The sequence below is a fragment of the Prionailurus bengalensis genome, chromosome B1 (assembly GCF_016509475.1).
Source record: "Prionailurus bengalensis isolate Pbe53 chromosome B1, Fcat_Pben_1.1_paternal_pri, whole genome shotgun sequence".
Taxonomy (NCBI): Eukaryota; Metazoa; Chordata; class Mammalia; order Carnivora; family Felidae; genus Prionailurus; species Prionailurus bengalensis.
Genome location: NC_057344.1, coordinates 164,207,710 through 164,351,888, shown reverse-complemented (window position 1 = coordinate 164,351,888; position 144,179 = coordinate 164,207,710). Strand labels below are relative to the sequence as shown.

At 44.8% G+C, this 144,179-nt stretch overlaps 1 protein-coding gene and 1 long non-coding RNA gene across 3 annotated transcripts; one reads left to right on the top strand and one right to left on the bottom strand.

The window, feature by feature from the left end:
• Positions 1 to 60,483: 60,483 nt before the first annotated feature.
• USP46 (ubiquitin specific peptidase 46) lies at positions 60,484 to 122,038 on the bottom strand. 2 transcript variants are annotated; one of them, XM_043572674.1, is made up of 9 exons: positions 121,932 to 122,038; positions 98,084 to 98,164; positions 94,841 to 95,054; positions 93,164 to 93,393; positions 79,588 to 79,664; positions 70,863 to 70,946; positions 68,591 to 68,788; positions 65,363 to 65,441; positions 60,484 to 64,318 (listed from the first exon to the last, which is right to left on the bottom strand). In XM_043572674.1, exons 1-9 carry the CDS (start codon positions 121,965 to 121,967, stop codon positions 64,217 to 64,219), a joined length of 1,101 nt encoding a protein of 366 aa, XP_043428609.1. In that variant the 5' UTR covers positions 121,968 to 122,038; the 3' UTR covers positions 60,484 to 64,216. The 2 variants fall into 2 exon arrangements, with proteins under 2 accessions (XP_043428609.1, XP_043428610.1); XM_043572675.1 differs by lacking the exon at positions 68,591 to 68,788.
• LOC122478890 lies at positions 121,899 to 136,976 on the top strand. Its single transcript, XR_006296186.1, has 4 exons — positions 121,899 to 122,010; positions 129,365 to 129,429; positions 133,396 to 135,557; positions 135,799 to 136,976. It is a non-coding gene; the product is annotated as an uncharacterized LOC122478890 (long non-coding RNA).
• The last annotated feature ends 7,203 nt before the right edge of the window (positions 136,977 to 144,179 follow it).

The window sequence follows — 144,179 nt, the reverse complement described above, 5'->3', positions numbered from 1 at the left end:
TATTTGTAAAAGATTCAAAACAATAATACTTTTCAATAGCAACAGACATTCGATATGTTCAGCATTCTTTCACTTCTTCTTCCCTTCATGTACATTACACACACACACACACACACACACACACACACACACATCAGCTTGATCCCCGTATGATCTACAGGGCCACACTGCCAACTGTGACTTCGGGACTGGAGATCTTCAGCTGACTGCCAAATCAGGAAGGCAGCAGCCTGCCAGGATGTATCCCTCTCTGAAAGCTAGATGGACTGATAGCTGGGGAAGCCTTAATCCCCAGATCAGCTGCCTATCCTTGGGCAACACTGTTTCATTCATACCATGAAATGAACTAACCAGATTCTTTGGGTACCTTTGATTATTTCCAGATGGGACTTGGGTCTTAGAACCTACCTGAACAGCTCAACTCTGGTCCTGCACACAAGGGAGTTTGCCCTGCATCTTAAACTTAAGAGGCTCCCCAAACATTTTGCATTGTCGTAAGTAATGTGTATGGAGCATTCAGCATTGATGTCTTGGGAGTCTATAAATGATACCCTCTTTCTTCCCACTCCAGAGCTTGGAACGTGAGCAGTGAAACATGGAAGGACAGATGGAGACCAGAACACAGCCCTACTACTGATGAAGTGGCCACAGGACAAGGCTTTAGCTCATACACAAGTAAGCAAATGTATATATTTGATCCCTGAATTGGACTGGATCGCCAATTACAGACAACACTCCACAACCACAGACCCCTCCCCCTGAGGGCAGAGCTAGTCCCCCTTAACCTACCTCATGCGGAGACAGACCAGAACACATCCCTCTGTGGCCTGGCTTGTTTGAAATGACAGTGACTGAGCCATTAGGCTCATTTCTTCTCCCAGACTCCGTATTAGAGAAGTCACTCTGCTGTCCTTCTGGACAGGGGTTGGGCGGTGGAGGGGGAGGGGAAGAAGTAGTGACTGAGGAAAGATTCCTGAAGTCCCTTCACCTGGTAATACAAAAAGTGACATTTCCCCAACATTTCTTGTCTTGGAGCGCTGTGCGAATCGTCTCCTTAACAAGCGTTAATTCACGTAATTCCCCGAATAACCTTGTGAGTTAGGCTCTCTCATTTAACCAGATGGGCAAACCTGGAAACTTTGGCTCAGGGAGATGCCCAAGAACCTACGGCCAGTGAGTGGCGGCACCAGACTTTGAACCGAGCCAGTCTGATGCTAGAGCAGGCAAGCCTAAATCACTTCATTGTAACTGCCCCCATCCATCAGTGTTCCTAACGTCCCCGTAGAAGAGAAATCACAAAGGTTACAGGCGGAAGGGCAGTTACATCCAGCCATTGCACCCCTAAAGAAACTCATGTACCTACGCACAGGAACTTTGTCCCAGAATGTAGAAAGTACCATTGTCAGTGAGGGCAAGAGCCAGAAACAGCCCGTGATGGAAGAATGGATAAATAAATGATGGGGCCGTCCAACAGCCGTGCAGTGCAGGTCAGTGAAAGACAGTGAGTCACAGCACACGCAATGATGAAGAAATCTCGAGAACGTGATGGTGGGAGAGAAGCAAGAATGAGAGTATGGTTCCATTCAACCTAAGTTTACAACATTCAAAACTAAAATGTGCACTGTTTAGAGACAATCAGAGGTGATAAGGCTAGAAGGAAAAGCAAAGACTTAATCAACAGAGAATTCAGACAATGGTCACCTCCAGAGGAAGGGAGAGAAATTCAATCAGGAAAACCGCACAGGAAGCTTCTGGGCTTTAGAACATAGTATTTCCTGGCCCAGGTAGGAGACGCTTTTATGTTGTGTTACTATTCTTCACACTGTAGAAGTATTTTGTTAAGTTTATTTATTTATTTTCAGAGAGAGAGAGAGAGAGAGAGAGAGCAAAAGCAGGGGAGAGGCACAGAGACAGGGAAAATCCCAAGCAAGTTCCCCACAGTCAGCACAGGGCCCAACGTGGGGCTCGACCTCACGAACCACAGGATCATGACCTGACTCAAAATCAAGAGTCAGATGCTTCACCGACTGAGCCACGCAGGCGCCCGTGTACAGGTATGTTTTATACACTCTTGTACGTAAGGTATGTTTTACAATAATGTTTTTAAAATAAAAACAGTGGGAACATTAAGACGCAAAGAAGTCTGCAAAGTGACCCAAGTACAACGTTCATGAAAGAGCTGAAAACAAAACTCAACCTTTTCTGATGCATGTAGATTACAACTGTTATGGCAAATTCTCCTCTACATACAGTGAATCAACATTAACTCATTCAGTGAGAAGCAAGAGAAGATTCCTTGGCTTTGCAAAACACCCAGCTGCCAGTCAGTATCCTTTGTCCTGGGGATGCAGGGGTGAAGAGGGCAGACCCCAGAGACTGACTTCATTGGTAAAATGAGCCTAAAAGTCACGCTTATCTGTCAGGATTGATGTGTCTTAAAAATGATCGTGCACATAAAACCCTTTAATCAGGGGCGCCTGGGTGGCGCAGTCGGTTAAGCGTCCGACTTCAGCCAGGTCACGATCTCACGGTCTGTGAGTTCGAGCCCCGCATCAGGCTCTGGGCTGATGGCTCAGAGCCTGGAGCCTATTTCCGATTCTGTGTCTCCCTCTCTCTCTGCCCCTCCCCTGCTCATGCTCTGTCTCTCTCTGTCCCAAAAATAAATAAAAGTTGAAAAAAAAATTTAAAAAAAAAAACCCTTTAATCAGTCCCTACAAAAGACAAAGTAAAGACTCAATGACCATTAAGAGTTATTACTGGCCTAGAGATGAAGAATCATTTCAGCAAATTTAACTTTCAGGGCACTAACAGAGTAGATGTTTCACACCTTTTAGTATTTTTGTGTTGAGGGTAGGATAGGGACCGTGGTTTTTCTGAATTAGGAAATCAATGAAAAGAGAAATCTGAATTCGTAGCCATGGGAAGAAAGACTTGGCTGCAATCGTGATGTGTTTCAAGAGTGGAATCTGGAACTTGGTCAGAGGCTCTAGTTTCTTTCACCTACCGCCTGCCTCCAGCCTCTTTGGTGCCTGAATTTTCAGGGATCGAATTGCCCTCAAGTTCCTTTCCAAACTGAGGGTCTCGTGGGATCTCATGACACCTTCACATTAGGGGTCTTTATTCTTTTACTCAACTATCCAAAGACAGGAGTCTGCATACTGTTGTTGATATTAGTCCGAACAAGACAGAATTGGACAAGCAAATATGTTGTCCCGCCAATGTCTCCAACACCCACCCCCCGTATTTCTTGAACTCCCTCCTTGCTCAATTTCCCAGTGCTAGCACTGCAAGCCATATGGGGTAAGAACAAAGACTCTGAAGTATAACAAATCTGGGTCCAAATCTTAGGTCTGCCACAGGCTAACGGTGTGACCTTTGGTGAGTTATTTACTCTCTCTAGACCTCGATCGCCTCATCTATAAAATGGGCATGATTCCAACTTTATAACCATTTTATTGTTGTGAGAATCAAATCACATACCGCATGAAAAAGTATTTAGCATAGTGCCAAGCATATAGTAAGCACTCAAAACAATGCTAGCTATTCTTACACTCGCCCAGATGTTATCAGACTTGATAAGCACCCTGTTGGTTTCATTGCTTGGCTGACCCTTTCTGCCTGCACCATTGACATCGGGTTTCATTTCTCCCCTGTTTTGCACACTTATCCAGGGAACCTCACCCAGTCCCATGACTTTCACTGCCTACCACAGACAACACACACACTGATGATGCCCAGAGCTCTCTGTCCAATCTTGTTTCTAGATTTGCATTTCCACCTATCTGCCCCAGCCCCCTACTGCCTCTGCTTTGGTTCTGGTCCTCCTTACTTCAGGCTGCTTGAAGGAAATGGCCTCTATTTGTCGCCTCATGCCCCACACACTAATTCCCTCGCATACCCAATCATTCTCTAAATGCCACTCAATATGTCTCCTTCAAAAACAAGCCATGGTTGGACTACATCAATACTCTCTGAATGCGGGAGAGAGGAAACATCTTAACAAATATTTAACAGTGAAATATTGGGGGCATACCCACGAAGATCAAGAAGCAAAAACGATGCCTAATAATGGTTTTATCGAACATGGTCTGGTTTTTATCATTTACCATGGGTATATCCTTCTCCCAGATGGAAGCAGTCGCTCTGCCTTCTAGCCCCCCACCACACTTGCTTAGCGCTTAACATGTATAGCAACTCATCGTTCCCTCCCTGCCTAGCCCACATCATTGTCCTCTTTATATTTCCAGAATCTGCTGTCATGCCTAACGCATAGTCAGAACTTGTTAACAAACAGAAAACAATCTTATAGTTGACTTTTTGTGCTTCCCTTTAAAAGCAAAGGCAATTGAAATTTTTCTTGAAGTCACAGAACGACAGTATCATTTTTTGTGGGATCTAAGCATTTTCCCTTCTTAATAATTCAGAAGTGGTTGTTTTTGTTTTTGTTTTTTTTTAATTCATTGGCTAGGACCAAGGAGTGGGAAGGCAGTTTTGACCTATAACAAATGATTCATTTCTTAGCTTTGAGTTTCAAACTAGACTTTTATTAAGGAAGTAGGGAGAAAGTCTTGAAGGAACCAAAGTTTGGACAACGGAATAGACCAGAGAAGGAGGTCCTTGAAGGAAGCTCTTGGCCCCTGGGAGGAGGAAGCCTTTCCACTGGCAGGAGACAGTCAGTGTTCCAGAAACTTAATGTTATCTGTGTATACAGGACAACTAAGTCTGGAAGGTCAAGCTTCACCCTAACTAAATTCATAAGAGATCAGAGCATAAAACACAATGGCAGGGGTTGGGTTGGTTTATAACTGATTCACCCATTTAACAAGGACATACAGCAAAAGGTTAACACCAGTTCCTGAGTCAAACTATCCGGGCATGAGCCATTCACTAGCTGTGTGACTGGGGCCACAGACTCAGTCAGCCTGTTTATTTAGTCCTTTAGCACAAAGCGAAGATGGTGTTCCCCCTCCTGTAGAGTCTCAATCTTCTATTCTGTCTATGTTTGTCACATCCTTAGATTAGCATCTAGGAAGAAGTTTCCAAATATTAGCTATGGTTATCAGAACTAAAGTTATGGATACCTGATCCCTGTCCTTATGGTGTTCCCTGAATGCCGGACTAGAGTTCTGGTGTTCTTCATCAATGCGTTCTTTCCCCACGGGAAATCTGTGGAAGCCAAATGATCAATGGCTATGTCCCTGGCAAACAGTAGTCAAAGCCAGGGATGTTAGTTGGCCCATTGGTTCTAGTTGTCACACTCTGAAGCATCTTTCCTTCTTTGAAATCACAGGTGCATGCTTCTCGAAAACCAGGAACTCATTTATTGTAGCAGAAACTGCTGTGTTTGCATCAAAGATTCTTCTTACCAGGCACCTACCTAACCTCCTGTCTCATCTCCTAGCTTTCCTTGCAGTTAGGGGAGGTCGTGTGACTGGGCACTAGCCAGTGCAATGTGAACGGAAGTCGTGTGTGCCCGTCCTGGCCTGGCACATAGAAACTCCCCCCAAGCAATCCTCCACACTCATTGAGACTTTGAAAGCCGCATATTGAAAAAGTCACAGCCACAAGAGGAAGAAATCCGGGTCCTCAAATTTCTACTTGAATGAGGCATCTACTCACCAGCAACGCCCACCGTGAACTTCATATGAGGAAGAAATGAACTTCCATCATATCTGAGCCATTACACACTCTTGAGTATATTTGGTATATTTGCTACACATTGAATAATTACATCAACAAATACATGTCTTTATCTTCATGAACTTACAGTTCCTACAGCAGTGCCGGGTACATAGTAGGAACTCATGCCCACAGAACCTCAGATTTCACTAGAAAACAGAGCCTGGTGTTCAAACAGCAGAGTAGGGGTCATCATTAACATGCAGGAGGGGCGCCTGGGTGGCTCAGTCAGTTGAGCGTCCGACTTCCACTCAGGTCACGATCTCGCAGTCCGTGAGTCCGAGCCCCGCGTCGGGCTCTGGGCTGACGACTCAGAGCCTGGAGCCTGCTTCCGATTCTGTGTCTCCCTCTCTCCCTGCCCCTCGCCCGTTCATGCTCTGTCTCTCTCTGTCTCAAAAATAAATAAACGTTAAAAAAAAAATTTTTTTTTTAATTAAAAAAACATGCAGGAGACAAACTCCGGAAATTTACAGACGAATGTAGTTATTGAAATTTCCAAAACATAAGAATGCTACGTCCAGGAAGAAAATATAAAGCATTTTTTCCAATTTCAGGTCTCCTTAGATCTCACAAATCAGATAGATCATCCAGATCCAGAATGACCGGAAGTGATTTCACTTAGAAACAGTAGAAACCAGGCCATGTACGTGTGAGGAGAGCAGCCACACTCCGAGAAGATTCTTCTTTGCACAATCACTGACAGCTATTTAAAGAGATGGAAAATTGATATTGAATAGATGGGAGAAACTCTAGTTTGCACTAAATAAAAAGACTGACTGAACCATGTGACCCCCAGACTGGCACTGTCCCGGGATACCAGCAGTGTCTGGATAGATGCCTGAGGGAAAAGAACAGTGTTTGGATAGACGCCTAAGGTTTCTTTTCCAATACCTCCCACCCCGCTCTACTTCTCCACATTCCCCAGAAAGTTCTTCCTCTGGGAAGAGTCCCAGCATACTGCATTTGCCACCGATGGTGCCCAAGATGTGTGTGTTGTTTCACACCCCCATGAAACACTTCCTTCTTCTCAAAGTTTTTTTTTTTTTTATTAAAGAAGCAAAATCATACCAGCTCTCCACCACCCCATCTGTCACTCCCAGTTAAAGAGAAAAGTAACACTTGGGCTCTGTCCAAGTAATGCAGGTGGCAACCTATAAAATGTGATCTTGGGGGACACCTGCGTTGCTCAGTGGGTTGAGCATCCGACTTTTGGTTTCGGCTCAAGTCATGATCCCAGGGTTGTGGGATGGAGCCCCGTGTCGGACTCTACGCTTAGTATGGAGCTTGGGATTCTCTCTTTTTCCCTCTGCCCCTCCCTCCCACTCACACTCTCTCTCCTTGTCTAAAATATAAAAATAAAAAATAATTTTTAAAAATTTGATCTTAGACCAAGAAGATGAGCATTAGACAGGAAAATGTCATTGTAGGTGGGAGTTAGAGGCAGTCTACGGGTGTATATGGGACAGGAGAAGTCTTGGAACTCACCACTCCCACTGACCCCTCATAAAGGGTTATACACAAGGTTCCTCACTTCACTGAGATGCTGGTCTGTAAGCAAAAATGGTCATATCTGTGCCCTGCCTCCAGACTCACAGCTTATCGAACCAGAAATGGACATCCAGCCCAATGTAGTCAACTTAGGGTTGACCAGAAGTCTATGGGAAAGCCTGGTGAGAAATGGCTTCCCCCAGAGATGATGGTGATTAAGGCATCAAATTATCTTTCTCAGCAATATGAAATAAAGCCAAGAAGAGAGTCTGTCTTTGGTCGCAAGAGAGAAGGATAACAAACAACACAGGGAAAGGACAAACAGGATTGGAAACAAATATTAGAAGGTCAAGGGAAAGCAGAAATTGTGAAACTCGAGGAAGCAGAAGCTATGGGGACACAGAAGTCAAGATATATGCACGCAGAGAAGTAAGTAGCTATTCACAGTGGGTTGGAGATACAAACGGGAGGGGTGCCCCAGAATAGCTGACCACTTGAAGATCAACACATTCCAGCTTCTCAGAAGGAGAAGACAGGAGCTGAGGCTGGAAACAGGGTAACTGGTCTCAAGGACGATGTGAGTACTGAATGACCTTCCTGGTGCCATAATCCATTCTGGGTTCTGTGATGCTGTGCTTCCCGGTGGCTCTTACTCCTCTAGACAGGTTGCATGGCTTTACTTCGATTCCCAAATGGCCCGGCAACAAGCTTGAGATTCCGGTCTTTCTTATTTCCATGAAGACACGATCAATACCCACCTTAACTTGAAGTGACACAGGTAAGTATATTCCTTTGTATTCCTTGCTATTGAAGAGTGGAGTGTGTGTGTGTGTGCGTGCGTGTGTGTGTATAATGTGCATCAGCGTGCGGTGGGTTGGCAAGATGAGATAAGGATGTTGCGGGCAGCAGAGCAGTGATAAATTTGGGACAGCAGGGTTCTAGGGGAGGAGACCCTGGTAATGGGGGTAAAACAGAAATGGACAAACTCATTGGCGCCTTTTCACACTTTGTCTGGCACCAGTCTGGCTTCCTGTGTCCCTCAGATTCCCTTTCTCCTAAATATATTGCATGCAAAGAGAAAAGGGCCCATGTCCCTTCCATTCACATCCTTTATCTATTATATTTACTCAGAAAGTCAGCTCATCTTCTTCTAAGGAAGCACTTCATGCGCTGATTGCTCAGGACTCTCGGTGGAAAAGGGCAGGAGCTCAGTTCGGGCTAACCTCTGGGGCTGGTCTCTGATGGCTCGTCGGGTATCCTCTCACAGGCCTGCTGTCTGCCAGAAGCAGGAACCGTGAGGGGGTGGCTCCTGCCCTCACTCACTTCCCTGCGGCTTCACCAGCCTGGACCCCAGACATCCCTAGAGCGAGAGCTGTAACCAGAAGGGAACCATCAGCTCCTATTTGCGTCAAATGTTAGACCCGTGGCAAGGCGTGGAGGGCAGACTGGGCAAACTGCCGGGGGTTGTTGGGACCCCCCCACACACACTGTCTGTTGCGGGGCCTGGGGGTCTCACTCCGGGCTGTGACCAGCACAGCAGCAGCTGTGTGTGGATGCACACACACCTGCAGCTCCCCTCCAGCCCAGAAGGGGGCAGCATTGTCTCCCTCTGCCTGCTAGGCCCTGGCCTCCCCACTGGCTGGGATTCCAGGCTTCTGTCTCAGCAGGACTAGAAATGGAAAAAAGATTTTATCTTAGGAAAACCATCATGCCGCCAATGTCAAGACTCTCTGAGGTCAATCTAGATTTTCTTCCTCCTTTTAAGGTCTCAACTTTTAGGGGAACCTGGGTGGCTCAGTAGGTTAAGTGACTAACTCTTGATTCAGGTCATGATCTCACGTTCATGAGTTCGAGCCCCACATCAGGCTCTGCGCTGACAGCACTGAGCCTGCTTGGGATTCTCTGTCTTCCTCTCTCTCTCTCTCTGCCCCTCCCTTGCTCACGCTTTCTCTCTCTCTCTCAAAAATAAGTAAATAAACATTAAAAAAATAATAAGGCCTCACATTTTAAAACAGTCATAATACCCCAATGCCAGAAGGAGACTTTTGGATTATATCCTATCTAGCACTCCGGTTTAAAAATGAATAAATAGGGGCGCCTGGGTGGCTCAGTCGGTTGGGCGTCCGACTTCAGCTCAGGTCACGATCTCACGATCCGTGAGTTCGAGCCCCGCGTCGGGCTCTGGGCTGACGGCTCAGAACCTGGAGCCTGCTTCCGATTCTGTGTCTCCCTCTCTCTCTGCCCCTCCCCCGTTCATGCTGTGTCTCTCTCTGTTTCAAAAATAAATGAACATTAAAAAAAAAATTTAAAAAAAAATGAATAAATAGGCCCTATAAAGGAAACGAGACTCAAATACATATTTCAACATTTGGTAGCAAATTGCTAAGTCACCTGAATCAAACATAAAAAGCAACGAAGGAGAAATAAAATATCTGAATGAAATATTGGGTATCAGTTTCTAGAAGGCAGGACTAAACTTTCAACAGGAAGACAACTTGTCAAAAAAATACCCAAATAGCCTTTAAGAGGAAACACGTGCACAAACGTTTTGGACACGCACTGGGCAACAGAAATATGATGTAAGCCAGATGTTAAGTCATAGATGTAATTTTTTGTAGTTTTCTGATATGAAATTTACTGTCAAATTGGTGTCCAATTTTAAAGTGGTTGCTAGAAACTTTTTTAAAGGTAAAAATCAACAGGTGAAATTAATTTTAATGGTACTTTAATTTTTAACCCATATATCAGAAATATTATTTTGCCAGGTAATCAATAAAAAAATTATGAATGGTATCTTTCACGTGCTTTTATCATACCAAGTCTTTGATCGCTGGTATGTATCTTATACTTAGAGCACATCTCAGTTCTGACTAGCCACATCTCAAGTGCTTGGTAGCCACACGCAGGGAATGGCCACCGTATTGGACAGAACAGAACTGAACAACACATTCCTTCTAGACCTTGCAAAGACACTGCACAGACATTTACACTCACTCCAGAGCCCCCTGGAGAAATGTTTTTTACAAATAGACTATAATGGGCTGATAACTTTTGATCAGAAGGAGCTTCCTGTTTCAAAAGAACCTGCTTTTAACTTCCCCCCTCCTCCTCAGAGAAACCCCAGAAGGACGCATCATAATTGCAACATTATTATTCCTAAACAATGAACTGAAGTTGACATTGTCCGGTCAATGCCAATGGGAATTTGGTGGAAGAGGCCTTCTGTTTTACTCCCAGAGGGACCACCCACTCCATGAGCCAGAGGGTTTCATAAGATCTCATCAAGCCAGCTGAGAACAAATGGATATTTTTTTTTCCCCAGTACTGCAAACACCAGCGACAAGTTTTGTACAGCTGCCCTCCCTTTTTCATAGGAGGTGATGGGAGAGGCAGGCCGTAATCACAGTGTGTTATTTGAGGACAAATAGAGCACGTCAGGCAGATTGCTCTTTCGAAAAAGCAAAACAGCTTTCAGGGTTTCAAGTCACTTTCACGTGCTCAGGAAAGAATGGCAGTTTAAACTTGCCATCAAAATGGCGGACAGTCAAAGCCAACCGGGGCACAGCAAGGAGTGGATTCAGAATTCCCCAAGCCCCTCCTTCCCAGTAAAGATGGAGGTGCACGCCAGCGTCCCTTTGGGGGAGTGGATGTTTCACACTCTGCTCTCCTCAGCAGCAGCCTTTGAGATTTGTTCGTTATTGTTGTCTGGCATGGAGACAGGCACAATGCTTGTGCACACCTCCACCCACCTCTCCCTGGGGCTGCTGCTTCCCTGTCTTCCTCAAAGCCCTTGGCAGTGACCTCTGAGGTGAGGGTTTCTCACCCAACGGTGAGCCGCGCTGCAGGCACACCTTGACCCAGCCTCATCCTAACTGCATTGAAGTACAAGCATCCCCCCTAAAAGGAGGCAGTGTCATCCCTTTATTGATGGCGTCTTCCTTCCATGGAAGAATCTGTGATGAGGATATTTGTCATTCCCAGCCTCTGAGTCTTCTTTTCTAACAATAATGATTGACCTTCCCTGACCACTTAACTACAGTCGCCTGGGGTTCGCGTAGTAACTCACTTAGTGCCCTTTTTCTGTTCCAAGTGCTTTACTTACTGTATCAGTTTTATGGGGCTAACAAAGGATCACAGACGGGGTGGCTTGCACCACACAGTTTTATGAAAGTCCAAGGTCAAGGTATTGGCAAGGTTGGTTTCTTCTAAATGTTTCCAGAGAGAATCAGCTCCTTGTCTCTCCCCTAGCTTCTGGTGGTTTGCTGGCAATCCTTGGCGTTCCCTAGCTTGTAGGCACATCAGCCCAATCTCTGCTTTCATTTTCACATGCGTTCTCCCCGTGAATATCTATGTCTGCGCTTCCCCCCTATCTATAAGGACACCCATCACACTGGATTAAGGCCCACCTAAATCACCTCATCTCAATTAATTGCATCTACAGTGACCCTATTTTCTAATGAGGTCACATTCTGAGATATTAGGGGTTAGGACTTCAACATCTCTTGTTTGGGGGACCAAATCCAACCCGTTTCATATACATTAACTCATTTCATCTTCCCCAAAGCCCTCTGAGATACGTTCTTAGAAGATTTATCTCCATTTGCATAAGACACCTGAGACACAGACAGAGGAAATGACTTGCCAAGGTCATATGGCTGGCCAGTAACAAAGCCACCCCAGACCACCCAGCTGCAGCACCCAAGAGGCAAGTGTGTGCTATGCAGACCTGTGAGATAAGCACTGCTATTTCCAAGTAGAACTTACCCCTGAGGAAACCAAAGCACACAGAAGTCATGAAACCCACCCAGGTCTACACAGCTAGTGATTGGCAGAATTGAAATTTGAACCCACTGCTATTTGGCTCCAGTGTCCTAGTTGTTAACCACTAAGCTATACAACGTCTTTAAATTAAAGCAAGTTCCCAGAATTCAGGAAAGGCCACACTTTCCAAGGCTGCACAATTTTTTGGTATTGTTGATTCTATGTCATATTAGCCTGTGGAAGGGAGCGATACTGGTCATTTGTACCCAGTGGAACCAGGCTAATACCAGGAGTGGGGGGGAAAGGACTTAGAAACTTTGCCAAGTGCTTGAGGCCACTTCCCCAGCATCGCCCTGGACCACCTCAGGCTCTACCATGGCCACGGGAAGAGGGTGGACAGGTACGGAAGCCATTCTGGGCTGCTTTGGCTAAATGAAGAGGGGGGTGGGGGTGAAAGGGTTCAGGTCTTTAAAAGAAGAGTCTGACAGACCCCACCTGATCCATTCTCCATACCTAGAAGTAAGTGAGGCTCATCCCACTCTCTCAGGAGGAATGGGGGAGTCTAGCTCCCGAGCAAGCGGACCAGTCTTGCTTTGCGTCACAGTGCAATGATTTTTCTCTCTGAAAAATTTAAATGAAGGGACACAGAAACTGGGAGCTGAGACCTGAGTTTCACTAATGTCATCGCTGGTGTACCACACAGGCCTCAGGATGGGCTGTTCAGCTTCTCCTTGAAATCTGAGAGAAATCCATTGAGTTCCCCTCTCCCAACCCTGCTACTTGCTGTCGGTTAAGAGAGCTTGAGTTGTCTTTTCAATACATTTAGTAAGAGTCCCATATAGTCAAAACAGTAGTGGCGCTAGCTTTCATTTCATCATTCCAAAAACCCTTCTCCCCGGGTTCACCCAACTGGAAGAAGGTTCCTTTACTTGGTTCTTACAAACTAGGTACCATACTTCAACTAGCTGCTTCTAAAATAAACCAGTTCTGTTTGCACTCCTAGGGTAAAAGCGCCCCAAGGATAGCAGTGTCGTCTGTTGCATTTACTTCTGCATCCTGAACACTTAGTGAAATGCCTATTACGTGGTGGGATTCAGTAATATTAATGATGGATGTATAGCTATGCATAAATAGTTTCTCCCATTTTACGCATTTACTTGCAATATATGCCGTTCTGCATGTTGCTTTTTTTTTTAAACTTATTCGTATGCATTGGAGATTGTCAACTGTTAGAGAGGCAGGAGGCAGGGGGTGGGACTCTCCTTTCTGTAAAGCAGAAAACAGGAAAAAAAAGCAATTCTCCGACCCCTTCATGCACTAATCCCAGGATACAGCCATCACCCAGCATGAATTAAACCTGCCGTGTAGGGCATGCCTTGTATGTGACAGAGCCTTCTCTTTGTTGTTTTGAAGCAAGATGACCCACACGACAGCCACTAGTTCTTAGTGCCCAGCATTCAGGATCGGGCTACATTTTTTAATGTCTATTTTGCCTGTGGACTCCTGTTATCTTCCTGTCAAGCTAAATATGAGTGACGTCCGCATCACGGGTACTCAAACACGTATGGGATGGATTAAAAGTTAAGGTGCACTACGACATAAGTTATATTAATTTTTCTAATTAGGGTCATTAAAATAACAATAAGATACCGGTACTGTGTCTGGCCAAAATCCAGAACATTAACAACACCAAATGTTGGAGAAGACAGAGCAACCGGAACTCTCACCCATTGCCGGTGGGAATGCAAAATAGTACAGCCACTTTGGAAGACAATTTGGCCATTTCTCACAAAGCCTACAAAACTAAACCATACAACCCAGCATTGTGCTCCTTGCCATTTACCCAAAGGAATTGAAAACGTATGTCCATTTGCGAGGTGGATGGAGTTAGAAGGTATTATGCTAAGCGAAATGAGTCAGTCAGAGAAAGACACATACCGCATGATTTCATTCATATGGGGAATTTAAGAAACAAAACCGGTGAACATATGGGGGGGGGGAGTAAAAGAGAGAGAGAGAGAGAGGGAAACAAACTGTAAGAGACTCTTAAAGATAAAGAACAAACTGAGGGTTGACGGAGGGAGGGGGATGGGAGATGGGCTAGATGGGTGATGGGAATTAAGGAGGGCACTTGTGACGAGCCCTGGGTGTTGTCTGTAAGGGATGATCTGAATTCTGCAACCAATATTGCACTGTATGTTAGCTAGCTAGAATTTAAATAAAAACTTGAAAAGAAAAAAAGAAAGAAAACATATGTTCATTCAAAAACCTGCACACAGATGTCTGCAGCAGCTTTACTCATAGTTGCTGAAACTTGGAAGCAACCAAGATGTTCTTGAGTAGATGAATAAATGAATAAGCTGTGGTATGTCTAGGCAATAAATATCATCCAGGGCTGAAAAGAAGAGAGCTGTAAAGTCATGAAAAGGTAGGCAGAGGCCTTAAATGCAAATTACCAAGTGAAAGAAGCCAGTCTGAAAAGGCTGGATATGGGATGATTTCAACCATATGACATTCTAGAAAAGGCAGAACTGTGGAGACAGTAAAAAGATCGGTGGTTGTCAGGGCTGGGGGAGGGGGGGAGGGCAGGAGGGTGATTTTTTAATGTTTTTCAATAAGGTAGCCTTTGGGACACCCTTGGGACTTAACACAACAGGCTACTTGTAAAGTCTTTTAAGTAGCTTGTCCCTGCTGCCTGCCCACCCATTGTCTTCATGCCCTAGAGCCAAATTCTTCTGTCTGCACTTGGGTGTGGACTGCTTCCATAAGAACCAGCTAATTCAAGAGTTCTATTCCCAGACAGAGTCAACTTTCTCATTTATGGCCAGGGACATCTCGGTTGCTTCCAGATTTTGGCAATTGGTGCACCGTAGGATAAAAAGTGGGATGTGGGCAGATGTCTCGGAATCTAGACGTTGTAACAGCGGGAGACAAAGGGGTCATCTGAGATCAAAGGGGACCATTTATCAGGGTTACTCTTGTCATAGACTGTTTCTTCAGGGCATTTACATCACCCTCTGAAGTCACTGTGACCAAGAGCTTCTTTTTGTCTCTGTCTCCTCCCAATGGGATGTATGCTTCAGGAGATGGGAGCCTCTGCCTGTCTCGTTCACAGTTCTATCTCCAGTGCCTAAAATCACTCCTGGCATGTGTTTGGTGCTGAACGGTTATCTGTGGAACGCACGAACAAAGCAAAGAGAAGGATGGGGATGGTTTTCGGCTTTGTACCAGTCCGGGTGCTTAGGAGTCCTTCATTTTGGGAACCGGTCTGGAAATTATCTAAGAAAGCTTTTCCCTGACACACGAGAGGATCGTTGAGAAAGGAGCAGCCATCTGGGGATCGGTGGACAAAATGCTCCGAAAATGTAGTTACGGCCTGATGTCAGTGGAGCCTGACTTCAAGTGTCTCTTGGTCACAGTGACTTCAGAGGGTCACTTGGTCAAGTGTCTCCGGTCATTCTTCGGGCTTTCGCTAACATTCCTCTCCACGTCCTTCGGCCCACCACCCCACTCAAAAATCACACTCCTGGGGCACCTGGGTGGCGCAGTCTGTTGAGCGTCCGACTTCAGCCAGGTCACGATCTCGCGGTCCGTGAGTTCGAGCCCCGCGTCGGGCTCTGGGCTGATGGCTCGGAGCCTGGAACCTGTTTCCGATTCTGTGTCTCCCTCTCTCTCTGCCCCTCCCCCGTTCATGCTCTGTGTCTCTCTGTCCCAAAAATAAATAAACGTTGAAAAAAAAAAATTAAAAAAAAAAATCACACTCCTATTTTCAGGATTTTGTTATGACGTCATCCCTCTTCCAAGTACCGATATCTACATTGGTTACCAATTGCTGAGTAAAAACATCACCTCAGAGTTTAGTGGCTTAAAACAATCATGGTATAATGGGAAATATATATCTGGTCTTTGTCCCCAGTCCCCGACACACAGCTCTTAAAACTCTTGGAATGTACTGAGTGATAAGTGTCTTTATATGCTAATGAGATGAGGGGCGGCCGGGGAACCCCTAGAGAGCTTCAGGATGGTGGCTGGCCCCCAAAACACCAAGGCATGATTAGCAAGTTGGCTCAGCCCCTCCACACCCCAATGCCAACCAGTGGGGGGGGCAGGAGGGGGAAGGGCTGAAGGTTGAGTTCAATCACCAATGGCCAATGATCTAATCAATTGTGTCTATATAACGAAACCTCCATAAAACCCCCTGAACAATGGGGTTCAGAGCTTCTAGGTTGTTACACACAACAAGGTGCCAGGCGGGTGACGTCCCCAGGAAGAGGATGAAGGCTCTGCCTACCATCCCCTCCCCTATACATTGACCTGCGGATCTCTTCCACTTGGCTGTTCCTGAGTTGTATCCTTTATAATAAACCAAAAATAACAAGTAAAGGGTGTCCCTGAGTTCTGTGAGCAGTTCAAGCATGTTATGAAGCCTGAGGAGGGGGCTGTGGGAACCCCGATTTATAAGCTGATGGGTCAGAAGTACAAGAGGCCCAGACTTGGGGCTGGCGTCTGAAGTGCGAACGGTCTTCGGGGACTGAGCTCTTACCCTGTGGGGTCTGCGCTAACCCCGGGTAGTCAGTGTCAGAATTGAATCCAATGGTTCAACACCCGCCTGGTGTGCAGAGAACGGGAGAACCGGTATGGGTATGGAAAACCCACACACATTTGGCCTCAGAAGCGTTGTGAGTGAAAACAAGTCAACAATAGACGTTTACTACCGCGTAGTTTCTGTGAGGAAGGACTTAGGGAGCCGCTTACCTGGATTGGTTCTGGATGGGAGTCTTTCTGTGAGGTCACAGTCAAGACGTCAGCCAGGCGGCGGCCACCAGAAGGCGTGACTGGGCCCGGAAGCCCACCTCCAAAGCTCCACTTCACCGTTGCCAAGTTGGTGCTGGTTGTTGGCAAGAGGCCTCTCTTCCTTGCCACTTGAACCTCTCCCGGGGGCTGCTTGGGACATGATGGCTCCCCTCCCAGCAAGTGCCCCCGGAAAGCAAGATGAAAGCTATAATGTGTTTTGGTGTCTGGGCCTCATAAGTCACACCGTGTCATTTCCACAATGTCCTGTGGGTTTCCCAGGTCCGCCCTAGTGTTTGTAGCCGGGAACTACACAGAACACGAATAGCAGGAGGCAAGAATCTTTGGCAGCCGTCTCGGAGGCTCAAACACGGGGCTCAAATATACTTTTCAAATCAATGAATGAATTACTTAATCAACTCCGCGTTTCTCTAAACCCAGTCCGTTTGGATCTAGTATTTAGCACAAGAGCTTAGGCTTCTGGCAACACAAAACTTTTTATGGGCTTTAGTGTTTTCACCCTGGAGAACCTCAGACAAATGGTGTACTTTCATTGTGTCTCGAGTCTGAAAATGGGAGTTGTAAAATCACCATGAAATTAAATAACTTCAGAGCCATGAAGAATGTTCATCATTAAAACTCTCCCACAGGCCTGGCCCCAGGCAAATCTGTGAAGCCAGGGAAGCTTGGCTTTTCTAACTTGACTCTGCAAATCTCCACGGCCCTCCCCCCACCACCGTCACCTCACTGTGCAGTATCCCGTTTAGCGGACACAGACGTGCATTTTGCAGGACTCGCTTTCACACACTTTGAGAAAGTTCCGGTTGGAAATGGTAATACTGTGTAAGTGCGTGGTTAAGTAAATTCAGCAAGGTCAGTTTTTCTCCTCTGGCTTTGAAACACATCACCAAATCTTGGGGTGCCTGGGTGGCTCAGTCGGTTGGGCATCCGACCTCTGCTCAGGTCATGATCTCACGGCTCATGAGTTCAAGCCCCCGCATCGGGCTCTGCGCTGGCAGCTCAGAACCTGGAGCCCATTTCAGATTCTGCGTCTCCCTCTCTCTCCGCCCCTCCCCCACTCACCCTAGGTCTCTCTCTCCTTGAAAAATAAATAAGCATTAAAAAATTTTTTTAAATAAAATTGCAATTTAAAGCAGAGCCTCCCCACCTATCTTACTGTGCTGTAGGCTTTGTTTCCCAGCACTAGCAAGTATTGAAAGTATTCTAACAAATTATGTTAGTGTTACCCGTTAACATACTACAATGTACTTCCTTATTGTCTTTAATTTGTGTCTTTCTCCCACACCCGCATGCCGGGCCAGAATTTCAGCTCCACGAGGGCAGGAATCTTCATCTGGTTTTCGTTTGTTTGTTTGTTTGTTTCACTGACGCAGTGCCTGGCCCGTAATGCATACTAAATATCTGGTGAATGAATGAATGAGTGCTGGCGTGCTGGGGTCCAAGAGTGAATAGAACAAAGTTGTGTCTTCTGCGGGTTTATCTTTCTCTCTCCCGCTCTCCCCATCCAAGCATTCCGTCCCCATTCTCTGGGTTCAGTCCAACAATGATGCAGGTATCCTGTCCTGACCTTCCAGTTTTTTCCCGCAGGGGCCTCCAGCAAGCTGTGGCATCTCCTTTCCAGAGCAGCCCAAGTGCCTTTGCTGCAAAACCTAAATCCCCAGGTCACTCCAGATTCCAATTTCACACTTGTTCTTAGGAAAATAAAGTTTGCCTCCCAAATGTAAACATTCCAGAGCCCCAGTCATGCTTCCTAGACTCTCTTCGTGGCAGTACCTCTGGGCTTCGGGCAGAACACCTGCCTGTTTTCGCTCTCAAAATGTTCAGCAATGGGTTATAAGGCTACACGCGTTTGTCAGTAAAGATTACCACCCGCCCCCTTTCTTTACTATGAAAGAGACAACGCTGGCTACTCCCCAAAAGCCACATTAAGAGGAAGAACATTCCAGTGACAGTTTATTAAAAACACAGGACATGCCAAAGGGAAGCGCACAGAGAATGCCAACTGGAATCAGACAAGGTGGCCGGAGAAGCCAGATGACAGGAACACAATTAACAACAACCAATCGCGAACGTTTAAAGGGTTTCATTAACGTGCAGGAATGCAGTAACCAGCTTATGTAACATCAACCACCTTTCTCCACAGATAATCACATTAGTGTATGTGCTACTGATGCAGATTAGACCCGAGGAAGTATTTTTCCAAGTACCAAAAAGAAAATGGGGACAAAAGGCATTGTATGTCATGACCAACTGGTTGAAAGACTGGAGAATTAGATATTTTTAAAAAATAGTTATTCATTTTTGAGAGACAGACAGACAGACAGACAGAATCTGAACAAAGCAGGCTCCAGGCTCCGAGCTGCCAGCACAGAGCCCCACACGGGGCTCGAACCCACGAACTGCGAGATCATGACCTAAGGTCACGTCGGATGCTTAACCAACTGAATCACCCAGGCGCCCCCAAAGGCTAGAGGAATAAAGACAGAATGTGAGTGGGGGAAAGTTGCTGAAACCAGCTACTAAGAGCTACCTTGGGAATTTAAAGGAGTGTTTGGGGGGCAGGGAGTGGGGAGGGACGGACGCACAAAAAGGCTTTGTGACGTTTGGCACTTTGCTGAAGAAAGAAAGGCCAGTGGTACTGGTCCGCAGTCAAGACCGGCCAAACCTGACCCTCTACAACTAAGCTGTCCCATAAGGCAGCCAAATGAATTGAAATTAAATAGACTTTAAAACTCAGTTCCTCAGTCACACTATACACACGTCAAGGGCTCAATAGCCACATGTGACGTAGAGGCCTGTGCAGATATTTCGTGTTTCCATCATCCCAGAAAGCTCTGTAGGGCAGCATGGCTATAGAGCTTGACAGGTGGAAAAGCGAATACCCATCAATATCTATACCAGCTAGACCTGTTCTTCTCGTACGCTCCTAAAGAGAGGCACTCTCACAATGTCCTAGTTGGCAAGGACCTTGGCAAGCTACATCAACGCTCTTACTCTTCCTGATGCTTTTTTTAAAATCAGATGAGGCCGAGAGAGGTTAGCTTAAGCCATTCATTGAACATGTATTTTAAAAGTTGCCACAGACATTAAAGTGAATGAAACGCAGTGAAAACCTCAAGGTGTTCACATTTTTTTAATTTAATTTATTTTTTTAATTCACATCCCAGTTAGTTAGCATATAGTGCAACAGTGATTTCAGGAGTAGATTCCTTAATGCCCCTTACCCATTTAGCCCATCTCCCAGTAACCCTCTGTTTGTTCTCCGCATTTAAGAGTCTCTTAAGTTTTGTCCCCCTCCCTGTTTTTATATTATTTTTGTTTCCTCAAGGTGTTCACATCTTAGTTAAAATGATAACATGAAACAAACTAATTATATTAAAAGGTAAATTTTATAATAGAGGTATGCATAGGGCACGGTAGCAGATTGGATTTTCCAAAAATGGTCTGGCAGTATTTTTAGTTCCACATGCTTTTCCAGAACCACCCAGGACCTTCCGCTCTTCATCAATAGGGGACATCTAGTTCCTCTCTTCTTTAACTTACATGGACTCGTGACTGTTCTGACCAATATAATAAAGCAGAAGTGATGTTCAGGGACTTCTAAGACCAGATCATTTAAAGAATACAAGCTTTCTCAATTCCTCTCCTCTCTCTCTCTCTCTCTCTCTCTCTCGCTCTCTCAGTGTGCACCTTTGGAACCCTGAGCCACCTTGTAGAAAGTCCAGCTTCCTTAAAATTGCAATGCTGAATGTAGGGAAGCAACAGAGATATATAGAAAGAGCCTCGGGGCTCCTGCTGTTCTAGCGTCGAGGTGTTCAGCCCTGCCCCTGCAACAACTACCAGCCAAGTGAATGAACAAGTCCTCAGATGATCCCAGCCCAGTCTTCCAGTGTCCAGCTAAGGAGAGAGAAGCTGTTCCTGCTATGCTGTGTTCAAATTCCAGACCCATAGAATCCAGGAGCATAATAAATGGTTGTTTTCACCACTAGGTTTTAAGGTAGATTGTTAACATTGGAATAGCCACTCTGGGATCATAGAGGGAATTCCCAGCCTTCCTAGGGAAGTCATATAAGATTGTGAAGAGCTGCTAATATTTGAACTCAATCCTGAAGGATGATACATGGGAACAAGGAGGAGATAGAGAGTCTACCAGAAACAGAATAGAGTGTGGAAAATACCGAGGCCAGAGAGCAAGGGCTAATCTGGGAACTGTCAGCAGTCAGGTACAACTGGAGTGCAAGTGGGTATGGTAAAGGTAGGAGTTTCATTCATTGGTTTTTACTCATCCATCCACAAAGTATATATTGAGTCCTATCCTGCTCCGCTTGTGTATCAGTTAGAATTGCTTTTGGCTGCAAATCCCACCTCCAGAAAAATTCGGCTTAAACAATAGGGACTCGTTGTTTCCTTAGTGAGAAAATCAGAAGTGGGCAGTCTCAGAAATGGTTTGCCATCTCCAGCCAGTCTCTGGCCATCCTTCTAATACACTGACTCCAAATGTTGGTTTGTCATCTCGATGCCTCGTGGTTGCAAAATGGCTGCAATGGCTCCAGGCATCACAAGCACCACATTCTCTCCTACCACACCCAAAGGCGGGAAGTTACCATAAGTGAGGCACATGGCCACCCCAGCTGGGATGGGAGCAGGAAAGGAGGATGCTGGGAAAGTGAGGATCTGAGACACAGGCAAGGGAAAGGGGGCTTGGGAAAAGTTGGCGGAAGACCACCAGCAGTGCCTACCACAGCTCGGCACAGCAAAGCGCTTTAGACATCATGTCCTTTCAGGATGCCAGATGAGGTTGCCAATGGAGGCTGCACCAGGTTATGCAACTCAGAGCCATAGAAAGTCGTGGAAACACTGCAGCTAACACCCTGATTTGGTCAGTAACACGGAAAGCAGAGGACAGAGAAAGAAGGTGAATGAGAGCATAGTAATTCCTATGCCACATCTTCACAACTGTCACTAATCACACGCACACACACGCATGCGCACACACACACACGCACACACATACACACGCAGCCACCTAATTACTGTTTAATTCAATAAAAATACCAGGGCCTATTAGAAAACGCTGGTGCTTATGGGAAATGGATTGGATAGGACTAGGTCCGAGGCAGGGAAACTAGACTTTCCCCCCAAATCCGCCTTGGTTTCAAAACAGAAATTGGAAGGTAAATTTGAAAATCCTACTTGGTTACTATATGATCTGCAGAAACATAAAGACTACCTTCTCCAGAACTCCCTTAAATTTCAGTGTTTTAAATATCCAGAGAAATAGGGTGAAGGGAGAGGGTGAAGGCAGAAGTAAATTTCTTCAGATTCAAAAAAGTTTCCAGTGCATTAAAATGGAACAACGTAACCTTATAACACAAAGAAGTATCTGCGCCAGAGACAATGCCCAGCCCCTCCCTCGCACAGGGCTCCTCTCTCCCGTGCAGGAGGGGAAAATGTTACCAATTTTTCACTGAACTGTCAAACCCCATTTTCTCTTCTCCAATTCAGTCCTGGGCTTGATAGATAGAAAGTGTTCAAATAAGAAATGGCTCTAAGATATTCCAAAATAATAAAGCCGCACACACAATTGCTCTAAGCGGAAAGGGTCTCTAAGCATTTTTCAATGGATAAAAAAAATATACATGATTACCCAAAGGCTCTGGGTGTTAATATTCAAAAGGCGTATGGAGAGCAAGACTGAACACGAAGGATAAACTGAACATAAAGGTAAACTGGATTATTCTACCAGGAGAGGTTAACCTTTTTCGAGGAAAAGCGAATCCAACAATTAGGTGCTGCGTTTCTCCCAAAAGAGCGTTCAGCCAGGAGATTTGGAGGATCTTTAGGGATGACAGAGGACAATAGGTAAGTGTATGTCTATGGATTTTGCGAGGGGATTGAATATAGCTCATCGTGGAGGGTGGAAAGGGGGGTGGAGGAGTCCATCTAAGATACTTAAGGCCCCCTTTGGAATTCTCTTCATCACCGAATTGCCCCAGCCAGGTGTGACCTTAGATGAAATGAGAAAGCCCCCCCCCCCCCGGGTGCAGTGAGGGGGAGGTCTGAGTAAGCAGAGCAAATACACATTTCTCTGTTGCCCAAGTTTCTTGGCGGCTGCCGAAGCCTGATGGAGCCACACTTTGCACCTCCCCTCCCCCGCCACCGACCCTCCAGCCATTGCTTGGAGTCAGGCCATGCCCAGTTGTTGCCCAGTCCCGGCAGGAGCATGGTACAGGTGAGACAGTGACGTGTATGGTTGGGAAATAAGGGAAAAGGGGAGAGAGGAGTTACAGAGAAACTATACCCCCTCTTGCTCTTCCACAGTTTGTCTCCCTCTGGCCCTCCCCCCCCACCACACACACACACACACACACACACATTGTGATGACTAATTTTATGTGTCAACTTAGCCAGGCCACACTCTCCAGATGTTTGGCCAAACACTGTTCCAAATAGTCCTGTGAAGGCATTTTTTAGAAGAGATTAACATTTTAAACCAGACACTTTGAGTGAAGCAGATTACCCTCCATAATGCGGGTGGGCCTCATCCAATCAGTTGAAGGCCATAATAGAACAAAGAAGAAGAGGGAATTCTGCCAGTAGCCCACCTTTGGACTCAAGCTGCAACCCTTTCCTGGGTCTCCAGCCACCATAGAGATTTTGGACTTGCCAACCTCCACTATGGTGTGAATCCATTCCTTAAAAAGCCCTCACTCTGTTGCTGTCATCTGTCATGCTAGGAGAAGCAAGCAGCCATGTTGGAAGTAGCCCTATGGAGACACCCATCAGGGCAAGAAACTGAGACCTCTAGCCAGCCTCCAGAGAAGTTCTGAGACCAGACAATAGGCATGTGAGTTGGCTTAGAAATGAACATTCTGTAGCCTGCCAGCAATGACCCCAAGTGGGCTTAGAAGACTGTCTTACAGTCAATGCTTCAACAGCCCAGGCCAACAGCTTGACTGCAATCGCATGAGAGATCCTGACCAAGAGGACCTCACATGAGTAACACCGTGACCTGCAGAAACTGTGAAATCATGAATATTTGTTGTGCTAAGCTGTTAATCTTGGAGTAATTTGTTACACAGCCATAGATGACTAATACATTTCTAATGGTAACACAACCACTTGGAAAGCAATTCAGCAACATCTACTAGGCAGAAGATATGCCTGCCTTTGAATACAAAGTTCTAATTTAGGGTATCATAGTGAACAGTTATTATGCTTTTTAGCCACCAAACACTCTTTGAAAACTGTCCTCCGTTGGAGGAATTTCCTACCCTTAGCACCATGTCCCTTGGGCAAAAGCCTGCCTTCTCTTTCCCAGCCTCCCTTGCTGCTAAAGCTGAGGGATATGACCCAGGCTTCCCCATTCAGATGCACCCAGATGAACCTGTGATTGAGAAAAGAATAGGGTGACACTGATTCTGGCATGGGGGATGATGTGACATGGGCCCTTTGGAGGCAGTAGACATAGAATTCCTAGTGATGACATCCCAGCCTGGCATCACGGGCAAACAGCAGCACCCCTAAAGACAGTGGATATGTTTCCTCACTACAGGCTTCCAAACATTTATTCCTCACAATTCTGGAAGTTGGGAAGTCCAAGATCAAGGTGCCAACAGATTCAATGTCTGGTGAAAGCCCTCTTCCTTCATCAAAAGGCTGCCTTCTTGTTATGTTTTCACGAGAGAGAGAGAGAGAGAGAGAGAAGGGTGGTCTCTTCCACGTCTTAGAAGGGGACTAATCTCATCGTGGGGGCTCTACCCTCATAACCTCACCTCCAAAAGTTCCCACCTCCAAATAACATCACACTGGGGACTAGGGCTTCAACATATGAATTTTGGAGGGACACAAACATTTGGTTCATAACACTAAAGAGAGTTTTGCACTTTTGTAAACAAAAGGACATGCTAAAATGGTTGCTGATTGGAAAAATAAACTGTGGTGTATTTACAAAATGGAATTCTATACATAGGTTAAAATGAATGAAACATGTATGTGTCAACATAGCTCTGAAACTGTAACGGTGAGTAAAAAAAAATAGCAAGTCCTCTTGTATCATTTTAAAAAAACATGCAACTGCAAAACTACTTTTGTTTATGGATACATACGTAACAACCCTAGTCTTAACATATACACACTAAAGATAAATACCAAGTCCAGGGAAATGGCTAGTTCTGGGGTGGAGGGAGAGCAGGGGATTAGGAAAGTGTCTCGGGAACTTCAATCTGTTTTTTAGACAGACCTCGTGTTATGTTACTTCACTTTATTGGGCTTTGCAGATACTGTGTGTGCGTGTGTATGGGTGTGTATGTATGTGTATGCGCGTGTGTGCGTGTGTGTGTGTTGTATAAATTGCAGGTTTGTGGCAGCCCTGTGTGGAGCCAGTCTATTGGCCCCATTTTCCCAAGCAGAATTTGCTCACTTAGCGTCACATTTTGACACACAATATTTCAAACTTTCTCATTATTATCATATTTGTTATGGTGATCCGTGGGCAGTGATCTCAACTTGCTGAAAGCCCAGGTGATGGTTAGCAGTTTGAGTATAAAAATAAAGGATTGTTTAACGACACAATGGACACAAAGGATTTTTTCAGACACAATGTTATTACACACGTAATAGACTGCAGCATAGCGTAAACAGAAGTTTTGTATGCGCCGGGAAACCCAAAAATTTATTTGACTCACTCATCTTCTTTATTGCGGTGGTGCTTTATTTCTTTTTTCCCCAAATTTATAGATATAGTTGAGATAACATTGTGTAAGGTAAGACATACAACATGATGCTGATACACGTAGATTGCAAAATGATTGCTACAGTTGGTTGGCTAACACCTCCATCACCTCATGTAGTTACCATTTCTGTAGTGAGAATAAGATATACCTTCTTGGGGCACCTGGGTGGCTCGATCGGTTAAGCGGCCGACTCGGCTCAGGTCATGATCTCGCAGTCCGTGGGTTCGAGCCCCGCGTCCGGCTCTGTGCTGACAGCCGAGAGCTGGAGCCTGCTTCGGGTTCTGCGTCTCCCTCTCTCTCTGCCCCTCCCCGCTCACGTTCTGTCTCTCTCTGTGTCTCAAACATGAATAAACATTTTAAAAAGTTTTTAAATAAGATATACCTCTTAGCAATTTTCAGGTATATAATACAGTATTGTTAGCTCTAGTCACCATGCTGCACATTAGATCCCTAGAGCTTATTCATCTCATAGCTGGAAGTTTTTTTTTTTTTTTATGAAATTTATTGACAAATTGGTTTCCATACAACACCCAGTGCTCATCCCAAAAGGTGCCCTCCTCAATACCCATCACCCACCCTCTCCTCCCTCCCACCCCCCATCAACCCTCAGTTTGTTCTCAGTTTTTAACAGTCTCTTATGCTTTGGCTCTCTCCCATTCTAACCTCTTTTTTTTTTTTTCCTTCCCCTCCCCCATGGGTTCCTGTTAAGTTTCTCAGGATCCACATAAGAGTGAAACCATATGGTATCTGTCTTTCTCTGTATGGCTTATTTCACTTAGCATCACACTCTCCAGTTCCATCCACGTTGCTACAAAAGGCCATATTTCATTTTTTATCATTGCCACGTAATATTCCATTGTGTATATAAACCACAATTTCTTTATCCATTCATCAGTTGATGGACATTTAGGCTCTTTCCATAATTTGCCTATTGTTGAGAGTGCTGCTATGAACATTGGGGTACAAGTGGCCCTATGCATCAGTGCTCCTGTATCCCTTGGATAAATTCCTAGCAGTGCTATTGCTGGGTCATAGGGTAGGTCTATTTTTAATTTTCTGAGGAACCTCCACACTGCTTTCCAGAGCGGCTGCACCAATTTGCATTCCCACCAACAGTGCAAGAGGGTTCCCGTTTCTCCACATCCTCGCCAGCATCTGTAGTCTCCTGATTTGTTCATTTTGGCCACTCTGACTGGCGTGAGGTGATACCTGAGTGTGGTTTTGATTTGTATTTCCCTGATAAGGAGCGACGCTGAACATCTTTTCATGTGCCTGTTGGCCATCCGGATGTCTTCTTTAGAGAAGTGTCTATTCATGTTTTCTGCCCATTTCTTCACTGGGTTATTTGTTTTTCGGGTGTGGAGTTTGGTGAGCTCTTTATAGATTTTGGATACTAGCCCTTTGTCCGATATGTCATTTGCAAATATCTTTTCCCATTCCGTTGGTTGCCTTTTAGTTTTGTTGGTTGTTTCCTTTGCTGTGCAGAAGCTTTTTATCTTCATAAGGTCCCAGTAATTCACTTTTGCTTTTAATTCCCTTGCCTTTGGGGATGTGTCGAGTAAGAGATTGCTACGGCTGAGGTCAGAGAGGTCTTTTCCTGCTTTCTCCTCTAAGGTTTTGATGGTTTCCTGTCTCACATTCAGGTCCTTTATCCATGTTGAGTTTATTTTTGTGAATGGTGTGAGAAAGTGGTCTAGTTTCAACCTTCTGCATGTTGCTGTCCAGTTCTCCCAGCACCATTTGTTAAAGAGGCTGTCTTTTTTCCATTGGATGTTCTTTCCTGCTTTGTCAAAGATGAGTTGGCCATACGTTTGTGGGTCTAGTTCTGGGGTTTCTATTCTATTTCATTGGTCTATGTGTCTGTTTTTGTACCATCGTAGCTGGAAGTTTTTATCCTGTGACAACAGGTCTCCATTCACTCCACACTTCCCCGCCCCAGCAACCACTGTTCTACTCTTGTTTCTATGATTTTTAGATTTCTACGATTTTTTTAGATTTCACATATGAGGGATATCAGACAGTATTTCTCTTTTTCTGTCTGACTTCATTCACTTGGCGTAACGCCCTCAAGATCCATGCATATAATATTCATATATATGACATATGTAATATTTTATTACCTATATATCACATCTTCTTTATCCAATCATCCACAGACAGACACTTAGGTTGTTTCCATATCTTGGCTATTGTGAATAAGGCTGCAGTTAACACAGGAGCACAGATGTCTCAAGATCCTGATTTCATTTCCTTTGAATCTACACCCAGAAGTGGGATTGATGGATCATAAGTTAGTTCTAATTTTAATTTGGGGGGAACCTCCGTACTGTTTTCCATGGTGGCTGCACCAGTTTGCATTCCCACCAACAGCCCACAGTGTTCCCTTTTCCCCACATTCTCACCAACACTTGTTATTTCTTTTGTTTTTTTTTTTTTTCTGAGAGAGAGAGAGAGAGAGAGAGAGAGAGAGAGAGAGAGCATGCCCTGGGGAGGGGTAGAGAAAGAGGGAGACAGAATCTGAAGCAGGCTCCAGGCTCCGGGCTGTCCGCACAGAGCCCAACATGGAGCTTGAACTCATGACCTGTGTTATCATGACCTGAGGCAAAGTTGGACGCTTAACTGACTGAGCCACCCAGGTGCCCCTGTCTTCCTTCCTTTCTTCCTTCCTTCCTTCCTTCCTTCCTTCCTTCCTTCCTTCCCTCCTTCCTTCCTTCCTTCCCTCCCTCCCTTCTTCCTTCCTTCCTCCCTTCCTTCCTTCCTTCTTTCTTTTCTTCTTTCTTTCTTAACTAGAACCATTATAACAGGTGTGAGGTGGTGATATCTCATTGTAGCTTTAACCTGCATTTCCCTGATGATGAGTGATGTTGAGCATCTATTCATGCACCTGGTGGCCTTGTATGTCTTCTTTGGGAAAATGTCTATTCAATCCCTCTGCCTGTTTTTAAATTAGATTGTTCGGTCTGCCTGAAACTGAGTTGTAGGAGTTCCTCATACATTTTGCATATTAACCCCTTAGCAGATAGGTGGTTTGTAATTATTTTTTTCCCATTTGGTAGGTTGCCTTTTCATTTTGTTAGTTCTTTTGCTGCGCAGAAACTGTCTAGTTTGATACAGTCACATTTCTTTATTTTTGTCTTTGGTGCTTGTGCTTTTGGTGTCATATGCAAAAAAAGGAAAAAAAAAAAAGAAAAAGAAAAAGAAAAAGAAAATCATTGCCAAGACCAATGTCAGGGACCGTTCCCTCTAGGTTTTCTTCTGGGAATTTTACCATTTCAGGTCTTGTACTTAAGTCTGTGATCCATTTTGAGTTAATTTTTGTGAGTCGTGTAAAATCAGGGTCCAATTTCATTCTTCTGCAAGTGAGTATCGGTTTTCCCAACACCATTTACTGAGCAACTACACTTTCCCCATTAAGCGGTCTTGGCTCCCTTGTCAAATATTAGCTCACACATATGCAGAGGTTTATTTCTAGAGTCTTGATTCTGTTCCACTGGTCTATGTGTCCATTTTCATTCTAATACTATACTGTTTTTTTTTTGGTTTTTTTTTCAACGTTTATTTATTTTTGGGACAGAGAGAGACAGAGCATGAATGGGGGAGGGGCAGAGAGAGGGAGACACAGAATCGGAAACAGGCTCCAGGCTCTGAGCCATCAGCCCAGAGCCCATTGCGGGGCTCAAACTCCCGGACCGTGAGATCGTGACCTGGCTGAAGTCGGCATACTGTTTAGATTACTATGTGATACAGTTTGACATCAGAAGTGTGATACCTCCAGCTTTCCATAATCCCCTCCAGTACGTTAAATTTACTGCTATGCACCGTACTCTATGTACTGCCTGTATACCTGTCGGTTTCCTTGAGGGCAAGGTTTATGATTTACTCATTATTAAATGCCTAGATACCGGCAGCATGCTGAGCACATGGCAGATAATTGTTAAACAAATGAATTTGGCTCAATCTTTTTTTTTTAAGTTTATTTATTTATTTTGAGAGAGAGAGAGAGAGAGAGAGAGAAAGAGAGCATGAGTGGAGGTGGGGCAGAGAGAGAGGAAGAGAGAGAGTCCCAAGCAGGCTCTGCACTGCCAGTGTGGAGCCCGACACAGGGTTCAATCTCATGAACCGCGAGATCATGACCTGAGCCAAAATCAAGAGTTGGACGCTTAACCGACTGAGCCACCCAGGCGCCCCTGGCTCAATCTTTTATAGCACCTGAGTATTATTTTATATTTGCTTTACAAGGCACTCACCACTCCACCAGACATCTTGTTCCAGATTTAGAGAGTTCTAAATGTCAGAAAAATAAATCTTTCTTAGAATGGACTCACAACTGCCTTCAGGTAGTTTCCCCCAAGCTGCCTTTAATAAGCTCGATGCCTGTTCCATCAATGACTCCTTGAACGTGAGGAGTCACACTCTCCCTTTCCAGACGGGGTCGACCATCTCCCCTTTAGTCTTTAGATCAAGCATCTGGATACTTTCAACACATAGGACGTACGTATTTTCCTAGTGAATGCTGTTTATAGGAAACCAAATAGATTTCAGACCCAAAAGGAGTAAGACATTCCTCAGGGCCAAAAACTCCATGTTATTTTGTCTATACCCACTTCCAGCACTCAATGGATGCTCAAATTAAACTCTTTTGGCTATTCTTTTCCTGTCCTTGTATAAAAATGAAAAGAAAAGCATGAGGTTCACAAAGTCTTCCCTAATATCACCCTTCCTCATTCTCACCCCCCATCCCTGTGGGAAAGAATTCACTGACCCTTCATGTACTTTCCACAGCACTTTGTACAAGCCTATCTCAAAGTACTGGTCAAGATGTATATGATGGTGAAGTTTCTGTCTGTCTATTTCCCCAGGAGACCATTATTAACCCCTTGAGGAAAGTCTCATTTGTTATTGTATCCCAGCATCTAGCACCGCGCCTGGCACATAGGGAATATTCAACATCTGTTGCGGGTAAGTGCAATAAAATATCTAAAATAAAATTACCTTATTTGAACACAGGATTCCTTTTCCATCCATTTTTAATAAAGGGATAAAGCTCTGCTTTCCTGGGTCACGTTGGGGCAAGAAAAGATGACTGTACTTGTACATTATACATATTTGGGGGATACTGGAAGGGAGTCCTTGCAGGCTTTTGAGAAAGAAGATACAGGTTTTAGGCTTCCATGTAAGAAATTTGCAGAGCACAGGGTATACCTTGAATTGAGTTTAATAGCATGATTGCTTCCATAAGGGCACTCTGAAGTTCCAAACCAAAGGCCCAGAGAATGCAAATAACCCATGCCCCTTTAGGACAATTTCCATGGAGAGGCAGGTATCTGAGCCAATACGCCTCCCCACCTCCTACCCGTGGGGGTACGAAAGCTTTAGAAGTCAACCCTTAAAATGAAATTTTCTTTCTTTTTTAAAAATTAATCCCCATCATCCCTTTAATCTTCTTTGGGGACCTGCTGGATGGGTGGGTTAGAAGTCAATAGCCGTGACAGCATTTTCCCAGGAGGTATGTTCATCAGCTGTTATGAAATCGGAAGTGTGTGTGTTGGGCGTGGGAGTGACAGACACGGCCAGGGTGACTTCCGTTCAAAGAGAACCCGAGCTACTGGCATTTTGTTGAGATGCCCCCAAGGACAGACACTCAATCTACAAAAGTGGAGTCCAGAAGAGAGTCCATGGCAACCATCCCTAGGAGATAAGGGGATAATAAAAGAGAAGGGAGCTAGGAGCAACAGATTGGCTTTTAGCGTGTGGCTATTTCAGGGTTGGCTTTTGAGAGAGCCAAATTTGTGACCCACCCATGGCAAGGGTGCCTTTATGATTTGTGCACAGCCTCTTTGCTGACCCCTTTTACATCTCTACCTTATTCTTTTCAAGGCCTCAAAACTTCATTCGGGAACAAAGTGAGAAAAAAACGGAAACTCTGAACACAACGTTTGTTGACGGGTGGGCTTCCCTCGTAGGATATCAGGCTAGAGACCATCAATTCTTTTCTCTTGAGCTGCTTGGTTTTACCAGACAAGAATCCTCCAATTTTCTGCCGTAGGATGGAGAAGGCTACAAAGCCTCTTTCCGTGTCAGAACCCAGTGGGGAAAGGGAACTTGTTTGCGATAGAAGGCATTCACTGTTCACTTGGTGTCTTCCTCTGATCTCACCTTTCGTTGTCCCTTCACAAGATATTGGTGACAGGGTGGGGTGGTAAAATGAGGTAAGTGTATGTGTTCAACACTCTGTGACTAATGGCAAGTCTTTGCAGTGATGTCTGGGAGGAGACATCACTTAGCCTCCTGTCAGCGATTCTGTGAGCAGGAATGTCAAATAGCCATATGACCTAGAGAATACACGATGAACTTTCTGTACTAGAACCAAAGCTATTATTCTTCAGCTTACCTGTAGTTCCTTGGACTGTATTAACCTAGTATTTTCCCAAGGGATTAAAAGGATCCATCACTGAGAGTTGCAGAAAAGGTCCATTTAGATTCTATGCTACTCCCAATCACTAGAGATGTCACAGTCTTTGGAACCACTGTTGGGAGAGGTATGGGAACAGGCCAGCATGGTCTGGTCCCCCTCCCCTCAAAAGGGCTACTCCAGATTAAAGGCTAGCATCCTGCTAAGGGTGCCTCATGTCCTTCTCTGTGATCATCATCTCTGGAAAGTCCCTCCAGTGTCCTCAGAGACTGACAGCCTTCCAAGCTGACCCCCAAGCAGACTCAAACCCGGGAAGATTTTGTTAGCAGGCGGACTGGGGAGACCTCAGGCCCTGAGGCCTCGACCCAGCTTGTCCAGAAGACGTCCTCAAAGGCCTTTTTTGGTCATGAGAAAGAATTCAAGGACAGACCCAACACAGTGGATTAGCAGTACAAGCAGGAAAGTTTATTAAATCGAAAGTACGCTCTGGAAATGTGAGAACGGGTGAGCTCAAAAGACAGCTGAACCTGGGGTTTGGGTCTCTACCTTCTGATGAAAGTTGTTAACAAGGGGGAGGAATATTCATCACTTAAGGTGGGGATGAGCAGGGAGCAGGGTTTCCACATCTTACATTCTAGTGGGAATGACGCAGAGCTTATCTTGAAAGGCAGCAGGACCAATTTTAGGAAAGATCTACCCATGCATTCTAATTTGATAAGAAGAGATTCATTTGGGTTTGTAAGTCGTGAGAAGCTCAAGAAGAGTAAAGCCAATGGCCCCGTGGAAGCAGAAGGCCAGGTGAGCGGCACAGCAGGATCCAGCCATGTTCCCTGACCCCCAGGGAGGTCTGGACTAGGTGTCCGTCCCCATCCATTGCAGAGCTGGAGATCTAAGGTCCTAATTTCTAATGTCTGCATTTTCTCTATTACGGAAACACGTATAAAGGGCTGAACACAGCGCTTTATTCTCCCAAAGCACTCGGATTTTACACTCTAGATAAAACTTCTCAGACAACCCTGAGCCAAAAACATCGGGAAACTTGACGTCTCCTTTTACCATTTAGGGAGTTACAGACCTCTTTGGTGATCTTAATGTAGAGGACAGGTTTAGACAGGAATGGCAATAGGCATTTGCTGATCTGGGGTCACCCGGTGTCCGTTCAGGCTACTTCCATTAACAGGCTCTGTTCTCATTCTTACGCCCTGGGGCTCAGATGCACACCGCCCCTCATTTACCCCCTAACCCCATCACCCCCCTAAAGCACCAATGATGAAACACGTGACTTCATTCAAGGAGCTCATTCAGCTCCCCCCACCCGCTCCCCACAGTGACTGGTCTAAGGTATCAACAGGCGTTCTAATCAGTGCGGGGGGGGGGGGGGGGGACACAATGAGACCTTTTGCGGAAATGCTGCAAGCAAGCGCGTGCTCTTTCCTCCTGAAGCTGAACTTCACATTGGAAGCTGGAGGGCCACAGCCATCTTCGACACAGGTGGGCACTGAAAACAGAGCTAACTCCGAGAGAAAAAAGCTGGACGAGCAAGAGAGATGAAAGAGATAAAAGGAAAGAGGGATCACCAGATGGGATCTTGGTGGTATTATTTTGAAGCCTAGGCCAAACGTGCTAGGAGCCGAAGATAGAGCCTTGACGTTTCCATCACGTGAGGCAACGATCTCCCGTTTCTACTTGAGCCAGTTGGCACTGTATTTATGGTCACCTGCAAAGAAAGAAGCCTAGTTGTGGAGCTGAGTGGCAGCTACCTACCACACAGAGTAGGGGGAAGAGATGCCTCGCTGATGTGACTTGAAGGAGAACAGGTCCAGGACAGCCGGGTGGGATGGGAGAGACGATGTGCAAGCAGCAGACTCCCCCAGTCGTGCTCCGCGAGTTGGGACTGAGAGCTTGGAAAGAAGATACTTCTGTGGGTGTTGTGCAACACCGCGCCTACTCGTTTGTAAGTGTGGGAGGACATGGGATTTGAGAAATTGCAATTAGAATAACAGTGGCGCCTGGGTGGCTCCGTGGGGGAAGCGTCCGACTTCGGCTCAGGTCACAAATGGCGGTTCGTGAGTTCGAGCCCCGCGTCGGGCTCCGTGCTGACAGCTTGGAGCCTGGAGCCTGCTTCGGATTCTGTGCCTCCCTCTCTCTCTCTGTTCCTCCTGCTCTCACTCTGTCTCTCCGTCTCTCAAAAATAAATACAGATTTAAAAAAACGTTTAGAAGAATAACAACTGCCTAATAGGGTAGATGTCCTGGGTCTCTCAGATTCCAGAAAGGAAATGACTCTCGTAGGGTTCAATTCTATGGATTCATCAAAAGATCAGTGAGTCAAGAGAAAGAACCCAGGTCCTGCACTGTAAATCCCAAACAACCCTCTTTTTAATTTTTTTAATGTTTATTTATTTTTGGGAGAGAAAAAGAGAGCACACGAGCTGGGGAGAGGCAGAGGGAGAGGGGGACAGAGGATCCGAAGCAGGCTCTGCACTGACAGCCCAATGTGGGGCTCAAACTCATGAACCTTGAGGTCATGGACCTGAGTCACAGTCAGATGTTTAACCAACAGAGCCACCCAGGCACCCTCCAAACAACCCTCTTTTTAAACTGAGGTACAAAGTAAACCCCTGTCTTAACTCAGGCTGTTATATCAAAACACCACAGGCTGGGACTTCGGACATTTATTGCTCTACATTCTGGAAGGTGAGGAGTCCCAGATCAGGAAGCCAGCATGGTCGGGGTCGGGGAGGGCCCTCTTCCTGGCTTGCAGATGGGGCCTTCTCACCGGGTCCCCACTCGATGGAGAAGGTGGAAGCTCTGGTGTCTCTCCCCGCTCCTTGTATGGCACCCCCTACTCCCACCATGGGGGCATCACCTGCATGATCACATGTAAACCTAATTACCTCCCACAGGCCCCAGCTCCTAACACCATCCCTTTGGGGTTTGGGGCTTCAATATACAGGGAGGGGGGCGGAGAGGGCAACATTCAGTCCCTAACAATCACCACCGCACTGCTGATATTCAGAGGGCTCCTGCCATGTTGTGGCTACTTAACTTTCATGCTATGACCAACCCTTTCTGGTTTTCCAGAGGCTGCTGTGGCGATTTTTATAGCTGAGATTCCAGAACCTCCGTTTTGGTCTAGCATCCAGAACCAACATGCCCCAGTTCTGCTGGAGTGGGCAGGTTTCCTCTTGTGTTTTCCTGCGATTCCAGGTTCGGGCCCGGTTTCTAAAATGGGTATGATGCCCTTGGCCGCTGACCGTGGTGACCTTCCAAAGGAGCTTAGCCAACAGAGTAATCCTTGCTCATATGAGCGACCCCTGCCGCGAAAGCTTAACTTAAACCACATTCCACAAATCACAACCCCCCAGGAGAAGCCTCTGTTCTAAGGAGATGATTGCACTTTTGTCTTTTAAGTAGAGCTCAAGCTCCTGTAAATTTTGTCAGGGATTCTCCATGGATAATGAGATTTGGGAATAGGATTAATACCAGAGTATGTGCTCCCCAAGTTTCTAAGAAGTACTATTATTTAAATCCCGTTTTTCATTTCGTTAGAAGATGACGTTAAAGGGAGTGCAAATTATTTGTTGGCTTGTTAATTAGAACAATATGAAGCGAGAATTCCATCTTGGGTCAGTTTGAACAAAGCATTCTGTAGCCAATGGATGTACCCCTTGAGTTCCAGAGTGTGATTTCTACTGGTCTGAGCAAAAAGGTTAAAAAAAAATAAATAAAAGAGAAGGAAACAAGGCAAATATTCTCATCCTCTCTGTTATGAAGGGCACACGCACAATTGCAGGAAATAACCCCCATCTTAGTGACTTAACTTGAGACCATTTTATTTCTTACTCATGCAAAGCGCAACTGACTATTGGGCAGGGAGTCTCGTGGGTGCCATGGTCTTCTGGCTGAGCCTTAGAGTTGTCACTAGACCCCTCTGGCCCTGGCCAGCAGACATGGAAGGCAGGAGACTAAGGACACATGTGCAGGACGATTTAGAGGCAGAAGTCTCTCTACCCACAGATGAGACTGAGAAATGCACCCTGCTCTGTCCCCAGAAGAGGAGGTTCGGGTCTGGGGAGCTCTAGCTGATTCTGCTACCTCTGTTTTGCTCGGCACTCAATGTCAGTACAACGGCTTGCCTTCTCCCTCCGTCTTCCGCGTATTCCTTGTCAACATCACAGTATTTGCATAATACCCCGCACTGTATAAAGCCCTTGCCTGCACATTCTTTCAGTTAATCCTCCCCAGCAGCCCAGGAGCACCAAACAGTAATCTCCACTGGGTGTCGAACCCAGGTCTTCTGGCTCCAACTGCACTATCCCCCAGGGAGGCAGCGCGGTGACCAGGATGAGGGACCTGGTTGCGGTGCCAGAATGCCTGGCCGAAATGGGGGCCCCGGCGCTAGCTGACCAGCGATCGGGGCATGCTGGGGACCTCTCTGACACCAGCCTTGCAGCACAGGGCCACGGAGAAGTGCCTCCCTCCCAGGGCTCTGGTGGGGGCACGGGTGGTGATGGCCACGGGCCCAGCAAAGCACCCGGCTTCTAAGAAACATCCACAGTGACTTGCTGATGGCCGCTGTGGGAAGGAGACTAAAAACATCCAGACCCTTGTAGGGTCCCTGCTTACACCTCCAGGGTTTCCTACTGCAGAGCATTTTCTCAGATTTCATTTTAACATAGAGAGAAAGCATTTCTGGCTGCATTTTCATTTTCATGACCACAAAGGGGTGCCCTCTGTCACTTGGTGAGGGACCCAGGGGCTAGGGCCCTCTCCCCAGACCATCAGTCATGTCAGTCCTTCTGCAATGGTCACGATATGCTCTGCCCCCCCACCACCCCAGACAGGGAGGCTACAAAACTGGAAACTACTTCTGAGGGGCCATTGAACAAGGAACCCTTTCCGGGGACCCAAGGGGGCCTTTGAACTTGGGGCGTACAAACACTTCAACTGTTTCAACACCACAGGTAACTTTTAACTATACCAAGTCTACATCAAGTTTCTGTGAACTCTGTCACTTACAAAGGCATTTCTCATTTGACTGTCCCACAAGTCCCCCAAGAGGGAGACATGGAAGATGTTATTACTCCCCATTTCTAAGGCTAAGGAAACCGAACCTTAAAAAAGATCACTTTTTCCAAAACTATACGGCTACTGAAGAGCCTGGTCAGTACTGGAATATGCCAGAATATGAAGTGTTACTGCCTTTCTCGATATGGAATCCTCAGAAGCAGATTCTGAGACGAGGGTTTGAAAGCAAGTGGTTAGAGGTGATCCCAGGAAGTGGAGAAATGAGAGAGGAAAGGGAAGGAAGCCAGTAAAGTGTCCCCCATGGGCAACTGAGGCTCATCCTGCTGGGAAGCTCTGGGAGACACTGAGGGATGTTTATCCTCTAACCTCTGTCTGTTGTTGGCTGAGGGATCTTCCAAGGGCATGAGCTCCCTGGCCTGCTCAACCTACCTCATGCCCAGACTGAGAGCAGACCTTTGTGTGGAGAATCCCCGGGGCTGGCAGTAGGATGCTTCTGCCACGAGTCTGGATGGTGAGCATGGAGGGGATTTGGGTGGGGCACCAACAGCATCTGCCAGGCTCCTGTGTGGGACCAGAGGCTCCTGCAGGCGCCCCTCCCTCACCCCAATATCACCCCAACCTATTGCCACTGACTCCTCATGGTGCAGCCCTGGTGAGGACTGTGACTTTCCCAAGGGCACCGCATGTTGCCTGAGAGGGAAGGGGTTAGAAATAGCTTACGATAGGGATGTAGGTCCAAGACTGAATCCAGTTCTGCCATTTTCTAAGGTAAAGAGCCCTAACCTATTAGTGCCTATTTCCCCACCAGGAAAACAATATATATTGCAGTGGATGGTTGGGAGAATTAAATTTATAAAAGCTAAAGGGTGAGCCCAATGGCAGCAGGAACTGTGCGTGTCTTAATCATCAGTGCATTCCCAGGACTTAACACAGTGCTGGGTAATGGGAGGAAGGAAGGAAGGAAGAGGAAGGGAGGAAGAAAGAAAGAAAGAAAGAAAGAAAGAAAGAAAGAAAGAGGAGGAAGGGAGGGAGAAAGAAAGAAAGAGGAAAGAAGGAAGAGGAAGGGAGAAAGAAAGAAAGAAAGAAAGAAAGAAAGAAAGAAAGAGGAGGAAGGGAGGGAGAAAGAAAGAAAGAGGAAAGAAGGAAGAGGAAGGGAGAAAGAAAGAAAGAAAGAAAGAAAGAAAGAGGAAGGAAGGAAAGAAGAGGAAGGGAGAAAGAAAGAAAGAAAGAAAAGAAAGAAAAAAGGAAGGAAAGAGGAGGAAGGGAGGGAGGGAGAAAGAAAGAAAGAAAGAGGAAGGAAGGAAAGAAGACGAAGGGAAGAAGGGAGGGAGGAAGGAAGAAAGAAAGAAAGAAAGAAAGAAAGAAAGAGGAAGGAAGAGAAAGAAGCTGACAAATGTCAGTAGCACAGAACCTGATCCTCTAAAGTTTCTCAAAAAGTGTTGTTTCCCAACCTGCCTTGCAGTTTCTTGGCCTGGTGATATACTACAACATCATAACAGCTGAATCAGGGAGAAAATGAAAGTTTTAAGCACTATTAAACGTAGTTTCATTTTTCAGGGGAACCATGAAGTATCGACTTGGAAAAGTGTTTCCCAAGAGGCTCAATGTCTCTCTAGCTTGTCTCTCTGTGAAACGTTGTGTGGATTTGCCCTCTCTCCTCCCTCTGACCCTGTCCTGTTGTTCCTTCTACCGGGACCAGTAGTCTATCTGCCCGGGACTGCCAGGTGCAAAAGGCAGGGGTGGGACAAAAGCCCTGATGTTCTTGCTGCTTTCTGTACCTTTCTTCTTCCATCCTGCTTGCTTGCCACACACCACCCCTGCCTCCCCGCCTCCCCCTCCGCCACCGCTTGTCATACACCATCAGCGAGCCCACGGGAGACCTCCTATCACATAGAATCTTCTACCCATGTTGGGTTCCAGTGAATATTACTGTGAATGCTCATGGATCATGAACCCCAAAGCCAGAAGCGTGCTGTGCACATTGCAAGTCATCATGACAAGGCTGAGACACCACGAAGCAACCCGGTCGTTCCACAAACCTTTATGGAGCAACTTTTATATGCCAGGCGCCGTGCCTGCCTCTGGGGATACAGTGGTAAATTTGGTGAAGCCTATCTCTCCTCTTACGGAACTTGAAGCCTCGTGGGTAGGCAGGGAGCAAACAAGTAATCAGCAAATAAATATGTGTGGTTGACCTTTGAATAACGCGGGGGTCAGGGGTGCCAACCTACTGTGCAGTCAAAAACCCACACAGAACTCTTGACTTCCCCCCAAATGTAACTACTCGTAGCCTACTGTCGACTGGAAGCCTTACCAATGACGTAAGTGGTGAATTAACACAGATTCTGTATGTCATGTGCATTATAAACTGTATTCTTATAAGAAAGTAAGCTAGAGAAAAGGAAATGTTATTAGGAGCATCATAAGGGAGAGAAAATACATCTACAGCACCGTACTGTGTTTACGGGAAAAACGTCTGCATATAGGTGGACCCACACAGTTCAAACCCGTGCTGTTCAAGGGTCAGCCGTAAATACAGTCATACGCAAGGTGGAGGAAATGTATAAAGTCCTATGAGATTCTGTAATAAGGAGAGGTCACCTCACCCGGGAAGTGTCATTTGGTATGTAGATGCTAAGAGAGGAGGTATGAGAAAGAGGGGGAACCTGCCTGGTAAAAACTCTTTAGGACGGAAGAAAGCCAACATATGCAAAGACCCAAGAGGCTCAGTGTGGCTAAGGCATAGGGAGCCAGGCACAGCAGGGCCCCGGAGGGAGCCTGAGAATTTCTTCCTAAAGTGATTCTTCCCAAAGTCACGCAGCCAGCACATGTGGGGCCTGGCTAGATTCTGAGCTAGATTATGCAAAGCATCGTTTAAGTCATTCATTCCATGGACATTTATTGAGTACCTATTGTGGCCACGCACTGTTTTAGGCTTTGAAATAGAGAAGAAAAGGAAACAAAGTCTCGGGACGCCTGGATGGCTCAGTGGGTTAAGCGTCAGACTCTTGATTTCAGCTCAGGTCACGATCTCACGGTTTGTGAAATTGATTGAGCCCCCGCATCAAGCTCTCCCCTGACAGCTCGGAGCCCATTTGGGATTCTCTCTCCCTCTCTCTCTGCTCATGTGTCCGCTCTAAATAAATACATCAATCAATCAATCAATCAATCAATAAATAAATAAATAAACTTTTTAAAAAAAAATTAAAAAGGAGGAAAAGAAAACAAAGTCTCTCCTGTCAAGGAGTTTGATCTCTTGTCCAAAGAGCCCCAGATGCCCAGGGGGGACTTTCAGGCAGGAGATAGCGAGTGTGACAGAGGACTGGAAAGAAGTGGGTGCATTCGAGAGGTATTTCGAAGGTAACGTCCGGATTAACCGGACATCAGGGTGAATGTGATGGGGAGGCCGCAGGTAACTTCTGGGTGAATGTGATGGGGACAGCACAGGTAACTTCTGGGCCTCCAAAAGTATGCAGTGCCTTCTGAATCATCCAAGAGCGAATAGTTTATGTGCAGCGTGGTTTAAATATTTGGATTCCTTAAATGTACAGATACTGTTATGGGACCCCGTCTGAACCAGAACCTGCTCTTTCCTAGCTGTGTTTTATTTAGGATAAATAAAAGGTGAGTGTGTGAGGAAGGGGTGTCATTTGTCCTAGCAGAAGTAGAATATCTAGGTCTACACTGTAGTTTTCTTCAGTTTCTGATTTAAGAATTTCCAGAAGAGTGCTCACTTCGGCAGCACATACACTAAAATGAATTTTTTTCAGAATGTTTTTTACTATCACGAGGGTTATATTAGTTTCCCAGTGCTGCCATAACAAATTACCACAAATGTGGCAGCTTGAAAGAAGAGGCATTTATTCTCTCAGAGTTACAGAAGCCAGAAGTCGGAAATCAGAATGCTGGCAGAATTGGTTCTTTCTGGAAGTTCTGAGAGAATCCACCCCCAGAGCCCCGCTGCTAAGTTCTGGAAATCCCTGATGTTCCCTAACTTGCTGACATGTCACTCCAAGCTTTACTTCAGTCTCCACTGTCTTTCCCCTTGTGTCTGTGTCTCTTTTTCTGTCCCTTATAAGGACCAGTCATTGGATTTAGAGCCCACCCTACATCCTGGATGATCTCACCTTTAGCTCCCTAGCTTAATTATATCTGCTGAGACCCTATTTCCAAATAAGTTCACATTCACAGGTACCAGAGCGTTAGGACTCAGACACATCTTTTGGGGAGATACATTCAATCCACTACGAGAGAATAGATACCCATATTAGAAAATGTGATTGCAGGGAAAGACTTTCTGGGTTTTAAGGATGTACACAGGAATGCATCAGTTTTCTCTTTGTTGCTAAACATTAATTATGATAGTCTTTTTCTCCTTCCCGAAGTACCATAGAGAAGAGCAGAGATTTCAGTAAGTTACAACCCACAGTTTATGTATAAACAGAGGAAACAAAAGATTTGTTTCATTGTGCATAGCCTTGGAGATATATACAAATTTTTTCAAGCTAGGACTAATTGTTTAGTTTAAAGGTTGATAATTTATTTGCCAAGGAGTCAGAAAATAACCAGAGATTAAAGAACAGCTGTGGATGAATTAATTTTATCCCCAGTCACATGAGCAAGATCTGGAAATGTACCAGGAGGAAAAGCAAATGAGTTGAAAATCCTGGCCATGTGCATCATACTTAAGCTGATCATTTTCAATCTATTTCCCACTGCAAAGAATAATAAGAGCTCAAAGCATACCACAACCCTGACAGTTATCACCCCATATTGCAGAGGAGAATATTGAGGCCACAGGGAATTAAGTAACTTGCCCAAGGTCACAAAGCTGCTAGACAGTAGAGGCCGGGATTAGAACTCAAGCACATATCAGAGCACCTACTTTTTTTTTTTTTAACGTTTTTATTTATTTTTGAGACGGAGAGAGACAGAGCATGAATGGGGGAGGGGCAGAGAGAGAAGGAGACATAGAACCGGAAACAGGCTCCAGGCTCTGAGCCATCAGCCCAGAGCCCGACTCGGGGCTCGAACTCACGGACTGTGAGATCGTGACCTGAGCCGAAGTCGGATGCTTAACCGACTGAGCCACCCAGGCGCCCCCAGAGCACCTACTTTTAATCAGTATGCAACTTTTTTTTAAACGGTGATTTTATTTTTATTTATTTATTTTAATGTTTTTATTTATTTTTGAGAGAGAGAGATAGAGTATGAGCTGAGGGAGGAGCAGAAAGAGAGGGAGACACAGAATCAGAAGCAGGCTGCAGGCTCTGAGCTGTCAGCACAGAGCTGGACGTGGGACCCGAACTCGTGAACTGCGAGATCATGACCTGGGCCGAAGTCGGATGCTCAACAGACTGAGCCACCCAGACACCCAGTATGCCATTTTTAAGGTCTTTGTTATTTCAAAACTATACATATAATAGTGGTTATTTTTCTGCTAAAGGCAAAATGTTGGGTAAACCCCCGCTGGCCTCTACTGAGCACCCACACTTCTATTTCACCCTAATTTTCCTACCTTCCAAAATGATCACTGGACTATATTTTATGTCTTTCTCCAAAAAATGATAGGTGTAAAAATGTCTCTTAGGGCAGGTTGTCTCTATTTGCATAGCTAGCTGGTATAACAAGGGAGTCCAGGCACTGGGGCAACGTCCTGTCAAAGACACCCTCCAAGAGTAAAACCAAGAAAATCCTGACTGTGGATCTGGGTGGGGAGGAGAAAAAGGATAAGAAGAAACTTTAGATTAAAAGAAACTCAAAAGCCGTAACGATTTTTTAAAATGATGACAAATAAACAAACCATAGTGCCCAAGGATGCACAGCAGGTGATGAAACTATTTTAAAAACACAAGAAAGTGATAGCAAGAGAAGTCAGCAGAGTGGTTACTTCTTGAAAAAGAGGGACAATAAGGCTGGGGCACATGGAGGGATGTGTCACAAAGGTCTGTTTCGTCTTAGTAGTTACAAGGTGCTCGGCTCACTATATCCCATTAAACCATTCATTGACTCTGTGTGGTGCTCTGTGTCTGTATTCTATTTTGCCTTAAATGCATCTTTTAAATTTTAATGATAATGCAAGCGTATTATTTACAAATCCAGAGGGAAACCCCAAGAGAAATGGCTAGAACAGGTGAGTGTGGGTTACTTCTGGGGGTTGCATGGCTTATGGGTGATGAATTCCTATATTTCGTCGTAAATCTTTGATGCCGAGCTTTTCTGATTAAAAAATAAATTTTTAAAATAAAATCAACCAGGGATAGTGAAACCTTACTTTTGGCAGGACTGCTAAAAGATTTCACAAGGGATATAGGGCACCCAAACCCAATGTCTAGGTTGTCCCAGGCCCCCCATAAGTAGTTGTGATTCTATTCATTCCCCCATGCCAAATTGCAGGGTGAAGAAATGTGTCCATGACTCCCCAGCACCGCCTGGCACATGGGATGCACTCAATAAATATCTACTTATTAAATAAGTATGTGAATATAGAGGTATCTTTACAAAATTAAAACTATTTCAATATAAACTTCCCGGCCAAACCTTGTTAGTTCTGGCTATGAACCAGCTTGGAAATGCCAAGTCATATTAAAGCATTTGGAATTAGCATCAGGGAGGTATTGGAGCAGGGTCTGATCACAACACTTCAAAAGAATATAGCCCCTCTGACCCCAGAAGCAGTTGAAAAAAAAAAAAAATTTAATTCTAAATGGCGAAACTAGCACGTACGCTCACAATTTTGAAGCTGCCTTTGTCCCCACCCCCACCCCCAAATGTGAGCTGGATTTGGTGACTTGTTTCCAAAGAATGGAGTATGGAATGGGAAAAATAATGTTATAGTGGTGAAGGGTGCAGATATGACCTTAGCCGAGGGACCAAGATTAATACGACAGTGGTCAGTCCAGTTGGTAGGACACACCCATTGACTGGAGACAATGAGAAGACCCCTCACCTCTGAGGTTTTCTTCCCAAAAATTCATATCGCTGATCCCATGATGAGAAAAGCATCAGACAGGGGCACCTGGGTGGCTCAGTCGGTTAAGCAACTGACTTCGGCTCAGGTCACCATCTCACGGTTCCTGGGTTCGAGCCCCGCATCAGGCTCTGTACTGACAGCTCAGAGCCTGGAGCCTGCTTCCGATTCTGTGTCTCCCTCTCTGCCCCTCCCCTGCTCATTTTCTGTCTCTCTCTGTCTCTCAAAAATAAATAAACATTAAAAAAATTTTTTTAATAAAAAGAAAAACATCAGAAAACTGAAATCAAAAGACATTGTATAAAATATCTGATCAGTACTCCTCAAAACTGTCGAGATCATGAAAAACATGGTAATTAACTTGATCGTGGTAATTATTTCACAATGCATACATATATTGAGTCCCCATGTTGTACTCTGTAAAAAGTATCAGTAAAAGTTTGTTGAATGATTTTTTTTTAAAAAAATCATGAAAAACAAGGAATAAATGCAAAACTACTCCAGATCAGAGTAGGCTGTGGAGACATGTCAACTGAATGTGTTGTCCTGTCCTAGATTAGATCCTAGGACAGGAAGAGAACATTAATGGCACAAGTGGGGAAATCTGAATGAAGTCAGGAGGTTAGTTACTAATAATAGGCCAGGGGCGCCTGGGTGGCTCAGTCGGTTGAGTGTCAGTCTTCTGCTCAGCTCGTGATCTCGAAGGTTGTGGATTCGAGCCCCGCATCAGGCTCTCTGCTGTCCTTGCAGAGCCCACTTCAGATCCTCTGTCTCCCTTTCTCTCTCTCTCTCTCTCTCTCTCTGCCCCTCCCCCACTCGCGTTCTCCCACTCTCTCAAGAATAAATGAACATTAAAAAAACAAAAAATAACATGGCCATCTTGATTCCTTAGTTTTGACAAAGTACCAAGGGAAGGTGAGATGTTAACAACAGAGGGAAGGAGTGAGGGGATTTACAGGAACTCTCGACAATCTTTGCAACCTTGCTGTAAGTCCAATTAAAAGTTGATTTTTAAAATGCTGCCTTTTAGATTCTCTTGTTGTAAAAATAACAAAACAAAACACTCCACCAAAACCTAAGCCTGTCACATGGAGTTGGGGTTGTACATCAGCGTGTGCCAAGTCCCAGTTATAGCTCAGCCTGCCTTTTGGGCAATCTGGCATTAAAAACTGAAGCGAAGCGGGTGCCTGGGTGGCTCGGTCGGTTAAGCGTCCGACTTCAGCTCAGGTCACGATCTCGCAGTCCGTGAGTTCGAGCCCCACGTCGGGCTCTGGGCTGATGGCTCAGAGCCTGGAGCCTGCTTCCGATTCTGTGTCTCCCTCTCTCTCTGCCCCTCCCCCGTTCATGCTCTGTTTCTCTCTCTGTCTCAAAAATAAATAAACGTTAAAAAAAAATTTAAAAAAAAAAAACTGAAGCGAAGAGAACGAAAGACAAGTAGCCTTAGGGAGGTAAAATGTTTTTAACAAAAATCGTCTTGCTGTGACTTCCATTTCAAAATAATGGTGATTCCTTACTCTCTCTCTCTGTCTCTCTCTGCCTTAGTTGAACTCCTGGAATATACAGACTGACCAAATGCAAGTAGAATGGGGTGGGAAGAGCTTCCCAGGGACAGGGGTGACCGGCTCAAGGAACTCGAAGAAGCCCAGTGCGGCGGGAGTACAGGGAGAGGAAGGGAGTGGATGGGACGAGGGAAGGTAAAGAGAAGTGGCCATGAGGCCGTGCGGGGCTCTGTGGCCAGGGCGTGGAAAGGTTACCTGAGGGAGAGGCCACCGGAGGGGGTGACAAACCCACAGAAGCACCAGCTGTCCAACGGTCTGTCGGATCCCTGCTGTGATGCTCTGAGAAGGGGCCTACCCAAATGAATCACCTGCATTTACTCGTGAGGAAATCTCAGACAAATCCAGAGGGAGGGGTGCTCTATAAATGATTGGCCTGCACTCTTCAAAAATCCTAACTTATGAAAGACAAAGTCTGAGGTTAAGAAAGCCTAAAGACATGGCCACGAAATGTACGTTGGGGATTGGATCCTAGAAGAAACAAATTATAAAGGCTATCTTGGGGACAATCGGTGAAATTTAAATGTGGACCGTTTATTAATAATGGTATTGAGTCGATGTCAAATTTCCCGAATTTGATCATTGGGCTGTATGTAGTTGGTATGAAGAGGATGCCCTTGTCCTTGGAGGATACAGACTGAAATATTTAGAGGTGAAGGGCCATGATGTCTCCTGCATACTCGAAGTAGAGCAGCAAGAAATAAATAAATAAATAATAAATAAATAAATAAATAAATAAATAATTGTGATAGTGATAGCAATAAGATACACATATATAGGGGCATCTGGGTGGCTCAGTCGGTTAAGCATCCGACTCTTAATTTCGGCTCAGGTCATGATCTCCCTGCTTGGTGAGTTCAGGCCCCACATCTGGCTCTGTACTGATAACGCGGAGCCTGCTTGGGATTCTCTCTCTCTCTCCCCTTTTCTCTGCTCCTCCCCTGCTCATTCTCTCTCTGCCTCTTTCTCTCTCTCTCAAAATAAATAAATAAACTTAAAAAAAAAGATACACATATATAAAGAGATAAAGCAAATACGGTAAAATATTACAATCAATAAATCTAGGTAGAGGTATATATGTGCTTATTATTCTATTCTTGCAAGTTTTCTGCAGGTTTGCCATTTTTCAAAGTAAAAAGGTAAAGGCAATCCCTCAGGCTGCTGTGCCATGAATAGACTGGAGGGAGCAATCCAGAAGGTTGGTCCAGGCAAACAGAAACGTGGCTTGGTCTAGGCATTTGACAATGGACGTGAAGGGACGCCCATGTGGTTGACATTTTTCTTGAAGGTGAAGGAATAGGCCTGCGGCATGAGGAGACAGAGGTATCAGATTTACACTTGTCATCGTCACGCAAGTCTACATGTCAGTTTCTTTCACGTTGACCTATCAGCCTAATATTATCTTTCAATATATTACGATAATCCTTAAAGTCACCGTAAACATAAATGTAGTGTTATCATTCATGTAATTATTGCACACTACATACTCATAACTTGTTCCCACTGATGTAACACATGTTCGTGGAGGAGCCATAACCACTCCTGGAGTCTGTGATTAGTTAGACGTGGGGTACGTGAGGGTGAGACCCGGGACACGGTGCTGCTGAAAGCTTCCCACTGGCCCTGAGACACAGTCAGTTGGAGAGCCACTGCTCCAGGCATAGTCTTGGCTTTGGACTTCAGTCTCTGACTCCTGTTGTATTCACCTCCCTCAGTGTTTGGGAGTAACCCTCCACTCGGGCTGGACGGGGTTTATGAATCGTTGTCCCAGGGATGGTCTGACAGACAAACAAGATTATTCAAGAGAGTCTAAAGTCAAAGCAACGTGTGATGGCATCACTTTCGTGAAGACTTTGAAACTGTAGCTTCTGAAGTCCTACCTGCTCCTTTCCAAGTCCTACTCTTCAAATTTCAGATCCCTCACATTTTATCTCAAGAAGAGCAGGATGAGAATACACTCTGTGGCATTTTTAATTTAAATCGTGTGACTTTGGCAACTGTTAAAACCCACTCCCAAATCAAGGAAAAACATTTCAGCAAAAAGATAAGTCTCACAATTGAACCAGTTGGAAATTCTAGACCCTGGTGAAAGGGTAACAATGGAAAAACACACATAATCAACTTTCAAGCCTCTTTTGGCTCTAGGACACTTGAAAGAATCCAAAACACCAGATGAGAATAGACATCAAGCCCATTTTATACTGTGTTCCAGTAATCTTAAAATTATGCCTGCGGTTACTACCCTTAGATGATAGCTCCAGGGTCTGTGTATGTCAAACAAACATGAAACTAAAATATCTCTTTGGGCATTCGTAAGCCCAAATAGTTCTGAAGTTCAGTGTTAGCTCTTGTCCAAAAGGTTTCACAGGGGGCATCTGGCTGGCTCAGGCCGTAGACCATGCAACACTTGATCTCAGGGGACATGAGTTCAAGTCCCATGTGGGGCATAGAGATGTCTTTAAAAAAAAAAAGTTTAATGAGTCCCTTGCAAAGATACTTACTACAAGGTTGCTTATAATAGCAAGTAAAGAACATAACTGTTCTTTAAATAAGTTATGATATATCCATGTTGTAGAATTATAGGAAATGACTTTTTAAAAAAAATTTTTAACATTTATTTATTATTGAGAGACAGAGAGAGACACAGCATGAGCATGAGAGGGGCAGAGAGAGGAGGAGACAGAATTTGAAGCAGGCTCCAGGCTCCGAGCTGTCAGCACAGAGCCCGATGAGGGCCTCGCACTCACGAACCACAAGATCATGACCTGAGACAAAGTTGGACACTGAACTAACTGACTGAGCCACCCAGGTGCCCCAAGGTAAAGTATCTCTTTAAAAAAACAATAAACACATCTGACCGGAGCTAGGGAAAGCAAGGGTGTTTCTGGATTTAAAAAAAAAAAAAAAAAAAGCCCAGTAGGAGATCCCTAAATGGCTCAGAAAAGGGGCTGCAAAATTGCTATAGATTTGGAGCAGCTGGGCCAGTCTTCAGTGGATGGACAGGAAGTGAGAAGCCCTTCCACGTGGGCCCCCGTGACTGTCCCTTTAGGCCCGGGAGAGATCCCAGTATCTGTGAGTCAGGGCCTCTGCAAGCCCCGCTGAGGCCCAGCTGCGTGCAGGAGGGCGGCCAGCAACCGGCAGGCCCCTTGTCCTTTCCGCAGTGCAGAAACGGCGCTTATGGAGAAAATGCTGACTTATTTAGACACCAGCAGCACGAACAGCTCTCAGGAGGGCAAAATTTGTCCCAAAGCTGCTCACAGGCCAAGTTCACTTCAAGTACAGGAATGATGAGTTGATGACCTCAGCTCCTTCTGCCCTTTCTTTCCACGGATTGGCCAGAGCAGCAAGCACCTATGCCCAGACCCTGATCTGCTGACTTTGTTGCCCTAAAGGAAAAGAAGACATAAAACACTAACCTTATGTTCTCTGACATTAAGTCTCTGCTCTTTAGGGTTAAACTGCACCGGGTGGGGGGAAGGGGCATGCGTTCCTTCTAGTAACTTCACTGTTAACCTGTTTGGGCCCAGAAGTGTTCCTCATCTGTAAATGTGACTTAAAATCTGAGCTATGAGGGGCTCAGTCAGTTAAGTGTCCAACTTTGGCTCACGTCATGATCTCGCGGTCTTTGAGTTCGAGCCCCGCGTCGGGCTCTGTGTTGACAGCTCAGAGCCTGGAGCCTGCTTCGGATTCTGTGTCTCCCTCTCTCTCTGCTCCTCTCCTAGTCACACTCTCTCTCTGTCTCAAAAAATAAATATTTAAAAAATGAATAAATAAAATCTGAGCTATGAATATGTTTTATTTATTAAAACAAAAGGTTTACGTGGCGGGTATGGAGGAGGAGCAGTAACCTTGGAATTAGGCCACAGCAGGGGCACCTGGGTGGCTCAGTCGGTAAGCATCCGACTTCGGCTCAGGTCATTCATGATCTTGCAGTTCATGGGTTCGAGCCCCGCGTTGGGATCTCTGCTGATGGCTCAGAGCCTGGAGCCTGCTTCTGATTCTGTGTCTCCCTTGCTCTCTGCCCCTTCCCTGCTCATGTTCTGTCTCTCCCTCTCAAAAATAAATAAATGTTAAAAAAAAAAAACAACTATAAGGAAAAAAAGGAACTAGGCCACCGAAGACACCAAACATGAGCTAGCACCTCTCAAGGCCATCATACCTTAAAAGAATAAAACCAGTCATCTAAATGGTATTAGCGGGGCGCCTGGGTGGCGCAGTCGGTTAAGCGTCCGACTTCAGTTCAGGTCACGATCTCGCAGTCCGTGAGTTCGAGCCCCGCGTCGGGCTCTGGGCTGATGGCTCAGAGCCTGGAGCCTGTTTCCGATTCTGTGTCTCCCTCTCTCTCTGCCCCTCCCCCGTTCATGCTCTGTCTCTCTCTGTCCCCAAAATAAATAAACGTTGAAAAAAAAAATTTTTAAATGGTATTAGCATAGTGTCACTTCTTCTCTGAAATTAATCCAGGCAACTTTGTTTGTTCCTATTTTAAACACGTGCATAGTGGAAGATTTGACTGGTACCATCGTGTTCAGCCAGTCCAGACCTATTAATGAATTAATAATGACAAAATAATAACTAATACTTTCTGAACACTTATAGCATCGAATGTATTGAATGCACTGAACTCAGAGGCAAGAGTTGTGTTACGTGCCTGATCTATTTCATCTCATTTAATCCGCATAATGTTTAGACATAAGTACTATGATTATCCTCGTCCCCATTTTATAGATAAGGAAACTGAGATTGACAACACACCGCAGGTAGGTGGCAGAGCCTATATTCAAATTCATGGTAATTTGATTTCAACGCCTGTGCTCTTAACTGCTCTGTTACTGAAAGAAAATCTGTTCTTCAGATGAACAAAAGCTTGGTTCTAAACCACCTCATTATTTGTACCTGGAATTCGAACCAGGTAGCTTTGGTGGCAGAACAGCAAGCTTCAGAAGTGCCAGCCTCAGTTTTCCCATCCCTAGATGGGAATAATACTAGACCCCATCTCACAGGGTTGCTGTGGGAACCCAAGGCGGTAACTCATGTAATGTGCTTGGCTTAGTATCTTGCACATAGCAGTTGCTCAATAAATACGTAATACAACTAACTAGTACTTACAAAAGGGTACAAAAGGGTAGACACAGCAGCCAAATGGATTTACCAGGATAGCCAACAAACTCCGTGCAGAAATAGGGTCTGAGTCAGGGAATACTGAACAGAGAGAAGTCTTGATGGAAGGACTGAAGAAGCCATGGGCATCAAGTTCACCTACTTGATTTATTTGGCCCTGGAACCCCCCCCCCCCCCCCGCCCCGGGCAGAACACGCTGACGACTTTATCCTCCTTTCCATCCTCCGACCAACAGCGCTAGCTTAGGGAAACAGTCAAAATGAGCTCAATCAACCTTAGCTGAAAGTTGCTAAGAGAGTAGATCTTAAGTTCTCACAACAACAACAACAACAACAAACAAACCCTGTAACTATTTGAGGTGATGGATGTTAACTAAGGTAATGGTGGTAATCGTCTTGCCACATATATGTGTATTATATCATCACCGGGTACACTTTTTTCTTTAAATGTTTATTTTTAAGAGATGGACAAAGCGTGAGTGGGGGAGGGGCAGAGAGAGGGAGACAGAATCTGAGCTGTCAGCACTGAGTCTGATGTGGGACTCAAACTCACAGAGTGTGAGATCATGACCTGAGCCAAAGTCTGACACTTAACCTACTGAGTCACGCAGGCGCCCCTTACCTGGTATACTTTAAATGGATACAGTGTTGTGCGTCATTTACATTTCAGTAAAGCTTGGGGGAAAATCAGCTCGATGTGCTCATCTTGGGGCGGGGGGGCGTGCGAGCCATGAAAGGGCAGCATTAAAGGCTGAAAGATGTTTGGGTAAGGAAATAAAGGAAGCCTTACTTTTTGAAGACCAGATTGGTAGTTTTCAAACTGTGCTCCACACAACCCTGCTTTCAGGGGTTCCAGAAATGTTTTCATCAGGATTTTCCTTTTTTTTTTTTTTTTTTTTTTTTTTTTTTTTTTTTTTTTTTGAGAGAGAGAGAGAGAGAAAGCACAAGTGAGCAAGGGGCAGAGAGAGGAAGAGAGAATCCCATGAGTTGCAGAGAGGGAGAGGGAGAGAGAGAGTGTGTGAGACCAGATGGGGGCCTGAGCTCGCCCCGAGATCATGACCTAAGCTGAAGTCAGATGCTTAACCCACTGAGCCACCCAGGCACCCCATTAGGATTTTACTTTTTAAATATAATGTGGTTTAATAATCAACAGACATACTCAAGTGTGTTATAAATCATATTTAAATTCATTGGAGACTTCCAGCTGAAATAACTTCAGAGGTTAACTTATTTTTATGAAGATTTCAAAAACAAAATTCCCCCACTTTCTCTACTGAAAAGAATACTGGAATTTGCGAGGCAGCTTTTTAAAAAACAACAGAAACAAAGAAACAAAAACAAAACCCAAAACATTATTTGTAATCATATATCTGTGTGAGCTTGGATTTTCTTAATCCTATGCAAGCAAAACAAAATTCATAAAGCTGGGTCCCGGGACCAATAAAACGCGGCCACTTTCGAAATACCAGGTTCATCAAGTAGTCTCATTGTTCTCATTAGCTTTCTAAAGCTAACTTATAAAAGGAATGTAGACTAATAAAATGTGATATAAACTACTATATACACCCACAGTGAGGTTCTACATAAGATTTTATTTTTCAGAAAAGATCGTGCTACTAAGTGAAAAGTTTGAAAACCTCAGCCCTAGCCCATTTGGACAACGGGGTGGGGAGGGAGAAGTCTTATGCACAAGACCCTCAGGTCTCTGCTCTACCCGGACTGCTAAGACCACCTGTTTCTCTTTCCCTGCCCAGACCCTGCAGCTCTGAGGTCCTGTCTGCAGCCAGGCCCTCCTGCCTGACGCCAGGCCACACCAGCTTGGAAAGCAAATGGAGCAAATCTTGCTAAGAGCTCAGGGCATCCGGTTCCTGTTAACCTGGAACTTCCTTTCCACGTTAGCGTTCATCCGTTTACTCCACTTATCGGCGAGATCTGTTCTTGAGCGGGCGGGAGGGAAAATACCAACAGGAAAGGATGGAGGCAAATAGAAATGTTGAGCCTGGCCCCATTTCTCTGGAAAATTCCAGAAAGAGAAGGGGTAGATGGAAAAGTGAAGACCTAGAAGAGAAGGCGTATTAGAGAGATCGGAGCCATAAAACTTTTCACCTTTGCGTAAACATACGGAGGACCGTCTTCTAAAATCTAGATTAGTTTATAACTAATAGAAGGGCCATTATTTTCATCATTATTTTCCAAATAAATGTGGTCACCCTCAAACCCTGCAGCTTCAGCATTATATTTCATATTATTTAGCCATTATACAAGTTAAGCCTACCTCCACCATAAATCTCTGTATTGCAAAAATGTCTCCACTTGTATGCAGAAACATTTCAGGTTCAAGGAATGACGTTAGAGGAATGACAAGAAAGACAGGTAATCCCTTAGAGCAGGTTGTTAATCTGAACTGTACTAATGCCTCATATATTTATTAGATATCCAGAAGAGTTGGAGGCTTGTGAGTTTGGGTAACTTTCCAGTGCGAACTGAAAATTCTATCAGTCTAACACAAGACCAGCCATAACTAACTGCTGAAGACCGGTCGTGGGTTCATGGAGGTTCAGTATTCTATCCTACTTTCATACATCTTTAAGTTTTCTTATAATAAAGTTTAAATAAGTGTGTGTATTTATTTGCACTGAAATAAATCTGAAATCTATTTTAGAATAGATCCTTCCTGAAATCTATTTTAGAATAGATCCTATCAGTCACCTTCATCTGAATCTCAGTGTGACAGAAGTCACACACTGACCAGCCATGCCTGAGAGGAATAACCGTTATCTCTCCCTGTTCCCTTTGGCTCCGCGATGCAATTTTTCTTCCTGGATGTTCTTCTCACACCTCATTCTCTCATTCACAGCTCCTGTCCCCAAATGTCACTATAGACGTTCTGTCCATACGTCACTCCCTCATTTGTCTAAATGCAGAAGAGAAAAACCCTGAGCCTAGTTGTAATTAAAGTTCTGTTGTCTATACCCTACAGTTGAGGGTCAGCAGACATGATTACAAATACACACCTCCAGAAAAAATAATGTAAGGCTGCCCCCAAATGCAAAAGAGTTTTCCAGAAACTCTAAAACAATAAATGAATCCCTACCCCCATATCACCCTTGCAGAGGTCTTACGGTGTTTGTGCACAAAAATCAATAGCTTGCAAAGAACGTTCACCAAAATGTGAATAGCAGAAAAAAGAGAGAACAGTATCTTTTCCCTTGGGCAAAACCGTAAGGATTAAAATTATGCTTTGTCACCTTAGCTGGCTTGCTGTGGGGCACTCTGTCCTTTTACCTCCCAAACATGAAAGTAGCCGTCAGATGTTTCACTGAACTCTTTATATCAGTTCCTCAGTGATGCCATATTTTTTCCTTTCTTCTTTTTCTATTCTTCCCTTCCTGCTTAGTAACATTAACAAGCTACATAGGACCAGGAATCAACTGCCCTCTGCTCTCCTGTCTTAGGTTCCTCTCCTCTAGCTCCTGCCTGATATCAAGCGCTTGGTTTCACTCTACAGCCTTTTCCAGGCATGAAGCTTCGGATGTGAAAGCAACACTCCTCTGTCTTCAGAGATCGTTTTCTTCTCCCCTGTGACCCCGCCCATACCTTGCTCCACTGCGCCATCTTGCAGAAAAGTGAGGGCCTGTTTAACTAAAGCCTCGATGTGGATTCAACATTAACTGTTGTCAGGTTTAGGGTTTGTTTTGTAATGAACAAAAAACCCATGGACAAATAACGTATATAAAATAAAAGCAGACAAACAGTAATTCTTTTGAGAAAATTCAGGGGTATTTTTAGGTCATTCCCATTAGAGGGCACTGGACCCTGCACCATGTTCTCAATCACCTCTAGGACCCTGGGCTTCCCCACCTCTCAGTGGCCCTCACCCCTCACTGCCTCTGTAATTCTAAAAGGCTATTCAGCATACATAACAAGGTCCAGACAGAACTGAGACCTTCTTCATTGGTGAGAATGGGAATTTCTCAGTAGAGTTTGCACCCTCCCTACAGATGGAACTCAGGCCCATCTCACGAGTTTTCAGACCCTGCCTCAAAATTGGGGTTCTGACACTTGGGTGAACTCAAGGGGGCTCTGAACAGAGTCATACCTGAGCCTGAGAAATTCTAAGTGTGGGTAAATATGCAGGTACCAGGGATTCATAAACAATGAGCAATAGATATCCTATCCCGCTCATAATCCTCACGTTGTATGCCTACCATACTCTCCAGCGGTTTTCTGCTCATCACAGTCCTGCTCTAACTTCATCTTACAGGTTAGGAAAAACTGAGGTCTAGATTTATCCGAAGTCACTTGTAAGAAGCCTCTACAGGAACTGCTAAGTTCCTGTAATGACAACCTTGAATGTGTGTGGCTCATTTTCCCCAGCCAGGAGGATAGCCGATCCAGGCCAACCCCAGGAAGTGGCTTATCTGTCAGTGTAGGACACTCCTGTGTGGATGCTCTCCAGCCGGACCACCAGGAACACAACTGAAGCTGAATGGATCGTGTTTAATGTTCACAGCAGCGAGACCACACATGGTGCGGAAGCGTGGGGCCCTCGGGAACAGCGTGTAGAAAGATCCAGTGGGATTGGGGCTTTGGTCTGGTAATGTGGGGGAAGGTCCAAGGAACAGGGGTTTGCTTTGGAATGAGTGCTGTCGGGAAGTGGGGATAATTCTTTGATGGCGTATCACAATAAATCTCACCTAGGACAGATGAGAGCAAAGCTAATGCTGTCACCAGTAGAGCAGCGGCAGTGACTCAGACTTCGGTGGGAGAAATGAATGTTTGGTAGTTTGTGGCTTGCAGTGACCTTGTTTTTGCCTGGGCTTAGATAAAATTATGACGTGGTCTTGTTTTTTGTCACTTCATCGTGGTCACGGCATAACCTTGTTTGAGGCTGGTGTTTTGTGACATTGGGTGTGTCCAACCACAAAACACGGTGGCCCAGCCGGAGCGCCAGGTCAGCTCCTAACAACATCTAAAATGTTATCTGTCGCAAGCTAGCTCCCGCCTGCCCGGGCTGTTTTTCTCGTTCTCAGCTCTGTTTAGTCTTGTCTTTCACGTCTGGAAGATGTGGTTAGATTAAAAAAAAAAAAAAAAGCAATACACCATGGTATCCCAGAACTTAATTATTGAAACTGGGTGGCTCAGTCGGTTAAGCATCTGACTTCAGCTCAGGTCATGATCTCATAGTTCGTGGGTTCAAGCCCCGCGTTGGGCTCTCTGCTGACAGCTCAGAGACTGGAGCCTGTTTCGGATTCTGTTTCCCTCGGTCTCTGCTCCTCCCCCACTTGTGCTCTGTCTCTGTCTCTGTCTCTCTCAAAAATAAATAAACATTAAAAAAAATTTTTAAACTAGCAATTACATGCTTTCTATTGTTGTCAGCAGTTGTGTTTTTATCTGCCTTAGAGGCCTGTGGAGAAGGGCCCCTTTGCAAATACCATTCATTAGCACCCTAACCCCAACATTGTGTCCGACGTCTGACTTAGGTGACAGATCTCTAGCACCATCCAACTAGGATGGCAGTTAGGACTTGAACTCAGATTTTATGGCTTTTACTCTGGAAAACAGTGTGGAGGTTCCTCAAAAAATTAAAAATAGATCTACCCTATGACCCAGCAATAGCACTGCTAAGAATTTACCCAAGGGATACAGGAGGGTTGATGCATAGGGGCACTTGTACCCCAATGTTTATAGCAGCACTCTCAACAATAGCCAAATTATGGAAAGAGCCTAAATGTCCATCAACTGATGAATGGATAAAGAAGTTGTGGTTTATATACACAATGGAGTACTACGTGGCAATGAGAAAGAATGAAATATGGCCCTTTGCAGCAACGTGGATGGAACTGGAGAATGTGATGCTAAGTGAAATAAGCCGTACAGAGAAAGACAGATACTATATGTTTTCACTCTTACGTGGATCCTGAGAAACTTAACAGAAACCCATGGGGGAGGAGAAGGAAAAAAAAAAAGAGGTTAGAGTGGGAGAGAGCCAAAGCATAAGAGACTCTTAAAAACTGAGAACAAACTGAGGGCTGATGGGGGGTGGGAGGGAGGGGAGGGTGGGTGATGGGTATTGAGGAGGGTACCTTTTGGGATGAGCACTGGGTGTTGTATGGAAACCAATTTGACAATACATTTCATATATTGAAAAAAAAAAGATATTTATCAGAAAAAAAAACTGAGAACAAACTGAGGGTTGATGGGGGGTGGGAGGGAGGGTAGGGTAGGTGATGGGTATTGAAAAGGGCATCTTTTGGGATGAGCATTGGGTGTTGTATGGAAACCAATTTGACAATAAATTTCATATATTAAAAAATAATAATAATAATAAAATTAAAAAAAAACTTTTATCACTTTTGATCCCTTGCTCTCCCCACATGCTCTGCCAAGGGCACCAACTGGCGACCAACCCGCACGAGAACCTGGAGCGGATTCCGAGTCCGGGAGGACTTTCCACATTGCCACTGAATTGAGCCTAAAATTCTCTCGTCAGAGATCAGGACAGTAACGAAAATGGCGTAGCATCTGTAGGCTGTACATGGGCCAGAGGCACCTCTAGGGTTCCCTGGGGCTCATCTAATCCTGCAGGGCAAATGCAGATTGGGGCAGGTGCAGCAGTGAGACCCAGGCTAGAAGACTGGTAGATGGGTCTTATTCCCCTCCAGAGAGCCACACCCCCTTATTCTTCTACATTCTGTACAAATTCCCACTCGAAGACAGATTCTGAGGTAAGTTTCACAAACTTCCAGACTCCTCAGAGGACATAATCGAGGGACCAGGTCAATCAGTGAACATCCAGGAGGAGGGATCGTCTCCACAGCCTTCACCCCTCCTTCTGTTCAAAGTCCAGATTGGCACAGAGGACCAACTTAGGTTGGCAGCTCATACTTATTTTTGTTCTCTGGGCTTTGGGGTTGCAGAGATGGAAAAATGAGCAGAAGCAACCTCTTTTCAGAGTTTTCCCAAACAATTTATTCTGGGGGTGGGGGTGAATGAGTCTTCATGCAGCTTTTATCACCCATTAAAAATATTTTCCGGTGTGCCTGGGTGGGTCAGTCTCGCATCCGGTTCCACACTGACAGAGCGGAGCCAGCTTGGAATTCTCTCTCTCCAAATAAATAAATAAACTTTAAAAAAAGATATTTTTCTACCCCTCAGCATGGGAAACAGGGAATTTTCACCTGGAAAAGAGCTCCTTAGTGAAGAGACTCAGCTTGCTACAGGAAAGATGAAGGCTCACTCTTAAATTGTGTGTTTATTTTCAGTTATCCCAGTACAGAATGTTCTCTCAGGTAAGGTGGATTAAAAGCCTCTTGAATACAAATACAGTTGAGTTGGATCTCAGGAGGACTTGGTTAAATACACAGAAATGGTGGCTTCAACTATTAAATTACATTGCCTCTTGCCAAGTCAAATCTACATCTGTTTTCTTCTCCAAGCTCCCTCCTGTGAGGAGGAGGAGGAGGTAAAAACAAAATAAGAATTCAGCCCACAACACAAGCGCCCAACCTTCTCAGAGTTTCTGTGGAATCCCACACTGCCTTAGTAGAACCTGTGTGCTCACTTGTGAAGATGCGTCCACGTTAACTTACAACGCGGATACGCGACGCCAGGGTCATCAATAAAAACTTTATCATGAATGATCACGTGGGGAAGGAGCACAAAATTAGGAATCCTTTTTACAACATTTAGTGTCGTTTCTGACTCTGGTGTCTCACAACCAAAACGGAGCTTTTCATTTGTTTGTAAGCTCCTACCTAATGTGCTTTGTTCAAAGCACTTGTAAAACAGAAGGGAACTTGGGACGCGTGGGTGGCTCAGTTGGTTTAGCGTCCAATTCTTGATGTCGGCTCGTGTCATGATCTTGCAGTCATGGGATCGAGCCCCACGTTGGGCTCCACGCTGAACACGAAGCCCTGCTTGGAATTCTCTCTCCCTCGCTCTCTGTCCCTCCCCCGCTTGTGCTCCCTTGCTCTCAAAATAAATAAACATTAAAAAAATAATAAAACATAAAGGAACTCAAAAAAGGGAACACAGTTGATAAAGTCAATAAAGTGATTAGTCGCATAGCTTAGAAACTCTCCTGCCCTGATCGGTCTTGCTAAGTTCAGACAGACTCCAATTACTTGGTTAATAATGTAAAGGGATTGTTTATCTTATTCAAAAATCCTCTGTTAAGACTTTCAAAATTCTGGCTCTTTTGACATGAAATTAAGAGGCAAAACGTTCAAGTCCATTGCTGCAACATAACAGATTTATACACTGGTTTTAAAGATGTGCTGGGACACCTGGGTGGCTCGGTTGGTTGAGTGTCCAACTTTGGCTCAGGTCACGATCTCACGGCTCTTGAGTTCGAGCCCCGCATCAGGCTCTGTGCTGACAGCTCAGAGCCTGGAGCCTGCTTCCGATTCTGTGTTTCCCTCTCTCTCTGCCCCTAGCCCACTCGCATTCTGTCTCTGTCTCTCCCAAAAATAAACAAACATTAAAAAAAAAAATTAAAGATGTGCTGTCCTTCCCTCGAAGGAGCAGGCAGAGAGGAACATGGGACTCCGAGAAGGGGACCCAGGGGAGAGAGGAACCCGCCTGCCTTATCTAACTGCCCCCCTGCTCCTGGAGACCCAGGCCAAAAGCCAAACTGTGCTCAGTTGTGAATTCCCCTCACACACAGTACTTCCACAATTTAAATCTCTTTTCCACAAATCTTTTCTTTCTGAGGTTAAGAAATGAGAAAGGAGATCCTCTGTTTCCTCCTTTTGTCCCCCAACTCCCAACACACCTGGCATGTAACAGGGGCTAAATGATGGCTTCATTAGAAATCTCTCCACTGGGGGCATCTCTAGGACAGGTCTAAGTGGTTTGTTTTTAGTACTATCCCCACAATCAAAACCTTCCCTACTTAGCAGATATTATCTTCATGTAAATAGAAGGCAAAGGGAGACTTCTTTCTCTGTTAAAGGTGTTTTAGGTATCAAAATACAGAAATGGAGGATAAATGGAGAACACTCCTTATTCCCCAGGAACTGGGTTCCTCTGGCGGTGACAGACCTGTCCTACAGACCCCATTTAACAGTTGGCCAACACCAGGCCTAGAAAAGACAAAGGCTTTCCGGAGGTCTTTCCTTCCTTCAGCCTTCATGGAGGATACAGATGACTTTCCCACAAGCCTCTGTTGTTCCAGCTCGGTCACTCAGCTGACTCGACCTGAGAGAAGAGGGACAGAAGCTGAGAGACTGAATGGCACACTGTCCCACTCTTGGCCTGTGGGTTTGCATTTCTCATAATTGGGCCCAGACAGATGCATTCAGATGACAAGTTCCTGCCCACACATGGCCCCTTGAAGTGACTGGCTGGGGGCGGGGGGGCTGGGGTGCAGTGGGGAAGCCTTGAGCTTTTTAACAGCAACCTTGAGTCTGGGGCTGGAAGCCACATACTGCCCCTACTCTGGCAGGCCAGTGTAGGCAGTGGTGTGCACCCCGCTGGGGTCCCTCCCACCTCAGCTTGGAAACCACCTAGAGGTCCGGGGCTGGCTGTCAATAATACAACAGGGCCAGGGCCACACTGCCCGCTCTTGCCTAGAAGCCAGAAGCAGGAAGCTACTTTCTTACTTAAGGAACGGATCTTTTATTTCCTAACTGGGAAAGGACGTGTTGATATGCAGAGTCCCAGCTAAGGAATTCACTGTGATGCCTAATATACCGCCCCTAATTCACCCCACCCCCTACCCACTGATACCCTCAATTTGCTATTCCCCAAATACAGGTTTCTGGATTACTTCTGTTGATCTTTTTTTACTCGGCGCAAGGGATGAGTTACCTCCAGAACCTTGACAGTAGCATTGCCTTTATACGTCACAATGACCAGAATGTTCTATACATTTCCACCGCTTCAAAATTACATTTGGAATGATTAGCCAGACATGAGACTTGCCAATAACTCACATTTTATAAAAAAGGATTTTAAGTCCAGGTGTGTAACATTACCAAGATATAATTCTCTAGGAAGGGAATTCCTATTTTATTTATTTATTTTTTTTTGCAAACAATTTTAGAGGCAGGGTGTTAAACTGATTGAAATTTCACAAGATTGACATTATTGCTTAAAGTGCTTGACTTGGTTACAAAAAAAAAAAAAAAGATTAAGGTACAGATCATTTTAAATAAAAACTAAACTTGTTTTCTTTAGCAACAAAATGAAATGAATGCCACACAAATACAGTAACTATTTTGGTTACAAAGAAATGGAAGCCCAAAATAAATTAATGTAATACTGGAAAACAGAAATTTAATTAGGCAGAAAAGTAGGAAATAATTTTCCCTGACCCATGCCATTTACATGAGTTAATCACAATAGTGCCGATAAATGCCTTGACCATATAATAGCAAATGAGGGCAAAACATTTAGTGCACAATATTTTAATACACGTGAATATACAAAGTTGATCAAAATGCAATGTTTAAAGATAAAATCCATCTGTAATAAAGCTACACTCCAATATCTAAAATAAGCCCTAAGCTCCAGTTAGAACATAGTTCATTGTTAGGCATGCCCGTGAAATTAAGCATATCCATGAAAATAAATGCATAGGGACCACTCCTGTCATTTTTTTTTTTTTTTCCCATTTCACCTGAAATCCAAAATATACCAGGCGGTAAAACCAAATATGACTGGCTTCCGAGTCAAACCAACACCCTCCTGCACGGTGTTCCTTGGCTCTCTGAGAACCAGTCCATTCGATGTTGCCTTGGAAGGAAAAATGCATCCACGTAACAGGACTGGATGTCAGCTCATTTTGCCAAAAAGCGACTTTTAAACAAATGCCTTTTTAGCAAACTGTACCATAATCTAGATGCTCGGCCAGTAAGTCACCGATAAAGCAAATACTCTTCTCTTCTCTAGGTGTAAAACACTGTAACTTGTTTTAAAACCCTGCAGCAGTTAAAAGAAATACAGCAGGCCTACTCACTCCTGCCAGAAAAGGACCCACAAAAACCCTGCCATTTGAGGGAATATTGCTGAGCCTTTGTGCTATCGTTGACCTCAGAATGGTCTCACCTACCTCACACCATTCCCTGCCCTGCACGATGAACAAGGGTGAGAGAGAAAGTGTTTGCATGCTACTGTCTTTACATAAAGTGAAATGATTCTGGGGAAATGTAGCTGCCTAGTGTTTGTTCCATTTACTGAAGAGGAAAGAAATTACCAGATAGCTCGAAGTTTAAAAGCTGTGATGGAGTGTTGGTGGATAAGTGTGTTTTGGTCTTTCTCCAAGCTTCTTCTCCTGCATCACACAACCATTTTAATGCCTTCGCATTTTATCTTCCGTACTTGTTTTTATTCCTAAACTCGATCCATGAATTCAGAATTTTAACTGACCCTTTCAATTCCTTCTGTTAAGTCACTGGGAAAAACTCTTCACACATACAGACCAAAACAAAACAAAACAAAACAAAACAAAACAAAACACCCAAAACCAAACCAAACAAAACAACAAAACTCCAAACAAACAAACAAACCAACACACAAAAACAGTAGTGAATCTGTGACTTAGCATTTAGATGTTACCTCTGTAGGCTTCCAATTGAAACTTTCTTTCTCTAACAAATTAGCCTCAAGAGTCATTCCAAAGATAATTTTAATAGTTTTTCTTATGAACCAGCTCCAAATATATTAGATATGAACCATCATTTTTTAAAAAAAAAAACTTTGCAACCTACAGTCAAATATATGGGTTATATATAGTACAAACAGTTCCTCGGATCAGTTGCCTTCAATTGCAAAGTGTCTCCTCTTAAAAACGGAATAAATACTCACCTTCCAGGTAAGTGATTACTGCATATGTTTCATGAGGAAAAAAAAAAAAAGACAAAATATTTATAAATATGAATTTGCCTCTAAATAAGGCAAGGTATATTTTCATCACTTGTATAAAATAACGTGAAGATCACCCTGTTTTTGTCTTCTCCAGTGAAAAGTAAAACATTTCACTTCAAGCATGAACAAATGAAGTGTTGGCATGCTTATTTAAGTTCTGAGCAATAAACAGTTCAAGATATCTTAAAGACAAGAAATCCAGTTTTCATCTAGATAAAGTGCTATGCTCTTAATTGTTACAAAATGGCTGCTAACATTTCCAATTTCAATTTGAGTTCACATTATGCCAAACATTTGCATGTTCATTCGCTGATTTATTAGGTAACAAAATAGTATGTTCACAGTATCTTAGAAGTGTATGGAAGTCAACCGACTTCCCAAAGGAAGCCAAGATCTATGCCTCATAGTATTTGTAAGAATCCAAAAACCAGCTCAACAGCAAAACGCCAAATTGACCCTTTTAATAAAAGGTACCAATACTCAAGTGATCTAATAAATACATACATAACAAAAGTGAAAAAAGTAAAAGTAACTACAGTGAGATGAGGTTCTTCCAAAAAACGGTCTTGTCAAGCGTTCTAGGAGTCTGAGCCAAAGAAAAGTTGCCATTTTGTTCACTCCTCCGCCCACCCGCTCCCACTTCCTTTGACCCACCTTCACCCCCAGCTGACTCCAGTGGTCCCTCTAGGGAAGGTTCCTTATTAGTCCTGGGACTCGCCAGCGCCTCAGTCAACAGACTGAAATGTTAAAAGGTGAACAGCTGTACAATGCGGCCAATGGTGGTGACACTGCAGTGTCTGGGTCCTTCCTGACCGAGAAGGTGGTGGGTACTGACTGGCTAAGGAGAGCTGTGCCGGAAGCAGTCACCACGGTAGCTCAGCCCTGCGGCCACAGCCTGCAGAACACCAGCCAGCCCGGGGCGGATGCCTTGGAAAGCTTAGCAGCGCCAGATAAAGGACAGATACAACTCACAGGACCTTACGGAAGTAGAGCATCACTAAAAACAAATGGCGTAGGGGTATCTTCCTGAAACGTGGTTTTGGTAGAAAGGTAAGAAAAGTTAAGTTTTCACTGTCCACAAAAGCGTCCTCCTCTGGGCTCTGCCTGCCCTGAGCTCCGTGCCTTCTTAGCCTCTGGGGTCCTAACGGCGGCGGGCGGCGAGGAGAACACAGCCCCAGGCAGGCGCTAGCCACCGTGGACAGCTTCTCTCCACCCTGTTCCACCTGGAGGATGATTTTAGTATTGAGGTTACTCACTTTTAAACGTTTTCACTTGCACAAACTTAAAGCTATAGCTGCAGCCCTAACAGGTGAACTTCTACCCGATTCTGTCCTTGCGTCAGAAAAGAGGCAGAGAAGCTACAAGTGGGTAGCAGTGCTTCCCGGGACAAGTTAAAGGAATGCATTGACATGAGATCCCGGAAGCCACTTGGGACGTTTAGCAGGGACCCAAAACAGACTGTAGACCTTCCCGTAGGAAATGTCACTCTAATTGAGCCAGACGTAGCCGGTGGCGTAGCGTTTCCCCAATCCTAAAATTAGCAACTGTTACTCATACAAATCTTACTACAATCTGATTGCAGTTAACTCTACCTCAGACTAAAATAAAACCACAAGTAGTGCTGCATGTAAAAAACCAAAGGGAGAGAAAGTCTAACCCAGCCAGACCATTACACTTGGCGTAGTACCACTGGCGGGGCCACTGGGGAGGAAAGTCTGCAGAGAAACCAGGGAATAGTGCCGTGAACAGTTCCCCCCATGTGAACTCGTCCCACAGTTCTTCAAGTTATTCTCTTGACTGATAGAATAAAATATATCCGGACTCTGAATTTTTTGATATATCTGACGTCAGGCCATAGAATTCTTCAATAGCTTGGGCATCTATTTTCTGCAATAAGAGAAAGAAAACAATACAACTGTTCAATGGGATGACTGAGAGAAGGAAAGAAAAACAAATGGAATGAACAAGAAGACAGAAGCAAACACTGTTTGCTACAAAATCACAACTGGGAACTTTTGACAGCAAACAGCTAATTCCACAGACCTGGCAATGGGGCATGATTACATACATACATTGCAAATCCTGGAGGAGGGAGGCCAGCCTTCAAGCTATTGGCAAACATATGTGGGCATGCTTTGAAGCAGCCAGGACGCCCGTCTTTCAAATGGTAAACTGGGGGGTCTGGGGAATAACCTTAATTCTTGCAGGTCGTCAGACTTCATTCCCATTAGTGTCACCCTCTGAGCTAAAACGGACCTTGTCTGAGTGTGGAATTCTCTCCGGCTAGTATTCCTTTACAACAAAATCAATATATGGGAACACTTGAGTGTAATATAAAGATTTCCAGGTCCAACAGACTGAAAACATATTTTTAAATGTCAATCCATACAAGAAGAATCTGGCATAATGAAAGAGTGCTTACAGAGCTTTTTATTAAGTTTATTATTGGGCTGTGTGCTGACAGCTCGGAGCCTGGAGCCTGGAGCCGGATTCTGTGTCTCCCTCTCCCTCTGCCCCTCCCCTGCTCGCACCCTGTCTGTCTCTCTCTCCAAAATAAATAAACATCAAAAAAAATTAAAAATTCAAAAAATGAAAATAAAGAGCTTATTATTTGGTCTGTAGTAGAGAGGGCTTTAGTCACAGTGGAAAATGAGACTTACATATGAATACGGTTTCAGGGGACAAAGAGATGCCACATCTATGGCTGATCAGTTAACAAGAACGCAGTTAACTCATTAGTCCCCAGTCACACCCCTTTCTCCCTTTCTATAGAGAATAAAGAACAGCAGAATTTAGTCTTGAGAGAAATGTAAATGGTTTTTAAGCCAGGTTATGGGAAAACAGGCCTATTTTAGGAAATGTCCGCGCATACACGTTCCCCCAAATACAGTCTACGCTGCAGCCCCATTATAGAGTAATCTGCATACCAACCTCTACAATGTCATCATCAAACAAAAGCCAGAAGCCATGACTCTTCACAATAGTAATATAATGCCCACGATTAGGACCACTGGAAAAGAACAAACACAAGTTATCAAGTTAACATTAACTTCTTTCAAAAACTAGGTACTTCTTTTTAGGCAGTGATCTACCTGAACAACCTCTCTCAGCAGGAGAATGGGTATAGGTCACGTCTATATCTACATTTATTTGGCCACAATTTATGGAGGAAGACCCACGTGGTGGTGCTGTGGTGAGCATAAAGGAATCTTCTGCAAAGATGCGAAAAAGTCAGGCTTCTAAAGACCCACGGTCCAGTGGGGAAAGCAGATATTCAAATTCAACAAATATAAATGAATAATTACCATACACCTACTACGTGCCAGACTCTCTTCTGGCCGTCAGACAAAAAAGCAGTGAAGAAAACAGTGTCCCCACTTTCTTGGGATGAGGGCTGGAGAGGCACTGAACAAACTAAAATAGATTTCAATGTATACTAAGCGTGATGAAGGGGCGCCTGGGTGCCTCAGTCAGTCTAGTGTCTGCCTCTTGGTTTTGACTCAGGTCACCATCTCACAGTTCATGAGTTTGAGCCCCACGTCGGGCTCTGCACGGACAGTCAACGCAGAGCCTGTCTGGGATTCTCTCCCTCCTTCTCTCTCTGCCCCTACCCCCTCCCTCTCGCTTGCTCTCTCTCAAAATAAATAAATAAACTTTAAAAAAAAAAAAAAAAGTGCCATGAAACATAAAGCAGAGTAAAGCATGGTGAGTGACAGAGGGAAGTACTATTTGATACACAATGGTGACAGTCCTCTGCTAACCCAAGATCTGAGCAGAAGGAACTTTCCCTGAGAGACAAGGTGATGGTGACGAGCCATGTGACCATGTGATGGAAGTTTACAGCAGGTGCAAAGGTACTGGGCATGGCAGGGGTGGGGGGTGGGGGGGTTCCTGCGGGGTTCACTGAAGAGCAAGGAAGCCTGAGCCCAGTGAGCCAGGGGGAGGGGAGGAAGGAGGCCACAGAGGTGGGGCATGGGGTATCGTGGTTCGGATTTTGGACTCCGCGGTGAGTCAGTCAGGAAGACACTGGGGAACTCTGAGGAGTGGCATCATCTAAGTTTTAGAAATATGTTAAACTATAATATAGAATAACACGTGCTCAAAGGAAAAGGTATGTATCACATAATATGGGAAAAAGTGGAACTACACAGCTGTTACTATTAGTTAGATCTGCATGACTGAGGGAATTTAACCCCAAATCTAGAGTTCGGTTTTGTTTTTTCAGTGTACCACTAAAGTTCAAAAGCCAAATTTGCCTTTGTTTTCTGTCTTTTTTTTTTTAATTTTTTTAAGTAACCTCTGTGCCCAATGTGGGGCTCGACTCACAACCCAAAGACCAAGAGTCACATGCTGTACTGACTGAACCAGCCAGGTGACCCTGTCCGCTTTCTTTAAATACAAGACAAGCCACGCGAACTATTCCTGCCTTTCTCCGACGCCATCCAGCCACTCTCTCCCCTCCCTGGGCTCTGGACCCCTGGTTTCCCGTTCTTCACACGGCAGGCCTCTGCCCTTCAGACACTCTGCCCGAAATGATCCTCTTCCGATGTGGGCCTTCCTGGCTCATTTTAGCCCTTAGGCCTCAGCCCCGATGTCACCTTGGTAGCTTCGCTTCACCAGTCCCCATCCCTGAAGAGGAACCTTCAACTGCTCTCTCTCAGCGCCCTGTTCATTCCTCATAGCGTTCCTCAAACTCGAAGTCATCTCCCAGTGCTTTTGTTTTGGTGCTGACAGGCAGTGTGCTTACTTGCTAATTATCTATCTTTCTCGCCAGAGGCTCAGCTTCATGAGAACAGGGCCCGTGGATCTTCATCACTGCTGTACCTTCAGACTCTGCTACGAACCCAAGAAACAAGGGTTCAAAGAATAACTGCAGTCGAAATCAGAGAATGAGACCGCACCAGCTGCATCCATGGGCCAGGAGGTCCTGGCGTGGATGAGGGAACGCTCAGCTCCCCGGCCTCGGAGATCCCCAGCGTCCACGGCCCAGAGCCACCTGATCCCCATGTGCAAGGCCAGCCCTGCTCTGTGTAGGAGGACAGTCCTGTCTCTAGTGGGGAAGAATTTAATGAATGCTAGTTAGTAGCACGTGTGACTCGGCACCAGTTGGCCCTTGCTGCCAGGGCCGCTCTGACCTTGAGCCCTCACTACAGAAAAGTCACTATTCTGCAACCCAACCTCACTTGTCCTCCAGGTCCCCTATAGGGGTCGCTGCCTTATCCTCACCAATGCTCTAGAGATTAGTCATCACCCACAGAGATCCGTGCGGAAAACAGGTATATACTTCTGAGCACCTTCTGTCTCCCCATCACCTGCCCACATCAGCCCACTGCCCGCCTCGGTCACAATGCCCTCCAGGTACTGGGCTCTGCCAGCCCTAAAACCTTCCAGTTCCTGCCAGGAGGTCCCACCCAGCATTCACAGCTAGTTTCCAGATCACGAGCCTCGTGCGTTCTTTAGAAAAATAACTGGTGGAATTCCTCTTCAGGAAAACCACAGAGCTGGCTTATAACCGACCAAAACACAGAACACTGGGAATGTAAGAAAGGATCCTGTGACTTCAAGTCCGCTCTGCATGGGACAAATAAGGTGCTTCAGAGGCAAAGCATCCGCCGCCGTGCAGGGGGAAAAGGAAATCAGTCTACTCCTCTGCGTGGAACCACACATCCTCTTGTTATCGTCTGTGCACCAAAATCCAATCCAGGTAGATGGAGAAGAAAATAATCCTGCTCAGTGACACACCCCTACCTAAAACCCAGAAGGGCAGGGGAACGACAGAACACAAATCTCTTCCAGCTGAGCAAAGGATAACAAACAGGTGTATTTTCAGTGGACTTTTCCATGCTTGTATCTATAGCTATGGAAGAAAAAAATATCTGCTCAAAGGACTTTCAGCAAAACACTTTTCTTCTCCGTATCTAGGAGCCTTCTCTCTTACTCTCTTTTTTCTGGTTGGGGAAGGGCTAAAAACTGCATGAAGAGTATCTTGAAGAGTACATTTTGGATTTATTTTGAGATGATAGATAAGAGCCTGGAAGACATTCTCAGAAGTCCCATTACTACGGAGTCTCACAGCCCAGGAAAGGCATAGCTGCCTCTGTTTCGGCACCCTTCTCGCGTGCACCCCACCGTGCGCCCCACTTTTCCGCCTGCCCTCACCTGCCACAGTGAACCACCACAGCGACCAGGTCGTACATGCGGTCCAGGTTCACGGCGTCGCTGGAGGTGTTGAAGAGCCGGAGCTCCAGCGGGAAGACCACCCGGTAAGACAGCTTGGTGTACCTGTGCAGCTGTTCCATGTACTTGAACCGCTTTAGGTGCAGGGCCAAAATCATGGGCAGCTTTTTTACTCTCATCCTAAGAAACCACGAAATAGAAAAGAAGTTGTACCCCCTAAGAGCTGTTGGGGGGCAGAATACACTGCTGCCACACAAACGGAGAGCAGAAGGAATCTAACAGACTTCAGGTCGGCAAGTAACCACACCGCCCGCAAGAATAAAAGGATGCTTGCACACATACAGCTGGTTAACCTGCTTGCTCGGCTAACCGGGCACAGCCAGCAGGAGAGGAGGGCAACAGCAGCTCTGTTCCTCTCTGGCCAAAGGAGACAGTCCTGAAGTTTTGTACCAATGCAAATACGGTGTGCAACTGCTCTCCATTACTGCCCCCTGCCTTCCAGAAAGGAACAATATTTGGACAGCCACACCCTCCCTCCACCCCGCCTGGAGATAATGGAGAGGAGGGGTGACCACTTTTGGGAAGAGGACAAGCAGAAGGCTGCGGTATGGACTTCTGGGGTCTGAGGACCACGGGGGGCGCTTGGGGAAACCAAGCACGCTGGGCTCACGCTCACTCACTCTTGTGTCGGTCCTTCCCCTCGTCTAGCTCTTGGTTTCCCCACTCGTAAAATGTAGGGGTTGGCTTAAGGGCCACACTTCCCAAACTGGGCTTGTGGAGCACTGGAGACATCAGCAGAGGCGGGGTTCCTGGGGCCAAGTTTGGACAGCTACTTTCTATTTCAAAGTTCCTCCCTGTGCACTGGCAGAGAGGTTCTGAGAAATCCTACAGTAAAGGAACTGTTCTCTTTTGTCTGATGTAGCATTTCCCAAACTTACATGAACACAGAAATCTTTTTTCACTAGGTGACCACTAATATTCCTTGGTAAAAAAAAAAAAAATTCCTAAAAACAATAGTTTATGGAGACAACTCTGCTGGAATAGAGATCTTTGGCCCTAGAGATCTTTGGTCCCCTTCCGGACCCCCATTCTAGGAATGCCCTGAGTCAGTGTCAGTGCTGTTCAGCATGCACACATTTTCAATGCATATTATTTGAAAAGGACAAATTTTAAGAGACTGTTGTTCAGGAATCTATTGAGGTAAAACCCTGTTTGTAAAAATAAGCAAAATAACGTCTGCAGAAACAGAAGAATCATGGGAAGCCTGATATTTTACAGGAACACACAGTATTTTAATGAACATGCCTTCATGCCATATAGGAAGGCCTGGGCTGGCCTTGGGTTGACTGAGTTTGTAAGGACAGGGAGAAGTGAGCTCCCCTGATGACTCACAAAAGTTAACCAGCTATCACTCCACTCCCATCTGCCACAAGGAGTCACCTTTTGTAAGTTTTGATGCAGCAAGGGAAGATGTGCATGTCTAGGCGGGAAGAGCAGGGAAGGCTGAGCAGAGAAATGATTTCAACCTCAGCTCAAGACCCCTGAAGGTTTTAGATGGCGGTAATGAGCTTCTGCGAGCTGTTCTGAATATTCCACAACCATGGGCAGGGTAAATTCAATTCACAGTAAGGCTTCACACGATAATTAAAATGTCAAGTTTCTTGGCTTCCGGGGGCAGATAACAGAGAATCACTGATTCGCACACATTGTCCAGGGGCTCTAACTTGCCGGTGCTGGTAAAAAGGCAACCGTGGATCCTGTATCAATTCAGAATGTGGTGCTTCTTATCACCTATCCATGCAACTGATGTGTTATTGGTTTCCTCGTGTTTCCACATTAAATCATTAACTTTTTAAACCTCTTGTGCCTCTAAATAAGAAGTTCCAATATGAAGTAACAATTCTACTAGATATCTACTATGTGTTACACTCTATGCTAAATCCTTTTTATAATCTGTCTTTAATCACAAGAAAATAGTAATTATATCTGACCACCACTCATTAACCCAGCATAGTATCTGATACACGGCACACAGTAAATATTTGCTGAACGAATGAATGAACAAATGATCAAACGATCAGACAAATGGACAACTTTCCAAGGCAGGCACTCTTATCCTAGTTTATCCAGGGAGGAAGGCAATTGACTTCTTCAAAGCTACTTGGCCACGAGCCCACAGAACTGGGATCCAAAATCAGGTATGGTTCCTTCCCTCAAAACCAAGCCACCCTCTGGGCTAAACCCTTTTACACACCTTTTCTGGGCCTCCTGTTTGCTGCAGCACGTTTCACAATAATATTTCTGTTCACTACACAGTGTTTCTGTGTTGCTGAAGTCTCTGCAGAGAAAAACATTTTCAACTCAAAAAACAGTCCAAAAGGTACTTAGTATACACCATGTTTTAAACCCTTTATCACCTGCAGGGTAATTTTTAAGTGAATGCAGGGAAAGAAGTAATGAGAAAAGACTTTTCTTATGAGTAGGGGCTATGATTGCCATTACAGCATGTCTGCTGGACTGGGTTATGGTTTCACCTTTGCAGATTTCCAAGGATAGCTTTATTAAGTGGGACACAAACAGATATAGAGTCTCCAACTGATTAAAAAAATACCAAGTTTTAACAAAACTACCTATAAATTGGAGATTAAAAATTATAACAGAAAATACTATTGTAAACGTCCATCGTTACACTGTAAGTCAGGTCCCAAAACCTCAATCACATAAAATGCAAGGTGACATTATTGTATAGTTAATGAAAAACAGGGTATCTCAGGAGTCTGTATTTTCTAAGATCACGAAAGTAAAGATAATGAAATTTAAATCACATACAACTGCCCTTATATTGAACTAAGAAAATCCCAAATTAGCAGGAGATGCCAGCTTTCTACGATCCCCAGCTCCCCACCCCCCACCCCCCCCCGACCGCCCGGCTCCTTTTGAGAACAAATGTCATTGTGATGTTATATCTGTATTCACCCCTATCATGAGACTTACTGCACTACTTATAAGTTTTCATTTTTTAAATGTCATGGCTTTTCATTCTTTTCTGGTCATTGAGATTCTACTTAACATTCCTGTGGTACCGCTTCAAAGGCTGAGAAGAACATCCAGAATATAATAATACCCTAGAGTCTTGAGAAAGCCTGTGATGTTTCTTTATTCATAGGGAGTATCCTAGCACCAGAATGATCAGATTTTATTAAACAGAAAGTGTTATTTACATGGTGTTATGGACTCACACACATAAACAGAGCTTACCAAAAGAAAACATAGATTGCTCATTTATTCACTACTCAAATGTTTACTGACAGCACTCTGGGCTTGGTGCTAGGGGTTCACAGAGGCACCTGCCCTCACACTGCTCACAGTCTAACACGCACACATGCGAGCGAGCCGCCTACGTGTTCAGTGCAGGTCAACAAGTCATTTCAGGGGCGCCTGGGTGGCTCAGTCGGGTAAGTGTCCGACTTCAGCTCAGGTCATGATCCCAAGGTTTGCGAGTTCAAGCTCCGTGTCAGGCTCTTTGCAGTCATCAAAGAGTCTGCTTCAGATTTTCTCTCCCTCTCTCTCTGTCCCTCCCCCACTCATTCTCTCTCTCAAAAATAAGTAAACATTAAAAAAGAAAAATCATTTCAGGGGCACCTGGTTAAGTGTCAGACTCTTGATTTTGGCTCAGGTCATGATCTCACAGTTTGTGAGATCAAGCCCCAAGTCAGGCTCTACACTTGTATCTCTCTCTCTCTCTCTCTCTCTCTGCCCACCCCCCCCCCCCCCCATCTCTCTCTCAAAAAAGAAAAAATAATAATTTCATACAATTCTCCTGCCTAAAATGCTTCAACAGTTCCTTAGTGCAATTCAGAATGAAACTCGAATTCTTTGCCATGGCCAGTAGGCCCTCAGTCCCCATACCCCTAGCTGTTCTGACCTCATCTCCTACCCTGCCTCACCTCCTTCATCCAGCTTAGGCCACACCAGCAGCTTTCTCCTGTCCCTCCAGAATGCCATACCCTTTCTGCTTCAGGGCTTCTGCAGGTGCTGCTTCCTCTGCACTAACAGCTCATTTCCAGATGCTTCCATGGCTGCCTCTGCTCATTGCCCAGAGCTCAGCACAAATGTCACCTCCTGGGAGACTTCTTTGTCCACCTTCTCCAAACCCACTCAGCCTCTATCTGGTTTGCAGTCTTGTTTTCTTCTGAGCACTTACCCTTATCTGAAACCATCCTCCTATTTGATTACATGCCTTCCCTCTATGTGGGCAATGACTCTGTCTCACTCACTGCCACAGCCCCAGCACCATGAAGAGGCCCAATGCAGCACAGCATTCCATAATATTTGTTGGCTGAGTGAAGACAGAAGCACGTGTATAAAGTCCAGGGGAAAGCACAGAGGAGGGAGAAATGAACTTGGGGTAATGCGAGTTGTTTCCAAGCGGTGATGTGGAAGTCAGGCTCTCGAAGAAGGAAAGTGTGCAGGTGGGTAAGAGGCAAGCATTCCAGACAGAGGGAACGCTCCAGCATAGGGAGACGGAAGCAAGGTGTGGGTGTGCCTTAGAAGCTGGTGTGGACCCTGTGATTCTGGAAATCCACTGATGGGTCTCAGAAAGGAAAAGATGTAACCAGACAGTGCTTTCTAGAGTAACCATTTCTGGCAACACTACAGAGGAAGGACAGGAGGTGTTGAGAGGCAAGAAAACGATTTAGAAGACAATTATACTCAAATCTCAGATCTCAGCTGCTCAGTGCATAATACAGACTCACACTTAACTGAATGAACACAGGCTAACTCCTTTTTATTTTTATTTTTTTAAGTTTATGTATTTATTTGGAGAGAGAGTGAGAGCGAGCATGAGGAGCGGAGGGGCAGAGAGAGGGAGAGAGAATCCCAAGCAGGCTCTGCACTGTCAGCGCAGAGCCCGGCGTGGGGCTCAAACTCACGAACTGTGAGGTCATGACTTGAGCCAAGGTCAAGAGTCTGATGCTCAACCAAAGGAGCCACTCAGGTGCCCCCAGACTAACTCTTTAATGGAGTAACTGATGTGAAATCCTTTCTTGGCCTGCACAGGGTTGGGGTGGAATGGGGCTGGGGGAGACAAGGGAGAGGGGGAGGAGAGTATGGGTAGGTGATGGTGGAGATTCATATCCATGGGATTTCTACCACAGATACAGCTCTTTATCCAGCTCAAGAGCCAGAATAACCAAGGCAAGCACAGCAGTGAATAAGGAATTAAATACTTTCTACTCTTACTTTTCAAAGAAAGTTTTCTGAAGTGATTGCAGACCCACACGAGTGGAAATATAGCAAAAGTTAGTACTTAATATAAAGACCTGATTTAAAATTCACCTCCATCCTGCCACACCCCGGCTGGCTGGGGGCTTACTGCCACGAGACACAGGGCAATGCTTCCGGGGCATCTGTGAGTTGAGAAGTGGAAAATGAGGCTACATCAGGGAAAAGGGCTGACCCCAGCAGGAGACTCGGAGGCAGAGCAGGTCTGTCAATAGAGGCTGTACAGTTGTTGGAATCAAAGCAGGCAACAAGGGGTGAGGAAACCTTTCAAGGAGAAAGTCAAAGAGGAGGGAGAGAGGAGAGAGGCCTTTCTGATGCTCAGGATAAATGACCAAAGCACAGAGGTAAGGTTAGGGGAAAGCACAAAACTCTGTATTTCTTTACAAAGAGTTACAATAGCAATAAAACATCGTTCAGAAATTCACTTTGGAAATGAATCTAGTAAGAAATAGAAGTCTTTATAAAGAAAACTATGAAATTCTAGAAAAATGTATGAAAGAAAACTTGAAAACCTGAAGAAAGACTATGTTTCCGGGTGGAAAGACTGCTGTAAAGACAGCCGTTGTGTCCAAGGTTATGTCCATGTTTGACACGTTTTTTAGTACAGTCTTAACTTTTCCACTCAATGCAATAGTTCAGAAATTGATTTTTTTTTAATTTTTTTTTTCAACGTTTATTTATTTTTGGGACAGAGAGAGACAGAGCATGAACGGGAGAGGGGCAGAGAGAGAGGGAGACACAGAATCGGAAACAGGCTCCAGGCTCTGAGCCATCAGCCCAGAGCCTGATGCGGGGCTCGAACTCACGGACCGCGAGATCGTGACCTGGCTGAAGTCGGACGCCCAACCGACTGCGCCACCCAGGCGCCCCTGATTTTTTTTTTTTAAATTCTCAAACAACACTTCCCGATAAGTGTCCTGTCATGATCCCCACAGAAAAGATTACCCTGTAGAAGAGATAGCCCAGAGCAGCTCCAGGCTGTGCCTGACCTCCCAGGAGCCAAGGGGATCAATCCACACCTGTAACCTATGTCCTGGTGCACACCAGCTGGGAAACTTTGTTCTGGGGTTGACATCGGCAACATTAGCGGGTCTCCGGGCTGCCCGTTAGAGTTACCCGGGGAGCTTTCGAAACACACTCAATGCCTAATTCCTCCCCCAGGCCCCCACTTGATTACACCAGAATCTCTCCAGGTAGAATCCAGGCATTATATGCTTCGAAGTCTGAGAGCCACTGTGCTCTGTGCTTTGTATACCTTAACATGCACTTGAATCACATGGAGATCCTGTCAAAATGCAGATTCTGGTTCATTCATTCATTCTTGGGGGAGACCTGAGATGCTGTTCTATTGAGATCCCAGGTGATGTCAATGGTGCTAGCCCACAGACCACTGTTTGAGTAGCAAAGATTTAGAGCAGCGGATCTCAAACTTTGGTGGTATTAGAATCACCAAGAAAATTAATTAAAAATAGTGGCCAAGGCTCACTGAAGTTGAATATGGCCAGGGCCAAATTATGGGAGCAGCCTAAGGGTCCAACGATTGATGAAGGATACAGAAGATGTGGTGTGTGGGTGTGTGTGTGTGTGTGTGTGTGTGTGTATTTCTGCCATAAATATTACTCAGCCATAAAAAAAGAGTGAAATCTTGGCATTTGCAACAACATGGATGGAGCTAGAGTGTATTATGCTAAGCGAAATAAGTCAAAAAAGACAAATACCATATGATTTCACTCAAACAAAACAAAGGGAGGAAAAAAAGACACAACTACAGAGAACAAACTGATGGTTACTAAGGGGAGGTTGGTGGGGGCTGGGTGAAATAGGTGATGGGGGTTAAGGAGTGCAAGTGTTGTGATGAGCACTGGGTGTTGTGTAATTGCTTAGTCACTATATTGTACACCCGAAACTAATATAATACTAGATGTGAACTATACTGGAATTAAAATTAAAAACTTAAAAAAAAAAAAAAAAAAGAATATGATGCCCAAAACAAATAAATCATCGTTGGGCCCTGGCTCTGAAAAGGAAAAAAAAAAAAAAAAAGAGGGAGAGAGAGGCCTGGGTTCACTGAAGTTGAATACTGGCTAGGCCCCTATTTTTATAAACTTCCCCAAGGTGATTTTCATACACACCAAAGTTTGAGAACCAATGAGCAGAGTATTAAGGAAGACTGAAAAAAGAAATCCACAAGAAACACTTAGATGTCAACTATTAGAAAATACTTTATATCAGTAATAACCCAATACAGGTCAGAGAAACAAAACAGAGAAACCAATAAACAAGCATGCAGCAATGGATGTGTGGTGGGGACAGGAGATATATGAACTTAGTACTTAAAAGAAATTTTCCAAAAGAAGTAGAAAAATAATTCGTTTTGGAGAGGATACATTTTTAAAACAGCTACGGGAGAATGAAAAGCTACTTTCCTCCCAGCTGACCTCGGCAGTGCTGGAAGAACGGACATTTAATATGAGAGGAGGACAGGGGAAGGGAAAAAACGTGCTTTAGAGAGTGGAATGTTTCAAGAGAAGGTTTCTGTAAAGGAGCCACAGGGGAGACTAAGGCACTGAAGTGAAAGACAAAAACTACCCAAAAGGCCACAGAAGGGTAATTAAGATAAACTTCACGTATTTGAAGTTTTTGCCTGAGGCCATCCCTGAACTTTTCAAAAGAAGAAAAAACTATCTTGGTATTCACTTCTGATACGGCCCGGGCCTAAGACAAGGCGCTGACATATGAAATATTTGGAATATAGGTCAGTTACAGTATGGATTTAATGGCTTCTGTAGGCCTGTACCCAGAATAGAACCACTATTTATTTCATCATTTCTCTGCAACAAAAGCAGTGAAACACACTGTAATCGGTCATCTAAAGTCCCTTGAAAGGAGGTGGCAAAGGCCCTACATTCAAATCCTACAATTTTAGGGGTCTTACTTCAGATCAGGTCATGATCTCACAGCTCCTGGGTTCAAGCCCCCCCTCCCCCAAGTGGAGCTCCCAGCTGTCAGCACAGAGCCCACTTCAGATCCTCGGTCCCCTTCGCTCTCTGCCCCTCCCCCACTCATTCTCTCTCTCTCTCTCTCTCTCTCTCTCTCTCTCAAAAATAAACAAACATTAAAAAAACGTCCTACAATTTTAGCTTGATTTTTAACTTTTCTTTTTGGCCGTCAAAATGAAGGAAAGATAAAATATCAGAAGAGGTGCAAACATAAAAAGAAAACTCATAGTTCTAATTTTAAAAACAAACCTTCAAGAATGCAAACGAAATTAAACCATGAATGGGGCCCAAAAGATCAAGATCTGTAATCATTCCTTCTCCCTTGTCTCAGACAGAAAATGCTAACGATCAGCTGGTATCATTTATTCCCCTGGGGCCTTGGCTCCCCACTTCACTCCTCTGGGGCAGGTGAGAAAGCCGCCACTCCCAGCACAGTACTCTCCCGAAAGGGTGAGGGTGGGGGTGGGTGGGCCTGGCAGGACCTGTCTTCCTGTTGTGGGGGTGATGTCAGGCCTGCCTGTGTGAGGGCAGGTGTGGGGAAGTCAGTCAAGGTCTAGTTTAGGGATGATGTAAAATGGCGGCCCGGAAAGCCCAATCGGATGGGAATCTAATGTTTAAAAAGGCATTCTGAAGCTATTTCATGCTCATCCATCCCAGCTTTAACGTCTCCAAACACCTCTACATCAGGTATGCATGACTAACATATACATTTCTCAAAATAATAATGATAATAATAGAAACGTAAATCTGGGTTACATTTCTTTATAACAAGGTTCCCCAAAGATTAAAATTATAACTAACAAGTTAGCCCTCCTCTAGCTGGTTGACTGAGATCTCAAAGCTACAGCCACTGCCATCTGCCCTTTTGAGCAGCCCAGGAATTTCTAAGAAGGAAGGGGAAGCAGTCAATCTAACTCCAAATGCTCCCTAACGCCCACTTGTTTAAAAAAAAAAAAAAAAGAGGCGGGGAATGAGGGGCGCCTGGGTGGCTCAGGTGGTTAAGCGTCTGACTTGGGCTCAAGTCATGATCTCAGGGTTTGTAGGTTTGACAGCCCTGGTTCTGTGGTGACAGCCCAGAGGCTGGAACCTGCTTCGGTTTCTGTGTTTCCCTCTCTCTCTGCACCTTCCCTGCTTGTGGTCTCTCTCCTTCTCAAAAATAAATAAACGTAAAAAAACAAAATAAAAAGGGGCGGGATGGGCAAGTGACACCTTTCCTCCCAGTCCTTTGTCTGCAACTGACGTTGGCAAAATCATAACTTTCCCCACTCCCTGTGATCATAAGACCTTGGGGAAATAAAAAATGGCTTCTTGTCACAGGAATATTAGGAGCCCATGGTATAAACAGAACCATTCAGAAGAAAGAGGCCACCCTGGCCTACAAAACACTTTGCAAATAAAGAGTTATTAACACACCTGTCCTAGACATCTGGGCCTAAGGCACTTGGACACAAGGGCCGGTGGGCCACACCAACAGGAAGTGCTGGGTAACTGGTCACTCATGGGGGAGCGGAGGGGAACCTGGGGCCCTGGGAAATCAGAAAGCAATCAGCTCCCCACCCGCTCACACAAAACATGAAACCCAGATGAAGCAAGAAACTCTCCCATGTTGACGTTGGTGCCTTTGCCCCGCAAGATGACTTTCTAACAGCCAACCACCACAGCGAGTCCCCTTAACCTATCCTTCTAAAAGGTTCCAAGTAACCTGGACTAACACCTCTGTCACCCAATCACCATTGGTAAAAATCAACAGTGCCTTGTTGGACACTATAAAATGTCTCAGAGCTCTGGGCTCCTGAGCAACGGGGAAGCCTGCCCTGACCACGAGGTCTATCTACACTGGCACCCCCATGACCACGCACTCTGTGGACCTGTTAAATTTCTTCGAGGCACCAATCGTTGCCTGTGGATCCCCCCCAGGATGCAAGTGCTGTGAGGGTCCGGAATGTGTCTGCCACTCGCTTCTCCATGCCTAGTGGCTATAGCAGGGCTGGGCTGCTGCTAAGCCCGCCCGACCTACTGAAAACAGGACAGGAAAGAAGGGATGGAGTAGGGAAAAGGGAATCGTGTCTCCGTGTCAACTCTGGGCACATTTCCAATGTTCAAGTCAATACACGACACGCATGGAACCCTGGACCTGAGCTGTTCCTGCATTCCAGGCTCGTAACTTCTCTCAACCCTAACAAGGAAGAATTCCTTCTATTAATGATCTCCACAGAATGCCGAAAGGTGGAGGAGAGGCAGTTCCCCTCACCGGGTCTCCACTCAAAAGTACATAATTTTTAATATTAGCTTACAAAAAAACCAAAAAACAAAAAAAAAGGGTAACGGTAGGTATGTGCAGCATTTATTAGTTGTGTGATTGTGTCAAGGAGACAAAGAGGAGAGAGAGAGAAACTGATGAAAGCCGAAAGCCCACATCTGTGTTAAAGACTAAAACTTATTTTTAAACTTAATGACTAATGACTTCCACTTGATCCTCTTTCTTCTCAGCAGGATCCTTCTCTAGACCACATATATTTATTTTTAATCTCTCTTGGGAAAGAAGAAACAGAAAATAATAGGATTATATGGGTTTAACAGAAAGGAAGATTACCTCCTGAGGAAATACAGGATTCCCCGCTCCCCCCCTCCCCCCCCCACTTATTTACCGGTCTGATCCAAATCTCAGATCACAGTCAGAATTCATGAGGTTACCTCAGACAGTGGGTAATAGATGTATTCTGCTCCACGTCAACAGAGAGGTCAAGAAAATCTTCGTCTTTGCTACTAACCTGAAGCAAAATAAGAAAAAAAAAAAAGTATTAGGTACAAAATACATAATAGACATCGATAAAATTTTGAATGCTCCTAGGCAACCAAACCCCACGACTGCAGAAACAGCCACGTACGGTTTTGTACACTCACTGGCAACCAGCTACGCTGAAGACGACCTGGAGAAAATCGCAAATTCTCAATTTACCCACGGTCCCATTCCAGCCTTGATCTAGAATTCTTAGCAGTGAACACTCAACCAGATGTCTCTTCCTCTCTATTCATTTTCCCCATCATTTCAAAGTAGGAAGTTATCAAATAAACACCCGCATGGCCAAGACTGGCACAATGATAAAAACGGAAATGGAGAAAGGACAAGAGACTTTGAAAACCCCCGGCTCAGACGGTCACCTCTTTGTGAGGCTGTCTGCCAATCCCTTGAAATCACTCGCTCCTGCGCCTCGTCATCCAAACTGTGTCTGGGGCCAGGGAGCCTAGTGTGAGCCGGGCTGGACAGTCACACTAATGGCACGTGCACCTGTCTCGCAGCTTGGGAAGTGGCCATCATTTGCAGAGCCCTGTGCTGTCTGTGGTAACAGCTGGGCCCGGAGCTGGCCGGGGGCCCTGGCTCACACCGGCCCCGTGCTGCGGCCTGCTCTCGGGGGCTGGCTCCCTGGCCCAGCTGTTTGTCAGCCCCTACGGTTCACACCACACCAATCCTGGCTCTCGTACCTATCCAAGCTCACCGAGTAAGTGCTTGCACTTGCCAGAAGTTCACTGGCAGCCTGGCGTTTTACTCTCTGGCAGTGGGAGGAGCAAACTAGCTCAGCAACAACCTTGAAGTGTTCTGCCAATTGGCAACCAAACGAGAAAACACTCCTTTAAGTGTGACATTTACCCTATGACCCAACACTCTACCGCTAGGCCATTCTCTACAGAAATATTCAGAGGGTGGGCACAATCTTTTACATTCCCATTAGTATACACAAGGAAGGGTATTGAGGCAGGATATGAACTTTCCAGTTCCATATCCTGTCTCTGCCACCATGCAGTGGACGACTTAAGGCCGCTTAGCCTCGGTGTAGCTCAGTCTCCTCATCTGTAAAGTGGGCACAGTAAGAACATCAATTTCATAGGGCTGTCGTAAGGATAAAACAACACACGTAAAGTGCTTTCAGAAGTAAAAGTCGGGGCACCTGAGTGGCTTAGTTGGTTAAGTGTCCAACTCTGGGTTTCGGCTCAGGTCATGATCTCACGGTTCAGGAGTTCAAGCCCCACGTCAGGCTCTACGCTGACAGCACGGAACCTGTTTGGGAGTCTGTCTCCCTCTCTATCTCTGCCCCTCCCGTGCTTGTGCTCCTTCTCTCTCAAAATAAATAAATAAACTTACAAAAAAAAAAAACAAAAAAAGGACACGGTCACTAAGTCGGAGAGGGGTATAAAAATTATAAACGGCCTAACATGGTCTAAGAGCTGGGAAAGGTTTACTGCATGGTGCGTAACACATTAAATGAATAAGTAGGCTATACTACCATCTATAGGCTAATTCCAATTTTGTATAAAAAAAGGCACATATACATCTACACACATATACATGCCCTTCTACATATACACACACTATGTCATTCTGCCCTTTTTTTTTTTTTTTTTTTTTAATGGCACTTGTTACTGCTATGGTAGGATGCATAAAAAGCCCCAGATCTTCACCACTGCCTATACTGGCTTCTTTGCCATATGACTTTACAGATCCTCCCATCAAGAGACAAGCTTCCCTATCCTTGATTCTGAGTTCAGCCATCTGAATGCTTTGGCCAGTGGGATATTAGAGGACACGTTATGAGCAGAAGCTTGAACAAGGACTTATGAAATCGCTCACTTCGTTTCTGTCATCGCCATAAGAAAGATAAGCCCAGGGTAGCCCACCATCCCCAGGAAGAAGATGAGAGACTGACCCATGGAAGAGAGCTGTTCTCACTAAGGTGCCCCAGACAAGACCAGGCTAGAACAAAACGTGTAGCTAGCCTGTAGACATACAAGTGAGTCAGCTGAAACAGAAACACCCGAGTTCAGCCAGGTCCAGCCTAGATCAGGTCACCCTCAGCCAACCCAGAGTTGAATGAATTACAATGAACAAGAGTTGATTTAAGTCTCAGTTTTGGGGTGGTTTGTAACAAAGCAATAGATAACTGATACAACTGTTTCATCACAGTATAAATGTTTTATTTGTATTTTTTTTAATTGTCTGACTCTCCCTCACTAAAATGAAAGTTCAAGACTGGCTCTAGTAATGACTAAAATCTTATGATTTCAACACTCCTCCAGAAAACTATATAAAGCTCAGAGAACTATAAATAAAAGAAGCTACCTGAAAGTGTTAAGAGAATAAACACAGGGAAGTCCGTACCCGAAGGAAGACAGTTGTATACAATAACCTTATGGTTTCACAGCCTTTATCTGGGAAACAAATGCAGTCTGTTTGGTTTTGGAACCAGAAAACTGAATCTGGGAAGCCATGTCTACCGGCAAGAAGGGAATGAGTCTGGGAAAGTATCTGCCTGACTCCTGAGCACATTATGCACAGGATACGCTCTCGGCAACTCGGCTACAGACAAAAGGGCTGACCCAAGATTCAAGTGGCTGTAGTTGGATCGGTAGTTGGAGTCCAACCAAGAAAAACTGCCTGCTGAAGTTCAAGAAACACGATAATCACTGAAGAAAAAATAATAGAACCCAAGGACTCTCAAATTTTACATCCTTAGTGTCCTAGATATCACTCAAACTTACAATGTGTGTGAAGAACCAGGAAAATGGGAGACATTCTTAAGACAACTAACACCGATCCTTAGATGACGCAGATGTTAAAATTAGCAGACAAGAATTTTTTTTTAGCAGGTAAGAATTTTTAAGAAGCTCTTCTAACTATCCTCAGTAAAGTCAAATATACTCACAATGAATGAAAAAAACCAAGACATCTCAGCAGAGAAACAAGAAAAAAAAGGAATCAAATGGAAATTCCAGAACTGAAAAATTAATATGCGAGATGGACCGAACAACGAACCGGACATGACAGAAGAAAGAAAAAGTGGATTTGAAGACAAATCAATGAAAATTACCCAATGAGAAGAATAAAGAAAAAGAAGATTGGAATAAAAAATTAACAGATACTCAGAGAACTGTTAGAAAATATCATACATATAACTGGAGTCCCAGAAGGAAGGAGAGAGAATAGGGCAGAAAAGCTATTTAAAAAATAATGGCTAAATATTTCCTGACTGGGTAAAAGATATACATTTATAGATTCAAGATGCTCAACAAAGACCACGTCGGATAAATACAGAGAAGGCCAGCCAGCCAAGGCACATCACAGTCAAACCATTACAAGCCAACGGTAAAAAGCGAATCTTAAAAACATCTAGAGAAAGAGGACACATTACAAAAGAATGATTCAATTGGAAGCTGCTCTCTCATCAGATATTACGGAGGCCAGAGACAGTGGAACAACATCTTTAACGTGCTAAAAGAAAAAACTGTCAACGCAGAACTCTTAGAGTCCAAAAACAGATCCTTCAAGAATGAAGGAAAAATAAAGAGAATTCATTATTTACAGACCTGCACTGCAACAAAGGCTAAAGGAAGTTCTTCAGGCCGAAGGGAGGTGATACCAGATGGAAATCCAGAGCCTCAAGACAGAGTGAAGAGCATCAATAATAATTTTGGGGGCGCCTGGGGGGGCTCATCCAGTTAAGCGTCCGACCTCAGCTCAGGTCGTGACCTCGCAGTTCATGAGTTCAAGTCCCACATCGGGCTCTCTGCTCTCGGCGCAGAGCCCGCTTCAGATTTTCTGTCTCCCTCTCTCTGTCCCTCGCCCGCTCCCTCTCTCTCTCAAAAATAAACATTAAAAAAAATACAGTGATTTTGACATTGCCCTGTGGGGTTTATAATGTGCATAAATGTAAAACATATAACAACTACAGCATAAGGACAAGGTATGGTGGGGGTAGGCGGAAGAAATATGCCTGTACAGTAACAAGCTATGTTTTATGTGCACAGTGACATTATTAATCGCAAGTGGACTGTGAAAAGTAAAGATTATATATTGTAATCTCTAGAGAAACAACCAAACCACAAAACACACACAAGTGCACACTAAGAGGAAGATTAAAATGGAATTGTTCATATAAGCATATATGTATATGTACATATACTCAACATATACATGTATTAAAATACTTTTTTTTTCTTTAAAGCAGAGGAGGAACAGAAGAATAAAAAACTGAGGGGAGATAAATGGAAAACAAATAATAAAATGGGAGCCCCAAACTCAACCACACCAATAATTACATTAAACATCAGTGGTGGCCTGGGGCTTGCAACAGAGATTAATTGCTGGGTACACAAGGGATCTTACTAGTGTGACAGAAATGCTTTAAAACCAGATTATGATGATTGCTGCACAACTCACCAAATTACTTAAAAAAAATTTTTTTTAATGTTTATTTATTTTTGACAGAGACAGACAGAGCATGAGTGGGGGAGGGGCAGAGAGAGAGGGAGACACAGAATCTGAAACAGGCTCCAGGCTCTGAGCTGTCAGCACAGAGCCTGACGAGGCTCTTGAACTCACAGACCTCGAGATCATGACCTGAGCCAAAGTCGGATGCTCAACCGACTGAGCCACCCAGGCACCGCAACTCACCAAATTACTTTAAAAATTACTGAATGGATGAACTTTATGGCACACAAGTTATACCTCAATAAAGTTTTTCAAAAAGTAAAAGACTTATGAAGCAAAAGCTGACAGAATTAGAGGAAGAAATAAAATAACCCCATAATCACAGATATTTTAAACCCCTTTTCTCAGCAGCTGATAGAAAGGTTAGGCGGGAAAATCAAGAAAATCATAGAAAATGTAAAGAACTCTGTTATGTGAATAATGTATCCAATAACTGCAATATCTATATTCTGTTCAACCCAGTAGTTCTCAGCAAAGGAAACTTTTCCTTCCCGGGAACATTTGGCAACATCTGGACACATTTCTGCTGTCACATCTTGGGGAATGCTACTGGCATCTGGCAGGAAGAAGCCAGGGATGCTGTTAAACATCCCATGATACACAGGGTAGCACCCAAAGAGTTATCTGACTTTAAATATTAATAGTTCCGGGGCACCTGGGTGGCGCAGTCGGTTAAGCGTCCGACTTCAGCCAGGTCACGATCTCGCGGTCCATGAGTTCGAGCCCTGCGTCAGGCTCTGGGCTGATGGCTCGGAGCCTGGAGCCTGTTTCCGATTCTGTGTCTCCCTCTCTCTCTGCCCCTACCCCGTTCATGCTCTGTCTCTCTCTCTGTCCCAAAAATAAATAAAAACGTTAAATATTAATAGTTCCAAGGTTGAGAGACTCGTTTTCAGGTACATTTACCAGGATAGACCATGTGTTAGGATACAAAACATGTCACATTAATTTTAAAAGACTGAAATGATACAGGCTATCTTCCCGTTAACCACAGAGAATTGAATTTTGAATCAATAAAATTAAGGTGTCCAGGAAAATCCTAAATAATTGCAAGTTAAACAGCACATTTCTAAGTAATATATGGATCAAAGGGAAAAAAGCACAAGAGAAATTAGAAAATATTCTCAACTAATGACAAAGAAAAATCAGAATTTGTGGGATCTAGCTAAAGCAGTAAAGGGAAATGTATAGGTTTAAATGTGCATCTTAGTAAACAAAAGAGCAGGGACTATCTTTTCTACTTGTTTTAAATGCTATATCCCTAGTACTTAAAATAATTTCCAGCATTTAGTAGATACCCAATAAATATTCACTAAGTGAATGAATACATAACTGAACAAGTGGAACGATATCTGAATGCCAATAGTGGCATCTGGAAAACAGAATTATAAATGATTTTCATTTTAAACATGCCTGTGTATGATTTGCAAAAAATAAATAACAATAATAATAATAATCCATAGGTATTGCATTTTTTTTAAATTAGTAAAACTTTTTAAACCTAAATGGTCCTTGTCTGGGAGAAAATAAACGGATTTACGGCTAACTGAAATCATACATCATTTAGAGAGGGAGGATCAGGTTCTAAGAAAGCTTTTATTTGAAGGGGGCAAAAACAAACAAACATGGTTTCCTGCTGGATGCAAATCTTTTCTCTACTTAATTATTTTAGGGAGGGGAGAAAGGTACAAGCCTAATTAATGAAATTAAGAAGCTTACTGTAACTTTCCCAATTCCCAGTGTAACCTGCTTCCAGAATTTACAGTGTGAGAAAGCACTGCTCAGGTAGATCAACCCCGTGGGGAATATGAAAAAATGGCTCTAAACCACTTCCATCAGGATTCTTCTTCCCTCTGACTCAGACTGACATACTCAAAAGCAATGGGTGATCAAGCAAATTTTTTTTTTTTCCCCTTTCTATCTTCCCAGAAAGCTGCCAGATAATGAAACCATTTTCTTCCCACACACAAGGATCTCATTCTGGTCTAAGTGAAAATACAGCTTGTCTCCAAGGAAACATATATGTCACTAAGGCTCCAATACTCTCAGCAAGCACAGGCTACATCTTCTTCTCCTTTCTTCTCCCCTAGTTCTGGGCATGGAGTTCCCCAAAAACTAGTTGAAAAGGTATCTAGGAAAATTAAGTGACCCTACCTGCTCTTCGTTTTAACAAATCACCAATCAATTCATAAAACAAATTAATATATAAGGTATACATATAAATTAGGAGCTTTCCAAGGGCTCTAAGTAATTAACATCATATTCAAATGCGCTTGGAATCCCCAGATGCCTCTCCTTGGCCTGGTGGAAAAGGCCAGGGGGCTATTCGACGCCCATCGGCCAGGAACTGAAGATGTGCTACCTTAGAGCTGTGCCAAAGCAGTGGGCTTAGGAAAAGTGGTAACAAAAGCCCACCTGAGGGACTCAGAAGCACCAGTGAGTGATGTCACCTGGCCACACCACCCACCCCAACTCCTCCTCTTACAGAAGAGCTCAGAAGCTCTACTGAATCAGTGTTAACCTCTGCAAATAAGCAAGAAGGAGCCGTATGATTGGTACTTAATAAAGCAGTTCTTTAGACACCCTTTTGGCTCCAGCGACAGATATCAATATGCCTTAAAGCCCCCGAGAAGCACTAAAAGCCACCAGTTTGCAAAGCAAAACCTCAGCTTAAATGGAAAGGGGGGAAATTAACACCAACAAAATTAAGCTCCAAATGGCCCAGCAAATCTTATAAACCAAGCAAAGGACAACCAAAGGAGCGCTGAGACTAGGCTGGAAAATCCCCATGCTGCAATTCTTAAGTGCCTAGATCAAGGTTATCTGGGAAAGTCTGCACTGAATTACCCCCCTTAAAACAGTTTCTCCAAGTCTATTGAAGAGGGAAACGATTTGTCTCCATAAATCTCGCAGTTGACATTTTGCACTGCAATCACAAGCAACATTCACAAAGGGTAAGACCAAGAAGAAAAACAATCACTGTTTTCTAAAAGCATGAAAGCCCGCACAAAGAGTTTTTTGCACAATTGGCTGAGGTGGCTACAATGGCAAGGCTCCCTCCCTGCTCCCCCAGGGGCTCATTTGCCGCTTAGGATCTAGTGCAGTTGAATCCCACTGTGAGATTTCACAAATGTGACTCAAGCACCATCTAAAGGCTGCTTGCCTTGGGCAGAGGACCTTACTCAAAGGCTGCCCCCTATTTCTCAGCCAGTGAAGGAAAACTTAAATGTTAGGTCTTCTTTTACACTAAATCCTCGACATTTTACGACGACCACTAAGACACAACGACCACGACCAAAAAAAAAAAAAAAAAAAAAAAAAAAAAAGCCTGCAGGCTTTGTATTTTCTTAGAAAGTAGAGGGCTTTTCTAACAATTAAAGCTTTCTAAAAATGGAATGCACTGCTGGGAAGATTGAGTTCCCCATCTCTGGACAGAGTCCAAGCAGATGCTGGTGACCAACTGGCTAGGATGTCACAGAAGGGACTCGGGCACTGGTAGGGAAGGATTAGATGACTCCTAGGATCCCATCCAGTTAAAGGATCTATGAAATGAAGGTGCCCACCTAAGGAACTCCACGGAAAACTCCTGCCACAAATCGAATCCCTTTTTAAAAAACACAGGTTTTTCAGAGTGTGCCATCCTCCATAAAGATACACTCACACAAAAACAAAACAAAACGATACACTCACACATTCACATTCACTTCCACCAAGTATAATGGCTGTATAATTAGAATCCCATTATCCCAAACAAATTTGGTCTCACCCCCAATTTTTTTTTTTAATTTGTTTTTTAATCTTTATGTACCTTTGAGAGAGAGAGACACACACAGTGCGAGCAGGGGAGGAACAGTGAGAGAGAGGGAGGCACAGAATCCAAAGCAGGCTCCAGGCTCTGAGCTGTCATCACAGAGCCCGTCAAAGGGCCTGAAGCCACAAACCGTGAGATCATGACCTGAGCCAAAGTCAGACGCCCAACAGACTGAGCCACCCCGGCACCCATCACCCAAAAGTTCTGAAGGGTATCTTTGGGCATAGGTGTCACATCTATGGTAACCCTTTAGGAAATACCAGGCTAAGTGATAGTTACTGCCATACAAATGTCTGAGAGGGCAGTGTTTGCATTTGTTGGGCTCAAATAACTGTTCACAGACAAAAAGAAAAAAAAGAAACTACAAATGTGACTAAGCCTATTATCTGAGCCTTCCTGAAAACTCTCACTTAGTTTTCCACAAGACAGATTTAGTAACCGTGTTAATTTCAAAGATAACCAAAAGGACCAGACCAGCCACACCGTCTGCTGCAGGCTTCCAGGCTAAATGAAGACATGTGATGCCCCACTGTTCTGGTTCATGTAGCATAAGTTCGCAGAGTATCTGGTACTTCTCCTTCACAGCATTTTATAATCTTAATTGCAAAACTAATTACTTATTTTGTTATTAATGCCTGTCTTCCATGTTGAAAGTTCCAGAAAGGCAAGGCTCTCATTATATCCTCAATATCTGTGCCTTTGCATAGCAGATGTGAGGTGGGTTGGGGGGGGGGGGGGAGGGTAATAAAAGAGTATTCAGCTACATAGTCACTGTATTATCCAAAGTGAAGCCATCTAAGGATGGCTCTCTCAAAGGATAGTAGATATAGACAAGAATGTGGAGAAAGGAGAATGGTCATATACTGGATGTGTAAAATGGTACAACCATTTTGGGGATTTAACATTTTCTGATTAGCATACCATATGATTAATACATAGATATATACATACATATACGTCTGTGTGTGTGTGTGTGTGTGTGTGTGTGGAGGGAGGGGGGAGGGAGGGGGGGGAGAGAGAGAGAGAGAAAGAGAGATATTTACGTCCACTAGATTGTATGTACTGTAAGGTTCACAGCAGCATTGTTCAGAGTTGCCCCAAATTGGAAACAACCAAATATCCACCAAGAGTGAAATGAATTAGTAAAGTGTGTGTGTGGTATATTCATACAATGGAATGAATACTATATGGTGATGAAAATGAATGAACTAAAGAATCCTGCAACAACACAAAAGAATCTTACCAGGGATACAACAAAGCAAAACCAAAAAACAGTACACAAAAGAATACATATTGTATGACCTCATTCATATCAAGAAAAAAAAAAAAACAAAAACAAAACAAGCCAAATGGAATGATACATTATAGGGATGCAAAAGTAAGTTGCAAGTTCTACCAAACACTCAAAGCACCCATAGACTGCTATAGGTTAGTAGGACAGTAACATGCAGGAGGCAAGAGAAAAGGCAGAAAATCCCAATAGGAAGTTACTGCGATTTAACTGAGACCGCCTGCCAAGAGCTGAGGGGGCCTGAGCCAGGGTGTGATAGTGGGGGCTGAGAGAAGTAGAGGATTAAAAAGAGCAGTGCCTGGGTGGCTCAGCTGGTTGTATGTCTGACTTTGGCTCAGGTCATGATCTCACAGTTCGTGGGTTTGAGCCCTAAGTCGGGATCTGTGCTGACAGCTCAGAGCCTGGGGCCTGCTTCAGATTCTGTGTCTCCCTCTCTCTACCCATCCCCTGCTCATGCTCTGTCTCTCTCTCTCTCTCTCTCAAAAATAAATAAACATTTTGGGGCTCCTAGCTGGTCAGTCAGATGAGCCATCTGACTTCGACTCAGGTCATGATCTCATGGTTCGTGAGTTCGAGCACCACACCGGGCTCTCCACTGTCAGCACAGAGCCCTGCTTCAGGTCCTCTGTCCCCCTGCCTCTCTGCACCCCACCCCCCGATGTCTCTCAAAAATAAACATTAAAAAATAATAAATAAATAAATAAATACATTTACTTACATAAATAAAACAAAATCAAAATTAAATAATAATAATAATACAACGCTCTGTGCTGACAGTACGGAGCATGCTTGGGATTCTCTCTCTCTCCCTCTCTCTGCCCCTCCCCTGCTCACCCACTCTCTCTCTCTCTCTCAGAATAAACTTTAAAAAAAAAAAAAGAGGGGCGCCTGGGTGGCGCAGTCGGTTAAGCGTCCGACTTCAGCCAGGTCACGATCTCGCGGTCCGTGAGTTCGAGCCCCACGTCAGGCTCTGGGCTGATGGCTCGGAGCCTGGAGCCTGTTTCTGATTCTGTGTCTCCCTCTCTCTCTGCCCCTCCCCCGTTCATGCTCTGTCTCTCTCTGTCCCAAAAATAAATAAACGTTGAAAAAAAAAATTTAAAAAAAAAAAAAAAAGAAAAGAAAAAAAGAGATACAACAGACAGAACCTGATGACAGAACAGATACGAGAGGTAAGGTGGCGATGGTACCAAGGAATCCTCCCTTATTAAAAAGAGGGAAGAAGGAAAGAACAGACTATACATCTCCAGATTATAATATTTATAATATAGCTCTAATTTTGATGTTTAAAAGACATGAAGGTATTCTAAAAATACATTACCAAGAAGAATAAAAAACTGCAATGGATTAAAACACGTAAAATGCTAAAATTCATGAGGTCCTCAGAAAACAGTAACACAAAAGAAGGAAAAGGGGATGAAGTATGCCACAGGTTCTAGCCATGTTGGGAAAGTGGTAAACAATTAAGGCAAAGATGTGTATCATGGAGTCCAGAGTAACCTCTAAGAGAATTTAAACCTAACAATACAATAGATGCAGAAGGGGGGTTGGGTGGGGGAGAAGAATTCATTGATATAAAAGAAGGAAGAAAAAGGAATATAAAATAGGAGGGTTAAATAAGAACAAAGAATAGAATGGTAGAAACCTACTGCCATTTTCCCGTACCTGTTAACACCCCAGGATGCATCCAGAATGTGGGAAATTCTACAAGACAAACCTGATTTCTTCAACAACTAAATTGCAAGGAAAGAAGGAAGGAAGGGGAACAGTGGGTGGTAATTTATAGATTGAGACACATACTAGCTAAATGCAGTGTGTGGACATTTGGAACCTGATGTGAAGTAACCAACTGCTTAAAAAAAAAAAAAAAAAAGAAAAGAAAAGAAAAAAAAAAGAGACATAAACTGAGAAACTTAAACACTAAGTTAATAATGATTTAAAGGAATTCTTTTTAGGTGTGATAACAACATTGTGCTTTTGTTTAAAATGTTTTTTCTTACCTTCTAGAGATCTGTAACAAAGTAGCAAAGGAACTACAAAGGAAGTGATATGTTATCTGAGATTTGCTTTAAAATGACCATTCTGGGGGCGCCTGGGTGGCGCAGTCAGTTAAGCGTCCGACTTCAGCCAGGTCACGATCTCGCGGTCCGGGAGTTCGAGCCCCGCGTCAGGCTCTGGGCTGATGGCTCGGAGCCTGGAGCCTGTTTCTGATTCTGTGTCTCCCTCTCTCTCTGCCCCTCCCCCGTTCATGCTCTGTCTCTCTCTGTCCCAAAAATAAATAAAAAAAAACAAAAACAAAAAAACGTTGGAAAAAAAAAATAAAATGACCAGTCTGGCAAGGGTCGGTGGGGGGGGGGGGAAGGAGGGAGGGGGGAGAGGAGGGGAGGCATGAAACAAGAAATGATCAAGACAGGCCGACGTGTTAACAATCATAGTAATACTCATATGAGATTTACTCTACTATTCTACTTCCGTATTCATTTGGATTGTACTGGAATATAAAATATAAAGGGACAGAAGGAGAAAGGGAGGGAGGAAAGATCTCTAGATAGAAAAGTATGTGTAGAAAATGTTTTGGCAGGATGTATCTCAAAATGTTCAAGTGGTTCTCTCTGGGCAAATGTGATCACAATTTTTAGAAAATGTTACAAATTTATCATCTCTGGGTAGGGAGATCACTGGTAACTTTTAGTCTCTTTTCTCTTTTTGCTTAGCTATGCTTTCTAGTTGTTTCTACAATGAGCAGATCAGAATGTTGATTCAAAAATTATTTAAAAGGACAGAAGAAAGACTGCCAAAAAAACCCCCAAAGAACCTCCCACTTAAATCCACATTTTTTAACCATTTCTGGGTCCTAGCCCCTTAGCAAAAACTAATGAGAGCGACTCTCTCTCTCCCCCCAGAAAAATGCACAATCCTACATAATTTTTCATATGATGTGAAGAAACTCTGAGATCCCTAACGAACTCGGAGGCTTTCTACGTTGTTAGCAGTTATAGTAAATAATAACAGCTGACATTTATTGTATATTTGCTACATGCCAAGCATGGCCCTATGTGCTTTCCAACTGTTAACTCATTTCACCCTCCCACGCAACCCTATGACATAGCTGCTCTCATCGTCCCCAATTTACAGATGAGGAGAGTGAAGATAGACAGGCTGAATAATACACCCAGGGTCCCATAACTAAGGAATGGCAGAACCAGCATACAAACTCACCAGCCCGGTATAGAGCTGAGCTTTTCACTTCCCAATTATGAGACCATTCATAGAGTTAAGTCAAATATACCAAGCAAATGTGACGTCCTGAGTCGCACTCTGGAGACCATGACTTCAAATTCAACTAACAGTAAGTGCCCACCATGTGCCAGACTCCTCCAGACAGATGAACCCACCCAGCCCTTGCAACAGTGCTGTGAGGGACCCGCCCCAAAGACACCCAGCTAACTGCAGCAGGATCAGAAGCCGAGTCCGACTTCCAACTTCAAGTTCACCATCCCATAGCTGATTCCTTTCAAGTCGGAGGGATGGTCTGTTCTAAGCCTCACATGACCTCCGCATGAGCAAAATCTTTTCAAGGTAACTGGTGGAGATCTAGTTTAACCCTTAATTTGCACCCTTAATTTGTGCACCCTTAGTTTGTTCAATATGTGCACCCTTAATCTGCCTGCCCATGATCCAAAGACATCCAAGTTTTGAGATTTTCCCTCATCAGTCTACTTTAGCCACAGCTGAGACATCTTGGATGGAGACACGCTTCCACAAGTTTGCTCATATACATAAATAGAACTGTCTGCATATCCTGAAGACAAGTGCCAGGTGCTTGCACTCACAGACAATGCACTCACACACACCACGGCCTGTACAAATACGCACAAGCGAATTCCACGAAAGCCCTCATAATGCTCACAGTTTCACAGTTTAAGCATCGGGTTTCATTGGTGAGCGTTCCCTGAAAAATCTCATGGACCCAGGTGAGTTCTGGTTTATTATTCTCCGCAGGTTCATTCATGTTGCCATTTTTTAATTTTCCATTTTGTTTTTCCTGTTTCTTCTCTTCCTGCAGGATGTCCGCAATAGTGTTTAGCAAATAATTTAGAAACTCGTGAGCATCCTGCTGCATGTAGTTATCAAAGAGATCTGGAAAAGAGAAGGTCATCGTTTCAGTCTCTGGTTCTTGAAAAGAAAACACGATGCTCCATTTTACACACCACGCTTCAGTTTCTATATTGAAATGTCCAGGGGACAGGTATCACATATATTCATCTCTATTTTCCAACTTTAATGGGTACATTTTAAAAGAATTTTGTTCATTTTTCTCACCACCCACCAAGAACTAAATTTCCCATGTCTCCTAAAAGTCATCATGTATATAAAAAGCTACCAAAATTTTTATTTGTTCTACAAAAAAAAAACTCAAGAAATTATTTGATAAGTTCCCTGATAAAATATCAAAATTTAATATGATGTGACCACCAATGATCAATTATTCATGTTGCAATTTATCTAGAGCAAAAGGGGTCTCTTCCCAAAGATCATATCAAGCCCTGGACCAGACTGGAAGCAGCTTAAACGAAACACATATGGGAGATGAGGGATGTATGTGTCTATCTGATAGTGTTCCGAAACCAAATACGAGTGATTCCAGAAGCCTACTGCTGTTCCCTGCCGTAGGGACAATCAAGAGACGAATGCAGCTGTGAAACTTCGTTATTAATCACGTTCGCGACAAGACTCGGGGGCGCTCTGCCTCCTGCTCACATTATTTTTATTCTGGCACGTATAAACTACAACAACGTTAAGAGACAGCAATCAAATTAAATGAGACTTTATAAAACAAACATCTGATTAACTGTGCAAGTCTGTTGGAGTAAGGCTGAAATCTAGGATAAACACAAGTTGCCATATCAACTATTTCTAGTCATAGAAATTACCAATGCAAATCTTCTGGAATAACCTAGTCCCCACCACCACTCCCCACCCCCCGGCCAAAAAAAAAACCAAAAGAAAAAAAAAAAAAAAAAAAAAACCAAAAAACAAAACAAAACAAAAAAAAAATCAGAAGAAAAAAAAAATCAGGTGACAGCCGGGCATTTTTATAGTATAAAGATATCAACTTAATATCCTTCAATTGTCTCAGGCATAAAAACCAGAGGTATTATTTTTAAAAGAGCAGAGTCTCCAGTTAGAGAATATACATTTATTTTAATCACTTACGACAACTTTATAAGAGTACCATTTTATTCAATTACTGCATCAACTTATTTATTCCAATCAGTGTACTGGCCTAGAAGGCTGCCTTGGGCAAGTTTTCTCTTACATGGGTCCTATCCAGAAAAAAGCCCCTCCCGATGCACAGCAAATAAAAAGACCATTCCAAAACGAAATGATAAATCCGAATTTGTAAGCTTTTTTTTTATCCAGTCTTATTTTATGTATACGTGGTGGAAAAGGAGAATTATATCTGCCTTTATGAGTAGCTGGCCAGACCATTTTCCCATGAAAAAAAGCAAGAGGGGAGGTACATTTTGAGGATACACAGAACTATGAATACTCCTTTTCTCGGACCTTCAAACACATTACTCACCATTCTCTTTTCTCAGCCTCGAAATGAACTTCTTTGGTGGGATCACGCCAACCTTCTTCTTCTGCGTGGCAATGCTGTGGAAAAGGTCTGCCAGGCACGTCAGTAAGTTTTCCTTCTTTTTTTGCTGGGCCTTGTATGCCAACACATTCTCCCGGAACGGCCGACAGAAGTATAATGCCTGAAGCACGGAGTTACAGTAGCACGTGTTTCCGAACTGACAAAGGACAACAGGGATGGTTCAAGTTCATGGTCTGGAGACGCGCCACCTCCGGTGGGAAGAGGGAGAAGCCCACCCTCCAGGAGCCAGCCCAGATTTCCCAGTATCGGAGGCCTGCTCGCCATGTTAGAAAACCAGCAAACCACTCTAAACACACACCAGTGACTATCTGAGCAACAGGGAAACGAATACAGGTTTATATCAGCCTGGTGCCTCTCTAGCCCATGAAAGTCCCTAAAATAGATAAGAAGCTCTCAGCCTTAATTAAAAAAAAAAAAAAAAAAAAATCTAAGGAGAGCTTCTGGTGCTTAAAAAGAAAAGAAGAAAACTCGACATAATATGGTGACGAAGGAAAGTAGCTGGCTAAATAAGAGAGGCCATGTTGTAGGGGGGTGCCTGGGTGGCTCAGTCAGTAGAGCGACCAGCCTTGGCTCAGGTCATAATCTCATGGTTCGTAAGTTCGAGCCCTGCATCAGGCGCTGGGCTAACAGCTCAGATCCTGGAGCCTGCTCCGGATTCTGTGTCTCCCTCTCTTGCTACCCATACCCCACTCACCCTTAGTATGTCTCTCTCTCTCTCCAAATAAATAAACATTGAAAAGTAACAGTAATTAAATAAATAAGAGAGGCCACATTACGACATATCTAAACTCCTGTGGTGGAAAATAAAAATCCAAATCAGAACCCAAGAAAAAGAACCAGTTGGTCAGCTGAAGCAGCCTCATCTACATGGGGACTTGTTTTAGTCTTACTCTTCCAAGATTCTGGCGCCCCTGCGCATTGCTTCAGACCCCATGTCCTCACTTACTCCAGAGCAATGGAGCAAAGAGGTGCCTCCCTAGGTCATCCCACCAGCTTCTTCCCCTCCAACTCCTGAGTCACCCTCAGTCTTTTTTCTGCCATGATGGTAAGTGTCCCAACACAACGGCACTCAGTTCCTGGTCTCCTACAATCACATGAGGACTCACACCCTAATATTCTGTTCCTCTCAAAAACCACAGATACTCAGATTATGATTAAAGAAGGAAAAAGTCATCATCTCAGTGGTTTTCAACAGACTGTGACACCAACTCTGTGGAAGAACACAGCCCAGACTATCACTTTAGGAATCTTCACAGAGAGGAAAATAAAAAGGGAAAAATCTAAAGAAACCACAAGATTAATAACATAGATTTCAAAATCCTTTGTAAGATTAAAATAGAACATGAACATCTTCTCAAGATTGGTTGTTGGCTTGTGTGTCATTTTCCCAAGGGTGAGACAGATGCTCCGCCATACTTAATGTGACATTTCTACGTATGCTAAGAGAGAACATTTCCTATTTTTACATATTTTAATCTACTTTGACATAATTATGTAATAGGAGACAAACCTCTTTTTAAAGAGAAGCTGGAACTTTCATGAATTACCATTTGAAGTGAACATAAATGAAGCTATTAATAAATGTAATCTCACAATGCTTCCACAAACTAGGAAATGGACTTAATTCTTTTTTTCCTCGTTTGTATTTTCCCTAGCTAGGGCAGAATTTTCCACAACTTGAACAACTATCTTCACAGAGCTCAGCAGAGGCCTGTGCATAATGGCTAAAAAAATTGTATTAAAATTAGAAGTCCAGGGGCGCCTGGGTGGCTCAGTCGGTTGAGTGTCCAACTTCGGCTCAGGTCATGATCTCACGGCTCGTGGGTTTGGGCCCCGCGTCGGGCTCTGTGCTGCCAACTCAGTGTCTGGAGCCTACTTCAGATTCTGTGTCTCCCTCTCTCTCTGCCCCTCCCCTGCTCACGCCCTGTCTCTCTCTGTCTCTCAAAAATAAATAAATGTTAAAAAAAAAAAAAACATTTTAGATTGGAAGTCCGTATTTCGCCAACAGAATGCCCTATATTCTAGTACTTTAGCCTTCCTTCTTCCATCCTTTTCTCTTTGACTCAGTGTATCCGCCTTTGCCTAGACACCCTTTAGTAATGCTTGGCCCCGATCCAGTGGATGACTCTGGGAAGGAAAAGGAATTAACGTTTATGGAGTGTCCACAATGTGCCTCAGCCTTGTGTCAGGGTCTTCAGTAGGAGCTCGCTCACTGATCCTTCATTATAACCCAAGAGAAAGATATCGTTATGGTGTCCAATTTACAGATGGAGAAATGGAGGCTCAAAGAGGCCCAGTGACTTGCTCTAGATCACACAGCTAGTGAGCAGCACAGGCAGAATTCAGGGCTATATTACTTCAAAGCCAATGTTCTTTCCATTATGCCACAAGGGGCATTTGTTCACTGAGAATACTTCTAGCTTCCCCAGTGGAAATTACTAGCTGTTACACCTGGGTACTGACAGATTCTGCTCAGAGCAGTTGTACCAGAAAACCAGGTGCTTGTGAGGTGCTTATGAGGTGGAAAACCTTTACCCCAGAGGGAACGGATCAGGTGAGGAAGAAAGCTCACAAGGGTATTGGGTAACATCGCCTAACGACTTAGTCATAACCAACTCATCAAGGAAGCAGAGCCTAAGTGTGGTCACATGCAAGGCAGCATTGCTGAGCACAGATAAGACGAGGCCCAGGAATTGGGAGATAAATTGGTCCCAGTCTTCCCCGCCACAATCCACCCCTGCTTTCAGTACCAGCATCAAGTTTGATTGTTAAACAGTTCCTGGTGATGAGCTGGTAACACTTTTAAAACTCTGTACTCATGCATACTGAAACAGAGACTGGCCAAAGACCAGTTCACCTACATGATACAAGCAGATTTGGCCACAAAGGCTAATAAAATTATTCCAAAAGTTACAAAGGAAATCTCATGAGCACCAGGGAAAAAAGTGAGAATGTGACCCAACAATGCAGTAATTAAACCCTTTTTTCTGGGACAACTGACACTTTGAAAAACTGAACTAAATTTCTCCTCCCCAACACCTGCCATTTCTAGGAACTAAGGCGCATGAACAATTATTTAAAAATTGGTGATAAGAGAAACTGCCATGGAGTTGCTTCAAGTACTCTAAAACATTTGATAAAAATAAGACATCTTTATATACTTACATTGACCAATCCAAAATAGTGTTCATTGATTGGAAACTGCTCTGGACCAATGTCTTTTTCCAGAGCAGAGGCATTGGTGCCCTGAAAGAGAAAAATAACAAAGTTTCTATTGTACATAAAATGGACAAGAGACTCTTAAGAGAGTCCACTATTGAGATCAGCATCTCTCTCACCCTCGTGGTGGTTAGTGCTGTTTGTGCTGGGGAAAAAAAAGTGTCAGAAGTAAGTCGGTAAAGGAATTAATAATGTCAGCCTTATTCTTCTCTTCATCCAATGTAATCATCCCTTCAAACCCATTCTACCTGACTTCCATGATCTTCTATTAGTAAAGTTGGTTTGAGATAGGCAAATAAGCAAATTATCATTAAGAGCTTGTGAATAAAACATTGTAAATTGTAAGCCCAGCAGCTTTTATAATACTTGGTGGTGTAGAGAATCATATCACCACTCTCAAAGTCAACGTCTTCATTCTGATAACGATTTACTGCACGCCCACTATGTGCCAGGTACTATTCCAGGCAGTGACAATGTAACAGTGAACAAAACAGACAAGGAAGCCCACACTCACGGAGCTCACATTTTAGTGAAGACAGCCAGAAAGAAAAAGCAAATACAATGGACAGTATACAGGAAGGTGGTAAGCGCAGTGATGAACAACAAATCAGGAAATGAGGGTGTGGACCTCAGGGAGGAGAGAAATGAAGGCGGGGGGTGGGGGGAGTGTACATAGTTGAAGCTTTAAATACGGTGCTCAGAGAAATGCCTTAACTGGGAAAGTGAAACGTCCAAGGAATACTGTGAATAATGGAACGATGTACTTTAAAACCCTTCCCAAATGCATCAGATTGGTGAGCCATGTGAACCCAAGTTGAAAGCTCCAACGTGATGATGAGAAGTTACTGGGTACTCCTATTAAGTGCCAGGGACTGTACTATTCATTCTCACAACAATCCTAGAGGGAAGTACTATTACAACGCCTACTTAACGGACAGGAGCATGAAGTTTACAATGATTAAAAATCTGCCCAAGAACCACAGGCAGTAAGCGGCGGAGCTAGGACTTGAACCCAGGAGTCAGGCTTGGGAGCCCCTGAGCTTAACCAAATGCTATGCAGGACAATCGAACGCACCGCTGAGGGCAAAGTGGCCACTAGCGACACGACACCCATTTCTCCCGGAAGGCCCAGACGAGCCCGCTGCAATTAGGAAAAGTGACCGAAGTCCAGTCCAACAAGGTAAGCCGTTTGGGGTGCGAGGATCAGGCTCCACATATGCCTGTGGCTCTATCATCATTCTATAGCCTTCTCTCGTCCTCAGGCTATCAGAGAAGGACTCTGTTCAGAGAATCTCAAAGATCTGGGAGACAGGAAGAGACACCATTGTGTTTTCTAAAAAAAATGAATCTGCTGCTAATATCTATTCTTGATCCATATAATGGGCATCTCCTGTCATGGGAAGAAATGGCCAAAAGGTGGACTGAGAACCAGACAAAATGGTCACTTGTCAGCAAGAAAATGTTAAATGTAAAATAACCCAATTTTGAGCAAACAGGACTGCAGCAGAAATGGCCAATTCTATTCCCTTATCATAACATCCTGTTTTCATGTGTTTTCTAGGTCCATTATACAGCCCACCAATCTAAATTCCCTTTCCTGTCAGCTGAGACTTTGAGCTCTGTGGTCATTTGTGCATATTTGATAGTTTCACTGTCTTTTCGTGCGCGCGCGCGTGCGGTTTTCATCACCTTTCACAATAAGCGACGCCATATACAAGGCTGAGTCTTTTAAACAGCAGTTATAATATTACAGCAGGATTTTATGGTATAGACAAAAACCACTAAAATTTTTCAAAAAAGCCACATCCCAATCATAAATCAATATAAATAATGCATATTAAATACACCCACGGCCATATCTGAAGCAACATTAGAATATATGGCTTAGAGCCCAGGAGGAATTTCAGATATAAAAGGATAGCGCATGGAGACAGAGCTCATTAAATCTCTCTTTATGAGGTAGCCATATATTCAAGTGAATCCATGATTTTCGCTATTTAGGAATTCTTGGATCGAGTCTGCTTTTCTCTACCTAGCTTAATATTTTCCCACTGGAGGGAGAGTTGGGGAGGTGATTACCCGAACGGAGGGCAATGTTTAAGAGGAATGACCTGTGCTAAACACCTGCCCTCCTGAGGTCCACACCTCCCAGGTCTGTGCAAGGCCCTTCCCATCTCCTTTTCTTGGCTGACCTCCATTCACAGACGACCTCACCCTCCCCTCTGCCTCCTGCTGTCATCCGGGGTCATCTCAATACCCACGTGGAGGAGCATTCCCACAGCCTGCTCTCTCGGTAACTGGATGTCCTCTTTACCAGCTGGCTTTTATTCCACTCCACTCCAGCTCCTCTGGACCTGGTCACCACCCTACAATCGATCCAGGCTCCGCTCTGCCTGCCAGCTTCCTTAAGCATCCCAGCACCATGGCTACATTCACACCACCTGATCCTGTCACGCCTCTTCTTTCTTATTCAGCGTAGAGCCCAGGGAGCATGACTTCAATTGCTCTTAAAAACCCTGTCCTCTGGTCACACCACCTGGCAAAAAACTAAGCCAGTAGGAGCCAAATGGTCCGCTATCTCTGAACATATACCCATAGAGACGTGCAATGCTAATGGAAGAAGTCCCACAACGATGCCGGCTGGACTCACTTGAATTCACCAAGCAGGCCCCGAACATGTCCCACCTCCAATAATGTCTCTTCAGTGCACTCATTCTCTCCACAGTGACTGTTTCCAACTTTCCTGGAGCTCCTCAAATCTTCAACATCCCCTAGTTCCCCTCTGCCCCACGCACTGGCTTCCTACTCAATAGGGGAACATTTTTTTTAATTGGATTAAATTAAACCAGCAGAGAGGAACTCTCGTTCCCAAACCTTCAAACCTACATGCCTCCCTCTGTTAATGATGGACACGTCTCTCGTCCAAGCCCGTCTCTCCTCCACAGTTAGATCCTTCCCGTCAGAATTTAACATGCCTACTGCAGGGCCCTGTAGAGGGTGTTAACATGATGTGATTTCTGCCCAGTGCTGCAAATGTCAAAGTGAAGAATTTAGCATGCCTAACTGCCTCCCCCTCTAAAAATGCACACGTGCACACTCTCCCACACATCTCCCCAGTGACCTCCCCCTCATCACTGTCCCATGAGAGCTCAACTTCTTTAAAGAACTCTATTCTGAAACATCTACAGATGAGTCAGATAACTTCTAAGATTTATTTTAAATAACCAGTGGTGAGGTGGGGAGAAGTGAGGACACGCTGTGTTGTTGAAGCTGAGTGCTGGGTACGTGGGGCTCGTTATACTATTCTGTTTATACGTTAACATGTATGTGTACTGGCAGAGTAATGGTGCCCCAAAGATGTCTATGTCCTAATCCCCAGAACTTGTGAATATATTACCTTACATGGCTAAGGAAAATTCAGCTTGTAGATGGGATTAATTTGCTTATGAGTTGACCTTAAAATAGGAGGACTGTCCCAGATTATCTTGGCAGGCCCAATGTTATCACAAGCATCCTTAAAAGTGGGAAACACGCAGACCGACAGATCAGAGTGACGCCACGTGTGAAGGACTCAACTGGCCCTTGCTAGTTCTGAAGACGAAGGAAGGGGGCCAGGAGCCAAGGAGCACACGCAACCTCCAGAAGCTGGAAAAGGCAAAGAACAGTCTCTGCTGGAACCTCCAGGAAGAACTCAAATTTATACATCCTATATGTTAGCTCCGGGAGGCCAATTTCAGGTCTTTGACCTCCGGAACCATAAGACAAGAAATTTGTGTTGTTTAAGGCACTAAGTCAATCCTAATTTCTTATAGCAGCAATAGGAAGCTAATACAATGTTGGGAAGTTTTCCATAATACTGTTTAAGATTCTTCTGTTTCTTCACCTCCACATTTCTTCATCTGGATTCTATCTCCACTTCACCCCTGATGAGCTCAAAACATTGCCAACTACAGAGGGCGCTTTTAGCTACCCTGGGCTTTCTACAAGCACTGAGGCCCTCTTCCCTCTTCTCCATGCCTCTCTGTAGGGTCCAGGCAATAACCACTCATGTGGCATCAATCAGCAGCTACCATTTCCAATTTCATCTTCATTCCAGAAAACTTCTGAGCTCATTCAGACTGGATGAATATTGACATTTCCACTGGTTTGTCTCATAGGCCCTCAAAATCAATCTACTCCAAATTAGAGCATTCCCTTCTCCTTCCCCCCAATTCCAACCCTTTCCTGGTATTTCGCCACAAATGACAATGCTGCCACCTTCTTGGCCGACGCTTGGTCTAGCCTGGGGGTCTCGCCCGACCCACCCACTACCATGTCTGTGGTTTCAATCTCTCAGAGCCATCTGCTTCTCTTTCATCTTCTGCCACGAGCAAGGCAAGGCCCCCAGCATCTCCCACCTGAATTACGACAGCCTCCTATGTGGCCTCCAACACCCTCCATACCCACCTCTAACCCCACTGTCATCATGGCAGCACAAGTGTTCTTTGTAAATACAAAGCTACTCTAAAACCCTCCAGTGACTTCCCCTGCTGTCTCCAGCGTCACCTCTCAACACCCAGTCCCTTGTACACTTGGCTGTCACAATAGCCTTTCGTTCCATTCCTCATACAGATCAGGACACCTCAAATTCCATCCCACTCACCACCTGAAGGTTCTTCCTCAGCTTCTTCACCTGCCTGTACCCCATCATCCTTCTCAGGGCATTCTTCACTGACTACCCCCAGGCTCTGGTAGTCCCTCTGACAGAAAGAATAATGGCCCCTCCACACCCTAATCCCTGGAATCTGTGAATCTGTTACCTTACATGGCCAAAGGGACTGTGCAGGTACAGTTAATTTAAGGATCTTGAGATGGGGACATCACACTGGATTATCTGGGTGGGCCCAGTGTAACCACAAGGGAGGGTCCTCAGGAGAGGGAGGTGAGACGCAAGAGTCAGTGAGAAGACATGACAACAGAAGCAGAGTTCCGAGAGTTCCTGGGCGACGGAATGTAGGCAGCCTCTAGAAACTGGAAAAGGCAAGGAAACGCATTCTCTCCTAGAGCCTCTAGAAGGTATGGGGCTAGCCGGACCCTTGACTTTAGGATTTTTGACCTCTGGAGCTTCAAATGAAGCTCTGAAGTCTGTGGTAATTTTTTACAGCAGCAACAGGAAACTTCACCCACACAACCTCCACCCCCCACCCGGGGACCCTGTATGGTATCCATACCTACTACAAGGGGACTTGGCAGGTGTCAGCGGCCATGACCAGCTAACATCAGAAATAGAAAACGGGTGCCTGGGTGGCTCAGTCGTTTGAGCGTCTGACTTCGGCTCAGGCCATGATCTCACGGCTTGTGAGTTCAAGCCCTGCATCAGGCCGTCTGCTGTCAGTGCAGAGGCTACTTTGGATCCTCTGTCCCCTTCTCTCCCTCTGTCCCTCCTCTGCTCGGTCTCTCTCTCTCTCTTCCTCTCTCTCAAAAATAAATAAACATTAAAAAACAAGAAACAAAAAAAGAACTGGAAAATGGATATCAAGGGGAACAACCAATGTTGTTCCCAGAGGGCCCTCAGTCAATGTCTCAGAGGGCCCTCACAGCAAGGTTTGTGACAGAAAAAGTTAGAAACAGCTTGGACTGGTTAAAAAGTTATAGTGATCCATACAATGGAATACCATGCAGCTATTTAAAGAAGTTGCCGTACAAGTCCCGCTATGAAAATCTGTCCAAGATAGAGCAAGAAGTAGAAACGTGCTGGCGAGTGACAATGTGCAGGATGATGCTGGAGATGCCACTCATTTAATCAACGGACACCGTGCCCTGCTTTGTGCCGAGCACTTATATCTGTGGCACACAGCACACGCAGACCAGGCCTGTGTTTAATGCCTACATTTTTTTGTTGTTGTTAATGAGAGAGAGGGGCAGAGAATACGTGTGCGTGCCTGAGCGAGGGAGGCACAGAGAGGATCCGAAGCAGGCTCGCGGTGTCAGTGCAGAGCCCGACGTGAAGCTCAAACCCACAAACTGAGAGATCATGTCCCGATTTGACCTGATTTGATTTCACGATCATGAAATCAAAAGTCAGATGCTCAACGGAGCCACCCAGGCGCCCCTCCGTGCCTACATTCTAATGGAAACCCCTTCAAGAATACTTAGGAAATTATGAACACTAGTCACCAGGGTCTAGGAGCAGGGCTGGGAACTGAGGAGGCCACCAAAGGGCTTTTCGTGTTCTCTTCCCAACTATTCATCCTTTTTACACTGGGTATTGTTATTTTTGTCATTAAAGAAAGTTAATGGGGGCGCCTGGGTGGCTCAGTCGGTTAAGGGTCTGACTTAGGCTCAGGTCATGATCTCATGGTTTGTGAGTTCAAGCCCCACATCAGACTCTGTGCTGACAGCTCAGAGCCTGGATCCTGCTTCAGATTCTGTGTCTCCTTCACTCTCTGACTCTCCCCCACTCACACTCTCTTTCTCTCAAAAATAAACATTGAAAAAAAACTATAAAAAAAAAAAGTTAATGAAAATTAGCAAACTAATATCCTGCAGACCAGTTATCTCGAGGCCACAGCACACAATTCAGACTGTATTTGGCCATTTTTTCCTCCCAGTGTGAATTTGCCTTTGGTTTTGGTCACTCTTCTCTCTTGGCCTTGGTTTCCTGGCTGGGAGGGTGTGGGTGGGGGAGGAGCTGGAATCGGGCCAACCCACTACTCAGGGTAACAGGGAGAATCAAGCAAAACTGGGAATGTCATCAGCACCATGCAAATTGCAAGGTACACTACAAATCCCAGCGCCTACACTCCCACTGCTAGCACCCAGCCCACAGGCACAAAAGGCAAGTGGGAGGCACTGAGAATAATTACTCCATGACCAGATGCTGAACAAAAGAACTTATCAATGGTGGTAAATCACAGGGTCTGGAGGTATAGAAACATAAAGATCTTATTTCCATCAGTAAAAAATTTGGTAACCTTTGAAAAACAATGCACCACACTTTATTAAAAATAGAATCTGAGCTGGGACAAGTTCCAACAAGAAGACTGTAATGTTAGCTCTTCAGAGCACTTCTGAGAGCAATCCTGTGCCTGCCGAGGGGGGGCTACAGAACCACCAAATAAACAACCACCGCCACCGGGAAGGATGAATCGTAAACGCATAGATGGATATAGAAAGGCATTTCTTTTTAAAGTGATTTTAAAGGCAGTTTATAAGGAAAGCATATTAGGAGTTCTTCCAGTGGGGGACAAAAAGGAGATAGAATCTTGCTCAGGAGGATGGTATAATCAGAACAGCAGCACTGCAAGGTCTATAAAAGCTAATGAGAATATTGCCAGACTATGGGAGCACCTGAACAAAAGCCACAGAGACCAGGAAGAGCCCTTGGAGATCATCTAGACCCATTTCACAGATGAAAAAAACTCAAGGCCCAGAGAAGTAAGCCTACTTGGCCAAGATAACCCCAGGACAGCCCATTTGTCGGCATCCTAGGTTAGGCAACCTCTCTTTCAAGTTTTTACAAAGTAAAGAAGGGCCACACACAAAAAAGGCCAAAGAGAACATGTAAAAATCTCCAAGTATACACAGAATAAGTCATCAGTTATAAACCCGGAATTAAAGTACGTGACAGGAGGGGCTCCTGGGTGGCTCAGTCGGTTAAGCACCCGACTTGGCTCAGGTCGTGATCTCCCAGTTTGTGAGTTCGAGCCCCGCATCAGGCTCTGTGCTGACAGCTCAGAGCCTGGAGCCTGCTTCGGATTCTGTCTCCCTCTCTCTGTCCCTCCCCCAGCTGTGCTCTGTCTCTCTCAGTCTCTCAATAATAAGTAAACGTTAAAAATTTTTTAAAAATAAAATATGTGACAGAAGAAGATAATGTTGTTGCCAAAGACATACTTTTAGGTCTATGTTCAAAAGGCTATTCTACTTATCAAGTAAGTTTTCCAAGTACAAAAGTACATAAAGAACTAGATTTCAAAAAAACTAGGTTTCCCTAACTTCTGTTGATTAAAGTCACTCCTACAGCCTTACACAGAGGGTGAAACAAAAATGAAGTGATACAGCCCAAGATCTCAGGATGAGTCAGGAGCCACTTGCCAGAATTCAAGGACGGTTACGGAGGAATAGGGCCACTGGTTCCCCAGCTGTAACTAGTAATAATAACAACGGATAACACAAATCATCCTCCCTACTGCAGTCACTGCCCCAAGGACCTGATGTGTATTTTATTCATTTTACTCCTCTAATCCTCTAAATTTAACTCCATGAGGTTAATGCCACGATTGTTCCCATTTTAAAGAGAAGAAAACTGGGACCCAGAGAAGGTAAGTAACTTGATCCAAGTTCACACAGCCAAGGAACAAAACTGGGTTTAACTCACACCAGTATGCTCCTAACCACTGCACCGCAATGACTCTCATGCAGGCAGAGTCCCCTCGGAATCCCAGAATGGCAGAAAGAGAAAACTTGATGGGGTCACAAAGTTGTACAGACAAACCCCTAACTCCGAGGCACCCCTTCAAATAGTCCACAGTGAGCAACATACTTTTCCATAAAATCTCTACGGAATACTCTAAGATGCCACAACCTGTCTAAAGGAAATGTACAGGGGTGCCTGGGTGGGTCAGCCGGTTAAGCGTCCGACTTCGGCTCAGGTCATGATCTCCCGCTCTGTGAGTTCCAGCCCCATGTCGGGCTCTGTGCTGACAGCTCAGAGCCTGGAGCCTGCTTCAGATTCTGCGTCTCCCTCTCTCTCTGGCCCTCCCCCGTTCATGCTCTGTCTCTGTCTCAAAAATAAATAAACGTTAAAAAAAAAAATTAAAGGAAATGTACAATTGAGGTTGGAAATTGGGAAAAACTCAGGATGTAGTCAATAAGAAAACAGATTTTTTTTTCCCAAAGTGGTTTTAAGATCTGTGAATCTTTAGCCAAATAGGAAAAGAAGAGAATCTTAAGTTTAACCAGGCAAAAAGAGAAAAACAACATCAAAAAGTAAAAATGAGTTCTAAGGGGTAAAACGTCTTATACCTAATAATGAAATAATGTGCAATCTTACTACTCTACCTTCTGAATTTTTAGATACTGACAATATAATGAAAACACCTGCATAGAGAAAATAACCTACCAGAAGAATGCATAACAAAATGTGTTTGTTTATATATACATATATATCTTTTATATGTGTATATATACCTTATATACATATATATATACCTTGTATATATACCTTATATACATCTCTTATACATGTGTATACACATGTATATACAAGGTATACACACACACACCTTTTTTTTTTTTAGAGTTTTTTAAAGTAATCTCTACACCCAATGTAGGGCTCAAACTCACAAGCCTGAGATCAAGAGTCACATGCTCCAGGTGCCCCAAAATGTGTTACTATATTAATACAGTTCATCTCTCAGTGTTAAGATTATAACAGGAGTTAGGGAGGTGGGAAGGGGAAGACAACTGGCATGAATTATATTTCAGGGGAAATTTCCCATTTCTGTTTAAATTTTTTTTTTAATGTTTACCTGTTTTTGAGAAAGAGACAGAGCATGAGTGGGGGAGGGGCAGACAGAGAGGGAGACACAGAATCCAAAGCAGGCTCCAGGCTCTGAGCTGTCAGCACAGAGCCCGATATAGAGTTCAAACTCACAAACCATGAGATCGTGACCTGACCCAAAGTCAGACACCCATTTCTGTTTTAATTCAAAGAAAACGTCAAAATATCCAATGTGCTCCAAAAGACAGAAATGCAGGCTGTAATTCTGAGCCTCTTAGCTAACAACTGGTGTGGCAAGTTTAAAACTAGCCACTAGAGCTATGCCTGCTGCAGCTGCCCTTTCTTCCTTTGGCTACCTTCCTACCATTTTGCTTCAATGTCACTTCTTCAAAGCTACCTTTCTTGACCTTTTTCTTATGTAATCCTGTGAGATTTCCATTTTATAAAACCCATCACGACTTCTGATAACATATTTGTGCTTACTTAACATGTTTTCCCACTGAACCACAGGTTGACAAGTGATGATCTATGGACCAAATCTGGCACAACTGCTTTTGTAAATAAAGTTTTATTGGAACACAGACACAGTCATCCATTTACTTATTGTAGCTACTTTCACAATATGATAGTAGAGTAGTTGTGACAAAGACATTATGGCCCAGAAAGCCCAAGATATTTACCATGGAGCCTTTTACCGAAAAGCTTGCTAATCTCTACACTAGACCATAAACCCGACAAGAACAGACTCCATTACGTCTGATTCGTTTGCCAGCACCTAGCAGAGCACCTGGCATATAAAAGGCACTTAAATAAATTTGCTAACTGAATAAATTTGGCAAATGGGGAAGAGTAAGTGCTACGTGCCACTCATTCAGAAACTTCATGTCTATATATTCGCTTAATTTTGTCCACTAGCCCAAGCCAGATTATGTTTATTACCCCTGTTCTACTTACGAAGAAATGGAGGGAACTTGCCCACCTTCACTCAGTCTGTAAAGGAGACAGAACTTGAACACAGGCCGTTCGGATTCAGAGCCCGAACTCCTGACCCCCAGGCAAGGGAGATGATCTTTTCATTTGTATTTTTCATAATTCCATAGCTGCAGATTATAGGGACTAGGCAGGGAGCCAGAGCTGCTCCTGAGCACGTGCTCTCTGGCCCTTGGTCACACATCACCTCATCACCTAACCATCGAACGCTAACCACCGACTACGCAACACCCCGGTATGGCTATCGGTGCCCGTCCTGCTTAGAGGGCAGACAGGTCACCCAGGCCCAGTGAGCAACACTGAACAAAACTCCCCTTCCAGGTAAACCACTCCCGGGGACCACATTTCACAGGTGAGGGAAATGTGGTTAGCGGGGGGTTAAGGAACTTGCCAAGGTCAGGTGTCAGTATGTAGCAGAGGTCTGCTGTGAACCGACGACCTAAATCCTGACACACTGCAGCCCCAACTCCTGGCAGGAGCACTCACCCGCCTCCCGGACCTCTGCCGGCTTTCCCCGGGAGCCATCATCCACGGAAGGCAGTGACAACACATCTTCATTCTGCACCACGATAGCATGACATTTCCATGCCTTCTATGATATTGGGTAGGGGGAAACACGCAGAAAAACATCTCAACAGGATTTAATTTAATGATCATGACACAACAAAACAAAAACGTCTGCTACTGAAGAAAGATGACCCTGGGATACATAACGATCCCAAGTCATCACAGGAAGGGACATTAAAGAGCAGCTCGAGACTCTGGTTTGTAAAATAGCTCTCCGCGTGCCTAGAGACAGCGTAACAAAGTCCTCATGCAAAGATAAAATTTCAACTCAAAAGCAGAACAAAAGATACTGGTCTGTGTCTATATTCTGGCTGAAGGGGGAGAAAAAGGAAATTTCACCCACAGTCACTGAACTCAGTGTGCTAGAAGAGAAACTCAATCCAACGTTCTGCAGAGCCACCAACGTGCCACCTTGATTATGAGGTCTCTTAAGGTCTTACTTTACCCAGGAACCCCTCCCATCACCTCCTAGAAAAGCAGCATGAATGGCATGGGATACTGGCAAAGTCCCAGGTCATAGAGGTCAGCTCTACAAATTGGACTAATTGGGTGATTTGGAGCTCCACCCAACCCTGTCTAGTAGTTCAAGTTCAAGGTCTTCATCCAGTGAAAAACCAGGGCACCAGTATTCCATGTTACAGCCTGGGAGAACTGAAGGGGTTAAGGCACCTGGATGGGTTTGCATGGCACCCTGGCCTTCTGGATCAGTACTGCACCACCAGAGATATTCTACTCTAATGGAGCAAAAACATCTAGTACTGATTGTGAAACATAAAATATAGAATTCTGTGCTCTCTTCTCTCATCCCCAAACAGGGCTGCAATGGAAAAAAAGAAACGACAAGAGTTCTTTACAGCAGTATCACCCAAAGTGTTGATAGTGCCATGAGCTAAGTTCAGAAAGTAAAAACAGGTATAATGAATGGATAGAGTAATTCTGTATCTGTCAAGTTAATCATAAAAAATAGGGGTTTTGAGGGCGCCTGGGTGGCTCAGTCAGTTAAGTGTCCAACTTCGGCTCAGGTCATGATCGCACGGTTCGTGAATTCGAGCCCTGCATCGGGCTCTGGGCTGACAGCTCAGAGCCTGGAGCCCACTTCAGATTCTGTGTCTCCCTCTCTCTCTGCTCCTCCCTTACTCGTGCTCTGTCTCTCAAAAATAAATAAACATTAAAAAAAATAGGGGTTTGTGTGCTTACGTATCTTTGGAGCTTTTAACTCTATTTTGCTAATAATTCTTTTTTATTGTATTTTATAAAAATATCAGTCTGCCACAGATTGAAAATAAAAATAAAACTGGTCTTTCTCTACAGACTTCGAAAGTAATTGCCAACAACAAAACAGTTAAATGAAATTGAGCTGGTTTTCTTGAACGTGTGAATAGCTGCTCAAGCTCACTTCTAACAAGAGAGACGCAAACTAAAAATATACTAAGACTCCATTTTTCCCCTGACTGGCAAGGATCAAAAGGTTTCTGGATAGCACACGGCTTTGGCAAGGCTGTGGGTAACGAGAGTCGCACATATTGCTGGTGGAGGGCAATTTGGCAGAATCCGTCAAAGTTACAAATGCAAATCCATTTCTGAGAAGTAAGCCAACAGCTATATTCCCACACATGTAAAATGATTTATGGACATGAGGATATACGTTCCCTATAGCCTTGTTTGTAAAAACCAAAGGGTGGAAAACTACCTTTATGCCCATTAGTGCTTCAGTGAATCCAATACATTCAAGCAACTGAATACTCTGTAGCCATTAAAAAAGAATGAGGATGCTCTTCACTTACTACTAACACGGACCCACCTTCAAGGCATAAAAGCAAGGGGCAGATCAGGATAGATCAGAATATGCCGGAGGTACTACCTGTGTTTTTAAAAACTATGAGAGAAATATAGAGGCGCCTGGGTGGCTCAGTCGGTTGACCGCCCGACTCTTGATTTCGGCTCAGGTCATGAACTCCAGGTCGTGGGGCTGAGCCCTGCATCAGCTCCGCGCTCAGCACAGTCAGTCCCCTTGGGATTCTCTCTCTTCCTCTCTGTCCCTCCCCTGCCCCTTCTCTCTCTCTCTTTTCTGAATAAATAAACATTTTTTAAAAAACAAAAATACTCTCTCTCTCTGACCCTCCCCCGTTCATGCTCTGTCTCTGTCTCAAAAATAAATAAAAGTAAAAAAAAAAATTAAAAAAAAAAGGGGGGGGGCCTGGGTCACTCATGCGGTTAAGCGTCCGACTTCAGCTTGGGTCATGATCTCACGGTCCACGAGTTCGAGCCCCATATTGGGCTCTGTTCTGACAGCTCAGAGCCTGGAGCCTGCTTCAGATTCTGTGTCTCCCTCTCTCTCTGACCCTCCCCCATTCATGCTCTGTCTCTCTCGGTCTCAAAAACAAATAAACATTGAAAAAATTTTTTTAAATAAAAATAAAAACTATGAAAGAAATATAAACATATTTGTTTGTATATGCATAGGATATGTCTGAATGGAAGCAGAAGAAACTGCAAATATTAATCAGGCCAGTTATAACAACTGGATGCTGGCTATATTTTCAAGATATATCCTTTTGTACAATTTGAAATTTCTACCATAGGAACTCATATTACCTTTTTCAAAACTTAAAAAAAAATTTTTTTTTAAAAAGAAACTGAGCTCAGTTACTTATGTATTTTTCAGGTAGGAACACCTAACTGCAGATGCCAGGTAGTACAAGAGGGTATGTTAGACGCTTATTAGGTGATGAAAAGTCTTTGACTAGATGACGTGCTCTCATTATCAGGAAAGGGAAAAACATTGTATCCTGACCAATGATTACAAAAGTTTTGCCTGCACTGTGCCTCCCCAGGACCTTTCAGTGGGAAATCACAGCTTCTTCCTCCTTTTGTCCCCTCCCGGCTTTCCCCACAAGTCCAGTCTCTGACTGGAAGCCGTGCTAGATTGCAGTGTGCAAACCCAAAGAGGTCTAAGTCACCTGCCCGTGTTAGGAAAGCTACAAAGTGGCAGGATCAAGACTGGAACCTGAGACCTCAGATCCCAAGGCAATCTCCACTCCATCCTTTGGACTGCAGTGCTAGTGGGAAAAACAGGGGCACTAGAAGGCAATAGTAGTAAAATGGTCAGGCTCTGGGCTAAGCACCAGACATTAATGAGTCCATTTCAGCCCCACGATACCACAGGGAGGGAAGTTCTCTTGCCACCGACATTATGGGTGACAAGCAGAGTCTCTGAAAGGGGAGCATTGGCAACTCTCACACTCAACCACCAACAGTGTGGAAACCCCAACCAGATCTCCTCCACTTGTTAACCTGCCCCCCAAGGAAGCTCGCCAACCTGTAACCTACAAACCACCGTAACAGTATTCCTCCAGAGGCGCCTGGCTGGCTCAGTCGGTAGGGCATGGGACTCTTGATCTTGGGGTCATAAGTTGGAGACCCACATTGGGCATGGCGATTACTTAAAAAACAAACAACAACAACAAAACCATAAGTGTTCCTCCAATAGTCGGTTATTTGAACCACCATAAAGAACCTCTTATCTGAGCCAATGCCTCCCAAACTAGGAACCATGAATCCCAGTGGGAGGTTAGATAATCTTAGGTGGCCCAACTATGAACACTTTTAACTCTAGCAATTATGCATTTTTGATTGAGGTATAATCGACATACAGCATTAAATTAGTGTCAGGTGTACAACATAATGATCTGATAGTTCTATCTATAGCGATTATGTTTCTGATATGCATTACAAAAGCATATAACTAGCTCACCAAACCCATTACTTCACAGATGTCTTAGCACAGAATGAGACCAAATTAAAAGAAGTTGGACAGATTTAAGGAAAACTACTACTAAATTCAAGTGGTTCAAAGATACAGTGAAGGGGTGCCCAGGTGGCTCAATTGGTAAGCGTCTGTCTTCAGCTCTGGTCATGATCTCGCAGTTCGTGAGTTCAAGCCCCGTGTCGGGCTCTGTGCTGACAGCTCAGAGGCTGGAGCCTGCTTTGGATTCTGTGTCTCCCTCTCTCTCTGCCCCTCCCCACCGCCTCTCTCTCTCTTTCTCTCTCAAAAATAAACAAACATTAAAAAAAAAAAAAAAAGATACAGTGAAGACTGGGAATAAAAACAAAAAAAAACTGCAGCATACAATACACACTAGTTCTGAATGTCCCTTTTATTTTATTTGTATTTGCCCTCCTCTCTCCACACCACACTGCCTCTTCTCAGGTGGATGAGGCAGTATCCCCAATAAATAAAGCACCCTGAAATGCTGCATTTAAATGACAGTGTCCTTCGGTGGCTTAACCTTGGGTTGACCACAAGGCCTGGTTTGCCCTGAATAGCTTTGATTACACCTACAGTAAATCAATTAATGCCTAATAGCTATTTAGAGCATCCCCCTCTCACTGTAAGAAGTGTCTGACTTGGGGAAATAAACTAGAGAGCCTCCCTACTGTCCTATCACCTGCTACAGTGCAGAGCTGAGTGGGAGAGAGTTCTGGGCCTCTCTCTAGTCCCGTTCCTCCCCCTACCACAAACCAGTGAAGAGGGAACCCCACGTCCCAGCACCGCAGTCAGAACCACACAAGGTGAATTTTGCCTCTGCTCTTTGCCTGACCTCCTTCCCCCAACTCCACTCCTCCCAAAATGCCCACTAAACGTAGACAGCAGGCCAAACGAGAGCAGAATTCCATCAAACCAGTGATTCTCAGACGTCAGTGTGTTATCCTTTGTGGTTTTCAGTGTATCTAGAAACTACCTGAACTTATTAGCTGCTTTCCCTAAAGCCGTTCAACTTCTTTTAACAACAGCTTCGTGCTTTGGGTAACCTGAGGGAAAACATTAATTCCCTAAAAGAAGGAGAATAATTATGAAAAGTAGAATGTGTGAGGGCATCGCAGTTCACAAAATGCTTCCACAGGCAGCAAGATCGTCTTTGATTCTTCCCCAGAATGCTGTGAGAAAGGTACTTTATCACCTGCCTTTTTGTGTTATCAAGAGATGAGGAGACAGGCTTTGAAATTTACCAAGCAGGATTCCGAATCCCAAACTCCTCCACTTCAGAAAAAAAAAAAAAAAAAAATTTTTTTTCTTTTTTTTTCCCTGGGGACTTGCTGTTCTATGTGTGCTTCCCAAACCAGGACAATCTGGCCACGCTAGAAATGCAAAATCTAGGCCCCACCAGAGGCCTCCTGAATCAGAATCTGCATTTTAACAAGCTCACCAGGGAATTCCGGTGGAGCACTACCTCCCTCCGAGGCAATTCTCCCATTCTCCCAGGCTCCAGCTCTTCATTCCATCAGCCAGGAATCATTGGTTGAGCCTCTGGCACGTATGTGCCAGGCACTGCGCCGAATGCCGGTGAAGAAGATAACCTTGAGGAGCCGCCAATGTAACACCCTGGTGTCTAAGCTTGGGATGTTCCTCAGAATCAGCTGTGGCACTTAAAAAACTCGCAGGTGATTAAAACCCACTGCAGACCTACCTACACCTCTGGACAATCACAAACTCTGAGACTAGGGCCCCAGAAGCTACATATCCGAAAAGCTCCATTTCATGCAACCACCTTGGGGAGCAATCTGGCGACACCTAGTAAAGCCCCACATGGGCACACTCGGAGAGCAGCACTTTCCTTTCGAGGCCTACATCCTGGAGAAACGAAGGCACGTGTGCAAAGAAGACAGGCGTGAGCACGTTCACGGCAGCACTGTTTCCAGAGAAATACACCGCCTTTCTAAAAGAACTTCCGAAAGCAACTGGGTAAACAGGAAAACTCTGTAAGTCCAGCCTCACTGTTGTTCTTACCGGAAGAGGCCCCAGACGCCAAAGCCAATTTCAATGAAACGAAGCATGAACCACATAACTTGAACTGGAAGGCCTGGCCCGCCCGACGACGTATCACGAATTTACTCTCAACACTCAATGTATCTTCTCCCTTCTAGTCTGTAGTCTCGTCGCTGCAAGTCTTCGGCCCCTTTCTATCACTCCGTCAACCTGTATCTTCCATTCCACCCCTACCGTTCTCAACTTGTTCTCTGGTCTCCCCACTTTCCCCCTGCATCCTCCCTTTCCCTATTTTCAGATAAAACCAATGCAATCCTGACTTTCAAGCCCTGGAAAACTGCCCCGGAGTCGCTGGATGAAAAACAACCCAGCACAATAAACACACGAAAAGATGTCCAGCCTCATTAGTAAACAGGAAAGTGCACATTTTAAACCACAAAGATCCCACTTCAGACTGGCAAAACATCAAGTCTGACAATGTCGGGCGTCTGAAAGCACGTGCGGCCGCTGGCGCTCCCCAGCGCTGCTGGTTGGAATGCAAATCGGCACGACTGCTTTGGAGAGCAACCAGGCAATATATTAAGAGTTGAAGATGCCCATTTCCTTTGACCCAGCAATCTCTCTTCTACGTATATGCCACAGAGAAACTTCAAACATATGCACAGGGAGACAAGTTCAAAATGTCATGACAAACACAGAAAAGTGTAAAGTCAAGTGCTTATCAACAATAAAGTGAATATATTGTAGCATACGCATGGAGAGCAGTTAATAACCTAGAATCACGTAGACTTTAATGGATGAATCTCGAAATCAGAGTTTATTTTTTTGTTTGTTTGTTTTTAATGTTTATTTATTTTTGAGAGAAAGAGCACAAGTTAGGGAAGGGCAGAGAGAGAGGGAGACACAGAATCTGAAGCAGGCTCCAGGCTCTGCTCTGTCAGCACGGAGCCCGACACAGGGCTTGAACTCACAAACCGTGAGATCACGACCTGAGCAGAACTCGGACGCTTAACTGACTGAGCCACTCAGGCGCCCCTCGAAATCAGAGTTTAAAACAAAAGCAATCTCACTATCAGGGAGCATGTTTAAAACATGAGGAAGTGACTCTACATGTGGTTGATGAACATACACGTATCTAGTAAAAGTATACAAACAGGGGATAAACACCAAATGCAGAATAGCGGTCACCATCTGGAGGAGGGGGGAGTGAAATGAGGAAGGGTTCGCCTGTATTTATATTTTATTTCTTCACTGGGTGGTGGATGGAAACACACGGGCATTCACTCTAGTATTCTCCGTATTTTTCTGTGTGCCTGAAATTTACCACCCAGGTAAGCACCCAGAAAAAGGGTCCCAAGTCTGAACAACTTTAAAGCATTTTCAGGCTCTGCAAGTGGCATGAAAACTGGACGGGCGGGAGAAGAATGGACCGACAGGTGAAACGTGAAGCTTTGGGAACCAACAAGGTTTTCATCCACATGCTCTTAAAAATATCCAGCACAAATAACCATTCTTAAAACTGTAGTAACATCTCATGTAGAGGACTTATGGCATACCCAAAATTCTTGGCAACAATCTCCGAACACAAACATTCCAAAAGCCTTTAATGCCAGGTTTGATTGTTGATACAGAATTTATTTGTCTCAAAAAAGTATCTGCTTGTTCATGTTGGAGTGGCTTTTTCTCTTAAAAGATCAGCAAGGCCTTTCAAACCCTTAGATTACCATTGGTTTCACCACAATTGCAATTTAATCTGCATTAAAATATTTGGTCCAGAGCACTAACTAGACTAAAATACACCAAACTCTTCCAGTCTGTTTGCTTTGGGCTGGCTCCATGAGAAGGCTAGAGATAAAACCACCCAGAGACACCTTTTGATGATACCACAGAATTGAACACGATTATAAAGCCTGAAGTCATTCAAACAAACAAGCTGGGGAAAAAGGAAACATGTGACTATAGATTTCTCTTAATTGCTAAGAGAATCAAAATCGAAAAATACTTTCAATTACAACCCCAAATACCCAAATTCCACATTAGTTAAAAAATAAATAGGTTTGGAGGCGGCTGGGTGGCTTAGTCAATTATGCGACCGACTCTTGATTTCGGCTCAGGTCATGATCTCGAGTTTGCGGGTTCAGGCCCCACATTGGGCTCTTTGCTGATAGCGCAGAGCCTGCTTGGGATTCTCTCTCTCTCTCCCCCTCTCCCTGCCCCTCTCCCACTCATGCTCTCTCTCTCAAAATAAACATTAAAAGAAAAAACAGGTTTTATTCTGTGGGTGAACTGGAACACAAAGTTGATATCTAGAAAATAATATTATAATCTATAACGCTAACTAAATATTGGCATTCAAGTTTGTTTTCATATAGGAATCCAAGAAAAAACAGAGAAAAATCTATAGGCCTAATTGTCAGGTCCTGATCCAACACAAACATCTACATACTAGACCAAGAGGCCAGAAGATGAGAATTTTTTTTAAACCTCAGCCCACCCCACCCCACCCCAGGCTGCAATTTCTAAACTCTGACCACTATCGGAGTAGACCCTCACACATGACTTTAAAGACCCCTAGCTGATACATTAAACTGAGTCTCCAATTCTCTTTGGGAAGGGGAAACAACAGTAACAGGACTAGAGGAAGAGATAAGTTATGTCTTCTCCCATATTATAAGATGTACATACTTTTTGAATAGTTTAAAAAATTTTTTCCAACTAGTCTCAAAATACTGCCTCAGGCAATTGACTTAGCAAGATAAAATGATCTCTATAAAATTCTCTAGCTCTGTTCCAAATTGCTACTCAATTTACTTTCCCTTCATAACAAGGTGACTTCATTTATTTAAGACAATTCAAATACGGCACTCACTATGGTGTCCAATAACATCCTGGGACTGTTCAATGAATAAAAAAATGCTAATATGTGGTAAATTCCACACAGTTTTAAATAAGCTGGTTCGGTCCTCAAATGGTTGCTAACCAATTAGGAGATGGAGATTTTTTATAAAGACTCTAAGAAATACCGTTCACTAAGAAGCTTTGGACAACCCCAAAAAGTGTATGAGTTTTACAAGGTGAGAAAGACTAAGGTCCCAAGAAATACGACAACTTGTCCAAAGCCACCCTTAGACTCATGCCTAAAAAAAGAGACAGCCATGGAACAGATGCCAGGTCTAAGCTATGCTACTATAAAATAAAAAATAACCCAACTTTGGTCAAATGCAAATTACGTTAAAGAAACATCCTGCTGTGTTCATCAGCCTTTTCTTTGTATTGCTTCTGAGATTCTGTTCAACGTTCATCTGTGCAGATACCACACCGTACGCAAATTGTTTCATCTTTACCAATGTTATGCCCACAAAATACGAAATTGCTGAGCTCTGTGGGGATAGGGACTCCCCTCATTCATGAAGCACCAACACATAGTTTATGCCAACCCAAACATAGCAGGTCCTCAACAAATGGCTGCTTATGCGAACGAAACTGTAGTCTATTTGACACACAGCATTTTCTCTATGGTACATCTTAGAGCGCTCCCAACAAATGAAGATTCAATGATTCAGACCAATTTGCATCGGTACAAGTCCCATTTCTAGAGGGCACATTTGGTTTCTCCTAACAAATGCTTCCTCTTTAGAAAATTTCTCAAGCTCTTCAAACTGAAAACAGGAAAAAAAAAAAAAAAACAAAACCCCACACCAAACCTTTTCATTCGTAGAGCCATAAAAATACACAGGAAGTTAAATCCATTGATCTGGATAAAAATCAGAGGATTATCAACGAGGGACATTTCCTCATGCTTGGCAGCAGCTAGTACATTTTAAAAATTACAACACACCAGCCAAACAAGCTTTACTCTCTCTGAACCAGATGCGCGGTGTGGCGAAGCTGACACAAGCAAGCTGATCAAGAATCACTACGGCAGGAGTTCACATGGAAGTAAAATGAAAACAAATAGGAACTCGCATGAAACTTCCAAGAGACAATAAAATTTCAGCGGGCAAGGACACAGGCAGAGGGGTGTGGATATTCTCCAAAACGCCCGTATCTAAAACCGGCACGAGAAGTGCGGGGGAAAGAGAAGGTGATCATTTCTCAATCACATAAAGGATTTGCTCCAAGTTTAGTTTCTGCTCTGTTGGGTCCTTTCTTGTCTGGTAGAGGAAACAAATCTACTTTTCAGTGCTAGGTTTTGGTTTGTTCAAGCCTTACCTGGATGGATGGTATCTTTTAACACCCTTTCTAGACACATCAGCCTGTTTAAAATATGCCAAACGACCTGCTTATAAAAAAAAAAAAAAAAAAAAAAAATGAAGCTGCCACTTGCTCTTACTACAACTACTCAAACCAGCGAGGACCTACCCACGTTCGGAGTGGAAAAGACCAGTCAGAGCCCCAGAGAGAAGCTAAATAGTGAAGAGAGATTCAGACAACACCTACCTGGAAACAATTCATAATCGTGAAGAATTTAAAGGGGGATCCGGTGCAAAGGTACGTGCGGCCAGGTGAAAAGACAGCAGTCGCCTCATCAGCAAGCCTTTTCGCGTGGGAAGGAAGACTGGGAGGGACAGGGGTGATCTGAGCAGCCTTTTACAAGGGGCGGGGTAAAGGACTCCCATCCCAGCCTTCCCATACAGTCTCTCGGCTTGGTTTGCATAAATGATCCTGGGGCTCCTTTACAGCAGTGGCTGCTTCCACCAGGTCCAAGAACGCATCATCTTCATTGGTCTTTTAAACCATTGGAAGGTGCCATAAGAGCGAAAAAGAGCTTAATAATAGCAGCTGCCCCTCACTGAGGACCTGCCAGGTACCAGGCCGTGTAGTGCAGGACCTCATTTAATACAACGTCTGATGAGGTAGGAGCCACTGTCATCCCCTTTTGCTAGATAAGGAAGACAGCAACTCGTTCAAGGACAAAAAGCGGGCACATGTTAGAGCCAGGACTTGCACTCGCTCAAGACAGTGTCTAAACAGGAGCGGAAAAATCCTTTTTTTTAGGAATTACCGGATCCTCACTTCACCCGGGTGATGATGCTAATAACCCTGATGCCTTTGCACTTACGGTGTCGACTCTCCAGACACAGTACTGGCCTGCACCTCTCAGGTCCTCCCTGCAGTCCGCCTCCCTGAGTTTTACTGGAAACTGGTTGTGACATTCCACCCAGGTGTGCCAAGAAGCCCCAGCAGCACGGAGGGGCGGGGGGAGGGAGGAAAGCTGGAGGCTGGCTTCCTCTTGGGACATGTAAGCTCTCAAGTTCCCAGCCTACTTCAATACAGAGAGGTGTCACCACATCCAAGCACGAGAGGAACGCCACCAAGGGCTGGGACCATGCCTCACTGCCCTGTAAGCCCGAGGCCACACAGCAAGCACGGGAGAGTATTAGAGCTGCTCTGGTTTCACAGTTCCCCTCAGGAGCTGGTCTTTGCAGAGAGAGAGAAACCGAGAAGAAAGGCATCACCTTTCCACTGCACCAAGCAACGTTAATGCCACTCGACAGGAAGGAGCAGGAGACCCATCTCTGCGTGGAGAAGGAAGGAAAAGGGAGGAAATGGAACGGCTCCAGGGGCCACCCACCACATCTAACTGGTCCTGCGCCAATACCTTTGCAGCTATCACTCTGGGAAGCCCCAGCCTTTGCTCTGCTGGCCAAGGCAGCAGCGAAGTCCAACGGTGCTGAAAACCGAAGCCAGGGCCAGTGGGTCCTGATTCCACCCCTGAGCTAACAACCCAGGGCTCCGTAATGCTCCTTGAACATGTGTTAATCTTGTAGGAGAATGTGGGACAGAAGATTTAAAAAGCTGTGTGACGGGGGCAGGGTAGCCAGATCACCTTACCCCAAGGCTTCTCAATCAAGCCTTCTCAGATTCCCTTTGGGGGCCTGTATTATTAGCTTCAAGGGAGGTTCTCCCCCAACTGGCATTAAAAGAACACATGTTCCAGCTTGGGGGGGGGGGGGGAAGACGCTTTGATGGAAGGGAAGGGGACCCTGGAGAATGGAAGCAAAGCACAGTCTCTCACCCTGCACAGGAGGGCAATGCTTTATGCCAGGGGTCAAGCTGAGGCTTCGCAAAGCTCTGACAAGTAGGGGGTGCCAGCAGGACGCACCCTGGGCACCCAAAGGGCTGGAGGCTGTTCCCACAGAAACTGAAAAGGTAGGGAGAGCCAAGGGAGAAACCCAAATTAAAGTGAGCACTACATCATGGACCCAGCCCCACCAGAGCCCAATGGCGTCCCCTTGCTGCCCTGCGCCCCTGCTCACCAGCCTCTACTGGGTCTGGCAGTGCATCAGGCAGGATAACCCTGGAGACCTCCTCCAGGCCCAAAGACCGCCCCACCCTCTGGGCCTCCACGCGTTACCGCCAATAACCTTGACCCTCCTTCACAGGTGGGGAAATTGAGGCATCCACCACAAATTACCGTGCTTTCCCAACCAGGTAGAAGTTCACTTCTGCACCTACAATTCTGCACTTCTTTACAGCTTTATTGCATTTCAAATTTCTCCAGATACAACCGGCTGCCTTTGCAAAGTGAATTTTAAATACAGTTGAAGGAGTGAACTCAAAATGAGATGAGGGCGGTCAGGGAGACCGGCAGGGCTTTATCTACCGCAAGGGCAGGATGGGTGCCTCCGATCCCCGGCATATCCCCCCAAACCCCAACCCCCCCCCCCCCCCCCGCGACGCCTCCACCGCAGCCCGAGGGCGGAGGCACGGCGGCGCGGCCAGGCACCCGCGGGCGAGCTCCCGGGTCCCCGGGCTGGGAGGAGGGCGGGGGATCGGGCCCCTCCCCCGCGGCCGCCCCGGGGGCTGCGGCCCGCCCGCCGAGAGCAGGGGCCGGGAACTTCTGGCCGCGCCGCACGGACCCCGGCGCGCCCCCCCCCGCCCCCGCCCCCACCCCGGCGCCCCGCGGGTGTGCGGCTCGGGCTTCCCTTTCTTCGCCTCGTCGCGCCTCGGGCGCGACCCCCGAGGCGGCGCTGGCCGCCACTCACCATATTACAGATGGAGGCGATGTTTCGGACAGTCATTAGTCTAAAGGTTGCAGCGATCCCGCACCGCCATCTTTATAAGGTGAAAACAGGACTGTCCATGGTGGAGCGCTCGCGGGGAGGCCGGGCGGCGGGGCGGCGGCGGCTGCGGGGAGGCGGCCTGGGGTCCGGCTAGCAGTTTGGCTGGGAGAGGGAGGCCGGGAGGGAGGAGGAGGAGGAGGAGGAGGAGGGGGAGGAGGAGGAGAAGGCGGGGAGGGCGGGGAAGGCGGGGAGGCGGGAGGGAGAGCGGAGGGGCGGGGAGTGGCGGAGCGAGGGAGCCTGGGCCGCGGCCGGCGGCGCGGGGAGGAGGGGCGGCCCGAGCGCGCCGCGTGCAGCCTGCGCTCCGAGCGCTCCCGCCGAGCGCCCGGCCCCGGCCCCCGCCGCGCCCGCGCCGCTCCCCCCGCCCGCCCGCGCCCCCGGCCACCCGGCCCGGCCTTTCTCGTGGCCTCTTTATTTCCTGCTTCCCCCTCTCTGGGCTGGAGCGCACGGCCAGGCCCTGGCTCGCGTGGCTGCAGCAACCACACCGCGCGGGTCCCCCGGGCTGACTCCGGCGCGGGGGCGGCCGTCCGGGGCCCGCGGGGAACCGGGGGCCGCCTTGGGCGCTGGGCGCATGGAGGGGCCGCGCCTCCCGCGGTCCGAAGGCCGGGGAGGCGGGGGCTGCCTAGAGGGCCGGCGGGGACCCGGGGCCGTTTCCCGTCTTCGCTTTTTCCTTCCTGCCGCTCGCCCCCCCCCCCCCCCAACAGCCCCGGGTTTTTCATTTGGGGCGAGTGGAGAAAGCCAGGGGCAGGGATGACCACGTCCAACTGTTGGTTTCTCCCCATGGTTCCAGCCAGATGGCACCGGCGGGGACCCAAGAAGTAAATGGGGTCAGGTCATGGGGTTGTTGGAAAGCCCTGGCCGGCAGCGGGCCGGCCGCCTGGTAAAAGGCGCCGGGAGGGGACAAGAATCTGGGGCTGGGCGGAGGCCAGCCACGGCGCGCTCAGGCAATTTGTGACATTAGCACGTACAAAAGAGAAGTCTGGGTTCTGGCCGAGGACTAGAGACTGCCCAAGGAGCGATTTGAATACGGATAGAATGGGAACCAAACTTTTACGCATCTTCAGGAAACACAGACCTCTCGGGCACGCAGCCTCTTTAAGGCTTTGGTGAGGGTGCTGCCTCGTTTCCGGCATAAAAGGTCGTGGCTTGTGGCTCAAAATGCGGATCTACACCGCTTAGCCGATTTGTTCGCCTATAGTGGGGGAGCCGCTTTCCGAAGGAGTGAAACAATTCTACAAAGTTGCAGTTCAGTGCTTTCAACAGAGGAGTTACAGAGGTGGAACCCGTGATAATTCTGAAACCGATGTATTTAATGACAGATCGAATTAGAAACGAATACAATTGAAGGTAGCTTTTTACTAACCAAGGCTGACATACTGGCAAAATATCATGCCTCCAAACCTCCATTATTTCTGTAGTGTTACGATGCCCGGGATGAGAGCATTGAGGGCTGGGATCTCGAGGACCTGAGGTGGAAATAGAACACGGACAACTGCTGCCTGAAGTTCTGTGGGATCCTGTTGGCTCTGTTTAGTTCTTTTTTTTTTTTCTTTTAAGTTTATTTATTTATTTATTTATTTTGAGAGAAAAAGAGGGAGAGACAGAATCCCAAGCAGGTTCCAGGCTGTCAGGGCAGAGCCGGACATTGGGGTTGGACTCAGAAGTGGTGACATTATGACCTGAGCTGAGATGAAGTCAGATGCTTAACCAGCTGAGCCACCCAGGCGCCCTCCTTCCCCCTCCGCCCCGCACCCCCCCCCCCCCCCCGCTCTGTATATTTCAATGGATTTAAGGAATAATATTCCTGCTTATGTTAAGTCATCCTGGCAGCATCTTGTTTCCAAGCGGATCCTGATGATCGCAATAGCCGACTGTGACGTCGTACCATCGTCAGCCATGATCTTCTATGCAGTCATGGCCGCAGTCACCACCATAGCTATCAGATGATGATTATTGCCTCTTGCAGGTGGGTAAAATAAAACTCAGAGGGTCCAGTATCCTACCGCCATGGTGTCACCCACGCGTTACAAATGAAGCAGGTCTGAAAAGCTGGCAGAGCACCATGGGAGAGAAGAGGACCACAAGACACCCAATATGGCCAGTTGGGTAAAAGGCCTAAAGGGGTTTGAAGGCTTGGAGGAAGTCACAAAATACGTGCAAGAAGCACACTTGAGGCTAAAACTCAGGCCTCAGGACTCAATTTCACAGACATTCCATTCTAAAGACATTAATCCAAAGCCTTAAATGATATGGAAATTTTATACCATACTAGAGGCATTATTTCTGCCAACATCGGCACAGTGGATTGCAAAGGCCAGGGGATTGAAAACACCAATGACATAATGAGAATTGAACATCATCCGGTTACTGAGTGCTATATCAGCAAGTTCCAAGGATCTTTTGCATGCCTTTTAACAGCCTATAGCCTAAAACTGAAGTGTTCGATACAGACAAACACCCAGATTGAAACTCAGGCAGTGAATTACATACACAACAGATCAATGAACACCGCAGATCTTGTCAGACTCATGAATAATTAAATGTATTTTTATACTGCCACAAGGTTAGTGTTCACAGGTCTAAATTGGAAAAGGCATCAGTTGAAGAAGAATCCTAACCTCAGCGTCACTCATCGAGGAGACATTTGGAGGTGATAGAGGTAAAGTCATAAAAATGTTGACAATGAGAGAAATTTGAGGAAAAGCATTTCACATATAGGCCAGCCAATATGAAGGTATGGAGTTAAAACAGGAGAGTGGGCAAATGGAAGGATGGGATACAGGCTAGTCCTAAACAGTCTAAGTAAATTTGAGGGAGGCAGTCACTCCAGATCGTATGGCCCTGCTCCACAAAATGTGGTCCATAAACCAATAACACTAGTCTCACCTGGGAGGCTGTTAGAAAGAAGCGTAGACTCTAGGTTCCCATCCCAGACCTACTAAATGAGACTCTTCATATAAAGTGCAAGGAGATGGGGCGCCTGGGTGACTCAGTCGGTTAAGTGTCCAACTTCTGCTCCAGTCATGATTGGTGAGTTCGAGCCCCGCGACAGGCTCTGTGCTGACAGCTCGGAGCATGCAACCTGCTTCAGATTCTGTGTCTCCCTCTCTCTCAAAAATAAATAAACATTAAAAAAAAATTTTTTTTTAAATAAAGTGAGGAGCACTGCTCCAGCCAATCACTTGTGGTGCCATTCCCAGTGTTTACCTGTCCAGCTTCTAGAATCTACTTCAGGAAACTTTCTCATTTTCAGAACCTAAGGTTCAAGTGTGGCTGCCCCTGCCCCCTGGCTCCAGAGGAAAGCACATGATCCAGGGCTGGCCAATGAGAGCACCTCATGGCCCAGCCACAGTGATTGGTTCAACAAGGAGAATGTAATATATGCAGAGCCAATGAGAGTCTACCCGGGCCTTTGGAAAAATAAGTACTCCCCTTCCTGAGTTTGCTGAACTGATAGGATAAAGTCTAGAGCTTCCATATTTCCATGCCTGAGACTGAAGCCAATGTAGAAAAATGGAACTGAGGAATGTAAGAGAGGTCCTAACAACATCTTTATCTACTTGCTGCTAGATCTATAATCTGGACTATTCAGGAACTTAGGCTAGTAAAGCCATTGCTTTCTTTGGCCAGTTTAAATTGAGTGTCTGCTATTCGCAACTGAAAGAATCCTAAAAACCAGTGTCTTCCTGTCCCCCAAATTAATTAGGTTCAATCTGAATTCATGTTTCCTTTTCTTCCCTGCCCTACAAACTAAACCAATATTTCAAGGTCTTCCTTCAGATCTGCCTCCTCCATGAGGCCTTCCCGATCCCTTCCTCCCACCCACTACCGCTACCAATGAACCACACTATATCCAGGTGGTTCCATAGTCTCCCCTCCGTTGTGACCAGTTTCATGTCTTTCCCCCTCCCACTTCCCCTTTTTGCTTGGTTAACACTACTGAGCCCTCAGGGGTGCCTGGGCCACTCACTCGGTTGAGCCTCCCACTCTTGATTTTGGCTCAGGTCATGATCCCAGAGCCATGGGATGGAGCCCCAAATGGGGCTCCGCCACTGAGCTTGGAGCCTGCTTGGAATTCTCTCTCCCTCTCCCCCTCTATCCCCTCTCGTGCTCTCTCACTCTCTTTATCTAAAAATAAAATTTTAAAATTTTAAAAAACCACCACTACTCAGCCTTCAGGTAAGCCAAGAAAAATTGAGATGCCCTGTTACATGTCCTTATAGCACCATCCATCTTCCCTTCATGGACCTCGTATTTGTAAATATGTCTTTGCTGTATAGCACACAGCATGGAGGCAGTAGAATGGGTGGCTAAAAAAATGACCCCTTGGGGCGCCTGGGTGGCTCAGTCGGCTAAGCGGCCGACTTCGGCTCAGGTCATGATCTCGCAGTCCGTGAGTTCGAGCCCCGTGTCGGGCTCTGTGCTGACAGCTCAGAGCCTGGAACCTGTTCCAGATTCTGTGTCTCCCTCTCTCTGCCCCTCCCCCGTTCATGCTTTGTCTCTCTCTGTCTCAAAAATAAATAAACGTTAAAAAAAAAAAATTTTTTTTTAAATGACCCCTGAATCCAGACTGCCTGGACATTGTATGGCATTGGCTGTATGACATTCGGTAAGTTTCTTCACCTCTCTTTGCTGCAATTTCTGTCTCTATAAAATGAAGGTGTTAAGAGTACCCCTCATAGACTGTGACCGCATTAATTTATGTAGACTACTAAAAATATGCCTGGCACATACTCACCACCGTATAGAATAGCTGCTATTATTGCACATGTGATTATTTGATTAATGTCCAATTCCCAGTCCTTATCAGACACAAAGAGACTGAGAGACAGACCTGTTTTCGTTCACCGTTTTACACCCAAAGAAAGACACAATGCCTTATCCATAGGGAGAGTCAAGAGAGTGAATATTAAATTTGGGGGCGATTGCCTCTCTCCAAGTGGTCTGGAAGCTCCTGGAGGGGAGGAGGCTCGTCTGCAAGTTTGTAAAAATCTCATCCGGCCTCAGGCACTGTGCCTGGTGCTTTCTTTCCTTTCTTGTTTTCCTCATTGCCAAATAGGTTATTGCAGCTCATTTGCTATGCAAATGCTAGTAAACATTTGGCTGTCCACGGGGAAAATATTTTGCTGCCTGTAGAGTTTGCAACCAAAGTGGTGTCTGTGGATTATATTTCAGTTCTGTGAGGAACTTTATGGCTGCCTTTTTCCTTTTTCACCACGTATCAGACACCTGTTTACTAAACACATACCTTGTGCCAGAAGTTTTGTGAGCCACTGGTGATCCTAGGATAAAAGAAGCCAGTCACAGTGTTTGCACTGTTTCATTTCTAATGCAGTGTTCATTGGCACTGTTTATGGATGTCTTTGCTACTTTTTGCATGCAATTAGTATAACATAAGGACAAGCTAACTTTGGAGTGAAGATCAATTGAGAGGTCCTACAAGAGGGAAAGTGCATCGAAGATCATGAGTGTATCTATGGGTGGTTAAGATTCCCTAAGCCTTTGGAACAACTGGCTTATCTTGAAGTGCCAAATGAAAACTCCATGGATGGATTTTTAAACTAGGTTGGAACATGATTAGATTGCTATTCGCTTATACATTTTGATTGACTGAAAGAAAGCTGGCTACCATCTGGAGAAAGGGTCGAAGGAGAGCAAAAGCTCTCTTTGTGAGGCTATTTAGAAATTTGTGGCAAGGGGCACCTGGGTGGCTCAGTTGGTTAAGCATCTCACTCTTGATTTTGGCTCAGGTCATGATCTCAGGGTTCATGAGACCAAGCCCAGCATTGGGCTCTGTGCCGACAGCCCACAGCCTACTTGGGTCTCTCTCTCCCTCTCTCTCTCTGCCCCTCCCCTGCTCATGTGCGCGCTCTCTCTCTTTCTCTCTCTCAAAATAAATAAACTTTGAAAGAAAGATAGAAAGAAAAGAAATCTGTGGCAAGAAAGTTGTTGGTAGCCTGAGTCCACATAAGTAGCAGCAGTGGAAAAACAGAAAAGTGGACAGATTGCAGATGCTTTTGGGAGGTAGTCGGCTGAATTTGGTGATGGACTGGGATGAGAGATGAGGATGAGTCAAAGATGGGTCCCAAGTTTCCGACCAGGATGAAAAAGAATGTCTTTTTTTTTTTTTTTTTAACGGTAGGGAATGCTGATGGAGAAGGTTCAGAGGTAGATGGTTGGGAAGAAGTGACATTGGTTTCACAGGTGTTGAGTTTCAGATAACCATGAAAAACCTGAATAGTCATATCAAGTACAAATCCGGGGCTCAGAAGAAATGTCTGTACTGGAGGAGATCCATCTAAAAGTAGTTAATACATAGAAGATAATGCAGGACATGCATTTATGGGTGAAATTGTGTAGGGAGAGTGTCTAGAGTGAGAATAGACAAGGGGAAAGTCAAGAAGGGCTCCACCATGGAAGGACCAGGTGGAGGAAGAGGACCCAAAGAAAACTAACACAAACTAAACCAAACTAAAGCGGTAGAGGGAAAGCAAACAAATGTGCAACATTGCAAAAGCCAAAGAGTGTTTCAAGATGGAGGGAACAGTCAAATGCATCAGAGAGAGCTAAGGGATCAAGGAAGATAAAAATAGTAGCAATGGTCAATTCTTGAGCAAGGCTTTAAGATATATTTAATCCTTCTGACAACCCTTTGAGGAAGGCAATATTATAATCCCCATTTTAGAGCAAACTGAGGCTCAGAGAGTGTTAAGTAACGTGCCCGGATTCGTGTACGTATTCTCTCAGCAGGACCTGTTACTCAGGAGTCCTTTGAATTGTCTCAAGGGCAGTTTGCAGGGAATGATTAGGAGAGAACACATACTGGAACCGGGTGGTGAGTGAAAGGGAAGTGAGTAGATAAAGACGTTTGGCTTTGAAGGGAAAGAGAGATGGGGGAGTAGAAGATTGAAGCGCTCAAAGGTACCTTTAATGAGTGGCTCTGCCTGGTTTGCAAGGACTTTCCTAATGTGGCTCCGCCCCACCTCTGCCAAATTTTTAAACCAACCTAGCACATCATTCCCATTTCCTGCTTCCAGGTCCTCAGGCTCATGGCTCCCCTCTACCCTCCCTCAGCCAATTATTCTTCTTTCGGTTTCAAGTCCACCCATTCCCAAAAACTCAGCTCGAACCTTACTTCCAGAGGAAGCCTTCTCAGCCACGTCTTCCTTGTAACTTTTCATCAAAGGTCGCTTTTTGTATGTCGCTAGAAACCTAACATTCCTGGCACAATGCCTGGCATACAACAGGAGGCTCCCAGATAATTAGCAGGCAATTATTTTACCTGAAACCCTTGGCTCACTTGGTCAGAACTGTTTCCTCACCATCCTGCGTTCCTGGTGGCTTTCTCTTTTCTCCAGGTTCTGATCTGCACTCTACAGAACCAACAGCCCTCACTGGGTGTGGGGAAGGCAGAGTTTGGAAGGTAAGTGGGCGGTAAAGAAGTTGAAGCAAATGAGCCTCCCTTAGAAATGAGATTTTCTAGAGAGATTTGGTGATAAAATAAGGAGAGATCTCAGCAGCTTAAGGGAGGCAAGAGAACAGTGGAAAGTTTCGATCATGTTATTTGTCCCTTTTTTCATGACTATTAGTCCGGGGAGACCCTGTGTATGTTTGTCATCAAAAAATGAGGAGCTAGTGAACCCAGCAGTGCAGCTTGATGAAGGCAGTTATTAGAAGGGTAGAGGGACAGATCAGAAGCCTTAGGGCTTTGGAAAATCCATCTATTAGGTTGCGGAAATTAACATGAAATAACCCCCATCTTCTTAGTAAAGTAAGGAGTAATATAAGCTCCATCACTTTTAAGAGGTTTTGACTGCTTTGTTCACTGCCATACCCCCCAGAACAGTAACGGACATAGTAGGTGATCAATAAAGTGTTGAATGGGGATAGGACTGAATGTGTTCGAAAGAAGACTGGAAGAAGTCCAAGTATGGACTCTTGAAGTCAGGTGATTTGTTCTATAGTCTGATCAGACTTAGAACAGGCTTTTGTTGGGGGCATTTACATCCCTTCCATTCATAAACACTATTTTCAATAAAGGGAGCATAGGTCTTTTTGCCAAATTATACCCTCCTGCCCTAGCAGCCCATATGCGATCACTTCCATAGCTTTAACAAACCCCACTGCCACCACCACCTGGTGGGAGGGCAGGGATTCACATGTGACACCCGAAATGAGTTTTCTTTCAAGGGGCAGTACCTATAATTCTCCTCTTTGGTCCTGTCCTTCCAGAGAGTTGGCAGCCACTGAAAACAAGACACGACCATCCTGAACTCGCTTACTGTACAGCTTGGTCCCCATTCAGGGACAAAGAGGCTCTACTCTTCCATTCCTTTTTAGAGAACAGAGTCAGGGGGCCAGATTCAGGGTGCCGCTGACAAAGCCACCTGAGCGGCATGGCGGTGGATGTGATGCTGTTACCTCGTAAAACACCGTCCACATCCTACCTATCACTTACCATCAGGATGGCTAAAAGAGATAGGCCGTGAGCAACCGCTTGGCTTAGAATGCTGTATTCATCGGATAGACCTTTCAAAATCTGCATGAACCAAGCAAATGAATTCAAAACTTTCAAGAGTCCTACTTAAATAAAGATGCTGTATGCTGTTTTGTTACTATTCTGGTTCAGTTGCAGACAGAGCCAGAAGTAAAATTCTGGTCCGTACACCCTTAGCCTTTTATAGGATACCTAGAATTTTATTGAATGTACTTTCTGAAATCTAAACTTTCTCTTTGAACTAAATTTGATTTCCCTAACTTCAGATTTATTTCTTAGGTGCGCTAAGTAAACCATGAAAAGACCACCATATCTTGTTAAAGAACAGAATTCAGTGGAGTAAGTTGAAACATCTACGTGGCTTTATCTAAGATTCACATCCCATCTAACTAACAGAAGGGTATTCCAAGGACTTGCATAAAATGGAAGGCTTTGATAGGCAGAACCGGGGTTGGACAAGGAAGTTCCCACCAAAAGAAAAGGAAGGGTTGTTTCTGGCAAGGTCACCTTCCCTTAGGGGGAAGGGCAGGGGGATCTTAGGCGGATCACCTCCCTAGTGCTGATCAGGAAATTCCAGACCGAGTTTAAAACCAAGAGAGGCTGAAACGGCAGGTTAGACATGAAGTCTTGGTGCAGCTTAACACCAATGACTCCATTTGGGGCCCGTTGCTTCTTTTTAACCATTCCCCCCTTTTGATCAAACTCTCAGCCTCACTGAGAGAGGTGATCAAAATTTAAGGCATTAGCGCTTCTCTCAGTGGCCGCTCTAGTTCTCGAAGCGTTCATTCATCCTGGATTTTGCTGACTCTGTGGTACTCACAGGTCATGACTTCAGGCTCGCGATTTTTCAGTTGCTCATTTTCTTTGTTCCTTTTTTGTCATCCCAATCTTAGGGACATCGTTTCCTTGGTGGCTAGTGGCTGCAAACACACATGTAAGGCTTTCAGGAGGATGAAGCATACAGGGAGATCGTTATAACTCTAAGCAAGATAAGTCCCAACATTTGGAGTGCACTTCAGAGCCATGGTCCCCAAGACCAAACCAATCAAAGAATGACCCCATTGAAGAAGTCCCCCTTTTAAGCCATGTGGCTTGCCCACTGATCTTACATAACAGAGTTGCAGCCTCCACAGGAGTGTTAATCCAGGTACAGCACGTTGTGTTGGCTACAGCACTGACACCTCCTTGCTCAGAAGAGCTTTGGCCAGAGAGTGTAAGGGTCTTTGCTGGGCAGCTAGCATCTTAGCAACAGAATCTACAGTGTGTCCAAGAGTTAAGGAGAGGGCTCAAACCATTTTCTTGTATTTACTCCTAAACTAGGGGTCAGTCAGGTTTTTAGCCTGTGTAGGAAGAGAATCTCCAACCCTGAAATAGTCATCCTAAGTGCCTTAGAAAGATGGGTGCTGCTGGTGAGATCTCTCGGTGACCGGGGGCAGATCTGGTCTAGATAATCATGGGAACATAGGGTCCAAATGTGCTAAGATTCACATAGGTAAACATGTCTAATTGGTATATACTTCTAAGTGGTGGTGGTGGGGGGGTGGTTTCTCAGACATAGTTTGCATTGGCATTGGAAATTGAAGAGAAATTGGTCACAGGGAGGATCTCTTGCATCATGACAAATGTTGCAGTCTGAGAGTGTACCCCCCTTAGCAATGGCCTTGGGGGTACGAATAAGAGCATTGTCTCTCCATGCCAATGCCAGAGTAAAGAAAAGAAAAAGGAGAAAGGGTTTCATGTTTAAAGTATAAAATCTTGATCCAGCGTCTTGGGTGAAGTGAAGGCAGTCTACCTCCGTGTCAGCTACCTCTCTTCCTTGTCAATTCAGCTTGTAGGTGTGCATCATCTGCCCACATGTCAGGCGGAACCTTCTTTATCGGTGAGACATGTACCCAAGGCTCAGTGTGTTCTAGTTTTGCAGTAGTGTGTGATTGGGAGCACTTGCTAAGGTCCTTTCCAATGAGGAACAATGGGGTTGTCTTCCTCTGATGACATTTCCAGAATAATCAACAGGGTCTAGACTGTGAACTACAGGATCCCTTGAAATGGGATCTGGGAAAGCTTCTTTAATCTGTTGACCATATGCTTAAACATAAGACAAACCTAAGACTTACTGTGGCTGGTCATACTAGCCTGAAAGTTGTGTATCTTCAGCAGAAGGTTGTATACCAATAGACACTGGTCTGCCGATGACTATCTTGTGTAGATGGATTTTCCTGAAGGGAGTGCTGTGAACAGTCAGCAAGACCAAAGACAATACTGTAGGCTATGGAAATCCAGTGGTTTCTGCAAGTTTAGACATTTTACATTTGAGGATCCATTGGTTCTCTCAACCTTGCCCGACGATCGAGGGGGATAGAGACCATGGTATCTGAAGAGGTCTGCAAGGTATTCATAAAGGCTCATATGGTTTACCCAGTGAAGTGGGTGCCTCAATTACTGGAGTTATAGAAGGTATAACCCAAGTGGGAAACACATTTTCCAACAATTTCTTTGCCGCTGTGGGGTCACCGACCGATGTCAGGGGATGGCTTCCGCACACCTGGAAAACACACTTAGGATAACAACGTATCGATAACCCGTACCAAGTAGCAGTAGAATGGAGAGCAGCTGCGGGTGTTCAGAGTCCAGAGGAAGGAGGGCTGAGGCTTCCAGGGACAAAACTATCTTGCCAGGATTATGGCCGTGGCAGGCCAGGCGTTGCTGGTAGACTGTTTTTTGCAATCTTGCAGAAGCGTCCCTACCAATATCAATTTATAACTTGAGTCATCCTAAATGCGCTAAGGTGGGCGAAGGAATACAGAAACCGAAAAACGGGGTTTGGTTTATTTAGCTCCAACTGTTTGTTAAATCTGCAGCCATCATTTACCCATCTCCATTTCTCTGATTCAGGAGCAGACCGCTGCCATGTTACAAGGACATCGGGATGGCAAAACTATGGCAATGCCGAGCCATTTTTCACAGAAGCAGAATGGACTTCCTCCACATGTGCCACAATCTGTACACTCAGCTGCTTCTGCCTTTGCACGAGAGCCAGCCAGGGCATGCTCCGATACTCCGTGCCTTCAGAGTGAGCCTCAGTTTTGATAACAGCAATTCCAGAAGGTAAGAGAATGGCAGAATAGCAAGCACTAAGAACATCATTTACTGGCTGCCCATTTTTGACTGGAGTCCCGGAGGACTCAAGAAAAATCCCTTTGTCTCCAGAACATTCTAAAATCATGCATGACTCCAAAGGCACACCAGCTCTCCATATCAATATTAACAGTTTGTCCTTCGGATAACTGGCGAGCTCAGGTGAGGTGTGGAGCTCTGTGGATTTGCCTTGTGACAGGTTTCTGCTTTCTGGTTGGTCGTATTGAGGAATAACAGCACGACCTGCCTGAAAATTTCCTTTTTTTTTTGCCTCTACGGGATGACCCATCAATTAAGCGAGACTAGATCAGGATTAAAGGGGCATCTCGTAAGTCAGGATGAGGCGTCACAAAACGGGAGCTAAGACCTCAGTCCGGGGGCTCACCTTCATCGGATAGCCAAATTAAGGGTGTTGCAACGTAGAAGATGTAGTTTAGGTGGTCAAAGCAGAAGGACCTCAGGAAGTCAGTCGACTTGCAGAGAAACGTTGAGTCAGTGCAGAGCGAGGAAGACTTTGGACACAGTGTGAAGTTTCCAAGTAGATGTCGTTCCCCTGGGTCAGGCCCACGCAGGCTTCCACTCCCCTAGCAGCTGTGGCTCTAGCTTTACATCAGCTGGGACAGGGGTGAGCAACTGCGCCACACTGTATGCTGTCATAGGCGGCAGGCCTACGTTATCACTACGTCCGTGCGTGAGCATTCCCAGGACTTCATTATCCCCTCCTTGTACAAATAAGGTGAAGTGTTTTGAATAGTTAGGTGACCCTGAGGCAGGCGGTTCCTACAGAGCTTGTTTTAGTCTTATAAAAATCTTCTCACATTTGTCTTTCCAAGCAAAGGGTTCAGGGACTGACATTTTAGGGAGTTCACGGAGTTGGAGGAGTTAAAAGAGGATAATTAGGAACCCATAGTCTACAATAAATCCACACAGCTGTCACTTAACTTGTAAGTCTAAAAGATTCCCGAATTGGCCTAGTTCTTTTTGGAGACAGCTGAATTCCTTCAGAGCTTAGATCATGACCTAGGTACTGGACAATGTCTAGAGATCGTTGTAATTTTTCCTTAGAGACTTGCTGTCCCTTTTCAGCTAACTGTTGCAGCAAATAGATAGAGGATCCCTCTTTGGTAACCACGCACAGCAAAAAGTTTGTCTACATGCCATAAAAGGCTCGGTTTCCCGGGGAACTGGAGGGTACTTAGAGCTCAGTGAAGCTAGTTGAGAGAAATAAGGGGCCTGGGTGAGCCTTTCAGGCATAACTACCCAGGTCCAGTGTTGATAGTTTCAAGTAAAGGCAAATAGATAACTGACTGATGATGTCTCCAGAGATGCCCCCAAAGCAGCAATGAACAGAGTCACATGGAACTTGGGACATGAGGGTGTTCGGGTTTGGAACAACTGGGAAACCAGGAATGACCATCGTATTCATAGCTCTCAAATCCTGAACGAATTGCCCTCTCTGTCCGCTGGGGGTTTCAGAACAGACGAGATCTATAGTAACTGGTACAGGGAATGATTAGCCCCTGGGCAGTTAGGCCTTCTATTAGGTGGGGTGAGGCCTTGGATGGCCTCACGCTTGAAGGGACATTGAGACAGCATAGGGAGAGTTTTATTTATATCTGTCTGAATCATTATGGGTTCTGTACTTCTTATTCTTCCAGTGTCAGTATCAGAAGTAGTCCACAGATTTTCGGGCTCCTCCATTAAATTCGCGGACTTTTGTTGGAATTCTTCCTTTCCTGTGTCAAGGACAGACTATAAGGACCATAAAAGATCAGGTTCTGGTAGGTCAGGAAATTCTAAGACAAAGTCTCCATTGGAGGCAAAATATATTAGCCCTTTTAGTTTAGAAAGGAGAGCCCTACCTAATAGATTATCTGGAACTGACTGGCACAGTAAAAAGGAATGTTTGTCAATAAAAGGTCCCAGAGGGGCGCCTGGGTGGCGCCGTCGGTTAAGCGTCCGACTTCAGCCAGGTCACGATCTCGCGGTCCCTGAGTTCGAGCCCCGCGTCAGGCTCTGGGCTGATGGCTCGGAGCCTGGAGCCTGTTTCCGATTCTGTGTCTCCCTCTCTCTCTGCCCCTCCCCCGTTCATGCTCTGTCTCTCTCTGTCCCAAAAATAAATAAACGTTGAAAAAAAAAAATTTAAAAAAAAAAAAAAAGGTCCCAGAATCATTTGTATTGGTTGAGATAAAAATTCTCTCTCAACTTTATTAGACACCCTCTCCTCCAACTGTGGAAACCTCCTCTTTGCTTTGAGGGTAGGGTTTAAGGTATAACGTGTAACTCCGGTATCTATTAAAATTTGGCAAGGTTTCCTATTAATTTTAACATTAGTTTTCCCTTGGCTATTTAAGGGAATTTCTGGTAATAGTTTAGCAGAGAACCCCTCTGAGTCCCTTCAACTCTGTGAGGGGGCCCCCCTTTGAAGGTAAGTATGAGGGCATTTGAGAAGAATTTGCATGGGACCTTTGAGGACAATCTCTTTTCCAGTGCCCCAGTTGATTACAGCTGAGACATCAATCTTTGGACCAGAGTTTTGATAATGGACCCCTAGGAAGGTGCAGTGCTAGACGCCCAGGTGTTGTTTGGGTCTCTGGCCTTGGAGCTGTAAAGCTAATAGCTTGGCGGATTTCTGTTTATGATCTTGCTCCAGGGTGCTTTCAAAATACTCAGCTATAGTCATGAGTTCAGGTAGAGTAGTGGCTTCCCCTCCTATTTTCTGCCTCTTTATTGATCCACTAATCTCAAGAGATAATCCATGTACAAATAGGGCAGCCAAAACAGGTTGGGTGACCCTATTTATTGCATGGAACCCCAAATGCCATAGAGAAAGAGCTACCAACAGCCTTCAAAGTCTGCCAGAGATTCATTGGGGGTTTTTTTTGTTTGCAAGTTTGTATAATAGACCAATGAGGACGGGCAGGAAAGACTCTAGGAGTGGCTTGTAAAAGTTCAGCTGCTATTTTGTGAGCTTTTGCTGGGCCCTGAGACCTTGTAGACCAAAGATCTCAAATATCATCTTTGGCGTCTCGCCATCTTGCTTCCTGCATCCGTATTTGGCCTTTACCAGGTCCTACCAACATGTATATGAGCTGTATACACCTGGGGTCATAGACCCTGATAATGACTCTAAATTCTTCAAACAACTTTTGGGGCTCCTCACCAGGTTAAGGACATTCTTAAACTATGGCCGTTGGTTCAGTCTTTGGCCAAGGGGTGAAAGGTACGTGAGGAGGTTCACCTACAACCGCAAAGTTTTATTTTAAAAGGTAACTGTCGGATAATCTCTTCAGAATGGAAGGGTAGATCAGACAATTAGTGAAATGTGGGTTCTCAGGGAACAAAGGATGAGGGGGGGTCACATCAGTCTTTTTATCTTTTTGTTTAAGGTGCCTCTTGTGTCTTCAATTTTTTATTAGCCCTTGTAAAAAGTCTTTGAATGAAGCTACTTTGGAATCTTAAAGCCTTTTGAAAGCTTCTGCTCACCAATTAAATTAGGCATCCCATTCTGTTTGTTCAACTTGGGATCCCTTGCTCTCAAGTGTGTTTCTTAAATGAGCTATCTTGTGTCATTGGGATGATCCCTGTAGTGGCCATTGTAATTCTAGGTTATCGTTAGTAAAGTTTTGCCATTTTGCTAGATATGTGCAGCTTCTAGGATTATAGCTCTTAAACATAAAGTCAGCAGGTGTGCCATAAGCTGGTGCCCTCAACTCTTTGGATATAAAGGATCCCATTTCTTTCTTTTATTTTCTTTCAAGTTTATTTATTTATGGGGGGGGGGGCGTGGCAGAGAGAGAGAGAGAGAGAGAGAGAGAGGGAGAATCCCAAGCAGACCCTATGCTGTCAGCACAGAGTCTGACGCAAGGCACTCTCTCATGGACTCTGAGATCATGATCTGAGCTGAGATCAAGACCCAGATGCTTAACCAACAGAGCCACCTAGGTGCCCCTAAAGGATCCAATTTCCTTTTTTCTTTGTTTAAGTATTCTTCTTCTTTTTTTTTTTTAATGTTTATTTCTTTTTGAGAGAGAGAGAGAGAGAGAGAGAGAGAGAGAGAGAGAGAGAGAGCGCAAGCAGGGAAGGGGCAGAGAGAGGGAGAATCTGAAGCAGGCTCCCGGCTCTGAGCTGTCAGCACAGAGTTGGATGCAGGGCTCAAACTGACAAAGCATGAGATCGTGACCTGAGCCGAAGTTGGATGCTTAACCCATCGAGCCACCCAAGCATCCCAAGGATCCCATTGCTTAACTTAGCTAGGTCTTTGTATTTCCTGGAGCCAAACTAATACCGAAGAGGGTCTATCATAGGAGTCCTTGAGGTGGCACATCCTCTAACCACCTTTACATGCTGGATCTGTGCCCACCAACTTTATTGACTTCTGAAATTCCCATTAGCAACTAGCCCTTGTGTAATATTCACCTAAGGCCTCCCACTGGACCCAGTCTAGCCAAAATTGGATCCAGTCTGATCCTGGACCCAGTCCAACTTTGGTTGGTAACCAGTAACAGTTTCGTGTATGGAACCTAGGAACTGGGGAAAGATTTGAACCAGCAGATCCCAAAGAACAGGACTGTGGACTGATTCCAGACAGCTGCCACCAGCAGGTCTCAGTGTGGGGTCAAGGGCTAGAACCAAGGACTGGGGTTTCCAATCAAATAGAGAACTGTAGAAAGTCAATTAGATCAGGAGCTCAATGCAAAGAGAAAAGAGATCAGAACAGAGAACTTAGCAACAGCCCTTGGAAACAGGAGGAGAACTCAAAGGGTTTGCAGGTGCCACGCCTGTGTTTCTTGTTCCCAAATCTGCCAGTTCTCTTCAGTCCCACCCTTGCCACCAAATCCGTTAAAGAATAAAAATTCAACCTAGGAAATTAAAAGATCTAATTGGATTTATTCAATGTTTCGTGAATCGGGTAGCATCCCTTAGACGGGTGCTCCAAGGAGCTATAGAAAATGGAAGGCTTCCATTTTCATACACACAAATAGGGCAGGACAAGAAAGTTATCTGCAAAAGAAAAAAAAAGAAAAAAGGATTGTTTCAGGCAAGGTCACCTTCCCTTAGGGAGAAGAACAGGGGGTCTTAGGCAGATTACCTCACTAATGCTGATCAGGAAATTCCAGACTGATGAGTTTTAAATTCTACTCCAAGGAGAGGCCAAAACTGCACTAAGTATTAAGGTATTAAGTCTTGGTGGGGCTTAATGTTAGCGACTCCATTTTGGACCTGTTGCTTCTTTTGAACAGTCCATATGCAGTAATTATATAGTCATGCTTTCTCTTTCTGACTAAGTAGAAGACAACTTGACACCAAGATCTACTCCCAGCAGAACACGCTATCTGGCTATCACTCTTCCGAAAGAGGAAAGCACTCCGTCTAAATTCCCACTACCTTCTTTTCCTGCAAGTCAGACCTTTGGGTTTTAAGAAAGCAGCCTACATGCTCAGCTCTGTTTTCCTGCGAGGATTCAAAAAGGGGGGCCAGCTCTGTAATGATCGCTTTCTTGTAGGAAGAGGTCACCCCTGACCCACAATCATTAGAGTGTGAACTTTGAGTCATGGCTCTGCCCTGATCCATAAGCATTCATCCAGAGCTTCGAGGTGACAAATGGCACACAACTGCAAAATTCAAGCCTCTGGCCACTGACCAGAATAGAGCTAATTTATCCCTATAAGATTTATGGTTTAAGTCTCTGCTAATGGCATCAGCAAACTGGCTTTAGACTCTTAACTTTTACTCGTCTTGATCTGGGAAACATAAGTTCTCTTCTATTTCACCGTGGTATTAATTTAAAGTACTGTATCCCCTAAATCACAAGCCCGAAAATAGTGGCCCATGGGTATATTTACTTTAATCATCGCTATGTTTAAAACCTGTTTGAATTAATGCCAACGTTTGAAATCTAGACAGTTCTCATAAAAATTCAGATTATTGGCTTCTCTCAAAATGTCAAGAGCCCTAGCCATTCAGGGTCCACATTCCGGGCCACAGCCAGAAGAAATTGAATGGAGTAACCCGCTTCAGCAGAGACAAGTCTCCATAACTCACCAGTCTCCTATCCAAGTCTCTTCACTCCTTTACATTATTCCTGGCCCCCATAGGCATTTGGGTTTACGAAGCCTGCCCTCATCAAATAGCCTCCGAAGCCCAGGATTCTGCCTGGAGGCAACAATGCTAGACATGGGCAGCAGCTGGAAGAATCTCCATACAGGCTGCATATTCTGGTTCCCTGCAGGATCGCTCAACCCTGTCCTTTGCCACACCCTTTCTATTGGCAGGATACTGGCACAACATAGAGCTTCACCGGCATACAGTGGGATTTCATTCAGAGGGAGATCTGGGACTTCCACTGTGCTCTAGGACCCTGATTCCCATTCTCTCTTTCCAAATACAAGGGCAGAAAAGTGCTGAGTGATGTGTTTTAATGGTCTCCAAATCTGCAGAAAAATTCAATTGACAGACAAGTTTGCTTCTTCTTTCAAACATCTGTATTTTCCGCCCCGTGGGTCAGTGCATTCCACAACGCTATTTAATATTCAATAAATCGAGGCAAATGAAATTACAAAAATGGATCACCACTTTTATGGAAAACCAACTAAACAAATGTTTTGCTTAAAATGTCAGGCACTAGGGGACTTTCATAAAATATTAAAAGTGAGTTCCCTGGAGGAGATGAGCAATTCAAAAATAGAACATATGAGGACAGTGCTAATTGATACTTCAAATATGAATGGCACTCCATGTCCTAATGGATGAGGAATTGTGTTCCCTGATGAGATGACACAAATCACACAGGGGGAATCTCGGGGGCCCAGTGGACAGCAGCTGTGTAGGATCTGAGGCTGTGGGTGTGAACAACAGAGGTCCACAGGAATCCACAGGAGGAATTAGTTCCATGCCATGTAGAACCACACTATACAGGATTTAGGGTTATGAAAGTTTCCCAGAGTCCTAATTATAAGGTGTAGTCTGAACCCAGACTGTCTCAACCAAGATAAAGCTGTGTAGGGAGGCCAGCACTGCATAGCACTCCTCGTGTTTGCCGAGCCCTTCTTCAAGGACTTAATTTACCCCACCCTCCCTTCTCCTGAATTATCAGTGGTTAATCTCATGCTCTTATTTTGGAGTAACTGCTTAGGTGTGTACCCACTTTGATGCTTTGTCCCCAAACTCTGATGAGGTGCTCCCAAAAGGCTATCCATTCCATAGCTATTTTAGCAATCCCTAGAGGAGTTTTTTTAGGAATGCAGATTCCAGGGTTTATTCCCAAAGACTCGAACCCAGGAGGTCTTGGCAGGGACCGGGTATTTACATAATGTCCCCGGGGACTCTGATGCATGTAAGGTCTGTGGCCATACCTTAAGAAATGCTATCGTAGAAGGCTGATGCCCACATTTCAGGATTCCATCCCCAGCAACAATTTAAAAACTTACTTTTGAAGAAATGTAAAACATAAAAATCCTGAATTCATAATAGTATGGAACCTCCTTGTTCTTATTAGAGGTTGTATTACTTTGAAATTTGAAAAATAAAGAAAAAGAAAAAGATCGTATTCTGCCTTTCCTGTATGAACTGTTTTTTTTTGGGGGGGGGGGGCGGGCGGTGGTAACCAAATAGTGTTTGAGAGAAAGTTGTTCTTTATAGTCCAGCTAATAAAATGCAGAAGAAATTATTTTTTAGCAATTTCTAATCACTATTTTATAACTAATGGGATAGAGAGTTTAAGGAATGAACATAAGTGGGAGCTTAAGACATGAAGTAAAGGGTGATTGTTGACTTTGTAACAGAGGAATCACATGGACACCATCCGGACCCACAAAGGAAGCCTAGAAAAATGGCACAACTGTGCCATTATGTGCCTCATGATGTGATTCACTAGGAAGTGTGAAGTTTCCTTGCCCCAACATTCAACTCAAATCTCATCAAGCCGGTTTATAGGAAATAAAGAAACAAGTTAAGTGACACCAAAGGGAAGGAAGAAGACAAATCCGGAAAGTGCCATGGTTTTACAGGACAAATTACTCAATTTCTGTGACAAATCAGCGGTCAGGTGAGGAAGGAGGATTGTTATAGAATAAAAGAGACTTAAAGACATAACCAAATAGATCGTGTTTGGATTCTGATTAGAAGAAGCTAACTGTAAAAAGACTGCTCGGAGACGATAGGGGAAATCTAAGTATGGACCTGGTATTCGATGATAAAAATGAGTATGGTTAGGTGTGGAAGTAACATATAATTACATTCAAGAATGTTTTTATCAAGGGGCGCCTGGGTGGCTCAGTCGGTGGAGCATCCAACTTCGGCTCAGGTCATGATCTCATGGTTTGTGAGTTCGAGGCCCGCGTCGGGCTCTGTGCTGACAGCTCAGAGCCTGAAACCTGCTTCATATTCTGTGTCTCCCTCTCTCTCTGACCCTCTCCTGTTCACACTCGGTCTCTCTCTCCCTCAAAAAAAAAAAAAAAAAAAAGAATGTTTTTATAGATTAGAAATGCATACTAAAGTTTTTACAAGTGAAATGACACAATGTGTGGGATTTTCCTGAAAATGCTTGAGCAAAGCTAAATCCTTGGGTGGATGAAACGAGATTGGCAAAACATGGCTAATTGCAGAAGCCTGATGCTGGGTATGTGAAGCTTTACAATATTCTCCTTGTTGGGAATACTTGAAATTTTCCACCATAAAGTTTTTTAAAAACATACTTTTGCTGGGATGCCTGGGTGGCTCAGTCAGCTAAACATAGAACTTCAGCTCGGGTCATGATCTCGTGGTTGGTGGGTTCATACCCCACGTTGGGCTCTGTGCTGACAGCTCAGAGCCTGGAGTCTGCTTCGGATTCTGTGTCTCCCTCTCTCTCTGCCCCTTCCCGCTCATGCTCTGTCTCTATCTCTCAAAAAAATGAATAAACGTTAAAAAAAACACATACTTTTGCTGTCGGCACTCACCCCCTATAAGTCAGGCTACTAAGTCAAGAAGCAGGGGTGATTATTATTTAGGAATTAACATTCCTTTCTAAGGATAACTCCCCTGTAAACGCTCCTAGAAGGGCATTTGAAAGTCAAAACTCAGTTTTCATATCCAGAAGTCCATTTTTTTCCCCCTCTCACGGCCCAGAAAAGCACAGCGGTGTTTCCTCGGCCACATTACCCTCTTCTGTGATAGCTTGATGAGACGAAGAGCATAAATGGAAGTTCATTTGCTGCTTTGACTGCTAGAGAACCATTAAAAGACCTTTAAAAGCATCACTCATCTGTTAAGTGAAAGAAAACTCATCATTAAGTTAAGGGAAAACAACTCTTCCCACTCAGGAGTTTTGGGTGTAAAATGCACTAGATAATGAAAAGAGTGAAGCAAAGGTGTTCGTGCTTTGTTGTAGCTCTTTTTCTAGAGCACACGGAGAGCCGCCTTAGAATATACACAACGGGCTTTCCTCTTGGTTACCAAAAAGATGATAGCTTCAGATTAAGAATTAAAAATCCCTGAACCAAAAAGTACTCTAATTATCTGGGCACACTTGTAAATTGTGAGCTCAATACTGTAAAGATGCGTGCAGTCCTTTAATTCTGAAAGGCTCTCTGGCACGCATTGCCTTTACAGCCACATTTGGCAGCTTCGCTCACTCGGGGCGACTAATTAACACCCACAGCACAATTCTCTTGGCCAGGATTCCTTCAAATGCCTATCTCCAAGCCACCAGACATCAGCTAGGATGTTAACCTAGGCTCTTTTGAGCAATCCCATAATACCTCCAACTTTGTTTTTTTAAAAATCTCAGCCAATGACCTACTGGTTGCTTTTATGGCATCTAGTGCCATTAAAGCCAAGTTCTAAGGACATGAGCAGAGTTTCACAGAATGTGTTCTGGTAATACCCTCATCGGGATCAACCAGTGTGTTCAAAACTGCAGAATCTGGGCCCCCTCTCAAGTCTACTAAGTGAGACTTTCTGCTGCTGCTGGGGCCTAGATTTCTGCTCCTTAAAGCAAGAGTGCCCGGTGGTTGGTTCTTCCACACACAATTTGACAACGAGACTTTCCAGAATGGAGGTGGCTCTTCAAGTTTATGAGAAGAACAGAGGGTAGAGAAACAAGTGAACCGGTATCAAGAGGAGGCAGTCAGCCAGCTGGCCGAACACTCTGCGAGACAACTGGCCTGGTTTCTAGAAAAAGCCAAAGGCGTAGCCACCGGCTGGTAAATACCTTTTATTTATTTGTTTGTTTGTTTGTTTATTTATTTATTTCTATTTATTTATTTATTTATTTATTTTTTAATATATGAAATGTATTGTCAAATTGGTTTCCATACAACATGGTAAATACATTTTAAAATGCCGTATATCCAATCAACGCAGCCATCAGTAGGGATGAAGGAGTCCAGCACTGCCTAGCGGTACTCTTGTCTGTTGGGCCTTGAAAACATCAGGCTAAGTAAAAAAAGGCTAGACACCAAAGACCACATGTTGTGTAATTCCATTTATATGAGATGTCCGACACAGATCCATAGAGACAGAAAGTAGATTAGTGGTCGGGGAGGGAGAGTGGGGAGTGG

Bases quoted from the DNA above. Each gene is read 5' to 3' on its own strand.
- USP46 (XM_043572674.1), bottom strand. From the start codon at position 121,967: ATGACTGTCCGAAACATCGCCTCCATCTGTAATATG. The intron at 95,055-98,083 runs GTAAGTATATAA...GTCCTTTGTCAG, and splicing joins ACTATTTTGGATTGGTCAAT to TTCGGAAACACGTGCTACTG. The intron at 70,947-79,587 runs GTAACCTCATGA...TTTTCTCTGCAG, and splicing joins TCTATTACCCACTGTCTGAG to AGACTTCAGCAACACAGAAA.